Genomic DNA, 144,179 nt, shown 5'->3' on the forward strand with positions numbered 1-144,179 from the left:
AAAAGCCTCATAGTGAAGAATTTAGGCTTTGCAGGCTATAGCGTCTCTGTCACAGCTCAAATAAATGACCACTGTAATATGAAAGCAGCCATAAGCAATATGTAAATGAACAGGCATAGCTGTGTTCCAATAGCATTTTATTTACAAAAACAGGTGCTAGACCAGTTTGGGACAAAGGCTGTAGTACGCTGATTCCTGGCCTCTGAAAATTGGTGCCATGTAAAAATGCGTTTGTGAAAAGCTGCAAACCGTGTCTCTTCATGAACAAGCGTGGTGCAGAGCAGCATCTTAAAGCCTCCGTGGAGGCCTGAGAAGCCAAGAGATCTGTTTAATTTAAATGGTTGAATCATAGAACCCTCTCATTATGTAACGCCTCTTTCCATCCACTTACAACTGGTGTTCCAGAGAACACACTTTGGGAATCATTAATATACATCTCACAAGTGGCTGGCATATATAATAACCACTTGCATAGACGGTCTCTGAGAAGTTAGAAAGAAAACTTTGCTGAAATACTTGCATCATTCAGGTGACTGGTGCCTAAATTTAATGCATTAGGATGCGGTCTGTGCTTAGGGTGCTGAGCCCAGATTAAAATGCAAACACTCCCAACATAAAGGCATTTGTCAAGTTCCTTTTCCAGAGGCAGCTTTCAATGCCAGTGATGGAGAGAAGACATGAAGATGTTTGGAAGGGATCAAAGAAAAGACATCTTCTAAAGGAAGAAGAGCAGATATAATAAGGTGTATTAAGTACTTCCTGTATGCCTACCCTATACTGAGGCCTTTATCTAGATCCGTGGTTCTTGTTGGGGGACCATTTTGCCTCTTGAGGGACATGTGGGAGTGTCTGGAGATATCCTGTGTCGCGACGTGGGTAAGGGTATAGTAGTGCAGTTATTGGGAGGCCACGGATGCTAAACATCTTTCACCGCACAAGACAGCCTCGCTCCCACCCCCAACAGAGAATTACCCAGCCCAAATGCCAAAACGCCACCACTGAGAAGTCTGCCCTAGATGATCTGTTTCCATATAACAACCTTGAGAGGTAGGTGGTGTTGGGACCTTTAGGAAATGAAAAAAACCAAGGCCAAGAGAAATGTCGGTGTCTTTCCCCTGTGCTCCCCATCATTAGTGACAGTGCGAGCCCACACTCTTAAAAGCTCACATTCAACCACCTATGGCAAAAGCAACAACTGTCCCTTCCTTGGCATGAATAGCCCATGACTCCAAGAAGTCCTCCCAGCGCCTTCATATCACCATTCCCTTTGGCTACCCTCCTTCCATTTGCTGCCCCGGATCCATTAGGTATGTACATTTCACCAACGTTATCTACTCCTACCCCCACCCCCCAAAAAAAGATGTCTGATGACCACTAAAGCACTCCTTAGTGAAGCCTTACATTTCATCTGGTGCCAGTCTGGCCATTTATGTTCATTTAGGTTTGTAACACCAGGCAAATGATTTTCACCTATTGTCTTAGTATCACCTTCTGTAAATGAGGATGATAACAATTCTATAAGCTATCGGTGAAGATTATGCTTGGAGAGTTGGGGGATCCAAAGAATGCAAAACCTACCAGAGAGAGTAGCTGGGGTGATGGGCTGTAAGGAGGAGGTGGATTCCTGGTGGGTTACAAGCCTGCTGAGCTCCAGTTTCTCCCAGCAGCCTGCAAGAATGCTGCAGTGTGTGAGAGGGGGCTTAAGAGGGTGGTCTGGAAAACATCACCAAAGGGCAGTCACTACCCTGATATCTGGCCTGGGATGAGTGGGGCTGGAGTGCATGTGTGCCAGCACATGACACAACTCAAAGTTGAAAGTTTCTGGGCAGAACTCTCTCCAAGAGGGTGGTCAGGACAGACAGGACTGGGACTTCCGAAGAGGCCTCATCAGAGCCTGACTTGGCTCCTGGAACCACGAGTTATTCTTCTCTTGGGTAATCAAGAAACATGAAGCCCTTGTACTTTATTCTTATCACTGCTAAATTGAGCAATCATTTTAGATAGCCCATGAGTAAGGAGGCTGTATCTGGGAAGATGATGCCCCATAGATTATCATAAAGCATTTAAACCAATACTCAGAAAACAAAAGCAACACGATGGCATGAGCATTTGAGATGGTGCATCATGGCGCCCAGGTCGGGGTTCGGCAGAGAGTCAGGCTCTCTGGCTGTGGAAGACTGGCCTTCCCCTCACTCTCTCTCTCATCGTCTGCTCCCTTTAGAGAGGCCAGCTCTTTTGCTCTCTCTCTCCATCCATACTGACTCTGGTTGCTCAATTATGTCATAGTGAGATCAGACACTCCTGGAAATAGAATGACAAAATGGAATCCACACCATGGTAATGCTTCCTTTTCAGAACATCGACTCCTCAAAGAAGGGAGTCATCACTGATGCTGTGGTCACAAATGCCAGGAATGGCATGTCTCATAGATGGCCACTCCCCTCTTCCCAATGATTAACAAATAAATGTTGTGATGTCAGTGTGTTTTGAGGGTATCTGACTGGGGCTGGAATAGGGGACATCAAGGCACTGCCCAAGGGGACTCATGGGGTCTGACTGTCACATCTGAGTGAAGTGAGGTTCAGTTATTTCATAGCAAGAGATATATCAGATGTTATGGATATTTGTGATAAATCATATTTTACTTGACTGGTCTACTAGATCCCATTCCTCTTTGCTTTTTTCTTAAGTCCTTTCTCTACAGAGTTTTTAAAAAAGCAATAAGGAGAGTAGAAAGACATATAATTTGAAGCAGATAAAACCTGAGGTTTAGATCTTGACTCTGCCACTCATTAGCTGGGTAGTTGTGGACCAATCACTGGTTTTTCTAGGTTTTCGTTTTCTTAACAGTTCAATACAAAAATATTACCTATCTCATTGGATTCTTCTGAGAAATACAGGAAATAATGTATGTTAAATGCAGAGAATAAACTAGGCACTCAAATGCTGAGTTTTATTTTCAGTCAAATAGAAATGAAATTATAGTGATGCTCAGTGAGATCTCTCTAACAAAGATACTTAAAGAAGGAGAGCTGCTCCTTATATACCTGGTAATGGGTAGCAAACATCTATACTAACAAAAGGGTAATCTACCAGACATCTTCCAAACGTCCAACTTCCTTCAGGACAGTTAGGGGGCGACCAGGCCGGCAGGGGACCAGTTAGGGGTGATTAGGCTGGCAAGCAGAGTCAGTTAGGGGTGATGAGTCAGGCAGGCAGAGTGGTTAGGGGCAATCAGGCAGGCTGGCAGGGGAGCAATTAGGAGCCAGCCGTCCCAGATTAGAGAGGGTGCAGGCCAGGCTGAGGGACCCAGCCCTGTGCACAAATTTTGTGCATCAGGCCTCTAGTCTTGATTATAATTTCAACATGTCATATTTTTCCCTAAATGGACCTCTGACCATGCAAACAAAGTAGCAAGATATAGTGTAAAACAAGAACACCAGAGTCCATGGTTAATGGACTTATAAGAAACCAGATTTGATTGTAGGTAAATTACTCTTAAAAGAAATTTTAAAACATCGGGTTAACAGTCCTTAGGAGTGTAGTTGCCCTGTTTCACGTTATCATTTCTCGGTTCCTTAAAACCAGTGACTCAGACTGGGCTGCCCTCTTAGCCTGGGAAATCCCTAAAGCGGAAACTGGGGGGAGAGAGTCCCTTTGTGATTTTCTCCAAATGAATCATCAGTGATTAGAGCTAATTCAATCTGGATTCCTTCAACTGTGTTACCTTGGAAAGTGGAAGCACCCTTGCCTTTCCCTTTTCCTTCCTTTGTACGCCAGCCAGCCTGGACTCCGTAGGTACACCACACCCACTCACCTCTTACACAAAGACCTCAGCGTCCGGAAGTTCCAGCATCCTCCCTGGGGGAGAGCCCCAAGGAACCTCTCACTCCACTCCCACCGGCCGGCCTTTTCTGGCAGGTGCTGGTTGACTAAGTTTTCCCTTTGTGCAGTTTTTGTGCTTTGCTTTTCCTCTCTGTCAGTAACCCGGGATTATCTAGGCAATAAGCATTGTTCCTTGGAGTCAGCAGACGCCTGGGTGGTGAGACTAGTCCTCATAGTGAAGAAACTCTGAAAGTCTTCGGTTAATTGTGTTAAAGGCAAAGAGAGCTCTATGTCCATACCTCGCCGGGCTTTCGTGCTGCTGAGAAATCTCTGGAAGAAACCCTAAGCAAGGGAAGCCTCTGGGAGTAGTAGATTAGGACGGGCTCTTCTCGTGGTCTATTTGGACCCTTTGGGAACGAGTTGGGGGAGAGCAGCTGTGTTCTTCCTTCCCATCGTTCTGCTTTGCCTCTGTTCCAGGGAGCAGACAAAATCCTGCTCTGAGGAGGGCCAAGTCATGCTGGGACAGAATTTTTAAATTCACCCCTAAATGTTTCCATTCAGCCCACCACCCTGCACCCCAGCTTTGAGGTACAGAGCTGGGTCAGGCCCGGTCCCTGTGCTCCTGGAGCTGCCTCCCAGGAAAGAAGATGGACATGAAGAGACTTAGTTACAACACCTGCCTTTTCCAAATGCCTGCCCAACACTCATCAACAGGCTCAATGAACACACCCAGCCTTCAGAAGTCTGCCATAAAAGCACAGCATGAGGGCTAGCCCTCTTACGCGGCTTTGCTTTCAACTTATGTGTCTCTGTTTTACTCAGCCTCATCCTAAGCAACTCTATGAAATCATGGGTCTGATGCCTTAGTTATATTATTACAAATGCCTGTTAAAATAAATGCATAAGCAAGTAACCCTGTTCCTTCCTGCGTCACACACCCAGTGGGCCTCACATCCCAGCAGTGGGTAGGTGCCTATGGGGATCAGTGCCTGGGGTGCTGCGAACAGGTGCACGGCAGGGGTCTCCCACAGTGGATGCCATGGAGCAGGGAGGAGGAGGGAGGCAGAGAAGTAGAAAGTGCAGAGCAGAGGACTTCCCTGAAGATTCTGAGCTGAGATTCAACATAAATGGGAGTTTGCTAGGGAGTGTTGGGGAAAGGCTGCTCCAGACTGAAGGAGCAGAGAGTCCTAAGCTTAGAGTGTGAGGGAAAGCAGAGAAAAATGGAGAGATTCATTCATTCATTCATTCATTCATTCATTCATTCAATATGTATTTTATGACTACCTACCTTCAAACCATATATCTATTTACTTGATAGTTTTCTTCGTGGTTGGTTCTGGGAGAATATACCAGGAAGTGTGATAACTGGTGTTGCTCTCATGTTGCTTGTAATCTAGTTAAACAAGCAACACACGCGCACACACACAACTATCCAGAGACAAGCACCCAAAGAGAGTATGTGATTAAGGACCAAAATAGCAGCACTGATAAGTCACTTACTGAGCGTTCAGAGGAGAAACTTGTGTAGGTAGCCCTGCCTGAGAAGGGCTTCCTGTGAGTGAGGGACGTGGAAGACTAAGGGAGAACTGGGCAGGTGGAGGAAAAGTTCAGGCAGATGAAGTAAGCCAAGAGGGCCAGCTACAGGGACTGGAACACACTGCACTGGTCTCCACCCCTTGGCTTCTAGAATGAAGTTGGTGCAGCCTCTAACTCAGGTTCCTACCCAGCACCCTGGATGGAGGTTAAGACAGACGTCTGTGACTGTCTAGACCAGCGGTTCTCAACCTGTGGTTCCCGAACCCTTTGGGGGTCGAATGACTCTTTCACAGGGGTCGCCTAAGACCATCAGAAAACACATATATAATTACATATTGTTTTTGTGGTCAATCACTATGCTTTAATTATGTTCAATTTGTAACAATGAAAATACATCCTGCATATCAGATATTTACATTACGATTCATAACAGCAACAAAATTACAGTTATGAAGTAGCAACGAAAATAATGTTATGATTGGGGGTCACCACAACATGAGGAACTGTATTAAAGGGTCGCGGCATTAGGAAGGTTGAGAACCACTGGTCTAGGCATTGCATTTAGGTGTTTTTGTGAATTCACTTCTGCATTTTCCAGGGGAGAAAATTTCTAGTTTTGATCAGATGCTCCAAAGAGCAGCTCAAACTTGCTTTGGAGCCTCGGGTCTTTCTGATGTGCCTTTATTATTACACGCATCTCTGTTGGTGTTTATTTAAATCTTGCTCCTTTATGTTTCACTACAAGAAGGATTCCGTTTTCACAAACTTGAGAAAAACAAAATTAGGTTAACTTGCCCAGGATCACTCAGTAGAACCAAGCCTCCCCAGCGAGGTCAGACTCTCAGCCACTCCGCCCCACTGCCGTGCTCTTAACTCTGCTCAGTCAAGTTGCACACAGAGTGATCTGCACACCCCACCCCCGCCCCCGCCCGCACCACCACCACCCCGGCTGCACTCTCCCCTCTGCTGTGCGGGCTTCTCACAGTCTCAGCCTGTACAAAACTACTCCAAGTCCTTGGACCTGGTCACTGACCTTGACTAGCGTGTTAATTGTCTCCTCTTGACATCTCATTTTCCTAACCATCATGCTCTACCTGTAAGAGCTGGTCCTTTGGAAACTGTGGGAAGTAAGCCTGTGTTAAATACTGCCGGCCCTTCCCATCTTTCTAACATGATATTCCATTATAGTAGCTACACATGAGTCCCATGTTCAAAAACAGCGGCAGTTCCATTTAAAAATCAATATTTATATGAATCTACTTGCAAATGCACTGCTTATACATAATTTTTAAAATTAGATTTTATTATACAAAAGTAGGGAAGACATTATAACCAAGTCCATGTTCCCATCTCCCAATGTCATGTATGAACTCATGGCCAGTCCTGTTTCTCCTCCACCCACTCCTCACTGTCCCCACTTGGATGATGTTGAAGCAAATCCCATATATCACATACTTTCACCTCAAGTTTCTCAGTGTTATACGGGATTTAAAATGGACTTTGTCATAAATAGCATGGACCACGTGTCAGGGCGTGGAAAGCGAGTGTGCTGCACAGCAGCGTGTGAAAGCCTTTGACTTCAGCTGGGCCCTGTGCCGCTTCTGTTTGCTAATATCTAGAGGGTACCAGTCTTTTTGATCCTGAAGTCTGTTGCATTTTTCAGAATCAAAATACTGTTGTTGTGAATTCTAGTTTCCATCCAGTCAGTTCAGTACAATTAAGTATGTGCGGTCTGTTCTGCTGTAAGGTATGCTTTTAAAAGATGCACGTGTTCCAATGCCATTTTAGGGAACAATTTGGGCACAGCCAAATTTCATGTCTGCTTGTGCGTGATTCCATCCCAGAGACACGAGGTGAGTGCAGAAAACTGCAACCAGCTGGCATGGGACACACACACACACACACACACACACACACACACACAGGCACACACAGACACACACATAGACACATACACAGACACACACAGAGACACACACACACACAGACACACATAGACACACACAGAGACACACACATAGACACACACACAGACACACACACAGACACACACACAGACACACATAGACACACACAGACACACACATAGACACACACACAGGCACACACAGAGACACACATACACACACATACACACACACACACACACCTCAGTCGTCCAGCATCCACTTCCATTCACACTATCACGTGGTGTTAAAACTTCTTGTCCAATTTCAGCACCTGCTTCCACGCCTTCACCATTGCCCACAAGCTGCAACCTCCCAACATCCACTCCACAGGCAATCGCCAGGTTTTTTCAAGGAAAAGTACAATATTTTTTGCGGTGTGTATGCATTTTTAACCATTTACTCTGGGTAAAACTGTGCTTCGTTTTTATTAGATTCCTATCCTTTTTTATGTGTCACCTGCCAGGTTTTGAGTGTTGGCCCCTAACCCAGGGTTCTCAGTCTTGCTCTCGGGGCGTTGGGATGGAAGACTGTGCTGCCGGCTGGCCCGTGCCCTGCAGCAGAGTCAGCAGCTTCCCCGGCCTCACACACTGGATGCCAGGGCACCTCCTCTGCTTCACCACCCTCCCCACCAGTGTGACAACCATCAGGCTGTGTGGCCATTGCAAATGTCCCCTGGGCGAGGGGCAAAGTCCCATGAGACTCAGAGACTTCGTGAGTGAGAACCACTGCACAACCCCATTTCCCAGGAGCCCTGAGGCCTTTGGCACAGCACTTTCACAGTATAGTGATGTTTAGGAGTAAGTCCTGCCCAGCAGAATTGATGGGACTGAGACCTGCGAGCCTCCACTGGGTCCTCGTGATGACGTTATTCACAGCGCGTTGGTGGGTTCTACTCACTTTGCACTGAGCTCAAAATGCAAATTCCTCCATTAAAGGAATCACAGGCCTCTGGCAATGTCTTTACTTTCAAAGGGCATAGACCTTGAACCATACAAGATCTTATAACAAAAAACTAGAGGCCTGATGCACAAAATTCGTGCAAGAGTAGGCCTTCCTTCTCCCGGCTGCTGGCACCAGCTTCCCTCCGGCACCTGGGACCCGGGCTTCCCTCACTTCATCCTGAAGGTCATCTGAAAGGACATCCGGAAGGACCTCCAGTCTAATTAGCATATTACACTTTTATTATTATAGGTAATATGAACAACAACAGCTACCACTTTTGGATACTCCTTAAAACCCGAACACTGTGCTGCAAGCACTGTATTCAAGGTCACATTTAACCTTCACCAGAGCACAACCCTGACCTCTGTCAGCCCATTTAACAGGAGAGAACTGTCAGCAACTGAGGCCCTGAGGCATGGCGCGCCGTGCCTGAGGTCAGCCCTCCAGCATGGGGTCCAGGAGCCTCGGCACACAGTCCCTCCGACTCTGAAGTCTAATCTCATGCCTCTGGCGCCTCCTTAATTAAGGATATCAGCAACTATTTACCAGGCACCTACTTCTTAACCAAAGTAGTGACTGTAACGCTCATAATGGAGCAAATTACTAAAAAGCCAACTTACCCCAACAAAGGGTCTGAGCTCAATAAAAATGATCTCACACCACACATGGAAGCCTTGTGCTAACACTAAAGGTCAGGTTCTGGAAAAAGAATTACCCGGGGGGATCTTCATGTGTCCTTGACCCACCAGCATGTGTATGTGTTTCTACTCAGAAACACAGTGGAAGGTGTTAGAGCAAATCAGGAGGCACCATTGTTGTCTCTCTGAAAACTACGATTACCAGTGATTTCTGGGCTCATCCTTTCATTTCACCATAACTTTGGAATTTTCCAGCATGAACACATATTAGACGTGTGTGTGTGTGTGTGTGTGTGTGTGTGTGTGTGTGTTTTGTGTGTCCCATGCAGCAGGTTGAGCTGGGCGCAGTTTTCTGCACTCACCTAGTGCTTCTCCAGGATGCAACCACGCATAAGCAAATGTACGTGGAAAACACGTTTTTAAAGGGCAAATTGAAGACCAAGATAGCACAAGAGCTAGTAGAAGGGGAACTAGACAGTTAATGAGTTCAAGTTGGATTAAATGCTAGAATAGAGGGCTTGCAGATGTGATTACAAAACCACTGTCAGCAATCTTAGAGACATCGGAGCCTGGGAGCCAGGCCAGGGAATTGGAGACAGGAATATGTTATTCTAGTTTTCAAAAATGAGAAAAATGTGGGTTCAAAAAACTAGAAGGCAATGGAGCTAGCACTTGGGACCCGATTAGGAAACACACCCTTTACGAACATTTAGGGAAGAGCCGAGCCGGAGACGCTGAGAGCTTCAGAGGTCTGGGTCATTCTGGCCTAACTCTATTTCCTTTCTTGATCCTTTATTTTTGATAGACCAATAAAATATTCCAGACATCATGCACTTCCACTCCAGCAAGAGCATTTGATAAACAGATGTGGGCTTTTGCTCATGGAAAGATGGATGGTAATCTGATGAGTTGGAGGCACAGCTCACCGAATGGTTCATACCCTCGGCGGGTGCCACGCTGAGCCTTTGCACACAGGTCCACGTCAGATGGGTGCCACTGCTCTTCCCTCTTTTAAGGCCGGAGACATGGAGGCTTGGAGGGGCTGTTACATTGTTGGAGACGCAGCACAAAAACAGCAGAGTTGGGATTTGTGCTTTTCTAATAAATAAATAGGAATTGAAATTAGGGCTTTAATTGCACACAGCAGGCCTTTATCTCACCTAATATATTGACCTGGAAGACGATGCAGAGCTGAGAGTTATCAGATGGGCAGCTGACATGCAGCTGTGCGCTTAGCTGCCCTGTCTTCAGTCCCCCTTCCGGTCCTTTGACTGCAGGAGTGGCCTCTCGGACTGGAGGGCTGAGACTGGGCCGGAGAGGCACGGGCACAAGTGGGAACCAAGCTCCAATCCTCTTTTCCAAACATGTATTTGCAAAACTCACCGTGAAGTTCTGCCTTTTCAGGACTTCCCATGGACACTCTGCCCGAATAAGAAAGAGGCCTTTGGCCCACTTATTTCACTGGTTCTCTTGGCTGCAAATAAGACTTGGGGCGGGGGAGGGGGAGGGATTCCTCTTGTCTCTGAAAATAAAGGATTTATCTCTTTGTTACATTTCCCCCAAAAGTATTTTGTTCTGGAAATTGGAAGAAAGAAAAGGAGAGAGAGAGAGAGAGAGAGAGAGAGAGAGAGAGAGAGAGAGAAGGAGATAGTGGGGAAGAAAAAAAAGGAGGGGGGATGGAAAGGGAAGTAGACGGGAAGAAAGGAAAGAAACAAAGAATGAGCAAAAGGAACCTTTTGCTTGTGTGATACGATCACATTTCTTTCGAAGGCAGCGGGGGAATGAGCGGGGTCACAATCTCCCCCGCTGCTTGGTGTGGGACACAGTGTAACAGGCCGGCCCCCCCCTCTGGCCCCCAGGAGGCTGCGGGTCTCACTGGAGCCTGAGCGTCTTCATGGCCAAACCACCATGAACTCTCGGGAGTCCCGCTTGCTGAGTCAGCAGGAGCAACCCGAGGAATTTGTTTCCCGTTTGCATTCTCCTGAGCTCCAAGAGCAGAGTGTGCAGGTGAAGGGTGATGTCCTGGAACAATGAAGGTCAGCTCCGAGGAGGAAACTGGGCCGCAGTTCTCAGATCCTTCCTGACCCTGCGGAGATGGCTTCGTGGTGACATTCTTCTCAGCCGGCTCTATGAAATGCGCACAGTGAGGGTTTGGCCAGGGATGTAAGTCAGGGCTCACGTTCTGCTGGCTGACTTTATTTTCTTCTCCATTAAGAGTATATTCTGGCATGTTTGAATCAATGGAATGCTCTGCAGTTATTAAAAAGAGGATATAAACTACAGAGCAATACTACTTGGCAGGAAAAGATGCCTGAGATATATTGGTAAAAGGAGCACAGGGTCACATGACACAATTAACTTCGATTATCTTTGAATGCTAAGATTGCAGGTGATTTTTAAACCTTATGTTTTTCTATACTGTTTGTATTTTTTATACTAATAACTATTAGCCTATATGTATGGAGAATTTTCTGTGTGGTGAATGCTATACCAGGTGCAGGTTGGGCAAAGATAAGTTTACAGTTGTAATACAATTAAATAATGCAATAAATAATAATCTGAGAATAAACTCTTTTACGTACTCACAAATGTAAACCTATTTTTGCCTGCCCCTTGAATCAACTCATTGGCTCTTGCAATAAACCTATGAAACAGGTGCTATGATCGCCCTCATTTTACTGATAAGGCAGCATAATTAGGATCCTTGCCCAAGGCCTGAAGCCAGAAAGTGCCAGGAGACAGCACTTAAGCCTACACTAAAGCACATTCTCATACGCATCACGTGACAATGTTGTTTTTTTTGAAAACAATAAAACTATTTTAAAAAATGTATACTGACAATTGCCTAAATCAGATTTTGAACAAAATGAAGCTATTTAGAATGAATTGGTAGACAAAGAATTTATTGGTGATGCAAAATGTTCCTGATACTCTATTATATGAGAACACAGGGTAAGGGTAGCATTCTTTAGTGCGTGACTGTGTATGAACCTAGAAAACATGAAAGCATATGTACTGATATAGTAACTGCTACTCTTTCAATGTTGGAATTAGGATAATTCAGATTTTCTTTTGGTTTATGGTGTTGTCCACATTTCTGTAACAGCAGGTAGTGCTTTTGTCTAAGGAAAGGAAAAGGAGGAGCAGCCTCCCCCCTCTTCTTTTAAAAAGAATTATTTTCATTGTTGAGAGCATTACAGATGTCCCCCATTTCCCCCACTTTGCCCCCCTCCACCCTGCTCCTGCCCCAACCCAGGCCTTCATCTCACTATTGTCTGTGCCCATGATCTATGCATATGTGCATACAAATTCTTTGGTTAATCTCTCTCCCCCACTCTCCCCTCTGAGATCTTTCAGGCTATTCCATGCTTCCATGTCTCTGGACCTATTTTTTTCATCAGTTTATTTTGTTCTTAGATTCCACATATAAGTGAGATCACATGGTACTTGTCTTTCTCTAACTGAATTATTTTGATTAGCATAATAATCTCCAGGTCTACCCATGCTGTCTCAAAGGGTAAGAGATACTTCTTTTTTATAGCTGCATAGTATTCCATTGTGTAAATCTACCACAGCTTTTTTATCCACTCATCTACCGATGGGCACTTTGGCTGTTTCCAGCTATTATAAATAATGCCACTGTGAACATAAAGGTTCATATATTCTTTCTGAATGGTGTTTTGGGATTCTTAGGATATATCCCTAGAAGTGGGATCACTGGGTCAAATGGCAGTTCATTTTTAACTAGAGGCCCAGTGTATGAACTCATGCATGGGTGGGGTCTGGCCGGCCCACCCCAATGGGGACCAATTGGACCAGGCCAGTGGTCAGCAAACTGTGGCTCAAGAGCCACATGTGGCTCTTTGGCCCCTTGAGTGTGGCTCTTCTACAAAATACCATGTGTGGGCGCACACGTATAGTGCGAAGTTAACTTAAAACTTTAAGTAAAGTTTATTAAGTTATTTTTAGGGAACGTTGTGGAGTGAAAGAAGTTGTAGTGTCAAGGATTGAGAAAGGTATGTTGAGATGGTTTGGACATATAGAGAGGATGAATGAAAGGAGATAAACAAAACAAGTATACAAGATGAGTATGGATGGGAGAGTTGGAAGGGGTCGACCTCAGCAAACGTACCTCAATCAGATTGAGGACGTTTTTAGCAAAGGCCAGCTTAGGAGTACCCCAATGAAATTAATAGCAATGTACCTACCTATATAGTTTAAGTTTAAAAAACTTGGCTCTCAAAAGAAATTTCAATCATTGTACTGTTGATATTTGGCTCTGTTGACTAATGAGTTTGCTGACGACTGGGCCAGGCTGATGGAGGGGAGGGGACGCGGGAGGTTGGCCAGCTGGCCCCTCCCGATCAAGGTGTGAGGGGCCGATTCAGGGTGGGGCAGGCCAGGGGGAGGGGCTTCAGATGGTTGTGGGGGGCCCATCAGAGCCCCAATTGGGCCGGTTGGCCGCTGCAGTGCTCATCACAGCTACCGGTCATTTGGTCATTCTGGTCATTCCATCGTATTGGTTGCTTGGCTTTTATATATATAGATTTTTTGAGGAATCTCCATATTGTTTTCCACAGCGGCCTCATTGTAATTCTAATTTGCATTTCTCTGATGATTAGTGATGTTGAACATTTTTTCATATTTCTCTTGGTCATCTGTAAGTCTTCTTTAGAGAAGTGTCTCTTCAGGTCCTTTGCCTTTTTAAAAAATCCATTGTTTGTCTTCTTCTGTTAAGTTGTATGAGTTCTTTATAGGTTTTGGAAATTAGCCCCTTATCAGATGCATCATTGGTAAATATGTCCTCCCACGCAGGGTTCCCCTTTCATTTTGAGGGTGGTCTCTTTTGCTGTGCAGAAAATTTTTAGTTTGATGTAGTCCCATTTGTTTATTTTTTCTTTGTTTCTCTTGCCATAGAAGATATATTGGTAAAAATTCAGCTATATGAGATGTCTGAGATTCTACTGCCTACATTTTCTTCTAGAATTTCTATGGTTTTGTGACTTATATTTAAGTCTTTTATCCATTTATAGTTTATTCTTGTGTATGGTGTAAGTTGGTAGTCTAGTTTCATTTTTTTATATTTTACCTGTCCAATTTTCCTAGTACAATTTATTGAAGAGACTGTCTTTACTCCACTGTATGGTCTTGCCTCCTTTCTCAAAAATTAATCAACCGTAATGGCATGGCATAATTTCTGGGGTCTTTGTTCTATTCCATTGATCTATATGCCTATTCTTGTGTCAGTACCAAGCTGTTTTGATCACAATGGCTTTGTAGTATAGTTTGATATCCAGTATCGTGATACCTCCAACTTTGTTCTTCTTTCTCAAGATTGCTGAGGCTATTTGGGGTCTTTTATGGCTCCATATAAATTTTTGGCTTACTTGTTCTAGATCTGTGAAATATGCCATTGGTATTGTAATAGGGATTGCATTAATTCTATAGATTGCTTTAGGTAGTATGGACATTTTAATGATGTCAATTCTTTCAATCCATGAACATGGTATGTGCTTCCACTTGTTTGTATCTTCCTCTATTTCTTTTTACAATGTCCTGTAGCTTTCCAAGTACAGGTCTTTTACCTCCTTAGTTAAGTTTATTCCTAGGTGTCTTATTTTGTTGTTGTTATTGCAATGATAAATGGGATTGTTTTTTGTTAGTTTCTCTTTCTGAGAGTTCATTATTGGTGTATAAAAATGACATTGATTGATGGATGTTAATTTTGTATCCTGCTATGTTGCTGAATTCATTTCTTATATCTAGTAGTTTTTTCGGTGGAGTCTTTAGGGTTTTCTATGTACAATATCATGTCATCTGCAAATAAGGAGATGTTTACTTACTCCTTTCCAATTTGGATGCCTTTTATTTTTTCTTCTTGTCCTATCACTATGGCTAGGAGTTCCAGTACTATGTTGAATAAGAGAGGTAAAAGTGGACAACCCTGTCTTATTCCTGTTTTTAAGAGAAACACTTCTAGTTTTTGCCCATGGAGTATGATGTTGGCTGTATATTTGTCATATATGACCTTTATTATGTTGAGGTATGTTTCCTCTATTCCCACTTTGCTGGTGGTTTTTACAAAAATGAGTGCTTGATTTTGCCAAATGCCTTTCCAGTGTCTATTGATATGATCATGTGATTTTTATACTTCATTTTTTTATGTGATATATCGCATTTATTGATTTGTGAATATTGTACCAGCCTTGCATCCTCAGAATAAATCCCACTGGTCATGGTGTATGACCTTTTTAATGTATAACTGGATCCAATTTGCTAATATTTTGTTGAGGATTTTAGTATCTATTTTCATCAGGCATATTGGCCTGCAATTTTCTTTCGTTGTAGTTCCTTCATCTGGTTTTGGAATTAGAAAAATGCTGGCCTCATAAAAAGAGCTTGGAAGTCTTCCCTCCTCTTGAATTTTTTGGAATAGTTTGAGGAAGATAGGTGTTAGTTCTTTGAATGTTTCATAAAACAGGCTTGTGAATCCACCCAGTCCAGGACTTTTGGTTGCTGGGAGGTTTTTAATACTGCCTTAATTTCATTAGTTGTTATTGGCCTATTCAGGTTTTCTGATTCTTGCTGACTGATATTTGGGATATTGTATGTTTCCAGGAATTTTTCCATTTCACCCAGGTTGTCCAGTTTGTTGGCATATAGAAGTTCATGGTATTTGTTTACAATCCTTTGAATTACTATGGTGTCCATTGATATGTCGCATCTTTAATTTCTGATTTTATTTATTTGGGTCCTCTCTCTTTGTTTCTTTTTAAATCTGGTATTGAGTGCCTATTATATGCAAGACATTGTTCCAGGTCCTAGGGAAGCACCAGCCCACAAAAGTGACCAAGTTCCTATCCCTCCGAACTTGACATTTCTATCTTTCTACCACCTTGCCAGCATAGAGAACACCTGCTCTTGCTTGAAGATGCAGAAAATTTTAGGCCCCCTTTAGAGATTTCCATGATCATCTGGAGGAAAAGGATTAGGCAAACTTTTCTCAGATTCCATTGCATTTTCTTGGCACTTATTTTTCTGTTATGTAACTTATTATACATGTGCTTATTTATGTATAATGTAGCTATTTGTTTATGTATCTTTTTCTCTAGAACATGAGCTTGAGAGACCTGGGTTCTACCCCTCACTTACCTGTGACACTGGGTTAGTTACTTAGCCTCCCTGAGACCCAATTATTTTCATCTGTATTACAGTGACATTAAAATTTAACTCAAAAAAAGTTGTTGTGGGGTTTACAAAAGAAATAAAAGCTACTCACACAAAAATGTGTGTGAATATTTATAGGATCTTTATTTGTAAGAATACAAAACTAGAGGCAAGCTAAATGTCTTTCACCTAATGAATAGAACATCAAAGTGCTACATTTGTACTATGGAATAATACTCAACAATAAAGACGGATGAGTTTATACAGGGAACAACATAGATGAACATCAAATACATTATGTTGAGTGAAAGAATCCAGAATCCAAAGACTACATATAGTATAATTTCATTTATATGATGTCCTGCAAAAGGCAAAACACAGGGAGAGAATGAAGACCCATTGTTGCCAGGGGCTGAAGTGAGAAGAGGTGTTGACTACACGGGTGTTAAAAAGGAACTTCGTGAGTTGATGGATGATTTCGTGTCCTAGGTGGTGGTTACACAATTGTATTCATTGGTATAAACTCATAGAACTGCACACTATACTGTTGGATGGATGGATGGATGGATGGATGGATGGATGGATGGATGGATGGAAAAAAAGGAAGGAAGAAAGATGCATGTAAAACTTTAGGGGATTCAATACCTCTGAACCTTTTACTAATAGAAAATAGAAACCAGTGAATAAATTATTATCCAACTGTTCACATGACTTGCCAAAAGATGATCCCACAAGAATAATATATCACACGTGATACCAAGAGTTGTCTAACTCAATAATGCACACTCATATTTGTTGTCACTCCTTCCTTGCGGTATTCCATTTTGTCCTCACTTCTGCTTCTTGGTATTGTACTCCCTAATAAAATAACACAAAAGCTTTTACCCCAGGCTTTGCTTTCAAAGGAACTTAGGCTAAGGCCCTAGGCATGACCATGTGTTTATGTTCTTGCCAATAGAAGTGAGAGCAGAAATGCTATGTGCTGCCTTTGATCCTGGGCCTTCAACCTTTGGGCATGCTCTCCTTCATATACCTCCTCCCCTTTCTATGAGATGGAACCCAAACTACAATCCAGATTAAAATATGTAGACAAATTCAGCCCCCTAATAGGTGGTGGGACAACGATATGGAAGGGACTTTGGTTCTTGAATGATCCCCTGTCAACACGGACTATTAAATGACAAACAAAGAAATCTCTGTGTTCTTTAAACCACTGTATTTAGGGGGTTTTCTTTGTTATAGTATAACCTTTGCCTAAACTAAAATGGGGAATAATATGGTTTTTCAAGTACTCTTCATGATGATGACTCTTCTAAAAACACAGTAATTACATATATTATTACTGAAATTGTGATACTTTTAAGGGTAAAGGAAGTGCATTACTTATTGTGTGCCCATGGTGAACATCTATTATTATTTTATGTATGCTCATGGTGAACATGCATTACTTGTTTAATGAAATGGGCTTTCTTTTCTAAGATTCTGAACATACCACTCAAACTATCAAGCCATTGGGTCAATAAACAAAGAAAATGTGCCCTTGAAGTAATTTTCATAACTTACAAATGGTGAAAAGGCTTGCAAGCCCTCCTTATGAGGACTAAACCCTTATCCACACCCTTTTCCTTTCATGGCAAACCCTGTTGCTGAGAAAGTTAGGATTATCATTGAACTAAAACCTTCATGCCTCAATTTAATTCTAAATACACTACTTTTTGTTTTGTATTGCTTTCCAATACCTTCCATGGCTACTGTCCCATCACTATATGAGGCAATATAGTGTGAGATAGACTTACAGCAGGCTAGCTAAATTTCAGGCAGGCTAGCAGGCACACAAAAATTTACAGAACCACATTATTAAAGTTACAAAGCAGTTAGTTGGAGAAAGGAAATGTTAGCATTCAAAATACAAGAAATTTTAAAACCATAATCTGCCATAAATATTCTCCCGGGGACAGACCTGAGGAATCAGACAGCTGCATCTGGTTAAGGTTCCCCTGTGTCTCCCCTTCTCCTCTGAGTTGAATCAACTCTACAGAAAGTAACAGCAGATCCTTCATAAAGCTTCCAGCAAGGGACAGGAGTGCAGAGCGAAGCAGAGAGCCCACTGCCACTGAAACTTCTGACCAGCTGCTTCTTCCTTATTTCTCCCTCCTCTGTACACATTTAAATGTTCTTCCTTCTTTATCTGTTTGTAAGGAGTTGATGGGATTGTCATTATCATCATTGTCATCATCATATTCTACTTACTGAATACCTGCTATGCTCTAAGCACCTTGTTAGTAATTTTATATAAATTATCTCATGTGATCCTCACAAAGCTTTAATAAAGTAATTATTATTGCCCCATTTTACTGATGGTAAAACTGAGGATTAGAAGTTTAAGAGAGTCACATAGCTAATAAGTGGCATCTTCTAAACCTTAAGCCTCTCTCTTGAAAGACATTTTTGCCATAGTGATAAATCAGAATCATCCTGACGTGGGTGCAAGTATTTATCACACCCTTTCAACTCCCTCTTTTCAAGCTGTGGGAATGCCCCATTGCCCTGTAACACCTTTCCCCAAACTGTCAAGGATCCCAACAGTTTTAAGAGTTTCCTTTCTTAGTGGTATTTCCACTCAAATATGGGGTCTCCTGGAAAGCAAGACAGTTGAAAGATTCAAAGAAATAACCCCCTCCAGGCTGCATTTCAGACCAGGCAAGCAAATCACAGGGAGATCTTTGTAAGTGGGTGATCCTCCCCAGGCTCCTTGGGGACTCCAGGGAGACAGCGGCAACTCTGGACATTTTAACACCCTTGTGCTTTTCCAAATGCCAAGTGCATACACAAGACTTCTCAAAAATAGGCTACATTTGAATAATTTTTCAATTCATTAAAACCAGAACAAGAAAAATTTTAAGACCATTGCTATGATTTCATAGCATTTTGAGAAGCCCAATTTTCTTCAGACTAATAGAGTAAAAAGATTCAGATTCCTGACTTTGTTAGGATTAAGTAAACAAGGTGCTTCTTTTCTGAAAACTAAAAATATATTCTTTGGATCCCCTTCTTCCTTGAGTCCCTGGGACATGCCTTGAGGTTGCTGTTGAAAATCTAAAGCATTACATTTGGCAGAACAATAGACTTTTCTCCGGGTGGACAACTGTGAGTTGAGTTTGGACAGTGATTGTTCTGCTTCCAGAAAGTCCTTGGGGGGCAGAGAGAGGGGAAGGGGACTTGGACACTCAGTCAGGTGTCAGCCACCTCCTCAGGGGGCCCTCCTCTGCCAGGCTCTGAAATTCAAGCCTAGAACAGACCTCATACTGACTTTTCTCCGAAGTGTGAGCTTAATTAGAGAAGCAGGGACAAGGGATTTTCCCACGTACAGTCCTTCTGGATCTGATCTCCTGGGCCAAGAGAACATGCATCTACCACCTCTAACACATAGTGTAACTAGAAAGCAGTCGCTTGTTTTTCTTTCCATAGCCTTTATTCATTTCCAGGAAGAGAGGCTGAATAAAAAGGGAATTTAGGATGTTATTTGGCTTAGAAGCAGGTTTATAGAAAAGATCGTCACCCTAGGGCTTTTCTATGACAGGTAAAATTTTCTCCTTTGCTAAATGAATAATTAATGCTGTTTTAATATGAAACTGGCCCTTAATTCAGCCAGTTTACATGCATAAATGCCCATCCTTTCTTTCTCTCAAAGCAAATGGATTATTTTAACCTACTAGGAGAATGGTCTAAAATAAGTAAATATTTGGGTGGTCCGTTGATATTCACAGAGCACATTTGAAATGAACTAATTTGCCTTATATGAGAAACAGACTTTAATGCTGTTTTGTCTCTGCATATCCTCTGAGTTGCTCAGGTTGTTGTTTTAATAGTGGCATTTACTAATGAAGGGAAGAAAGTTGCCAGAACTAGGGGCAGAAGGCTAGAATGGACCTCCTGCAGAGAGTGGATTTCAACCATTCTGAGTGAATAGGAAAATTAACCTTATATTTAATTCCAGGTTCTTTAAACCTAGCTATTCTTTTGTTTCTTCCTCTCCCCAACCCACCAGAGTTATTGTTGACCCATTTCTGCAGTACAGGAGGCTGACCCTGTAGGCTGCGTCTGGGGCTCCATGGCCAGCTAGCTTCAAGTTAGAGAGTGAGACAAGAAGGTCAGAGAGTGGGGGGAGAGAAGCCAGGGTATTTCTGCCCTGTGGCAGTAACTAAGCCTATCATTTATCTCTTCAGCTCAAGGGATGGTTGTCTTAGCTCAGTGACTATAACAAATTAGCATAGACTGTGGCCTAAGCAACGAAAATTTATTTTCTCACAGTTCTAGAGGCTGAGAAATGCAAGATCAAGGCCCTGGCAGATCTGGTGCCTGTTGGGGAATTTCCTAGTTTGTAGATGGCCTTTTGCTGATTATATCTCACATGGTGAGGAGCTGAGAGAGAAGCAAGCTCTCCTGTCTCCTCCTAAAACAGCACTAATCCCTCATGACCTACCCACTTGCCAAAGGGCCCCCCTCCCAATGCTATCACATTGGGGGGTTAGATTTTAACATATGAATTTGGGGGACACAACATTCAGTCCATAATAATGGTCGTGACTATTAGGTTTACTAGTCTCTGGTGCCTCACACCTCTTGTTTCCCATACTCACACTTCCTGTCATCAACACCCTATCATTGCAACCAGCGTTGGGGATGCTGGCGCATACTGTGTGTAGCCAGGATCCTGATAAACCATGTAGCTGACTTGTCCTTAATAAGCCTAAGAATACTAGGAATTGGCCTCCTTGTGATGATCCCAGAATTTATAATCACGACGGGAGCCAACCCTCGCTGAGCGCTTTCCAAGTTCCCACGCACCGTGCTGAGCATGCACACGAAGAAGCCGGCAAGTGGTGGCTGAACAGGTTTCTCAAAATAATAGGCCACAGGGAACAGAAACCACTTAACAGCCAAAGGCTATTTAATTCCAAAGAAAGTGATCCTTTAAGGAATTATATGAAATATTACTTTTATTAATACTGTATATTCATAAAAACAATCATAAATGATCTTTTAAGGCACGGGTAGGGAGCCTTTTCTTCTGCCAAGGGCCATTTGGATATTTATAACATCATTCTTGGGCCATACAAAATTATAAACTTAAAAACCAGCCTGCTATATTTGGTCAAACATTTAATTAACTCACTCTTAACGCCTTGGCAGCACCAGACCTAGTGATTCCCGGGCCTTATACGGCTGTAGGCTGGACATTCCCACCCCTGCTTTAAGGGTCCTGGATAAATGTGGACAAGGAGACTTTCAGCAAAAAGTCTTTTTCACTCAGTACTTGCTACAGATATCTTTACCATTAATTATCACGGGCTCTAAAGAGTTCATAGGAATCTCTCCACCTCTCCTGGCTTCTCCCTGAGGAGTCCACAGGCACACACAGTGATAACCCTCAGGGCACCTGCCATGGGCAGCCAGCAGAGGCTTGTCCTGGGCCCCCTAGGGGTGGGGAAGGGGAAAGACTTCCATGCTCCCAGGAGGACTCTGGGCTGTTTTGGGTTTTGACCCTCTTAAGACTCGTTCTTTGTTGCTGTTGTGTTTGCTTATGAGCTTCCTGTCTCAGGGGTTCTCTATTCTAACAGGTAAGTTGTTTTAAAATATATGCATTCTGCTAGAAGAAAGAGAAAGTGAAGAAGTTAGGACTGGATTGGGACAGGGGGTGAGAGGGGTTCGGTGTGACTGTGTCATGCATAGCATCTTTGTTCATTACTCAACAAAAAATATTATCCAAATTGCAAGTTCTGGTAAGTTTTGGGGTTGTGTTGGTGTTAGTGGTGTGCATATGTCTGTACGAGTATGTGCGTATTTTTTTCTGGTACTCTTGATTCTTGAAAGTCAAGAGGGAAGGCTTTTCCCACTAGTTTTCAGGAAAAATGAACCCATAGCCTGTCATCTATCACACCTGCCATGCTTTCCCACCCGGGATATGTGTGCTCCTGATGGTACACTGAACTTATGAAGAATAGGCAAAGTCAAGATAAACGCACAACATCTTTACTGGAAGAACATGAGAGGAAATTATGCTCAAGTTAAATGAAATAAATCATGGCTGAAAATGCAGAATTCACATGAATTTTCAAGATCAGATGGGAGGTCTTAAATGGGATGCTCCTGAATTCCGAGGAGTGATAATAATAATAGCTTACATTTATGGAGCCAGACATTATCTAATTTAATCATCTCATCAGCCCTATGATCTACTTGCTATGATTTCCACTGTACAGATGAGGAAGCTGAGACTCAGAGAAATCCAGTAACTTGCCCACAGTCACACAGCTATAGCTGGTAAAGTGCTGACTTAATACTAAGTGCCTCCCTATATATGCAACTTTTGCTTTAGTTTTAATTATGTAGCTCCATGTGCTCTTTAATTTCAAAACATGAAACCTACAATATTGTAGAAAGTAAGAAGGAAAAACGTTCCATCTTCCCCAACTTTTCTATTTCGTTTCTACTTTCTTCTGTGTATGGTCCTGGCAGCAGCATCTATGGACCTTGACCATGGCTTCAAAGCCTAGACTCTGAATCTCTATGCTGTACTGTTGAAAGAGCTAAGGAGCACTTTCATAAATTTTGCCAAAAGAACAATCAGCCCAGCATTTAATTTAGACCCTACTTAAATCATATTTTTACTGGGTACATCTGTCCAATTCCTTTTTCAGAGTATAATTCTTTAAAAGTTAGAAACATAGCTCTGGCTGGTGTGGCTCAATTGGTTGAGTGTCTTCCCATGGACTGAAAGGTCTCCAGTTCAATTCCCGGTCAGGGCACATACCTAGATAGCAGGTTCAGTCCCTGGTCAAGGTACATATGGGAGGCAACCAACCAAAGTTTCTTTCATTCTCTCTCTCTCTCTCTCTCTCTCTCTCTCTCTCTCTCTCAAATCTATAAAACATATTTTAACAAAAGTTAGATATATAATACATACTCTCAAATACATAATGGGTATATGTCAAAGATTTCCTCTAACTCAGTAATAAGGTACACAAACAGAATGACAAAGCTGGTTCCAAACAGGTATACTTAGTCAGTTTTTAAAAAATGCCGGTCCTGACCAGTGTGGCTCAGCTAGTTGGGCATCGTCCCAACACCGAAAGGTTGCTGGTTCTGTTCTGGTCAGGGCACATGCCCAGGTTGTGGGCTCAAACCCCAGTAGGGGGCATTCAGGAGGCAGCCAATCTATGTTCCTCGTTCAAATCGATGTTTCTCTCCCCCTCCCTTCCTTTCTCTCTCTAAAAATCAATTTAAAAATGCCGGGACAAGATTGCAAATTTGATATACAGTTGATTAATTTTCCTCAGGGCAATAAACTATAACCTGAGGAATTATCTTTTCTTATGGACAAAAAAACTAAAAATAAATGGGAATCTCTAGGGAACAGATACTAGTTTCAGTTTTTCCGTCTTCTCCCAGTGACAATGGTAGAGTCTGAGCTCTAAGTACAGCATCTTTTAAGGCAAAGTGGCCTTGTCTTAGACGAGCTGTATAAGTGAACTCTCTGCAGTGATGGCATGTCCTCTGTCTGTGCTGGCGAACGGCGGACCCACTAGCCTTGGGATCCATTGGACCCTTAGGGTGCGGTGAGAACTGACTTTCAAACTTTATTTAATTTTAATTCAGATTTCACTTTAAGGAGCTATATGTGACTAGTGGTTACTATATTGGACAGCATCAAATGACCCTTGGGTGGGCTATTTAGGACAGTTAATATGACTTTGAAAGGACTCCCAGTAATCTTTCTGCCTTATTTCTAAGTTTGGGGCATTTTTCTCAACACCTTTGTCTCTTCTGCACTTCTCTCCATCAATCTTTATTTTTCTTTCTTTGCTGTGAAGAGCAGGCAGGGAGCGATCTGTTTACAGGCCGCTGCCCGCCGATGGCTGCTGTCCAGTTCCCCGATCAGGCTGATGGCCCCTTGGAGGATGGGCCGCAGTCTCCAGCCCTGCAGGCGGCATGCACGTCCGCGCAGCTGTGGACGGAGGGAGCTGACGTGTCCTCCCGCAGAGCCAAGCAGTAAATGTCACGAGAAAAGCCTTTGAAAATGGTTCTCATCCCCTTTGCCATCACAGACAACCCAGAACAAACTGTTCTCAAATGCTAAACTTCACTATTCTTAATGGTGGGGAAGGCTTCTGGTAAGGAGACTCTAGGGCAGCCGCTCACTAGGTCACTTGGTTGTCAATCAAGTTCCCAAAGAGACCGCTCCCAAAGGAAATAGGTTCATGTAACCTTTAAAAAATGTTGTCTCTATGATAAGGTGATGCAAGAGAGATTGTTGTTGGTTTATTTTGGAAAAGCTGCTTATGAAATGGTTGATTTTAAAGGGGGGGGGAGGGAGAGAGAGAGAGAGAGAGAGAGAGAGAGAGAGAGAGAGAGAGAGAGAGACCCGGGTGCACTTTACTAAGAAGGGGCAGGTAAATTGATTGTGTCTTAGAAAAATGTACTATGTGTCTCCTGCTGTGTCCAGCCATTGTTACCTGTTAAAAGCACTTCAGTGCAAACTCCTAAGGCCTTTAACTACCCATTGACGGAGTTAATCCCTCTTCAACACCCCCCTTTAGGTATGTCTGACTTGTTTTGTACTGAAACTGGCCTGCCAACAGCCTAGGGTTCTGCCCTGGATATGCCAGGGGCCTGTCACTGAAGGGGACTCAAGGCATAAGGACCCAGAGTTTGGATCACTTTGCCAGCGCTGGCATCCTCTATAGCTCTGTGCTTTCTTCACTCTTTCCATCTTTCTTATTCGCTCAAGTAGTGGAAGCCTTTACTGGAAGGTGAAATAAACGTGCTGTAAATCAGAAAAGGATCCAGAAAAGGAAAATTAAAAAGAAGAATCTCAATTACTACCAAATGGTCTTGAAATTTCAGTCTTTTAATTCTTTTTTAAGACGTATTTTAAAAAGGCTTACAAAAACATATATAAACTAGAATACCCACTTTTTAAGCTAACTGAAGGTTATCTAGAAATGGGATTATTATCTCATAGCTGTTGTTCAAAAGATTTCTGAAGTATACATTCACCTTAAACATAATGACTTACATATTTCTTTTAATACCATCCTATATAATAAAAGACTAATATGCAAATCGACCAAATGATGGAACAACCGGTTGCTATGACATGCACTGACCACAAGGGGGCAGACGCTCAGTGTAGGAGCTGCCCCCTGGTGGTCAGTGCTCCCACAGGGAGAGTGCTGCTCAGCCAGAAGCCCTGAGCCGGGCTCACAGCTGGCGAATGCAGCAGCAGTGACCGAAGCCTCTCCCACCTCCATGGCAGTCAGATGTCCCCGGAGGGCTCCCAACTACAAGAGGGCGCAGGCTGGGCTGAAGAACCCCCCAAGTGCATGAATTTCATGCACCGAGCCTCTAGTCCTATATAATAAAAGGCTAATATGCAAATCAACTGAATGGCAGAACAACCAGTTGCTATGATGCCCACTGACCACCAGGGGGCAGACACTCAATGCAGGAGCTGTCCCCTGATAGTCAGTGCGCTCCCACTGGGGAGCACTGCTCAGCCAAAAGCCGGGCTAACAGCTGGAGAGCACAGCGGCGGTGGGGCAGCCTCTTCCACCTCCATGGCAGTGCTGAGGATGTCCAACTGCAAGAGGGCACAGGCTGGGCTGAGAGACCACCCCCCACCTGAGTGATCGTATTTCGTGCACAGGGCCTCTTGTATACTATACTATCCCTGGAACTCACCATTTTCGAATTGAGTTTTCATCATAATTTAGCTTTTTTGATAATGGAGATTGAGTTGAACATTCAGTAGTTTGAGTACATCTTCTTGACCACATTAAGGGAATCTTTTGAAATCAACTTTGTGTTGTTATCTCGTTTTCTTTTACTATAGAGCTAAGTCTTACTGAGTGTTTACTGTAAGCCAGCCAGTATGTCTCTTAATGTTCACAACATTGATTTAGTAGTAGTTTTCGCCTTAGTAAAGATGAAGTAGCTGAGGCTTAGAAAACTTAAGTGACTTACTCATGGCTACTCAACTAGTAAATATGGAAACCATGACTAAAATCTCTGTGTGTTTAGCTGCACAGACTTGCTCACAACTCACAAAAGTCTGAATGTTACAAACTAGGTAGTTGTTTTGGCCTCTCCAGGCATCTATATTCGTATTTGCACAATGAGGGTAGTAATACCTCCCTTCCGAGCATGGGGTACTAGACTTATAAGAAATGCTAACTACATGTTTTATTATTCTTAAATGTTCATTAGTTAGTAAATTCTCTAGTGAATTGGATTCTAATTAATTGACATATTATGCTTAGAATACAGGTAGGAAATCTCACTACCTACCATAGGGAAGAAATTCTTACAAGACCTCCTGGCTTTGGACTTCACCCAGTGTGACCTAGTTATTGAGTTACCACAAAGAGTTCAATTGAAGGTGGTCTGGCTGATCAAATGGCCAACTCCCAGCCCCTAGAACTGACCCCAGTTTCGACGTTTTTACTTGTTTCACTAAATGATTTTCTCACTCGCCTTTGAGACTGTCTATTACATTGCTTGTTTTGTGTCTGTTTAGGTAGCGAAGTAGAACAATTAGGGTGACTTTGAAGGGGCTCACAGTCATATTTCTGCCTTACAGCAAGTTTTGTGTAATCTTTTTTCTGAGCACCTTTGCCGCTCCTACCTTATTATTTCTATCCAGCTATTGGGGTGGCCTTCTTAATTTTGAATGGGACTTTCTGTGATGCAGGCTTCTCTTTTCTGGCACAGAGCAAAATGGACTTCATGGAGATGGGTTCTGTATTGGCCTGTGTTCTCTGGAAGCAAACAAATGCACTTCAGGTTGGGAGATGCCAGGAAGAGGAAGCCTCGTCCTCTAAAAGGGGCCTTGCCAGCACAACATGTTTTTGAGGAGCGTTTAAAGGCAACATTTCAAGAAATTGTGCCACACAGTACTGCTATTTAACTTTACGTTGTTGTTGTTGTTGTTGTTGTTGTTTTCTATGAAAAACCATCCTTTCCTAATTCAAACAATGGCTTCTTTAAGGAAAAGTACAGAGAACGAGATAAAGTCACTTAAAACTGAACTTCCAGGCAGCTTTGCTGAATATTCGTGATGTTTAATCTTTAAATCTCTCTCATCTGGAATTCCGTGGAGACATCAGACAACATCATCTAAGAGGCAAATCAGTCAAACATACCCACAGACGTTATCAGAGAATCCGATCCTTGCCTGTACAGTCCCCAGGGAGCCACTTCTGAAGATACGGAGACATAATCTGCCCTATCAAATAGCTTCCCATTGGTAGAGGATACTGACAGTTGCTACCTATATAAACATTTGCAAAAGCAACACAAGGGGATGCCTGGGACTGGCCGGGTTGAGGGAATGGTTGCTAGCCAAGCCATATTCTTTACTCTCAGCTGATTGACTCTTTTTGCTTCTTTCCCTTAAAGCAGTTTTCAGCAAGTGAAACAAAGGGCTTAAGGAGGTCACAACACTAGCTACAAACTGAAGACGATTTGGTTCTCATTTTCACACACCTGACCCCAATGTCTGAAACATGCTGACAATCAATGAAGAGGAACAATGATTAAACAAAAAATTTAAATAATAAAACAAAACCCAGAAACATTTAGCTTGGATGCCACATCAGGGGGAAGTTAAATAAAATATATGGTCAAAGAAAGAAGTATTTATCCTATAAATCCTACTTGTCACCATTATAAATTTGGTATGAAAAATCCCAGCCGTGTGTTTAGGACACAGCGATAGAGCCAAGTGAAGATAAACAAACCACCCATCTGTTTTCAGTTAAAAACATACTCAATTTTCCATATTAAGTACTGTAGGTCTGTTTAGAATGTAACCAACACATGCCTCTTCAGGAAAAGAAATTCAGGGGGAAAATTAAGCCCTTTAAGATGAGAACACAATGTGTAAAGGAGACAAACCATCAGAAACTTGATGAAGCTGACTTTTTTTTCTTTTCTGAAAGGGAAGGATATCTTGATTGTTCGCGGTGCCTGTAAAACACGGATCCACTCCTATCATGTTTCTTACTGATGATGCCTCAGAGGATAGGGGAGAAGATCAATCTTATTATAGAACTTTGTCATTTGATTGATGCAGAAAAGCTGCTTGGAATTGAAGGCTATTTTAGCTAAAGAATTTACACCAAACTTCTTGGCCCACACGAAGCCTGGGACTGATGGGCCTTAAGGATTTCTTTCACTATTTCTCCTCCTCTCAGCTCTACGTCCACATCAGAACTCTTTGTACCACGGAGAAACAATATAAATAAATCATGTAATAAAGTGACCTTTCCAAAATCACGTTTTGGCAAGATGTTTTTTACAGCTGTCTTTTCCCTCTAACTTAAGATGACAGTAACAGTGGGACTTTGACAAGCCTTACCAGAAGTTTGACATCCTGTAGAATTCAGTTCTGGGGAAACTAACTTCAGCATGCTTCTTTTTTACATTCTTGGCAGCCTGAAAATATATACGGCCAATGGACATTAATGTGCACAAATTATGTCCTTACCTTATTTCTTTTTTTATTGATTAAGGTATTACATATGTGTCCTTATCCTCCCATTGCCCCCGCCCGACCCCTCCACTTCTGCCCTCACCCCCCTGGTGTCTGTGTCCATTGGTTTGGCTCATATGCATGCATACAAGTCCTTTAGTTGATCTCTTCCCCTTACTCCCACCCTCCCCTACCTTCCCTCTGAGGTTTAACGGTCTGATCGATGCTTCTCTGTCTCTGGATCTGTTTTTGTTCATCAGTTTATGTTGTTCATTATATTCCACAAATGAGTGAGATCATGTGATATTTATCTTTCTCTGACTGGATTATTTCACTTAGTAAATGCTCTCCAGTTCCATCCATGCTGTTGCAAATGGTAAGAATTCCTTCTTTTTTACAGCAGCGTAGTATTCCATTGTATAGGTGTACCACAGTTTTCTAATCCACTCAGCTTCTGATGGGCACTTAGGCTGTTTCCAAATCTTAGCTGTGGTAAATTGCGCTGCTATGAACATAGGGGTGCATATATGCTTTCTGATTGGTGTTTCTGGCTTCTTGGGATATATTCCTAGAAGTGGGATCACTGGGTCAAATGGGAGTTCCATTTTTAGGTTTTTGAGGAAACTCCATACTGTCTTCCACAGTGTCTGCACCATTGTCTACATTCCCACCAGCAGTTCACGAGGGTTCCTTTTTCTCTGCATCCTTGCCAGCACTTGTCATTTGTTGATTTGTTGATGATAGCCATTCTGACAGGTGTGATATGGTATCGCATTGTTATTTTGATTTGCATCTCTTGGATGATTAGTGACTTTGAGCATGTTTTCATATGTCTCTTGGCCTTCCTTATGTCCACTTTCGAAAAGTATCTATTTAGGTCCGTTGCCCATTTTTTGATTGGATTGTTTATCTTCCTTTCGTTAAGTTGTATGAATTCCCTGTAAATGCTGAAGATTAAACCCTTATCAGTGAAAACATTGGCAAATATGTTCTCCCATGCAGTGGGCTCTCTTGTTGTTTTGTTGATGGTTTCTTTTGCTGTGCAGAAGCTTTTTATTTTGATGTATTTCTTTTATTTGTTTATTTGCTTGGTCAAGATAGTTGATTGTGTTATCCTGGGGATTGAACACCGTGACATGTCTGTGAGGAACAGGCCTGAAAAGTGGCATGCAAGTCCTCCTTTTCAGCGGTGCTTGTCCTCGTAAATGACCCAGGTCTGAGTCTGCCAGTGGCAAGACATGGCTACTCAGGCGTCCATTTTCTACAGGTGGCAGTATTTCGTGGAATATCTGACACCATACTATTTGTCAACACAGCCTAGTCCACATGTCAAACAACATTTCCAGTCTGTTTCCAGGGTACGGTGTATCCATGTTAATTAGCAGGAAGGTCAGATTCACAGGAACACATGAATATGAAAAGGGATTGGTTAGTTAGGTTGTGAAGGATGAGAAGGGCACATCCAGAGAGTAGTTGCCACTGGTTTTTCAACTATTAATTTTCTCATTCAGTCTTACTGGGCTCTTTATGACACTCAGAGCAGAGCAAGAAGTCCAAATTTCCTTGAAAACTCTACATTCTCTCTCTCTCTCTCTCTCTCTCTCTCTCTCTCTCTCTCTCTCTCTCTCCCTCTCTCTCCCTCTCAAGGCAGCTCTATAATGTTCTGGCTCTTTGCCTTCCCAGTCACATTAAGTTCTTTTGGAAGGAGGTGGGGAATGAAAAGAAGGATCTCTTACCCTTTGAGACAGCATGGAGGGATCTGGGGATTATTATGCTAAGTGAAATAAGCCAGTCAGAGAAAGACAAATATTACATGATCTCACTCATACGTGGAACCTAATGAACAAAATAAACTGACAAAATAGATCCAGAGACATGGAAGCATGGAACAGACTGAGGAATCTCAGTGGGGCGCAGGGGGGAGGTGGGGTGGGGGCGGGCGGGGGGGGGGGAGGAGGGTGTATAGCTTGAAGAGGGTTAATTGGGGGTGGGGAGAGACATCTGTAATACTTTCAACAATAAAGATGAATTAAAACAAAAAGAAAAACCAACAACATTCACTTCCCTTATTCTCACTTAAAGTGACTAACCTAAGGAACATGGATTAGAAACCAGGCATTCCCTTCTTCACCAATTCTCTTCAATTCCCTTCCTCTTTTTTCTCCTCAATTTGTTATCTTCTCCATGTTCTTCTAATATTTCTAATTCTTCTAACTCTTCCCTTTCTCCTTCTTCCACATCTCTCCTCCAACCCTCAGCCTCAGCCTGCAGAACTGGTTTTCTCATCTTCCAGCTTAGAAATTGGATCTGCTTTTCCCCTCAGAACCCAGAGCAGACATGGCCCAACCAGGCTCACTGGATGAGCCAGTGCACCCAGTATTTCTATTCCCTCCTCTGCCTGTACTCTCACCATCACTCAGCTACAGTTCCTACTTTCCTGGGCTAGTTCCACTATGCGTTGTTGCAAACTCTACATGAAAAAAAGTGGCACAGATGAATCGGGTCTTATACAACTGAAAGCAAGTTGGCCACATGTATTAGCAAACAACCACTCGATAGAATCAGAAAAATAACTTTGTGGGGTTTTTTTTATCTATTGTTTTCACTTTCAAATCAAGTTATGCCCAGGTTTTAAATGATAGTAAAAATGATTTTTGAAAAAAAGAAGAAGAAAGATGATTTTTAAAAAACCTCAGTGACAACTATTGAATGTGTCATAAAGTAGATACAAATTTTATTTAATAAAAATGCTTGCTAATTATTAAAGGAGAATGATCTGATGGTTAAACTCTAGGTTGAACTATATAAGTTTGCCAATATTCAACCATTTTTGAGGTACAAAAATGGGAATTTTGGGTGGTTCAATGTAATAGGTAGGATTGTAACTTTGGCTAAACATGTCTTCAAAGTTTTTTAAGGCTTGGAGAGCCCACAGGACTTGAACCCTGGTTCCTATATCAAATCCATTGTGACTCCTCAGAGTTGGAGCCTTTCTTCTTTATATTGGCGATGTGCAGTGCACATGGAGCTGACAATTTTAGGTTAACAGCTTCACTCAGGTCTGCTGAGTATCTGAATTGCAACAGAAGAATCAAAACCTTAACCCAAAGGTATACAAGTCCAACAACCATACTTTAAGACATTATTGGGATACAGAAATGATATTTCTTAAAATCATATATTGTTGAAACTGGAGTCAACTTCAAGTATTATTTTAACAAATCCTTCATTTAAAAAATGAGAAGACTGAAATGTAGCTATGCCAAGAGCATCAGGACCAGACCTTCCCATGGTGGCTGATGGTGCAAGGTTCTTACCTCTGCATTCTCCTTTACTCATTTCTATTCCACACCCTCCTGCCTATTTTCTAGTTCTTCACTCATCCTTACTTCAACTTCCAGCTTTACCTCTGTCCAACAGAGGGAGTGGGAGGAAGGAAGAAGGAAGACGGATAAGGAAAATTGAGCCAATCTTTTCTCAATCTATAATTACCCCTTTCCACTTCCATTTGGAAACACTTGCTACAACCTTTGCACCAACCTCGAATATCTCAGAAATGTTAGGAAATATGTTTAAAATGAATCTGTACAAAGCTGTGCTCCAAAAACAAGGAAGGAACTCTCAGTGAGTCATAACATGTGAGGAATCCCTGGAAGGTAGAAGGTTGGTAAAATCAGATCAAGGTGTAAAACTAGAGCTCGATATGTACCAGGAAAGTCCATTCACAATCTGCCAAATCCCAATTTCATCTCCTCCTCTCTACCCCCAGGTAAATCTGCACCTGTTTCTCCCTCCATGAAGCCTCCTTTAACTGAGAACACACACACACACACACACACACACACACACACACACACATATATATATATATATATATATATATATATATATATATATTTCAGAGAGAAAGGGAGAGGGAGAGAGAGAGAGATACAAATATCAATGATGAGAGAGAATCTTTGATCTGTTGCCTTCTGCACACCCCCTACTGGGGATCGCAACTGGGGAATGTGCCCCGTCCAGGAATTGAACTGGTGACCTCCTGGTACATGGGTGGATGCTCATGTACTAAGCCATGCCAGCTGGGCTCCTGAAGGTGTTTTGAAGAAAATGTTTTTCCCTACTCACGCCCCCATAAAAATGTAATACCACAGGTATATGGTATATCTGTATGTACTATATGTACATTTGTGCTTTATGCATAAAAAGAGTAAGGCTATTTTGTCTCTCAAGAACCAATTTTGACCATTTGGGGGTGATTTCCCCCCCTTGAGAATGTATGTCTTATATCCCAGGATCACATGACTTCTTTTAAGATGCTGTGAGGGGGACTCTGACTCCTCTCAAGTCATACTATGGAAATGGCCAATGTGTGTGCATCTCTGGGCTGTCAGCTCTGGGTGGGCAGTTACAATATCTGTGATCAGAATCTTTTTCTTTAAATGGATTAGGAGAAACATTCACAGGAGGATAAAAACCAAGCACCAACATATGGCTTAGGTACGTTTTTCCCTTGTTTTATTTATCCTCACATCCTCAGCACATGCTTTGCAGAGATAACAACCTCCAGGGAGTCCACCGAATGTAGCCATGAGCACAGAAGAAAGTCACTGAGGTGGGTTTCTAAGCTTCGGAGATGGCCCTCTTGGTACCCACGCCCTTGTGTAATGCCTTCTCCTGAGCGTGGGCCAGACTTACTGACTCACTCCTAACACAGGATTTGGCAGAGTGATGAGATGTTACTTCCAAAATTAGGTTATAACAAGACAACTTTCCATCTTGGCTTTATTTCAGTTCTCTCCACACCTCTGACCCTGCTTCTGTCCTTCTAGCTCAGTCACACTTTAGGTTACCAGACCCTGGCTGACGCCTGATTGCAGGCTTATGAGGGACCCTGAGCCAGAACCAGCCACTAAATTGCTTCTGGATTCCTGACCCACAGAAAATGTGAGGTAAAGCATATGGGTTGTTTTAGGCCCCTAGGATTTGGGATAACTGTTATGAGCAATAGCTATCTAAATTCATTTTTTCCTGTTGTTTTTTTCCTTCCTTCAAGATTATTCATTATCATTTGTTGGCTGATCCTACCATTTTATATCAGATGGCCATTTCTTTTAGACAGTGGAGGTAGGACAAGCAAAAATAAATACCAACACATCAAAGCAGAATTCAGTCCCTTGTTATTGCTATGAAAAGAGTGATAACATTTTATGTAACAAAATGTGACTGGTGCAAATAGAGAAAAGTCATCATAGTCAGTTGTCTATTTTATTTATTTTTTAAAAGTTTGACTATATGAAAAGACTTTATGAATTCCACTCCCAACAGTTCAAAATTTAAAATTATTTAGATACAGTCGGGGGAGTTCAATATCTTTTCATCTTGTAAGAGTTACTTTTTTCCAAAGTAGTACCTTAACCTATATTCAAATAGCCTTTATCTGTTCATCAAAATTGGCCCACATGGTTCTATTTTTGCCCAGTTCATATCATTTTATGTTTCCCATACTCCAGTTTGATTTATTCATTCATCCTTCAGCTATCAAAAAGATAATAAGACTTTCCTCCTTTAAACTCATGCTTTAACTGAATTTTTATTAATTCGGGATTGTCTCTTCCTTCAGTAACTAAATTAGTGAGTTCTTCCTTGGAGACATTTTCACAATCTTTCTTATGTTGGTCCTGTGGTGTTGGACTGGTTTGATTAACTTGTTAAGAACTTGCTTCTTTTTTAAAAAATAGGCATTCAGAATATTTCTCTGAATACAAAATCAGAAAAAAAATTTTTTGCAGAAATTTTGGCAGATTGGTTCATTTTAAGAAGAAAATATTTCGTGTAGCAAAAGTGTGCGAAGATGTCTCACTCATAGTCTGATTTAATTAGTTAATATAGCAACAGTACTCACACCATAAAAAACGACACTCCTATGTCCCATGTTGTCCGATGCAGTGAGCAGATCTAAAGATGTGAGAACGAGTATCTTCTTGACCACTGACCTGCAGCTATAGGAGGGCAGGTGACCAAATGTTTTGAAATTTTGCAGACCTGAGGCTGAAATCTGGCTGCACCTCTTACTAGCATGTTACCCAAACCCTCTCAGACTCAGTTTTCTCATCTTCAAAATGGAAAGAAATAATACCCTCTTCATAATGCTAACTTGAAGTTTAAATGAAATGAATTAGGTAATGCTTAATTCTTAACCTGGGGCCTGAAACATAGTGAATGCATAATAAATGGCCAGGTGATTATGGGAATGGTGAACCTAAACTCTTTCTAATAGAGAGATGACCTACCAGGTATCAATTATTGAAATAATCAAGTTGAAGAAATAAACTATTCTGTTTCTACTCCTCTCTTCAATGCATTACTTTTAAATGTGTCAAAATTCGATTCATATCATCCATTCTAGTTACAATTTTATATGCAGAAAGCTTTATTCACCTTAATCCCACAAACAATGAAAAATCTCAAGGGTTAAAATAAATTGATGGTTGTTTGTGGAAATCCATTAAAAAACACCTATTTTTTTTGTTTTGTTTTTTTCCAAGGAAAGGTAGGCACAAATTTCCCAAATATTCATTTAATTATCTTTTCACTCTACTCACATGGTAGGCTGAACCTGATACATTGGTAGAGTCAGTTGTCTAAATGTGCCTACTTAGACATTTGAGGTCGAAACTTCAGTTACTTTACTGACAGTTACCTATTAATTTGTTTTAATCTAAATGTTAATTTGATAATTGATCTAAATGTTTGATTTCATGATAATTGATCTAAATGTTTGATTCAGTTTTTATAGAGAAATTTTAAGACCTTCCTCAGAATTGATTGCCTCACTGTTCCACACACACTCAACACCATCCTGAAGAAATCAGGCAATGAGGCGGAAAGCTGGTTTTCTGTGCTTAGAGTTCTGTTTGTTTTTTGAGAGTTTTCAAGTCCACAGGCTTTGTTGTCAGAACTCATCAATCAAATATGTCACTGTCGTCAGCCTCCCGGTTATCCTACCAGGGAAACCCCTTCGTGGCAGAAAACTGGAACAGCGAGCAGCAATCTTGGTTTCCAGGTTTCCTGAGGCCGCGCCAGCTAATCTAAACACCCCTCGTTAACCGGTCAGTCGGAGCACTATAGTCCTAGCAGCCATCTAGTGTGCTTTTATTATCTGCTCAATGCTGTACCGCTGGTGTCAGCCCTATCAAAACCCTATGGAAATGTGTTCTATTTTTTTACTCCTTTACCAATGAGGAAAATTAAGTTCAAAGGATTGAAAGCAACTTACCCAAGTTCCCACCCAGCCTATAAACCTAGCTTAGTCCAGAGCAGGGGTTCTCAACCAGAAGGATTTTACTCCTCCTTCCACAGCACATCTGATACCACCTGAGACATTTGCAGTTGGTACAACTGGGGGATGAGGCTTCTGGTGACCACTGGGTAGGGGCTGCTGAACATCCTCCCATGTACAGGACAGTGGCCCACAGCAATTACCCCAAATGTCAATACTGCCAAAGCTGAGAAACTGGCCCAGAGTCTCCAGAGCTATCCAGCAGAACTTTCTGCGATGATGCACATGTTCTCTCAAACACTTGAAATGTGGCTAGTGTGGCTGAGGAACTGAGTGTTTATTTTATTTTAAAGAATTTAAATTTAAATAACTACATACACCTAGTGGCTATTCTTTTGGACAACATGGGTGTTACTTGTTATACTATTGCTTCTTCCCCTGCATAATGTCATAGAGTAACATTTGTATAGAGTTCCTGTAAGAATTAAGTAAGGTTAAATGTATAATAGGATATTAGCTGCTATTTTAGGAATTAAGTAGTAAATCCACATATATATGATAATTATACTGTTATTATATACTAGAGGCCCGATGCACAAAATTCATGCAAGAGTAGGCCTTCCTTCCCTCCGCTGCCAGCACCAGCTTCCCTCTGGCTCCTGGGACCTGGGCTTCCCTCGCAGCCCCAGCTTCGTCTGGAAGGTCATCCGGAAGGTAGTCTGGAAGGACATCTGGTCTAATTAGCATATTATGCTTTTATTATTATAGATACACACATATGAATGGAGCAATTTCCAAAGAAGGATCTAAACAGCTAGTTTACAAACTATTAAAATGAACTAACATGAATATCTCTGAGTTCCTTCCTGATCAAATATAAGAGACTCCTTTCGCCAGATCAATGAATATCTAAACTTAAACAGCTAAATTAAGGGTAATTATAGCAGAATTCCCTCCCCCTCCCACCCACCACCAAGACCAGGTTTCCTTCAATATCAATACCGCAATGTTGATAAATATGGTTTGATCTTAAAGAGTAAAATTTCTTTGAACTTTTTGGAAGCACATCTTTCCATGACTTCTAGCATGAAGGCCTAACCCCTTCTGCTGTTTGAAGGGGCCCCTGGAAGACAGGCAGAATGGCCCAGCATGCTCTGTTTGCATAAAGACCCAGTGGGCTTGGTGAGTATGCTAATGACTGGACACCTGAGACTGACCGCTGGACCTGGATTCAGATTTCTGTGTTGCTGGGGAATAGGTCACCCCTTAAGCCTCAGGGCTGGCACTCGCTTGTAAAGATCTGTGTGAACAAACTGGATATTGGAGCCAGGAACAGCTAGGTTCTTCTTGCATCAACCTTCTATGTCATTAGCTTCATTCTTTCTGGAACAGGGTCTGAACTCAAAGGAAACGAAATTCAAACCCAAGAATAGTCAGAATAAAAATAAGTAAGATCACAGCCTTTCTTTTCCTCTCTTTCCTTGGGTTTTAACTTATATATCACATTTTAGAGAGGCCTACCCCATGCAGCATACATATAAACTAGATTCCCTACCTCACAATGATGTCTTGCTTTTATCTTACTACCTTTTTCTTTTTTTCAAAAATACTTTTGAGAATTAGCAATTACATCTTTACAGAATTAGCTACTTGGTTTCTCTGTGCCTCCCTCACTAGACAACAAGCTCTGGGAGGGAGGAGACCACCTTTGTCTTGTTCACCATGGTATCTTCATAATGCAGCACTGGCACATAGTAGGTGTTTTATATATATTTGTTGGATGAGTGGCTACATGAAAACAAAACTGAATTTAAATATCACTGACTACTCTTCTGATCAGTGTAAGTTATAATAAATGTAGGAAAACGTAGTCAAAAGATATTTGTCTATATTCCTGGGAATGAGTGCTCCCAATTTGTGATATTCTCCCTGGATCTGGGAGAATACTGATTCAGAAGCATTTTTGAGAAAAAATATTTCTCCCCTTTTTCCTTGAATTCAGGATCCAGGCATGAGACCTCTGAAGGTGGGGTCACTAAGGAGAGGATTATACTAGCAATTACATGAGAAATGTCAAGGCCAGGCCGAGATCCAAGCGCCCATTGGTTCCTGAGGCTTTCCCTCGGACAAGGGCAAGAGAAACTGTATTAGTTGCCAACCACACTGCTGCTGTGGTTGTCCCTTGTGGAGGCCCCCGAGTGTACAGTTGCTGAGAACTTCTTCCCTTTCACAGACACTTAGAATGAGCTTAGCGTGTGTGCACATTGGGGCGGAGTCAGGCTGAGTTACAAAGAACACCCAGGTGATGCAATTTAGGCTTATGGGGTTCAGTTCCCAATGTGGACACTTACTGGTGACCTTGGACAAGCTAGGCATCCTTTCTGAGCCTTTGATCCCTCCTTTGTAATCTGGGGTCCTAAGAGCACATGTTCCATACTGTTCTGATGAACTTTAAAAGAGGCATCCTTGGTAAAGCGTTTAGCACAGTGCCTGGCACATAAAAAGCACTCAGTAGACATTCAAACAATACATAGTGATTTTAAAAAAACGTGGCTCCAAATACGTTGACACTCTTCACAGGTGGGTTATGTCCCCTCCTCGTGAATCTGCAGGTGCTGTGGCTGCTTCAACCCGCAGAACACAGTGGAGTGGACACTGCCAAAGCTGGCTCAAAAGTACATCCGCCTCTCTCTGTTCACCGCAACCCTGACCCACCTGGGAAGAGGTCCTACTTACCTGAGGCTGCCGTGCGAGGAGGCCTTGGGAGGGGCTCTGGCCAGTCTTATCTAAATTCCAGCCATTCCCACCAAGCTAGCGGACCACTCTCTTCCAAGTAGACCTTCCCGCCCAGGTGTTCATTGCCCCAGAAGTTCAGATCACCTGCAGCTGAGGCCCCAGACCTCGGCAAGCAGCCTGGGGCCATCCCACCTGCACCCTGTCTGAATTCCGGACTCAGAAGACAGGATCACAATAGAGGGGTTGTCCTCATTTCAAGCCACGAAGTTTTGTGGTAATTTTCTCCCCAGCAATAGGTTATGGAGCATCACAATTAGCATTCATGTCAGTGATTAAAAACCATTGGGATAATTATTGACGTCAGTCCCAATTAATTAATAATTCTTAAGAGCTATTTTCAATAATTGAGTAGATACTTACCACTCCTGCCACCTTGTATTCATTCACTCTCTGGTAACAGCGCCTGAGAGAAGCCTGAGCTGCTATGTTGTTTCCCTGCCATTGAGAATGTCTGTGGGCTCCTTGAGGGAAGGGCCTGCCTTGCACAGAAGGGACAGGATCTGGTCAAGGCCTGAACACCAGCCTCAGAGCCAGACCACCTGAGCCGCTGGTGGTTTAGCACAGTGCCTGGCACATAAAAAGCACTCTGGACATTGCAATCTCACTCCCCTCAAACTGAAGCCACCTGCCAGAGGAGGGCCCCCGGTCCTCGCTCACCCATAAAGTTCCTTACAATTTAAAGACAAAATGATTGAAGGACTAGGGAGCGTTTGGATAAACACTGTATACATCCTAAGTCAGCGGTTCTCAACCTGTGGGTCACGACCCTTTTGGGGGTCGAACGACCCTTTCACGGGGGTCGCCTACGACCATCGGAAACACATATGTAATTACATATTGTTTTTGTGATTAATCACTATGCTTTAATTATGTTCAATTTGTAACAATGAAAACACATCCTGCGTATCAGATATTTACATTACGATTCATAACAGTAGCAAAATTACAGGTAAGAAGTAGCAACGAAAATAATTTTATGGTTAGGGGGTCACCACAACATGAGGAACTGTATTAAAGGGTCGCGGCATGAGGAAGGTTGAGAACCACTGTCCTAAGTCTTTAAATTTATTGATTACCAAATATTACTTATTGTTTTGGCTCAAGAAAAATAGACCTGCTTTCTCATTTTTTTTGGTTCTATCTCCTGTTTTCCCTCCTAAATATCTTGTCAGTTTTATTTTTGTTTGTTTGTTGAGCTTGGGATCCACCAGTAATTCCCAAATCTAGCTGTGCACTCCAGGCTCATCTCAGGCTCCTCCCAGCGACTCTGCAGCTGCCAGCGAGACCACGGACCCGCAGCTTTAAGGAGTTTACAGGGCGATACCCAGGAGGTGGCCCGTGTGCTCCGCCAGCCTGCCAGCCTCGGGAACTCTGACCTGGGATTTCTGCCCAGTTTTAGGTATACCAGTACTGCTGTTCCTTCCAACTCCACTTCCCAAGAGGGCATCTCATACACACAACGTGCCCTTCAAGCAGCAAACGGAAGTCTGTTTAAAGCACACATCCAGCTGCCATTACCACCTCCTTTTTCGGGGTGCCCTTTCTCCCCTCCTCTGTCCCCTTCCCTGGCAGTTAGGATTTGACCCCATCCTGTTCACGGAAGGAACTCTTTGTAGTCAAAGGATGAGCAGCTGGTGGCTTCTTTGAGGGGAGTGAGATTGCAAATGAGGGCGATAAATAAAGCTGTTCTCTGAAAGAGGCCCTGTCTTTGGCACATTTTATACTTTCGCTACCAGAGGGGGGGAAACTGAGGCTTATTCATGAGGGAATGAATGAGTGGACCAAGGATCACCCGGGAGAGTAGAAGCTAATCCTCTTTGCATGCAGGGGTTTCATCTCTGTTTATGAATGCCACTGCACGTACTCCTAAAACATCATTCTTGGGCAGAGCAGACCTGTAATTCTGGCAAAATTATATTTCCCAATCACCTCAATTTAGTATACATTTTAGACAGAAGGGAGATAGCAGAAAACCAGTCCTTAAACACACCTGTGAGGCGCTTTGAATGGCGCTTTGTGAATAAATGGCCCTTTATCTCTCTCCCCAGTGATGCGATCACAGCTTAACTGGCACTAACACAGCTGTTCGCAGCTGCACACAAGATGCCCGCAAGAGCACAATGTCAATCGTTTGCCCTCAGTGCTGCAGCGTCACTTGCTGCCTTTGAGGATGGACTGTGATGTAGTGTTCTAGCAAGAATCCAATCAGCAGATCTAAAAACTATTCAGAGGTCAGACTTAAGGGATGACATGAGTTTCTATGTACGATTCTTCTCGTGGGTATCTACCTCTGCCCCTCGAAACATATCCAGTTGAACGCTAATCTTATGGTGAGTTTGTTTTTAATGGACCTTGAGAATAAAGTGAACGGAGGTGAAACAAATGTTCTCATTATTCCAGGGAGAACCACAGCCACACTCCACTTCTCAGCTGGCTCAGCTGATGCCAGAATGCTCTTCACAGGCCAATTCAATGCAATGTGACAAAACTAGTTTATTGAACACCTACTGCATTCCAAGCAAATATGCAGACCCCCCCAACCCCCCAAAAGACAATAAAAAAGGTTTCATTTCATTAGAATGTAAGTTTCATGTCTTATCCTGAATGCCTTTAACATTCCTGGACCAGTTCAGATGTCCAATAGGTGTTGAATAAATGAATAAATAATGCACTCAGTAAATCAATCTCATAAGCCAACCAGATATATTGGTAGCAGCTGCCCAGAGGGCTATACCAAGAAGATTCCGAGGCCATATCTAAGCTCAGAGGGGAATGTGAACTGATTGATTAACAACATCTCTCAAAGTCAGGGAGGCGTGCAATCCAGTGTGCCATGTTTTCATCCTTCTGGGGCTAAACTTTGTGATAGAGCTGCTCATACCCTCCCTCTCATCCCCCCAAACCTTCTCTCTCCTCAATTTCTAAAACAAGCAGAGTGGCTGTCAGGGTCTAATCACATTCACAATCCCCCATCTCTTCCAAATCTATCTTTTTCTCCTCAGGAGAGGAGCTAATAGATTCTGGACTGAGTGACCACTGAAGGAAATTCCATTTTACTCCACTGTGGCTCTGCCTGGTGGGTACAAGATGAAAGACAAGGCAAACCCAAATGTTTTTAAAAAAACGAGAGGTGCTGCGTTTACATCCTCTTGATTTCACTTGTACACACAAGGTTCACCTAATCCTCAATGTGTGGGAATGTAACTGACTAATATGTTTGATTCAGACAGTTTTTCAGCTCCTCCAGTGAAAAACCACATAAGTCTTTTGTTTCCTTGACTTCACAGGTCAGGAGTTTTTTTTAATTGTCCAGTGCATCTTGCTAAATAGAAAACATGGAAATATGTAAATGTTAATGTCAGAATTCATTCAGTTGCCCTGTTGCAATTTGCTCTATCAAAGCCAGAGGAAGAGGTTTAGACACAACTTCACAACTCAGTAGGGGAAGAGGTTGTAAAACAATGCACATTGTAAATCTTACCTTGAAATTCTTAAAGGGTTCATCCAAACTGACCTGGGGGCCCTGGAGGGCTACCTGCCCTCCCAGGAATTTGGCAGAAAGGTTTCACCTACAGCCAACGAATAGATACTAAAAGCAAGTAAATGTGCCTGTCTTTGGGCAAACAGGTCCAAAGATTTGACAACAAAACACGGCCACCCTTTTTCCTTACACATTTCATTTGGTTTGCATTTGTGAAAACAAGTTGTATTGCTTTATCAATGGAAAAAAATTGATATGAATATAAGTAGATATAAGTAGATATTAAAAAATAAAGGCATGCCCTAACTGGTTTGGCTCAGTGGATAGGGCTTCAACCTGCGGACTCAAGGGTCCCAGGTTTGATTCTGGTCAAGGGCATCTACCTTGGTTGCAGGCATATCCTCAGTGGGGAGTGTGCAGGAGGCAGCTGATCTATGTTTAGCTCTCATCGATGTTTCTAACTCTCTATCCCTCTCCCTTCCTCTCTGTAAAAAATCAATAAAATATATTTTTAAAAATAAAAATAAAGGCAGTGTTTCTAGATCATCTTTCTTTGAGATTAGAAGAAAATGAACCAAAATATTCAAAAAGTGGATGTCTTTAAGTAGAAGTAGAAGCAATTTTATTCTTTAAAGATAAGCAAGAAAAACGAGGAAAAAATGGAAGTAAAAGGAAATAATTAGGTTGATAGTCAAATTGTATAAGAAGTTATCCTATAAATTTAAAGTTGTATAATATTTGAGATTCCCATTTTTTTTTCTTTTCTGGAAATTTTTGTTAGAGATGTAAACAAGGATAGGAGAAAAATCAGTTTTAAATATGTCTAAGTTTAGGAGCTCATATTTTGGGGGGATTTTTGAGCCCGAAACAAAAGGTGAAGATTCATATAATGGGACAGAGATTACACTGGGATGCACAGACAGGCGTTAGTCAAACCTGGTCTCTGAATCTATCTTTTTGAGAATTTTACAACCAAATGAATATATAACAATTATGTATTTGATACTCTAATACACTAAAAATGTATAATTCATTAGACCCAGTAGTAAACATTGGGAAATGTATGAAAATTCATTCAAAAATTACCAGTGTTTTCACTTATATTTTTTTAAATGTCACTAAATAGGCACTGTGGCTAGTAGCCTAGAGTCTATGCCCTCTAGACCAATGGAAGTATGGAATCTTTTAGCAGTAAACTGGAAACAATGAAAACAGGAACCTATAGAAATATGACAAACTTGAAAGAAATTAAATTTTGCACAAAGCATCAGTCTCAAGATCTAATTAGTGCCCCCAAGAGACCATTTTTTCAATTAGAACTTGACTTCAATGCCAGAGGCATGAGAATGAATTTGTAAAATGTGCTTCCACCCACCTTTTGTGCTTGAGGTTTCCAGTTACAAAGAAATGCACGAAGAAAATAAATATCTATGACCAATGAGAGAATCCCGGACAAGACCACTGAGAATGAGAAGGACGCAATTTGGGTTCCAAAACCTAAGGAGGGAGTTTTAAAGACCTCAGCAGACAATGGTTAAAAGGGGCCGGGGGTGAGGGTCTGGGGGCGGGGGGACACGATGTGATATATACATAAGTCCCAGAAGCTCAGAGTGGGCCTTGAACCTTCCGGGTGTCTGCTGGCTCCAGGATTATCACAAAGGATGGTGGGATACCATTGTTGATTCTGCAGGATTGTACACTGCAGTCTTGTTTTGGAGCTTCGCCGAGTTTTACCTACTCTATTAAAAAATGTAGGAAAACCCTGGCTGGTATGGCTCAGTTGGTTGAGCATCATCCCATGCACGGAAATGTCGCCAGTTCAATTCCCAGTCAGGGCACATGCCCAGGTTTCTGGTTCAATCCCTGGTCGGGGTGCGTGTGGGAGGTAACCGATAACTGTTTCTCTCTCACATGAATGTTTTCTCTCTCTCCCTCTCCCTTCCTTTCTCTCTAAAATCAATTAAAAAAAAAAAAAGTAGGCCGGCCTTTGTGTCGTCTTGCTTCAGAGGGTTTGGATTGAGGTCAGAAAGTGGAATTCCCCTCGGAGAGCCCTGGCTGCCTGGCTTTGTTGTCACAAAAAGCCTGCTTATTGGGCCAGTTATTGTGAGGCCTCCGTTGCCCATATCTGAACCTAATCCTAACGGACATGGAAATGACTTCCAACCTGAATGAATGGTAGTTCAGAGTAACGCTGAATTTGATTTTGGAGAAATCATGTGATGTTATTGTTGCACACCAGAGTTTGGGGTATGATTCCTATTCCTGCTCTATTAAGTTTGGAAGAATCTACAGTTATCCTGGAGATACTAGTATGCTCAATGCTTCTAAAATTCTGGCGTGCATATGAGTCCCTTAAAGGGCTTGTTAAAATAAAGATTGCTGGGCCCTTCCCCAGAATTTCTCATACAGTGGGTCTAGGATTGGACCAAGAATTGCATTTCTAATAAGTTCCCCAGGGCTAAACCTATTTTAGACTAATTCTCAAGCTATCCGAGGTAAAATACAAGTTTGATTGTATTTTGTTTTGTTTCAATATTCAATGTGTCCTGCACTGATGCTTTTGTAAAATACCATACACATAAATTACTCGAAAAATGAAATAATAAAAATGTATACAAATGCAAGTCCCATCGAAAAAATCATTTGGATTCAGCATGTGCAGAGACATAAAGTTACTCTGCAAACCGCCATGGATATTTCCAAATGCTAGCTCCCAATGTCTGTACTTACCTCCTTGTGGATGGGCCACAGGAAGTCACAGACAGGCCCGTCCAAGCCGCACTATGGCACTCAGGCCTGACCAAGCAGGTCGGGGGCCTTTGGATGCTTCCAGGCTGGGAAATTCCTGCAGTAGAATCCAAAGACCCCAAGCCAAGGCTGGACCCTCCCCGCCCCACCCCCATCCCAGCAGGGAGTGGCTACCAGTCCTTTCCTATTGGCCAGGGGATGGACAGGGGGAGAGGGAGATCTGCTTCAGGGCTGGTTCCCTGGTAAGAGTGCTTCCTAGCATTGCTCACAGCAGAGCTTGGTGGAGGAGCTTCTGCTGGCAAACTCCTACAAAGAAGTTGACGGCAAACAACCAATGTCATCAGACCTCCCTTCCCCACTATGGAACCTGTCTCCTTTTAAAAACGCTATTTATCCAACATACATGGGCAACATATTTGAGCACCTGCTATGTGCCAGGACCCATGATAAATTGTTCGTCATTAATGTGTATGCTTTACATGCATGATGTCATTTAAATTCTCACCGCCCCACGAGGCAGGTGAAGTCATTGTCCCCATTTTCAGAGGAGAAAATCTATGAGGCCCAGGAAAGTGAAAGAGCTGCATGAGATCAGACAGTGGGAAGTGGGCATTAAACCGGGCCCATGTTTCTAAGCAGCAGGCCGTCCTCCTCCTTGCACTCCCAGGCTTTCCCTGCAGAACTCAAGACAGACTCACTGAGCTCTCTGCACAGCATCCCAGTGAGGCGCCAGCAGACCTGCTCCCATCCTGCTTGCCCGAACCAGCTGAGGGCATAGGAGAAGTTCTGCTCCTCTTTGGGCATCACTGAGTTGTCATCCATGATTTCCTTTAAGAACTAATTTTCCTCAAGGCTTATGGGACATATTATGGGAAAATAGGTTTGGGGTCAAGGAAATTTAGGAAAGACTATGTAGGCTATCATCCTCTCTGAGACTCACATTTCTGGCTTATTAAAGGCTCGGAAGGCCCTATGGTGAGATGGTTTTGATTTTATGTAACCTAGCATTTTCCAAAAGTCATTGAACAGAAATCCATTTTCGTATTACTAATATCTTAAATAACAGTGGATATTTATGGATATAGTTCTGGAAAGATATCATAAAGTTTTTCCAGTTCCAAAATTCTGCAAGTCTGTGAATGGTATTCTTATTGATCTAGAATAGAAAAAAAATGCCAATAATCATAACAAGACTAATACTAATAGCTAATCCTACAGCTGTCATTAACTCTGTGCTTCATGGGTTAGAAATCCAGACACTATTTTAAATGTTTCACATATTAATTCATTTAACCCTTATAACCACCCTATCATAAAAATTGTAGACATTATTATCTAATGTCCATTATTATCTAAGGCCCTAAAAAGAATAATTTTATGTCTCTCAAAGAGAATAATTTTTTAGACAGGTTTTTTGACATGCCCTACGGAGAGAATCTAGAAATGAAATAGAAGCAAGCCCACTTATATTTTTATTTTTTGCCTTCTCTGCTTCATTTGCATATCAAAGAACTGTAATGTGACTGTAATAGGCACTGTTTAATGTCTGACTTTCTTTGACTCTCCCTCTGTTTAACATAGTTCACAGTCATTACCCTCTTGATCAAGTTACAGACAAAAGCAGCCTTCAAATTAGGTCTATTAAGATTTGTTTTTAATGAGGAGATAATTCCTCTAACAACACAAGCCAGATTTGGCTAGGTTCTGATTACACAATCAGGCCATTTGCAGAAAAGAAAAGCAGATTTTTGCCTCTTCTTCGAATGAGTTCAGCCAGCCTTGATGAACTTGATGCCACTTAAAAGCACACAGCAAACGTAATATTTGGGACTTGGGACTGATGAAGCAATCACGGGCCTGTGCTCAGTGGGAGAGTTTCTATTTCAAGGATTTAAACTTCTTAGAAGGCAAACGCTCAGTTCACTGTATTGGAAACCACAGGAGGAAAGACAAGTCTTTCCTACAAATCTGAGCTGCCTTTCTTTCCTTGAACTCACTTGCCAGCCCTTTGTCTTGTAGGAATAAATAAATACCTGTGAGACTTGAGTAAAACAATGTGATAATTAACCCCACCGCTGTGGGATCCTTCTGAATGCCTTCTATTTTTCTTCTAGTTTTATTAAATAATTTAAAACAATATTCTGCTCATTCACTTCTAAAATATTCTTCTGCAATCACTTCTAGACATATGTCTATCCTTTGCACACTCATTCTTATAAGTCTGAGGTTAAGAAATCTTTATTTGTACCTTATTAAATACCTCAAGCAATCATTTTTTTATATTTAGGATCTAACTAGTACATCTATCTATCTGAAACTCTTACGACAATATGCAACAGGTCCAATATTGTTTCAAAGCCTCTTTCATTTCTCACTGTAGCACTACTGTGAAGATATGGGATCAGCCTCCTTAAAGATTTAAAGTTGTTGGGCAACTTTAAATTGTCTAAGTTGTTTGCCCAAAATTGAACTTAGCCTGAATGTCAAGGAATAGTTCTTAAAAACAGTCAGGGGGTGTAGCAATATTTTAGCAAGAACAACAGTCACTAACACTACACGTGACTACATGTAGAACTGGGACTGGTCGAATGACCTGGTTGTTCTGTATAGCATGGCAGAAACCAGCTTGTAGCACTTGGGGCTGAGTAAATGAATCATGGGAAGTGAAATGGCCAAAATCAGGAGGCCAAGGCCTAACTCGGCGTTGAATACTATCAGCCCCACCACAGCCTAACACTTGCAAAGGCACGCACTCTCATACTCACACATACGATGTGGTGTAGTAATGTTTACAAAGCAAGTGTTCAGTTGCTGTGGTCTCCTTTTAGTTCCATAAATACCCCCACTTCTTTCCCAATTACTGTCCTTTTCATGCACTATCCTGGCTTTTCAGAATGTTTTTTACCCAAACATTCATATGGGTCACTTCTTCTATTCTTTTCTTTCTTAGCTCAAATAACTCATCAGAGAAGTTTTCCCGGAGCACACTTTCTGAGGCAGATCTCCCAAACCCTGTTATTCTCCATATCCTCTCCTGGTTTATCTTCAAAAATAACACGTATTTGATTTATTGTTTTATTATTTTTAAGCCTGCATGACAGCGTATGATCCTTGAGAGGAAACAAAATGTCTGTTTTGCTCACTGCTATATTTCCTATCCATAGAGAATATGATAAAATTGGCATTTTATGTTGTTTGCTCAGAAGAACGTACCTTTTTACTCATATCTCATTGTGAGTTTCATTTCCTAATATAAATTTCTCTCACTGGAGGGAAAGTGGGGTTTTATGTGTGTTCCAATTCCTTCATCCTCCAACCCCCATATATTTTCGATGTGATTTTACCTAATGCCTCCCAATGAGTGTTGTAGGTAAAGACATTGGAGAACTCTCTCCTTTGAGGCTTCACTTACTATTTCTCCCAGATGAACTTACTACCGCACAAAAGGACTCTTTGTCTTTCGACTTTAGCAGGCTCTTTGTCTCGGCTGCTCTCCAGCACCACAGGAGTAAAATGTCAATGCTCGCTATTTAATCAATGTTTTATTCTTGGCTTGGATTTCAACCGGGGGGATGAAACAGCAATTCAAATGTCGTTGCAGGTATATTTTTGTCCCTTTTCAATCCCTTGTCTATGTTATGTGAATCTCAATAATTTATAATTTATTTTCAAGCTGTACAAATCCCATGGAGAAATGTGCTATTCATTTGCTAGAAGACACAACAGCTGTGCTGACATTACACCAAATCTGAAACTACCCCTCACCCAACTGAAGAGGTCATTTTACTACAGTCAGCTTTTTTTTTAGTCAGTTTCCAGACTTTATTGTACATAGAGCAGCGGTTCCCAAAGTTCATTATGTGGAACACTAATCTATAGAGATAGTTTGCCACCCCACCCCCAAAATAAAATGGTTTAAGAATAAAACCAAAATAAAATGGTTTAAGAATAAAATGGGCTAAGAATTTGAGAAACCAATTAACAGCTTTGAGACCTGTTTCAAAATCAACTATTTCATTTGGTTTCATTTTTAGCAACTTCTCAATTTAGTTGACCGTAGCAGTGGCTCACAAGCTGTGGTCCCCAGCCCACCTTGGAACTTGTCGGAAATGCAAATTCTTGGACCCCATCCCAGATCTACTGAACCCAGAAGAGCAAAGGGGAGGCCCAGCACCCTGCTTTCTCAAGCCCTTCAAGTGAACTTGAAGTAGGCTCTTTTGAGAACCACTGGACCATGGAAGTTTTCTATCGGGACCACCTCCTAATATCCTGAGAGCACAGTATGCAAATCACCTGGGAAACTATTCAGTAGGTCTGGAGTTCTGCCCAAAACTCTACATTTCTCATAAATTCCCATGACATTGATGCTGCAGGCCTGTGGGGAATACTTAGAGTAGCAAGACCAGAAGGCACTTCCAAACAAACCCAGAGCACGCATGGCTGAAGTGCATGGGGAAGAGTATCTGGGTAGGTTCTTACAGTAGAGATCATGGGCAAATGCTTCCTACTGCCCACCTAACCAGCCCTCCTCCCACCATCCATGGGCCTTGTTGGAACATGCGTGGAATGGCAGTAGGATGTTAGGATACGCCTCACCTGGCCACCTACCTTCCACAGCAGGTGTTCAAAGACAGGCACATGGCAAAGGAAGGGTGAAGTCTAGAGCATGGGAATTTTCTTCTACTTACAGGCAAAAGAATAATTGCTATGTGGTTCTTGCTAGCTAACATAACCACTGTGAGGCTCACTTTCCTCATGGGTCCATTGGAAATATTAATAGCACCTGTTTACTATTTGTAATAAAAGTTAACTATGACATTCTTGTAAAATACTTGTTCTGTGGCACATAGCAGGTACTTAATAAATGATGATGATGGTCCCATATAAAACAGAAACATCCTGAACTCAATGTAATAATTCAATGGAGAAAAGGATGTGAAAGAAGAAGTGAAGTCATTTTCTTTTTCCTCCATGACTGGGGAATGCAAACTATATGTTTTCATTTTGATTCTCTTCTTACAGCTTCAGGTATCAAACACGTACCTAGACATCCACCAGCTTATTAACTGTGGGGCTTGTGAGTACTGGAATTGCTACCCATCCTTATTCTTTTAATATGACTAGGATAAAATAGACCTGTGTAAGGGTTTAAACCAGCCGTGGGCAAACTACGGCCCACGGGCCGGATCCGGCCCGTTTGAAATGAATAAAACTAAAAAAAAAAAAAAAGACTGTACCCTTTTATGTAATGATGTTTACTTTGAATTTATATTAGTTCACACAAACACTCAATCCATGCTTTGGTCCGGCCCTCCGGTCCAGTTTAAGAACCCATTGTGGCCCTCGAGTCAAAAAGTTTGCCCACCTCTGGTTTAAACCCTACCCTTATCTCAGAATATTCCAAGGAAGATTTACTATTTGTCTGGGCTCTAGGCCTTTTATTGTGTGGATCTAGGCAAGAGACAAGGCAGCAACATGACAAGAGGTTACAGAGATCTAAACTAGGAAAACCAGGGAAGCACATGTGCAAGAACCGAGTCTGTGGGCACCAATGCGCCGGCAGGAGGAGGAGATGGAAAACAGCCAGGGCTGGGATTTGGGGTTGAGTTAGAGAGAGAAGAATAGAGACTATGAAAGAGCAACTGCAGTACTAAGAGAAACTAATAGATGGTTGAAGAGGAAGTTAAAGGCATTTCAGGGGTCACAAACTGTACTATCTGTTCCCACATCTCTTAGGGATTTTTTGACAAAGACCTCAATTTATTTTCATTGATTTTAGATGTCAGGCTTATTACTTTGTTAAGTGTGACAACATGCTCAGACTGACCTGAAGTAATTTTGTATTACTGAAATAACATGTGTTTTCATATTTTATAAATATAAGTATTTATACATTTACTAGAGTCCCGGTGCATGAAATTCGTGCACTGGGGGGTGGGGTTCCCTCAGCCCAGCCTGCCCCTCTCACAGTCCGGGAGCCCTCAATGGATGTCTTATTGACAGCCACAGTCTGGCAGCAGAGGCTCAGAGCAGGCGTCGTGTGCATGTGTGTGTGCGTGTGTGTGTGTGTGTGTATGTGTCTTGCCCCCAGCAGCACCACGTAGGCTCGGAGCAGTTGCTGTGTGTGTGTGTGTGTGTGTGTGTGTGTTTGTCCCTGCTGGGGGCCTGCCCCCAACCACATTGGAGGCTCAGAGCAGGCGCTGTGTGTGTGTTGTGTGTGTGTGTGTGTGTGTGTGAGTGTGTGTGTGTGTGTCTGCTGGGGGCCTGCCCCAAGCTGTGTAGGAGGCTCAGAGTAGTCGCTGTGTGTGTGTGTGTGTGTGTGTGTGTGTGTGTCTGCTGGGGGCCTGCCCCAAGCTGTGTAGGAGGCTCAGAGTAGTCGCTGTGTGTGTTGTGTGTGTGTGTGTGTGTGTGTGTGTGTGTCTGCTGGGGGCCTGCCCCAAGCTGTGTAGGAGGCTCAGAGTAGTCGCTGTGTGTGTGTGTGTGTGTGTGTGTGTGTGTGTGTGTGTGTCTGCTGGGGGCCTGCCCCAAGCTGTGTAGGAGGCTCAGAGTAGTCGCTGTGTGTGTGTGTGTGTGTGTGTGTGTGAGTGTGTGTCTGCTGGGGGCCTGCCCCAAGCTGTGTAGGAGGCTCAGAGTAGTCGCTGTGTGTGTTGTGTGTGTGTGTGTGTGTGAGTGTGTGTCTGCTGGGGGCCTGCCCCAAGCTGTGTAGGAGGCTCAGAGTAGTCGCTGTGTGTGTGTGTGTGTGTGTGTGTGTGAGTGTGTGTCTGCTGGGGGCCTGCCCCAAGCTGTGTAGGAGGCTCAGAGTAGTCGCTGTGTGTGTGTGTGTTGTGTGTGTGTGTGTGTGTGTGTCTGCTGGGGGCCTGCCCCAAGCTGTGTAGGAGGCTCAGAGTAGTCGCTGTGTGTGTTGTGTGTGTGTGTGTGTGTGAGTGTGTGTGTGTGTGTCTGCTGGGGGCCTGCCCCCAGCCACACCGTGGAGGCTTGGAGCAGGCGCCCCTCTGTTTTGATCTCTCAGGCTCCTGGCCTCCACTGAGTGTTGTACTCTCCCTTGAGCTGTGGCCAGGGTGGGGTGCTGCCTTCAGGCTGTGCTTTCCTGCTCACGGATTGCCCGACCACCACGGAGACCCGGGGTCCGGCCCTCCTGGGGGCTGCCTGCCCTCCACACTTTCCTGCTCTGGGATCGCCATGGAGACCCAGGAGCATGCCCACCTGGGGGCTGCCTGATGCCTCACTTTCCTGCTCTGGGATCGCCATGGTGACTGAGGAGCAGGCCCTCCTGGGTGCTGCCTACAGGTCACACTTTCCCTCTCACAGATCGCTGGATCGCCACAGTGACCCGGGGGCAGGCCCTGCTGGGTGCTGCCTGCGGGCGGCACTTTCCTGCTCTCGGATCGCCATGGGGTCCCGGCTGGGGGAGGGGCTTAGGCGGCGCTGGGCTTAGGCAACACACTGGGGTCCCGGCTGCGGGTGGGGCCGCACATGGGGCCCGGATGGCAGTTCGCACTGTCCCACCCTGCCTGCAGTATGCAAATTAGCTGCCATCTTTGTTGGAGGTTAATTTGCATATCGTGCTGATTAGCCAATGGGAGGCGTAGCGAAGGTACAGTCAATTACCATCTTTGTCTATTATTAGGTAGGATAAGCAGAAAGAATAATACCCCCTGTCTCCACTTTCTTTTCTCTCTCTTCCTCTCTTTCCCCCTCTCTCTTTCTTCCTCTTTCTTTCCCTCTCTCTCTCTCCCCTAGTAAAGGAACTATTCCCTTAAATTTTAAACATCCAGACTTGTCCAAATTAGTGATTCACAATTAGGGGCAATTTCACCCACTAAGGGACATTTGGCAAAATCTGAAGACAATCTGGGTTATCAAAACTGTGGGGGTGTTGCTAGTGTCTATTGGGTAAAGGCCAGGGATGCTGCTAAACATCCTACAATTACAGGCTAGCCCATCCTCCATAACAAGGAACTGCCAGGTCCAGTTGCCTATAGTGCCACAGATGAGAAACTGTCCTCTAAATTATTAGAAAATTTCCTTCCTTGATTCCAACTTACAGTGTGTAATTTGAATAATTCCTCTAATTGTAAGTTGAACATTCCCGATAATCATAATTCTAAGGGAAAAACATTCTATACATCAGGTAAGAAACATTAACTATTCTTAGGAAACTTCCTTTCATCTTATTATCCATCACAGTAAATACATTTGATAAACTACCAATTTTCTCCGGAGACTCCTATTATAATTATAAACTCAATTAACTAATAAATAAAATGTCCAATGCTACTACATCAATTACTTTTGAAATTTCCTTGACAGGAACAAAATGTACAGTGACTTTTATGTGATTTGAATGACCAAAGTTTTCCAGTAAACCAGCATCGGGGAGGAGCTATTGCTCAGCATTTGAGAGGCAGTGAGGTCAAAGGGCAAGGGCCTTGTCTGTCCTCCTAAGCTCAGTTCTAGGTCCAGCGGGGCCATCAGTGAGCTCATGTGCTTGGGCAATTCACGTCACTTATCTGAAGCTCAACGGCCTCATGTGCAAATTGAGTAGGAATTGGATAAAGTATACTCCAAGGTCTCTTCTGGTTCCCTCCAAGCTCTGAGAGCCTCTCCTCCCTGAGAAATAATGCCTTTCAGTTGACCTTGGAAAGACTATTGAATAAAGTTCAGGTCAGCCTCAAGCTCAAGGAAGTGTTTGTGCTCTTTCTCAAAAAAAGAAAGAAAGAAGGAAAGAAAGGAAGGAAGGAAGGAAGGAAGGAAGGAAGGAAGGAAGGAAGGAAGAAAGAAAGAAAGAAAGAAAGAAAGAAAGAAAGAAAGAAAGAAAGAAAGAAAGAAAGAGAAAGGGAAAAAAAGGGGAGAAAGGAGGAGGGTATGAGGAGGAGGGTATGGCACACTGCCACTGTTAAAGAGAATATATCTAAATGGAAAGTTAGCATTTTCCCCTTCTGAGACAAATTTGGATCCAAATAGAATTTGAAAAATAGTAAAAAGTAGATTCCCACAGAAAACAATGAATCAAAACTAACTAACATCTGTTGAACTACTTTTTTTTTTTTTAAGTCAGGCCAAACCATATTAAACTACTGCTGGGACTTGTTCACTCCTCTTATCCCCCCACCCCCCGACCCCCCTTTCCAACAACAAGTAAAATAAAAAATTTTAAACAACATAAAAACAATTTGCATTGACTTCATTGCAGCAGAATGTAAAACAAAGCACATCTTTGAAGTTCCCAGCACAGATGGCAGGTCCCATTCTCCCATGGTAGATGCGAAGCAAAAAAATGACTGAACCGCAGGAAGCTGAGGAGACCACAAATATCTGACACCACAGAAGTGGCCCAGCACTGCCACTGAGAAACATGAAATACATTAAGCCGATGTATCTTTCTGAAGCAGCCCATTTCTGGGCCTTCTGAGGGAAGGCCTTCTTTGCATTTGAACTTGTCGGTACATTGTAATACGCATCAGCAATAGGACATGCTCTCTTGAGCCCCAGGTTTTAGGGGGAAGGATGGGTCTGTGCTGCGTTGTTGAAGTCTACCACCTGGTTCCCATGGTGACTTGTAGCAAGCGTTTGTAAGAAAGCTTCCTCAGGTGTGGAGTCATGTTGAGCAAGCTTGTTTGACCTCAACACATAGTTAGAAATACATTTTACATCATTACCCAGTACAAACGCATGTGCACATGCACACACAAACTCCCAAAATACCAGACTTTCTCTGGTCACTCTTGCGTTTGGGTCTGTATAGTAGTCCCTCTGTGCACGCCCCCAGCTCACTGTTCCTACCCCACTCTCTGGCTGCTTATTTGTCGATGATGTCTACACATCACTCAGGCCGGGAAGCCTGTCCCTCTACACTGGGTTTGATCCCTTTGCAACAATAACATAAGCTACATCAATGCATATAGAAAAATTAAGCAAACCATGCAAGAACCAAATTTTGAATCTCTTGATTTATCTCTGAACATCACAGAATTTTTTCAGCAAAAAGACAGCATAAAAATTATTAAGAGCAGTGGTTGCCAACTTAAGCTTTTTATATATCAACTAGAGGCCCGATCCCTCAGCCCAGCCTGTGCCCTCTCGCAGTCCCAGAGTTCTTGGGGGATCTCCAACTGACAGCTTAGATCCACTCCCCACAGGGAGGGGGCCTAAGCCAGCAGTTGGACATCCTTAGCGCCATTGTAGAGGCAGGAGAGGCTCCTGTGGGAGCACACTGACCACGGGGGCGCAGCTCCTGCATTGGGCATCTGCCCCCTGGTGGTCAGTGCATGTCATAGTGACCAGTCATTCAGCCATTCGGTTGATTTGCATATTAGCCTTTTATTATATAGGATGGACGCTACAATCTGTACCTAAGTAGTGTGGCTCAATATTATAGAAATCTCAGGAGAAACTGTCCAACTACTTGTAATAAGACTAAAAAAGCAAATAAAATCATCAAGCTTTTATATGACTTCAATTAGAAAAAAATAGGAAGATCATTGAATATACTAGTATCTTCAATTAGTGCTGTTTGCTTTTTTTAAATCTCTCACATCATGGGAAAACTAACTTTTAAGCATTCTTGGTAGTTTAAAAAATAAGCCCAATTCCTTAAATTTTACAAATCTGGAAATTGAGCTCCAGAAATGGCAGGTGGCCTTTCAAAGCCCACATGGTATGTGAGGACACAGCTAGAATGAACGGTCACAGCCTAAAACATGGCACTCTCCTCTCAATGCATAGATCATTATCTCATCAACATGCTCTGAAGGTGATGCATGATCCAGGACCTCTGTCGGCAGTCAGTATAACAATCCAGCAAACAGGAATCAGAACCCACTGGACTCACAACTGCACAAGATTCATCAGAAACTACAAAGCTTAATTCCACACAATCCTTGACTTCAAGACCTTAGATTAATAGCATCTGCATTCATTCTCTTGTTTAACCTACAACACAATTCTCTGGGGGTAAATGCCACATTATTTTTATTTAGTAGATGAGAAAGTCCTATTGCCAAACGGTGATTCTGAGCCTGATGTCCCTGTCACTGTGGTATATTTAACAGGTACTCTGAGAACTCAGAGGAAGAAAGGATTGAGTCTTGTTGGGAGATTTTGTAAGGTTTCCTAGCAAACGGAGTTTGAAGCATATGATGGATTTCAACCAAAAGAGATTCAATGAAAAGACTGGCTAAAGAAAATGAAATCAAAGAGCAAAAGAAGAAAAGTGAAGAGAAAATTCACTTTTGGAAAATATTATAGATGGAGGCAGACAATGGAGGGCCTTGAATGCCACTCTAAGAAGCCAACGGATACCAGGGTGTGTTCCATAGAGCTCAGTTTCTGTGGAACATTAACAGGTGCTAAACACACTGTGATATGGCCAATAGGCTTGGAAAATACTGGATTAAAACTGTTTGACAGGATCTTTGCTGCAGGACTGCTCAGAGCCTTGAATAAACTAGTGTGAATTATGAATATCCAAGAAGAGGGTAAAATTCACAGTATTTCCCAGATTTGTTTGTTCACAGAGTATTCATTGTATTATTATTTTTGTGTTAGAAAGTACCTGACAGACTAGTGTTCCATAGATCACACTTTGAGAAATAATGAATGCTATTTGTGGTGGAAAATATTAACAACAGAGCTGAACTTAGGAAAATCGATCTGACCACAGTGGCAAAGCTCTCCAGAGGGAGGTGAGGCTTGAGATTCGAAGAGCAGGTAGAAGACCATGGTTAGGGTCTTGGCTAGGGGTCATGATTACCTGAAGGTAAGTCTGGAAGTGGGAATAAAAATTCACAAGTCAATGTTCGTGGTAAAATAAATAAATAAATAAAAATAAACCACACACACACAAAAACCAAACAAACAAATAAAAAAAAACCCATTTTGGAAACAATTGAGGAATATTGGACACAGACTAAGTTTTAGATGATTTTAAGGACTTATGGTTAATTTTAGATGTTATAATAGCAGTGTGGTTATTGCTCAAAAAAATCTTTACATGTTAGAAACATATTGAAGTATTTATGGGTGAAATGATTTACTTCAGAAGAATGCAGTTTTTAAAGAGGATTAGATGAAACAAGAATGGCAAGATGTTGATAAGGTTGGTGAGTTCTATTATTTCCTTGGCTTTTGAGTATGCTTGCATATTTTCATAATAGAAAGTTACAAATGAGATCAATGTGGGAGAAATCGGGAAGAAACTTTCTTCACCATCTTACCTTGGGTTCCCTGGGAAGTTGGCTCCCAGGTGAAGATCCGCATGCAGTGCTCTGAGTCAAATGCTGGAGACTGCAAGCAGCAGAACTGGCCCAAGGAGGTACTGAACTGCGGGGCAGTCCCAGTGGGGGCCTCAGGCGCTCCAGGTGGGACGGTCCTGAAGGTCACTGATGTCAGGGACCAGGACTGTACAGACCTCTCCCTGCCCTCCGCCCACACACCATATTGACCAGTCAGAGGGTTGTGAGCTGTCCCTAAAGAACAGGCAAAGCCTAGGACAGTTCCCAGAGAGGAACTCTCTGTAGCCAAGACTCCCACCTCTCGGCAGTGGAGGTCCCTCGAGCCTCAATCCTGAAGGGGAATCTGCACAGACCCCTCGCACCCATGGTGCCCTCCACTCCTCATCCCTAAACAGTCACAACCATGAGACTTTTCTCCTGTTCACATGCAGTTGATGATTGTGTTTGTGTGTTGTTTCGTTGGATATTATAAAAACGTGACGTTATTTGCATAAAGAGGGCGTGTGCTGACAAGAAATAGATCTATTGCTTTAAATTCATCTTGCAAGTGGTTTTCATTGAACTAGCAGGAAACTAATGTTCTTTTAAAACTTTATTAAAATCATCTGGATATACTCAACTTAATAAAAGCAGAGTACATGCTGCTGGACTTCCTGTAGGTTTAGATATGGAGCAAAAAGAGGCTTAAGTAATATCCTACTTTTAAAATTGCATAGAAAGATAGGTTATTGCAGTAAAAAAAAAATGTCCTTTATGAAACAGGTTCACACCTTCGCCCCTGCTCCTTTCCTGCTGGCGTGAGTGTGCGGGTCCTCGGCGTCCCAGCCACTTGGCCGCCTCGTCCTGTTTGACACATCGGTGCTGTTTCTCTGCAGCGCTGCTGTCTTGCTCAGGCCCACACATTTCACCTCTCCGTCCAGAAGGGCCAGTCCAGAGTGAACCTTTACAAAGAGCTGTACCACTCTGAGCTGAAGAATCATTTTGATTTTCTCTTCCAAAGAAGCAAGTTGAGCCTTCATTATAGTTGGATTCTATTTAATGAAGCCATTGTAATGATTAATTAGAAATGGGAGCTCTGGGAGGGATGAGGTAGCCAATATTTAATGAGGTCACTCACGTGGCCAGGATTCTTTCTGGCGAATTGTGAATTTTTACTGACTTTTGGCAAAAAGGGGTCAAATAATTTGCACCCTGTTGTTGACTTACTTTAGAAAAACACCACCACTGTTCATTAAGGACATAAATTCATGGAAATTTGGGGGGGTGGGGAAACACCCCGCTCCTCAATCCAATATGCAACCTCAGTTACATTTGATCCCAGGGCTTTGAAATGCAAAGGAAAAACTGAACACAGTGGGGCAAAACTATGTTGCAACAGGGAACGAGGAGGAAGTCTTGAATAGTATTATTCTGGCCAACATACACAAGCTTAACGTTACTTTTTGAACCTATGGCCATGTGCATTAAAGATGAGTATTTTCAATACGTGAAAAATTAATGTCCCAGCACTCTTACAACAATTGTTTCTTTGTGAAACGGAGCATGCAAAATATCTTTTAAAAATGCAACCTTTTGGTGAATAGATTGCTTCTCCTCTTTTGGCTTATGCTACTATTTGGAAAGGCCCCTAAAGGAATTAAGCAAATGAGCAAATGGTTATAGGAGAGCCAACCAGACTCACAGAAGCGTGGAGATGGAAGTGAGGGAGACCAATTTTCATCCTTGTGTGAAACAAATAAAATGTCTCTTCTCCTATTCTCTTTTCTTGATCTTTAAAAGATGTAAAGGCTTGTTGCTCTTTTCTTGGTTAACAAATTAAGTTTTAAAGAAAGCTCCTCTGAAGACCAACATAACACGAGCCCAGTGAAGGGGGCTGGAGCTGGCCCGGGAGCTCTGTGACTTATCAGGTGAATGTTGTGTCTGGTGTCCAGACTAAGATAACCAGGCCTCATAGGGCCTTGAATCAATTTAATTTTGATGAATGACCAGTTTGGTAAATATTATTTACATTACTACACAAGTCAGATCTGTTCCATTCATGTTTGAATAACCTACATGGTCTGCTGTAAAATAGCTTCTCAAGTAATCTTCCCAGCCAGCTCTCCTCACTGTTAATGCACAATTGGGAGGGTAATTAGTAATGAGGGAACTTCACTTTTGAACTAAAAGTGAAAACATAAGTGGACAGTTCAAGAATCTAGAATTGCAGCAATCCTTGAACCACAAGACCTCAGAACTACATTCTCAACAATCTACAAAGGTGATGGTCTCACAGTTTAAACTTTGCTTCTGCTTTTTTTTAAAAAAATGGCATTCTTAAACAAATACAGAATTGAAAGGTTTTCAAGCATAGTACTGTTCTTTAGCACGTCACTCTTATTTATTTGCATTTTCTTTCACTCTTCATCCACATGTATCGATTTATTCATTCACACACTCATCCATTCTATAAGTGTTTATTAAGCACTTAATGTGCATTGGTTAGTGATTTAAGTCAGCGATCAGCAAAGATTTTCCATAATGAGCCACGTAGTAAAAGATTTAAGCTTTGAAATCGGTCACAACTACTCAGGCCAGCGATTGTAGGGCAAAACCAGCCACAGACAACATGTAAACAAAGAAATCGGTCTGGTGGTGTTTCAATAAAACTTTATTTACAAAACAGGCAGCAAGTCAGATTTGGCATCTGGCCACAGTTTGCCAAACCCTGCCACACCACAAGGCCATGGGGCTATAGAGATAAACAAAACAGGGAGTCTCATTGAACATACCCTGCAATTGAGGGAGGCAGTTAATAAATAACAAATAATTGCAGAGAGAACTAGTGCAATGAAGGGGGCTTGTGCTTGTCACCTTAGAATCCCGGTAGCCCTTCAGTCTCTGCTCTACTCAATGCCATGGTGTGAATGTTTCCTTCGGAGCTGCACAACCTCATCTTTGCTGACGCTCCTGGCCTCACAGTACGCTGCTGAACTGGCATCCATCCCATATTTTACTCACTCCTTCCCCTATGTTGTACAGTTAGTTAAACCTAATTTATGAGCTTAAGACTAAAGGAAGCAAATAAATCCAGGTGTTCATCTCATAATAAACTTTTTCTAAGTTCTTTGTTTCTGCTTTGGACCGAGAAGCCCAGCAATCCTAGATCAGGAAAAAGGCACAAGTGAGGAGGGTGAATGTAAAATGTGTTTGCCCCACGCTAAGAAAATTTTTGTTGCTGTTGGGTGTCCTACATTTCTGGGTGGCCCTGAAAATCAGGAAGCAGAAGGCTACAGTGTTCTGAAGGAAGGAGCAGGCACATGGGGATCTACACTTCCTGTTCAGGGCCTATGATTTGTTGTCAGACAACAGCACTCACGATTAGAAACAAAGTCACTCAGAGAAAGATGCTCATGTTCAAACCCATCAAGCACTGATTGAGTGCTTATTGGATGCAAAGCACAATAGATGGCCCTGAGTTAGTGAGGGAGGGCCATGTCATAAAAGCCCCTTCTTTCCAGGTGGAGACAGGGACCTGCAGGGACAGGACGAATTCAAGGCCAACTGAGTGGAGAGGTGGAATGTATGGGAGGTACTGCCTTATTCCCTCTGCTCAGTGCTCAGCATAGAGGAGGGGCGTTGCACCCCGTGCCCCAGGAGGGGGATGCATAGGGCAATGCTTCTCTTTCAGAAATACTTACTCCTCCTTTTGTCTTCCCTTGGGAAGAAGAGTAACCTCTGGTAGATAAGGTTAGAGAAGGAAGGGGGTCTTTTTCGGATACCAACAATGGCAAATATATACGACTTACTATGTGCAAGACACCACCATGTTCATGTATTTAATCCTCATGACAGTTCCATGAGGTCGTACTATTATTGTCCTCATCTTAGGGATGAGGAGACTGCGTCACCAACACTCTGAGAGGCTGGTGTTGCTGCTTAGCTGATGACTAGCACAGCCGGGTTTACTCATGCACTTTAACCCCAGGATCTGTGCTCTCAGCTTCTCGGCTCCATGATTTACCTGAGGAAGGGAGTGTTCTGCTCAGTTCTTCCATGATGCAAGCATTCCGGGGTGTGGGCTGGGCCCAGGCCTTGCTTATACCCTCTCTATTGCTGCTAAAGGCACAGAGCATTTTTTTTTTTGCAGATATACAGGTTTCCTTGGGTTATATGTGCCAATTGCTATATTTGGCAGAAGTGAGCAAAAAAGCCAACCCATGTTCTTGAAATCAGCAATATCTAAGAGGGGAAAGAGTGTAATTAATTTTCACCCAAAACCCCCAACGTAATATAGCTATGAATACTAGCAGGGGTTAAAAGTGCCTAACAAAAATTATGACACACCAGGCATTGTACTAAGAGCTTTAGATATATATATTATCTCTTTGCATCTTTACCACAATCCCAAATGAGTAGGTACTACATGTTATGGAAGATAAAAGAGGGATGAAGTTTTAGGTTGTCATGAGGCTTCTGCTAAATAAAAGGGTAATGATTATTTTATTGGTTACATGACATTAATAGGCAAACCCAACACTTGATTGCAATGGTCTCTGATGTTAACATAAATAATTCTACTTTTCATGTAGTCACTCAATAGTTGATAGTTAATGTTGTCTGAGAGCCCTCAAATGTCAAACGAACTCTTCTACCAGTCAGCAAAAAAAAAAAAAAAAAAAAAAAAAAAAAAAAAAAAAAAAAAAAAAAAATGAGATTAGGTAAGACATTTCATTTAAAAATAGATTTGATCTGTTCACATCTTCCCACTCTTTTGGTGTGCCCTAGACAAGCCACCATCACCTCTCACTTGTTTTACTGGAACAGCCCCTACATTGTCAACCACATATTCTTGTCCATGTCAAATTTTCTCCATATTGCAGAAGCAGGACCTTGCTAAAAGTCACATCCAATGTCTGCCAATTTTTCTAAGGATGAAGACAAAATTCTCAACAAAACCTGAATGTGCTATTCAAAACTGTCTCTACAGCCTCATCATCTCCAACTCCCATTTCTGCACTGACACTGTAGCTACCCTGGTATGGTTTAAGTCCTTGGCTATCCCAAGGCTGTCCCCTTCCCTAATCATGGCCCCCTTTTCCTGAAATATCCTTCTGGATCTCACTTTTCACATAATAAGTAAACATCCTTCAGCTTAAATGCTGCTTCCTCGACACTTCTTGCCTGCCAGCCCAAAGTAGTAGGCATCCTGTTAGAGGTCCTTACCCTATCCTGTCCAATACTTCATAGGACCTATGTCAGTTTGTATGTATTAGTTCTTGTAGTTACTTGTTTTTTTGTCTGAGTTCCCCTAAACTAAAGATCCATAAGGTCAAGAACCAAGTCTGTCTTGCTCACTGCTCTATTCTCAGGGCCTACCACAGTGCCTGGCACATACTCACCCAGTATGTATTGTTGAGTCAGGGCCACTAGATACGGCTGTGCAGGCTGTGTACTGCCCAGCTCCAGGGGCACCATCCACATAGACAGCAATATCAATAGTGCTGCTGAAAATGCGCAACACAGCAGCCCTTATGGGGTGAAAGGATGAATAAATGAATAAATGAGTAGGTGTATAAATGAAACCATTGCTACGGAATTGCCTTATTGAGAAAAAATATATTGATGTCCAGTATTTCCTAAAAACTATAAAATCCCATCAGATTATATATATTTTGCACATATACCACACAGAAGCACTTATTTTGGTATTTTATGTGTTCTGAATGGGATCTCTTTTACCCTTATTTGAATTCCACATATACTTTTCATAATCTTGAACTTGGTCTACAACCCTCCAGGTGCCAGTATTAAGTCCCACTTTGTTTTTAATTGTACAGGGACCTCATTTTTGACTTGCAGGTGAAAAATAAGAGCTGAAGCTGCATTTCATTTGAGAGTTGAAGTACATTTTTAATGTCCTATTTTAATTCAGTGAAGCCCTTGAGTAAAACCTGCAATGTACTAAAATATGCTGGTAAAATATATGCAATCGTCAGGAGAAGAAAGCGACATCCAAAAGTAGGTTATAGATCAGAATGCTGATGCTGCATTAGCTGGCACAGGGGACTCTGATGACTAAGTGTCTACTGGAAAGAATAAATCTTAGCCATGGTGCCAATCTCCAAGCCTTGCCATACATCTACATTCTGTTTATGATTTCAGACGCCCCTGCAGCAAAAATCAAGGCATGATTCTTGCTAATACCCTACATAATTCACTTACAAAAAGCAGTTGCTTCAAAATAAAATGGAAATTCTGCATGCATATGGGTTGGGTGTACCATGGTTTCTTAAGACCAAGAATTGCTATATCATCCCCAATATTGGGACCGTTTCACTTTATAACTCCCATTCCTGCATTTCTCAAAGACGCGATAAGTTCCCCAAGGACAAGACCTGCGTCTTGAATTTGTTTTTGTCTCTAACTCACACATACGCGGCAGTGACTTGCATATGCAGGGTTCGTCGGTCTTGATATTCAGAGGATGACAATAAAATTATTAAACCAAATGACTTAATTAAAACAAACTTAAAATTGCACACTTCCCTGCACACATCACCGCATTGATTTTTTAAGCGAGGATAGCATTAAGTTGGGCAAGTTCTCATCTGGTCTTAACCCTACGCGATGGTAAATGCCTTGATGCACCACCCGGAAACCCCTTCAAGAATGAAGGTCTTAGTCTCCCAGAGGCCGGGAGCAATGCCAGAAGGCAACTGTTGGTTGCTTGTCCCCTTTGGGAAAAGACATCTGAGGGACAACCTCAGCCAATAACTCATCAACACCAGTGGAGGGAGGTTGGGCCCCCTCTCTCCCACCCAGCACAGTGCTGCATGGTGACCCCAGCTTTGGAGCTTCCTATCGGTCAGCTGAGGCCTTTGCTGAGAATGCAACACAGCCAACTTCTCCCAGGGCCCCATCCTGCTCCCGTCCCAGGCCCATCCACAGGTATTGATCCTACCAGCTCTCCTTAATAAACCTCCTAAATGCTAATATTTGTCCCACAGTCTGTTTAGCACGGAGCACAAACTATAACCCAGGCCTCTATGTTTTCCTCCTTTAGGACAAGCTATTAGCAAATGACATGATTATTTGAGAAAGGGACGATCATGGTAGCAACTGCAGCAGAGACTTGAACTCGCTCCGTCTACGTAACACAACAGGACTGCCTCCCAGCCAGGAGGAACAGGCAGCATTTCCCCACGTTGCATGGGAATGCTTCTCCCAAAACAACATTAGGAATTTTGGAAATTATGGTGGTGGAACAAGCACACACTTAATTACAGGCAGTGTCAGAGTTCTTGCATTTCTTAATTGACCTCCAGAAAACTGTTGTCTTTAATGCCTCGTTGTTGTTTACATCTAACTCCCCAAAATATATGCTAATAAGACAACCCTTTAAGAAACCCCCAAGGCTTAGAGGATTAAAAATCATATTTCCCTATTATAACAAAACATAACTATTGATGACACTCTAGGACAATTATATTGAATAATGTATGAGGCTCTTTTTTGCACAGAAGCCAGCAAACTGAGGGCTGGGGGAGGAATCCAGGGCACCGGGGGTGAAATTGGCCCCATTCACTCATTCATTCATTCATTCATTCATCCCCAGATTGTCTGTGGCTATTCCTCACTGCACTGGCAGAGCTGAGTAGTTATGACAGAGACCACGTGGCCCACAGTCTAGCTTTCATGCAATTGGTCCTTCACAGAAACACTTGGCTAACTTCTCTAGTATAGTAAGACTTAGGGATCCCATCACAGTATTAAATGGAATAAGGAAATATTGTTGAAAGAAGTGCTCTGTGTACACACACACACACACACACACACACACATTATCTCTAGTTCTTCAGATGAGAGGTGAAGTTTTTCTTTTTTATATTTTCTATAAGAAACGTGCCTTGCTTTTTGAATAAGAAAGCCAATAAATGCTATTTACCATGTAATTTGTGTTTTTCTTCAAAACCATTTCGAATCTGTCATTAGCTAGCTGTCTATAGAAAACTAATTTATTTCCTAAAGCCCAGTTAGAGAGAAGCCCAGCATGTGTGCATACTGATTTGTTTCATAATCCCACCCGTGTCCAAGGAAAATCTGTAAACAATGCGACTTAGAGAAGCTGGTCCAGCTACTGGATTGAGCATCCAGTTGGCCATCAGAAGTTTAAAAAAAATAAAAGAAGCAACAACACCCTAGGTTGTTTTGTGACAGCTGGCTCCATTTGGTAACCTTGTACACGTTATGCTAAGAAATATAGTTTATTCAGCCCCTGGTTTGTAATGCTTTTTAAATTCTCCCATAGATTAGAAAAACAGTCTCCATTTTTCCTAAACAGGCCTTTTCTGGACTATAGCAATAACACAATGGCCGTTAGAGTAATGCAGCTAACCATTATTGAGCAATTTTTTTAAAAAAAATTGTATTTTAGAAAGAGAAGGGAGAAGGAAAGAGAGAGAGAGAGATCGATGTGGGAGAGAAACATCTGCATCCTGCACTCAACCCAGGCATGTGCCCAGGCTAGCAATCAAACTGGCAACCTTTTTGTGCATGGGACGACACCAAACCAACTGAGTCACACTGGCCAGGGCCATTATTGAGCAATTTTGAAAATAAATATTAAGATTCATGCTCCTTGCTTTTTACCAGCATCCTCTCAACAAACAGATTAGAAATACTCTATTAACCTATGGTTCCGATGAGGAAACAGCCTCAGGTAAGTTGAGTGGGTGGCCAAGGGTTACCAGCTAACACCTGACCTAGCCAGAAGTCAAGACATCCATCTCTGACTCTAGAATTCTGTGTCCTACTCATCCACCTGTACTGTCAGCTGACCAGTTGTTTGTTCCAAGACATGAAGATATCCCCAGCATCCATGTCAGTGGAAACTCAATAAACATCTTCAGAACATCCAAAAGACTTTCTCTTTAGCCTATTAAACAAGGGCCAGCACCCGGGAGTGGGAAGGGTGACATTAAGAAGCGTTAGACTATGATTGTCATGTCTCAATTTTGGGACAATATATTCAGAGTTGATATAAAACCCAAGCAGACGATTTTTTTGTGTGTGTGTGAAACCAAAACACTTCTGATCTATAATAATAAAAGCATAATATGCTAATTAGACTGAAAGACCTTCCGGAGGACGACCATGCTATGACAACCACTGGCGCCAGGCCAGCCAAGGCAGGTGCGATGCGATTGGTTGGGGGCCCAGGCATCACCCCATGACCGCCCTGCAGAGGGAGGCCCAGGCCACTGGCCAGCAGGGCATTCAATTGAGGGGTTCCACAATTGCCCCAAAGAGGGAGGCCCAGGCCACTGGCCAGTGGGGCGTTCAATTGAGGGACTCCACAATTGCCCCAAAGAGGGAGGCCCAGGCCACCAACCCGGCGGGTAGGCAGGGCCTCCCTCTGTGAGGGAAGCCCCTGTCCAGGTGCCAGAGGGAAGCCAGTGCCAGCAGCCGGGGGAAGGAAGGCCTACCCTGCAGGAATTTCATGCATCAGGCCTCTAGTTTTAAATAACAATTTCAAGAAACTTTTTTGTATAAACATGTTACAAGTCCAAATTGATTTCTTTATTCAAATAAATATTAAATTTTGTATAGAAGTTATATTTGCTTAACCTGATATCACATATTAATGCCACATAGAAAAATATCAGAATATGATTTATATTTCCATTTTTCTGCTTTCTTAGGCATTTTTAGAGTGCTGTGTCTTTGCCCACTAGAAACTAGGGGCTTTTTTGTTTAACTATTTGAACTAAAGCAATAGTGTTATTATAGGTTTGGCTTACCAACCATGGGTCTGTGTCAATGCTAGAATATGTATATATTCACAATTGAACCTTTGCTGTTACTCAACCAAAGCAGAATGGGTCTTTGAGATTTTGAAATTAATATTACTTAGCCAAACCAATAAAAAGTCATGATAGCCCTGCCAATGTGGCTCATTTGGTTGGGTATCATCCATGCACCAAAAACTTGCTACTAGATTCCCGGCCAGGGCACATGCCCAGGCTCTGATAGATCTCTCGCTTTCATATCAATGTCTCTCTCTCTCTCTCTCTCTCTCTCTCTCTCTCTCTCTCTCTCTCTCTCTCTCTCCCTCTTTTCCTCCCCTTTCCTTCCTCTCTAAAAATCAATAAAAAATCATATTTTAAAAGTCAATTACTGACAAATCTATTTTATAGATAGAATTATGCATTTTGGATTTTTCCATTATGCACAAATATAGGGAACATAAAGCTTGGGTTTAAAGTGAAATTTAAAAGCTGTCAGTTTCCCCTCAAATTATGGGATTTGCATTTCCATTTAAAATACACTAATAGGTGCATTAAAATAGAATATATTTTTAAACCCTTAAAAATGCCATCAAAGTGGGCATTTGACAGAAGAGAAGCCCGAGGTTCAGAGAGATCAAGAAACTTACCCAAGGTCACACAGCCGTAAAGGAGCAAAGCTGGGAAGTGAATTTAAATATTTTAGACTTGAGAGCAGAATTTATCAACCTCAGCACTATTGACATTTTGGAGTGGAGAATTCTTGGCTGTGGGCTGTCCTAGGCTTGCAGGGATGTTTAGCAGCACCTTTGGCCTCTCCTCACCAGATACCAGTAGCACCTGCCCTCCAGCCAGTTGTAACTCAGATGTCTCCAGACATTGCCAAAGCCCCCCCGGTGTAGAGCTACTGCCCTTGAGCTCCTGTCCTAAGCAGAAGGCCTGCTTTTCAATGTAGGTCAAGATCATCCTGTAGGTCAAGATCACCCTTGCAGCACGCGCTCCCGGCACGCCTGCCACAGTCTATGCGCCTCTGGGCCTCAGCCAATTTAGTTTCTCCCTCATTTTACTTAGGAAGGAAATGCCGGGCGCCCACAATCTATGGTGGTTTGGGATATGTACCCAAAGCTAAAATTAATTTTAAAAATAATGAATTGCCCTGCTCTCATTAGGAGAAATCAGAGCCAGACCGGGTCCATGTGCTGGGGACGAGATTGTTCAAGAGGAAGGGTGGTGGGAAGACTAATTCAAGCTCAGAGTACTCACTATTTCACTTAGAATTAATTTGATGAAGAAATAGAATAAGAATAGCAAAGTCATCAAAGATGATGGCTTTTTCTTTATGACCCTTGGCACCAGAACAAAGAGCCTATTTTTGTGGTTTTTTGGATTTCCAGAATAAAGGGAATAAAAATGTTTAGGTAATGTTTGGATGGTTTAGAGACTTATGTACATTAGTGATAGGTCAATTAATATCTGCACAGTTCAAAGAGGCAATTATTTCAATTTATAAATCACTTCAGAGGTACGGAGCTGCCATCCATTAATGTGGTTTTTACAAATAAGAGTGTTCATTGTTACGTGTGTTTGTGTGTGTGCGTTTCCACCCCTGCAATTCTATCTGGTCTGAATTTTCCGACCAGATCGCATACCTCCGTGATTATGTATTTTTCTCCCAAGCACTGCCAAGTACATAGAGCACTGTATCTGCAATTTGACCCCTGGCTGAGACCACCCTATTTTTCGAGTTTTCACTGTGCTGAAAGGTACCACCACACACAAGGTTGCTTCCAGGCCCGGCCTTCTTACATTACACTCTAAATGGGGAGCCAAGACTCCCTGGGGGGTTCCAATGCCGCTCAGTAATCATTCAAAAAGGGGAGAGGGCCTAAGTGGTTTCCGGGCACAGTGGCTTCTCAGACACTTTGATAGTTGGTGAAAAGTCTCCAAATGGCAACTTGGAGCTTTCCTTTAAAGCCATGCAATAAGCATCCCTTTGTTCTAGCTTATTTTTTTTAAATTACTAAGTGGCAACAAAGTACCAAGCATAGTGCTCAGCATTTGGGGTACAAGAGTATGCAAGACAAGAACAGTCTGCTGGGTGCAGAAAGCGAGGGAGCTGGAAGTTACGTGCAGCCTCTGAGGGCGGCAATGGCGAGGGGTAATAAGACGCTGGAGAAGTCCATACTGGAGAAGGTGTGGTGGTTAGGGAAGCTACCAGAAGGAAGTGACCTTTACTTCAAAGCTAAAGGATGATTAGGTGTTAGTTTGGTGAATTGGGGTGTTCCAGGCAGAGGGAAAAGGCCCAGAGGCAAGAGAGAACTTGGTGATTTCTGGGAACTGAAGAAAAATGGCTGGAGTCTAGAGAGAAAGGAAAGTGAGGGGCAAGCAATGAAGCTAGAGACATGAGGTGGGCAGGATTATAAAATATTTTCCAAGTCACGTTAACGAGTTTGACTTCCTCCTAAGGGTGTTGGCATGTGATGGAAATGCATGAAGCTGGGGGAGGATCTGATCAGATTGATGAAAACTAACAGGGGGAGAGAGAAATAGAAATGGCTGGAGGGGAGATGAGGGTGTTGGGGCAGGAAGGTGGCACATGCCTTACATGAATGGGCTCAGAGCTGGGAAGAAGGAGCTTAGAGATGATGCTTAATGGAAACAAGAGAATTTAGTTAATACTAAAAATATCTAGCAAATAATAAATTAACTGACAAACCTTCCTATTATATATGGCCTTTCCCTTTCAACTCAGAGTACTTCCATTACAAAAAAGGGCTAGTTATATAATGTAAAATTATATAAACTACTAGGGGCCCAGTGCATGAAATTCATGCATGGATAGGGGGGGGTTCCCTCAGCCCAGCCTGCACCCTCTCCATTCCAGGACCCCCTCAGGGGATGTCCGACGGCCATTTTAGGCCCAATCCTGCAATACGGGCCCGCTGCCTCCTAACCGCTCACCTGCCTGCCTACTTGATCACCCCTAACTGCCCTCCCCTACCAGCCTTGTTGCTCCTAACTGCCCTCTCCTGCCGGTCTGCTTGCCCCTAACTGCCTCTGCCTCAGCCCCCACCACTGTGGCTTTGTCCAGAAGAACATCTGGAAGGATGTCTGGTCTAATTAGCATATTACCCTTTTATTAGTATAGATATTTATGCCCTTGGTTTTATTAATTAAAAATCACAAGTATGCATTAAGCATCTACTACATGCCTGGCAATCTTCTAGGTGTTGAGGAAACAGTTGCAGACCAGAGACCATTCCTACTTTCAGGGAGGTTTGTAGTGATGGAGACAGACAGTAACAGGAAATCAAAGCATAGAGATTCATAGAGCAGTCAATGCTGTGAAGAGGGAAATTATAAGATCATGTAGAAAGCCATGCCTGCCTGAACGAACTGCCTGGGCAAGTGACATTGAAGCTGAGATGGGAACATGGAGAAGTGAACCCTGAGTAGGTCAGTGGGTAGGCATTCCAGCCGAGGACACGGCTGAGTCCTTGAGGTGGGAATGACCCAGACCTCCTGGGGGAAGGAGAGACCAAGCAGAGGCCATCACGGGAGGCCTTGTGGGCCATGGTAAGGCATCGGGATACTACCCTGGGGGCAGTTTAGATCTTAGAGTCTATCCCTTTTGTGATCAGATGTTACTACATCCATCCCAATGGTGGGAATAAATAGCCCTTCTTAGAACTGTGGCACATCCTGGTTTTCAAGGATGAAGATGCTTCATTATGAGATTTCTACTTTCTTCCTTGAGACGATATACTTTTGGTGCAATCCACTTTGTGGGGCAGAACAGACCAGCTGGCCTCAGTAACAGCCCTTAGTGAGGGCAATACGTATTTATGCCCAAAGACCAGGCCGCCTATTCCCAACTCCCCATGTAGAGGGAATGCATTCCATTGAGAGCTTTGCTATGTGCTGCCTATTGCCTCATCAACAATTCAGTTCCTTAATCACAGAAAAAGTGTTTAGAAAACGCAAGCAATGAGGAGAGAGACATCATCAGGAACGTGTGTGTTCTGAGGACTCCCTTGTGCATTGCCCACTCTCCTCCTGCCCCAGCACATGAGTGAGTTTACAAGCAGGTGGATGCGGGTGTTCGTCTGCTTCCACTGCCTGCTGGTTATGAGGCCTCAGTTTCCCAAGTCTGTAAAGTGGGGATAATCGCACTTGACTCATCTGGCTGTGATGAGAGAAAACTGGGGAAGTGGTGGTGGTGCTCCCCTTGGAATACATTTCCTCACACGGCAGCTTCGCTCCAGTGGGTTCCGCTTGTTTAGGGCAGAAGATCAGGTTTACAGCCTCGGAACAAAGCACTGACACTTCTCTGGAAGCCACCATCCTCCACCGGCCATGGGAGCAGATGTTATTAACTTGCTTCATTTCATCATCACCAAAGGGTGGCAGTTAATCAAGATGCTGTTTATCAAGAAACCCTGGACATTCTCTTTCTCATGAAAGACTTACCTGAAGGCTCGTGTTTGTCACTGAAGTCATATCAGCGTCTAGTATAATTTAAAAGTGCAAAGCGACATGAGGGTTAAAGCAGAAGGCTGAGAGGGAGAATTGTTGGAGAAATGAAATTATATTTGGCTCATCTCTGCCAAGTGACATTATATTGTTATGAAAACATGATCATTGTATTACAAAACATTTGTGAATGTACCATTTAAAAATTTTTTTTGTATTCTAGGCATTATTTCATCACATTAAAATGGGGCATGTTTACTACTGTGGCAGAGATGTTGATAGCTTTCAGTGTTAAACTACATTTATTTTGAAATTTTTCAAATAGCTCTTTTTTGAAGAAGGTCCCTTCAGTGTAGTACTTCCCAGCTTTTCCTTCTGAAGTTATGTTTCATGACAGCTAATCTCAGTAAACAGAGGCAGTGGGAGGCCCTGTGACGCTGAAAGAAATGCAGATGGAATTATTGTGTAATTAACTGCTAAGGTTGCTAAGACTGCACATGCATGGAAATGTACTTGAGAAGATGACATCGTATGCTCTGGAATTAGAAAGACTGGGGTTCAATTCCCATCTCCATCCCTTAGGGCTATGTGACCTCAGGGCAAGTTACATACCCTTCCTATGCCTCAGTTTCCTTATCTATAAAATGGAGATAATAACAATAGAATCTACCTTACAAGTTGTAATTAAATTTAAATAGTATAAGCCTCAGAATAACACTGAAAATGGTACCTGATACATAGTAAGAGTTCAAAAAGCAGCTGCCAGTTAATAAAAAGACCTTTTCCTGTCAAGTGTTGGGGGAGTTAAAACCATTCAAACACAGACGCAGTACCCGTTCTAGACCTTACCATGATTAGGAAGTACCTAGAGGGAGACGGTACTATAACAATTTGATAGGAAAAGTCTGTGTTGCTTTTAGTAGGTTGCTTTACCAACCCACACTTTGTTTTTGTTTTTTAATATATTTTTATTGATTTCAGAGAGGAAAGGAGAGGGAGGGAGAGAGAGATAGAAACATCAATGATGAGAGACAATCATCAATCAACTGCCTCCTATATGCCCCCTACTGGGGATCAAGTCCGAAACCTGGGTATGTGCCCTTGTCTGGAATCAAGCCAGGGACCCTTCAGTCCACAGGCTGATGCTCCATCCACTGAGCCAAACTGGCTAGGGCACCAACCCACACTTTAAATTCCTCACTCATAAAATAAAAGATTTGGTCTAGAATCAGGGTTTCCCAAAATTAATCACTCTTACACAGACTTCAAAATTTTAGCCATTTGGGAGGGAAAATATAGGCCAAAAAGAATAAAGCCATATACATAGATATTCAGTATAACTATTAATGTTAAATAAATCTGTAATTTAATATAGGCAAATTAGCTTTAATTTAATAGCATAAAATATCATAATACTCATCCTTCTAAAGTGTTATTGTAGAAGATCCCATCACTGGAAATCTGACTCATCCTCAGGCGCATTTGGGCACCATACCTGTACCGAATGGATTACCAGCACCCCGCATCCCTTAGGCTTATCCAGAGAAGAAACAGCTAGTAACCTAGTAATCTCTTAGTTTCAAATACACATTAATATAGACACACATGAAACCAATAGGTACAGTGTAGTAACTGAGAGCGCAGATCCTGAAGCCAGACAGCCTGAGTTCAAATCCCATTTCTGCCACTCACTTTGTGGTGCTGGGCAAACCATTTATCCTCTCTGTGCCTCAATTTCTTCATCTGCAAAATCAGGGTAATGAGAGTGCCAACTTCAGTGCATTATTCTGAGATTTTAGATCAGTCAATATATGTAAGGTGCTCAGAATAGTGCCTGTACCAACACCTTGTAACCGAGCATGCCTGCTAACATGGGCAAATACATCCCACTTTAACTAACACTGGCTTGGATCATCTCCATATTCCATTTTGGCTCTGAAGACTTGAAGGGGTGAAGGAAGTCTGGGTCCCAATTCTTTTTTCCCTCCAGTACTTCCTAAGTATGGTGAGGTCTAGAAGGGGTACTGCGTCTGTATTTGAATGGCTTTAACTCCCCCAACACTTGACAGGAGATGGTCCTTTTATTAACTGGCAGCTTGTGGCTCTGCAGCCTGAGCAGACGAGCAATGTGAGAACCAAATGCTGGCTGGTGAGGCTCCGCTGCTTAAGCAAAACCACCAGGGACCGAAAGCCGTTCCTCTCGTGATGGCTTCCCTGCCAACAACATTGAAGAAAATTAGACATAACGTGAATTCCATATGTCCAAATATATTACCATTCCATTTGGCCATAAAAAGTAAGTCTCTCTGGCCTACCGTATCTGAAACCCAAATCGTTTATATCTCAAACTCATATCCTTCCTCTAAATCTTCACACACCTGCATCATGTTGACATCCAAAATAAGCACGATTCATTGAAAAATGTGGGATTTCTGTCCAAAAAGAAACTCCATGAGGATAAGGGAATCAGCGTGCCCAGAGATTGGAAGTGAAATATGCAGACGGAGGTAGCGTGGCAAATCAATTCCTGCCTTTGTTCGTGTTAACAGAGATTCAGGGGACACATCAAGTGTTTAAATTACTCAAGCAGAAGTACGATCTGTTTAGTTATTATGTCTCCGATGAGAAAGTTTTTGTAAATCATGGTGACCTGGTAATTACACTCTCAGATACACTACCGCAGCGTTTTACAGACCGCAGAGCCCTACACCTTCAGGCTGACTGCGGTCAGGTTCCCCTCTGGGTGGACAGGCAGGCCGTGTGTTAGAGCTGTAAGCATTTGACATATCTAAACAAAGGCAGAAAACAGGGGTGATATGGATTGAAGCCAAGTTCAGCAATGGTTTTGTCCAATGTTGGTTTTATTTGGTTTGAAAAGAGATGATCCAAAGGCACGTGTCTGGTTTGGTTTCACTTTGGTATCCAGCTGGCTACCTTTGGGACAATAATGTGCTCATCAGAGGTTACTTAATTCCCCAGAATCCATTTACAGGTTTCCAAGAATGAATTTAGTTGTGATTGTTGTCTGTCCATTCCTAACGAAATTTGGTAATTTTTTAGGTAGGAAAATCGTAATATATATTTTAGGCTACTAAATGAAAACCCATCCAATAAAGTGACATCCTATTAGATTACGGCTAGTATTGGGGTGTTTAATACCCTCCTCCAGTACCTTTGTTTGTAATCTGAATCTATCTTATGGACCTAGTGCAGTTCAGACTATTAACTAGGATGAGATTGTCTTTCTGTCTTACTACATCATCTTTTCACCAATTTCCTTTCTGAGATGAACTTCTTTTGCTCTTCCCAGCCTTCCCAGACCTGGGCAGGTGAGACTGTGAAGGGTTCTCCACAGGCACTGGTTCTTGACTGCTTGTGGTTCTTTAGGCCTACTTACACCACCTTCTAGTAAAATTCCTATTTTGCCTAAATTAGGCTAAACCTGTTTCTCTCTCTTGAATCCAAACAAGTTCATCTAATATATGCGAGAGGAGAGAGAGAGAGAGAGAGAGAGAGAGAGAGAGAGAGAGAGAAAGAGAGAGAGAGAAAGAGAGAGAGAGGAAAGAAGGAGAACTCACCGTGCTAGGCACTATCTTAAGCTGTTAACATCTACTAATGCTTTTATGTTACAAGTTTATGAAGGCACCCCTCTCTGCTCATGCTTCACCACTTATATTTCTATTCTCTGCTCTATTTTTTTTCTAATGCATGTATCTCTTTCCAACATACCTATGAATTTCCTATTAGGTCTCCCCCATTAGAATGTAAGCTCACTGCTGATCTCAAGTGCCCAGGACATCCCTGACACATGGCAGGGCTCAATACATGTGTCTAATTAATTAGCTACTAATTAATTAGCTAATAAGTTAATGAGATACATGCTATTAGTTGGTTTGTTACAAATATTTCTTTAAACCTACAACCTTACCTAGCAGGACGTGTTTAGGTAAGTGTTCGCCTCTCTAAAGCCTTTTAAGTGTGGGCTAGAATCTCACATCTGTGCTCTTGCCCAGCAACAGGGGACTAGATCAAATGACCTTCTGAGAGCTGTCTGGCCCTTGACATTCTAATTCAATTCCACTTAACTGTCCTAAAGGTAATTCGTGAAGGAATTCTTTTCCTCCTCCTCTCCGGATTGGAGTGCACATTTGGCTAATTGTTTCCTTGGTAGAGTGGCTGAGCTTTAAAGGGGCACTACGTCAGCTCTCATGCGTTTCCTCTGAGGGCTCACTTATAAAACCAAGAGACTAAAGACTCCGCTCTCTAGGGAATTAAATTGCATTCAAATAAGATTAAGGATTTTTGACTCACAAAGGCAAGGACAATCAGAGGCTAACAAAAATGAGGCAATTGATCAGCGAACTAATCCAGCCCTGTGATTCACAAAGGGACTCTCACAATTGGTCAGGGAAGACAAATGCTGGCAAGGAATGGGAGGGGCGGGCTGGATGGAGGTAGGGGAGGGTTCTTCCACTAGGGGTTGAAGCTTTCTTCCTCGGGTCTTGGAGGGTGAATCTGTGTATTTACTCAATTTAGTCAACTGTGGCCCTATGTCCTCCCACTGAACTAGATTAGATTAGAGAAAGCCTTAGGTTAGAGTATGAATGCCAAGCACAATGGTCAGCTCCTGCAAAGGACAGGGGAGGAAGCGGCGTGGGGGTGGGGAAGCTGGACGTTGGCGACCTTTGCTGATCTACAGGAGTTCCTCTGTCACCCACTGCTTTTGGAACAAGGGTTCTTAACCTCTTACAGGCCATGGACTCCTTCTCAGAATAATGTTCTAAAATGTGTAAAGAACATAGGATTGCCAAGCAAACTAATTATATTGAAACCCAAATTATGTTTTTCAAAAGCAGATTAGTAATACATATATTTAGTAACCCATTAAATATCACGGCTAGCAGGAGGCCTGATAATTACCATAATTTTCAAGTGGTGATGAATTTAAATGATAATTTGAAGTATCTCAACAACTGTAATGTGATATGAAAGCATCTACAATTTATGTGAGTGATAAAGTCACAGATACAACTAATAATCCTGTTGCCAACATTCAAAATTGAAGGAGCCCTGGCTGGTTTGGCTCAGTGGATAGAGTGTCGGCCTGTGGACCCAAGGGTCCCAGGTTCGATTCCGGTCAAGGGCACATGCCTGGGGTAGCGGGCTCGATCCCCAGTGGGGGGCGTGCAGGAGGCGGCCAATCAGTGATTCTCTCTCATCATTGATGTTTTTATCTCTCTCTCCCTCTCCCTTCTTCTCTGAAATCAATAAAAATATTTTTTTTTAAAAAAATTGAAGGAAATGATAAATTTCCATTAGATGCTACCAAAAATGGTGAAGTAATTTCATGAATGCCTCCCAAGTTCTACCCCTGGTTACGAACTCCTGGAAGAGAGATTACAGTGAAACAGCTAAACACTGTACCCAACTTCATGGTGCTTGTTGGCTCAGGTCAACAATGAGAAAGCCTGAAAAAAGGGAAAATATCAGCACCTGCCATGTGTGTTTGATGTGTAATGAAATGGCCCCTTTAGACTGGTGAGCAAAGAGCTTCAAGTTGCCACAAGGGAGTAGTAAGAACGCTGGCATTACAGTGGCCAACGAATCCTGGTTTCCCATGACTGTATCTGTTTTAAAATGAACCTGTGCTCTAGGAACCCGTCAGGTCCCAGCCAACCTGAATGGTTGGTCAGGCTCCAAGTGAGAATGACTTTCCTACAAGATGTGATAAGGGTTAAATGAGGTTATGTATATGAAATGCTTAGTATGGTGTCTGGCACGTAGATAGCAGTCAAGAAAAGCGGCTCTCACTATCACTGCTGCTGCTGCTATTACAGCGTTCACTCCCTCCTCTCTCCGCGACTCCATCCCCTACAAAGAGGCTCACCTTCCTCTGTGCCTATGTAAACTAGAAAGTCTCCCATCCGAAAGTCCACTTTTTTCATGAAGAATTTGCTAACTTCACTGCAGGGATGAAATGATGTATTCGGTTGAACCATATGACGTTGACAGTTCTATAGGTACCGTGCTAGGTAATGTGTGCGCACACTAGGCACAGAGTGTGGCATGCGGGAGGCTGTCTCTTTCTTCCTTAATGATTCTGGTATGCCGTCAGCCTCTCCTTAATTCATATGCTACAGTCCTCCCAGGTTTCCAATGAGATTTCAGATTCCATGACATTATATTCTTTTCAATTAAGATAATTTATTAAATGCTTAAGTAAAATGATTGTTTAACATTTAATAAACTGCATGTAAAAATTTCACAAATCAAAAGGGAAAAGTCTTTGGATTTGGAACTATGTTTGTGCTAGATACAACTGCCATTGTGTATCTCTCACTTTCTGGCAATGAATCATATACTACTTGTATTGTTTTTACCTTTTTTTAAAGCATCTTTTTATATATTTCAGAGAGGAAGGGAGAGGGAGAGAATCATTGGTCAATTTCCTCCTGCACGGCCCACCTCCCCCACTGGGGATCCAGCCCAGAAGAATTGTGGCCTGACCAAGAATTGAACTGTGACCTCCTGGTTCATAGGTCAATGCTCAACCACTGAGCTACATCAGCTGGGCTGTTCTTTAGCTTATGTGCATGTCTTAGGCCTGATATTGCCCATGTTATATTCCCCTTTATATCTTAAAATATCCATTGTTACAAAGAAATACATTAATTGTGACAGCAGTTTGGAGTATCATCCCATACACCAAAAAGTTGTGAATTCTACTCCTGGTCAGGGTTCATACCTAGGTGTAAGTTTGATCCCCAGTTGGGTCAAGTATGGGAGGCAACCAATAGATGTTCTCTCTCACACTGATATTTTTCTCTCTCTCTCTCCTAACCTCTCTCTCCAAAATCAATAAAAACATATCCTTGGGTGAGGATTAAAAATAGAAAAGAAATGCATTAATTGTGGGTAATTGAAAAGGAGACATTAAATGTCATAGAAACTGAATGGGAAATTTGCAACATTAAAGTTTGGGTTGAAACATATATAATTAAAGATGGTTTCTTTTGCTGTGCAGAAGCTTTTTATTTTGATGTACTGTGTTGAATAAGAATGGTGAAAGTGGACATCCCTGACTTGTTCCTAAGGAAAATGGTTTTAGTTTTTGCCCATTGAGTATGATGTTTGCTATAGGTTTGTCATATATGGCCTTTATTATGTTGAAGTATGATCCATCTATTCCCACTTTGCTGAGAGTTTTTATCAAAAGAGAGTGTTGGATTTTGTCAAATGCTTTTTCTGTGTCAATTGACATGATCATGTGATTTTTATCTTCCAATTCGTTTATGTGATGTATCACATTTATTGATTAGCCAATATGAATCTCAAAGGGAGCCCACTGCACGGGAGAACATATTTGCCAAATATGCATCTGTTAAGGGGTTAATTTCCAAAATATATAAGGAACTCATACAACTTAACAGAAGGAAGACAAACAATCCTGTTAAAAAAGGGGCAAAGGACCTAAATAGACACTTTTCCAAAGTGGACCTACAGGAGGTCAAGAGATATGTGAAAAAATGCTCCAAGTAATCATCAGAGAGATGCAAATTAAAATGACAATGAGGTATCACCTCATTCCTGTCAGAATGGCTACCATCAACAAATCAGCAAATGATAAGTGTTGGCAAGGAAGTGGAGAAAAGGGAACCCTTGTACACTGCTGGGGGAAATGCAGCCACTATGGAAAACAGTATGGAGTTCCCTCAAAATATTAAAAATGGAACTGCCATTTGACCCAGTGACCCCACTTCTAGGAATATATCCTAAGAAGCCTGAAACACCAATCAGAAAGAATGTATGCACCTCTATGTTCATAGCAGCACAATTTACAATAGCTAAGATCTGGAAACAGCTCAAGCACCCATCAGTAGATGAGTGGTTATAAAAACTGTGGTACATTTGTACCATAGAATACTATGGATCTGTAAAAAAAAAAAAAAAGATGGATTTCTTATCCTTTGAGACAGCATGGAGGGACCTGAAGAGTATTATGCTAAGTGAAATAAGCCAGTCAGAGAAAGATAAGTATCACATGACCTCACTCATATGTGGAATTTAATGAACAAAATAAACTGATGAACAAAATAGATTCAGAGACACAAAAGTATGGAAGAGGCTGGTGAATCTCAAAAGGAAGGTGAGAAGAGAGAGGGGTGGGAAGTGATTAACCAAAGAACTTGTATGCAAATATGCATAGCCCATGGATACAGACAATACGATAGTGAAGACCTAGGAGAGGTGAATGTGGGGTGGAGGGGCTCAATAGGGAAAAAAAGGGGGACATCTGTAATACTTTCAACAATAAAGATAAATTTAAAAATATATATCATTAAAAAGAAGGCTGTCAACTAGATCTATAGAGCAGCATGTAACAGTCCCAGCCTCATGTGCTGAGTCAGTAGGTGAACTGTGGTTAGGCAGAATTAGATGTGTTGTTTATATAAATACTAGAGGCCCAGTGCACGAATTCATGCACCAGTGGGGTCCCTTGGCCTGGCCTACATCCTCCTGCAATCTGTTACTCCTTGAGAGATGTTGGAGAGCCAGTTTCACCCTGATCCCCATAGGCCAGGCCAAGGGACTCCACCAGTACATGAATCCATGCACCGGGCCAGTTTCAGCCTGATCCCCACAGGCCAGGCTGAGGGACCCCACCAGTGAATGAATCGGTGCACCAGGCCTCTAGTATGCATATAAGATCTTTGGTTAATCTCTTCTCACCTCCCCGCTTCCCTCTGAGATTCATTAGTCTGTTCCATGTTTCCATGCCTGTGTGTTGAGCATCTGCCTCCTGGTGGTCAGTGTGCATCATAGCTACCAGTTGAATGGTCAAGCAGTCGCTTAGGCTTTTATATATATAAATACCCCAGATTTCAAAAACAGAGTAATTAAGTATGTAAAATAATTTTTACATTGATTATATGTTGAAATGATAATAATATAGATATATTAAATTAAACAAAAATATTAAAGTTAACTTCACCACTTCTTTTGAATTCTTTTAGTGTGGCTACAAGAATATTCAAAAATTTATATGTGAGATAACGCAAAATGTGATATATACATACAATAAAATATTATCCTATCTAATAAAGAGGGAATATGCTAATTGACCTTCACACTGTCACAAAAGATGGTGGTGCCCATAGCCAATAAGGAGGGAATATGCTAATTGACTGTCTCACCCTCAAAGATGGTGGCACCCACAGCCAATAAAGAGGGAATATGCTAACTGACTGTCACGCCCTCAAATATGGCAGTGCCCACAGCCACAAGATGGCAGCGCCCAGTCCCCTCAGCCCCACTGGTGCGGCAGGCACGTGGCAAGGCCAGGCCTGGTTGCTCCACATGCCTGCCTTCGGAGACCCCCAGTCCTCTTATCCCCCCCAGCCACCCAGAGCCAGCTCAAGGCACAAGCAAGCCTCGAATGGCAGCTGCCCAGCTGCCCTGGGCTGCCCGAGGCTCAGGTAACCAGGGCCAGCCAAGGCTTGCACAGAGGTGTTATGGGGTGTCACCTTCCCCTGATTTCTGGGTCGCCTCCTGCCCCTGAGGGCTCCTGGACTGTGAGAGGGGACAGGCTGGGCTGAGGGACCCCCCCCCCCGCCCCCCAGTGCATGAATTTTCGTTCACCGGGCCTCTAGTTCAGCTATAAAAAAAAATGAAATGCTGACAGATGCTACAACATGGATAAGCCTTAAAATCGTTATGCTAAATGAAATGTCATGCACAAATAGACAAATATCATATGATTCCATTTATATAATAGTCAAGGTCATAGAGAGGGGAAGTACAGCAGGGGTGACCAGGGCTGGTAGGAGGGGAACAAAGAATTAGAGCTTCTGTTGGGATGATGAGAAAGTTCTGGAAAGGTTAGCGGTGATGGTAGCACAGCATTGTGAATGCCTAATGCCACTGAATTATACACTTAAAAATGCTAAAGTTGTAAGTTTCATGTTATGCCTATTTTACTACAATTTTAAAAGATCTTTTGTGGCTCGCATGCGTGGCTCCCATGACATTGCCTTTGGACAGCACTTCTGGGAGTTCAGCAGAGGACCAGGCCAGCGTGCTCTCCTATCCTTGCTGGTAGTGTTTGAGTGCTCCTCCTTTGGAGTCAGAAGATGCTAGGATTGGAGCTCCAGCTCTGGCCCTGACTGGCTAAAAAAAAAACGATCAACCCCACAATCTCTGACTACCTCAGTTTCCCCATCTGCAAAATGTGGGTTAAAAAATGTGCCACATAAGGCTGTTTTAAGTCTAAAAGAAAATATCTATAAAGTGTGTTTCTACTGAAGCACGAGAGATGAATAAATGGTACTCATTGCCACTACAAATGAAAAAAAGGTATTTCCTTTTTTCAAATCCTCACCCAAGGATATTTTTTCCATTAATTTTTTAAGAAAGAGTGGAGAGGAGAGAGGAGGCAGGGAGGGAGAGAGAAACATCTATTGGTAGCCTCCTGCACACTCACCAACCATGGTCAGGGATGGAGCCTGTAACTAAAGTATGTGCCCTTGACCAGGAATCAGACCCATGACCCTTTCTTTGGTCCACTGGCCAATGCTCTATCCACTGAGCCAAACTGGCCAGGGTGGGGTCTCCCCTTTTTATTGATACCTACCTATTTTGCTAATGTTTGAGGAATAATCCAAAATGCTGTTCCAGGAGGAACAGCAATCCTACCTGGGTGAAAGCCTAGGCAGGAGATGTGGTCCTCTTTCTGGAGACTATGGGAAAGAGCTCAGTTCTACTCTATAGAAATTGCATTTATTTTAGAACCTCCCTTTCCCTATTGTCTACATATTGTTATCATCATTTGATATATGCAGTCCTAAAATATCACCAGTTGGGCAAAAGCATGCACTGAAAATAACCAAGGTTATGGAGCAAATAGGATTGGGGCGACCACTCAAAGTCTACACACTTTTGCAACCAGAATACTAGCAAAACAACTGGTCCATGGGGCAATAATTCGGCCAGCCAAGGTGGACAAGTTGGAATGCCTGGAGGCTGCCACAGTGCTACTAAAACTATACACTCTCCACCCATACATGATGGGGCAATGCTGGCAGCGTGTTAGCTGGAGTGGGACTGGCAGGTGCTGAGACAACACGATGGGCGTGAAGCTCTGAGCAGTGGGGCTGTCATTCCTGTGGGCAAGGAGGGAGGGCCAGACACCATGAGCTGGAAGCCGAGCAAGGCTGTGGATGCTCATCCTCAAAGTCTTGGGGACTTGTGTTAAAATATTCTTTAAAAACAACTGGAATGTTCCCTCGGCCAATAGAGCAGGCCCAGTTGAGGACTGACTGACTGAAGCTTTCAGTTGGACTCCTGCAGCTCTAGTTTCCTTGCCGCAGGAAAAAGAAAATCACATAGGAACCAGGATGCCCTGTGCATTACACAGACAGCAGTCCCCTCTCATAGTAATGAATGGCCTAACTCAGTCCTGAACCACACATGTCTATATTTCCTGTGTACATACATGATCCTATTTGATATTCACAACACCTCTACACAACTGGTGCTATTACACTCGTTTTAAAGTTGGTACCTTGCTCAAATATCCTACAGTAGCATTAGGATTCACAGCAAGTCTGCTTATTTCAATACCCATCCTCTTAACCACTGCGCCACATTGCCTGGTCATTTTAGGCTATTCAGTTTTCACAAATGGGACCAGACTGTTTAGCAAATTGTAGGTTCAGCCTTGCCTAAGCTCAGCTCTCAACAATCTTCCAATGCCCTTTCTGAATTCACTTCATACAGTGTTAGTGAAGATAGATGGAATGATCCAGGCCTAGTTCTTCTCTAAAGTGGTGGGAGGAGTAGAGGCATAATGTCATCTGCTGAGACCTCTAACGCTGAGGATGCTATTTTGAGTTTATCTCCTATTAGGTATAAACATCAAAATCCTTTGGCTGTAAGTTTTCTGTGCTAACGTTTCCAATGACGAGCTCAATGGAAGAGTGTCCAAGCAGAACTGTGAATACCCCAACTACCAGGTCAGCTGCTGTTAGGATTCATCATATGCAAACAAGTTTTAAAGGCTAGCAAATAGACTGATGGGAGAGATTCTTGATGAAATGCAGAACTTATTTCCTATCCTGGCATATTCAGTTAATAGGTATCAGAGCAGCCACACTGGTTATAAAGGTATTCGATGTTTCTGAAGTGCCGGGTAAACAGTCACTGCCTGTGTTCACTAAGTGCTCCATCTACCACTTTAGCTTCCCTGGCCTCTCCCCTGGGTCCCCCCAAAACCTCTTCCCATTTCAAAAAAGGAATGCCTAGCTTCCTGGGGGTGGGGCGGTCTGGTTCTTCACTGGCATCATGCTCCCTGGCCCGACCAGCGCCTCGCCATACTGCAAGTTAACATTTTCCACCTGCCCTGACTGACCCCCATTCTATGGCTGAAGGACTGGCTTATTCCTGACCTGTCAGTTGCCCATCTTTATATTGATGGGAGAAGAAGTAGAGATGGAAGTGAAGAAGTTGAAAATAACCTGACCCTGCTGGATAATTTATCTATTGTTTGAGTACAGGAACATATTTTCAAAAAGTAAATTCATTTATAAAAATCCTCTAAATAAAGATTTCAAACTCTTGTGGATTGGCCAAATTTTGCCTACAGATAGGTTTTTTTGTTTTGTTTTGTTTTCTGAATGGTCAGGAATGTGTAAAAATAATGAGTTCAAAGATGAAGCTAAAAAACTAAAAAGGCTCATTACAACTACCCTTAACCCCTTATCTTGTCCTATTGCTCAACTGCACATTTGAAATCACAGGCTGTTCCCTGAGGCATTCAAACTTGACACCCCGTTCTAAAAACAGATAACATCATCTCAGTTCTATCCGAGTAGGGTGATACCCATCTTAATCTATGACTTGAGCTATGATGTTTCTGTTGTTCGAGAAATGGATGCAAAGCTACGTCCAGAGGCAGCCATTTAAGATTAATTAAACATTTCACCAGGCTTAACAGATCTACTTAGATTTGATTCATCTCTACTTTTATTACCAGTGAGCATATCTTGATGATTATTTTATATCTTCTTAACTTCACAGCAGACAAATGCTCATTTCTTTCCCCTTGTGTTTTTCTTCCCCTGAAGGGACATGATGGTGAGTCATCACCATTTCCCTGAGTCTTGGTGTCCACCTGAGAGCTGAGGATAGAATCTGGAGCACTGGGGCAGCTTCTGGCTTTGGGCCACATCCCTGAATTATTCAGGTGGAGATCAGAGACCGAGGGGGCAGATGCTGGTCTGAAGTAACTGAGGAAACCACCACTGGCGCCATTAACATGGAAGCTCCTAGTAGAAGCACATGACCTCAGCTCAGGTCCAGGTGCCCCTTGACCCACCACCCAGCATTCTCTTGTTCACTATGAAAGGAGCTCCATGGAGCCAAGATGTCTCTCTGACCTGGTCCTTTGAGTCATTCCTCTCAGTAACCCTATGAGAGGTTTCAGAGAGCCCTGGGATTTGCAGAATAAATAGCAATCCCCAACCTCTAATTCCCCCCCAGCTGCACTCTTGTAATTATACTAGTGGTGTTAGGTTGATTGCATGTCTTTAGTATATTTACTGAGTAGCTATTATGCATAAAGCACTCTGAGAGTCCTGGTGCAACTCTGATAGGTTTTGGAGTCTTCTAGGTTTGGGGATGATACAGTCAAGAAAGTTGCCTGGGGCTCAGAGATCTTAGTACATAAAGTAAATCAAGAGTTATTTGTCTCTAGTAGTTATGACCAGGTCACTGAAGGTATGTGGGGAGAAAATGTTCTGAAAAAGGCTACAAAATTGTTAACACTTTTAATTATGTTTGGAGCACACAGCATTATAGAACCAACTGAGTTGCGTTATTGAAAACCGTGTCAGCTGCCATTCAGGGACTCAGCCAGGCAAGGAAGCTCTTGGGAGAGTTTGCTCATTTCTTTATTCAGGTTGTTTGTCTGTCAATGTAATTTTAGGAGTGTTCTTTCAAAGAATCCAGCAGTCGTTAATCCTAACAAACAATAGCTTTAATTCCAGACAATCCTTCATCACATAACAGTGAAGGTAGAGGACAGGGGCTTTTCTAGCTATATTTTTACTTCCCTTCCAAAATATTGTTTTGAGGAAATACAGGGGCATTTGGCAGGAAGCAGAAGATATATTCGTTTTTCAGATGAAAAGCCTGGGTATTATTTATTAGTTAAACTATGTTGGGAAACATTTTAACACTCAGAACCAAGAGGATATTATTTTATTTTGCCAAGTATTTATATTTGAATTTTAACAGCATTCCCTTATGTTTAATTTTTTTAAAGGTTTTGTAGATAAAGGGAAGAAATTTGCATTACTTAGTGGTTAACAATTGTATTCTAGCTGATGTGGGAGGGAACAAAAACACACCCAGAACTTGCTATGGCAAAGCCACACACTGATATTTGTGCCAGGGATAGCAGTCCATATTTCAGAACATCAAGTGTGGCTCAGGTGGCTGGGCATCATCCCGTGCACTGAAAGGTTCTATTTCTGGTCAGGGCACATGTCCTGATTGTGGGCTTGATCCTCAGTAGGAGGTGTGTGGGAGGCAGCTGATCACATCATCAATATTTGTTTCTCTCTCCCCCCGACCCCACCACCTTCTCTCTAAAAAATCAATAAAAAATCTTTTTAAAACAAAATTTGGACTTAAAATAAAAAGAATGAGGAGAGGCTGACCTATGATGAAATGAAATTCATCCCAGAGAACCCAGTGGCATTCCATTGAAAGACAATCCCACCCAGCCAGAGTGGCTCAGTGGTTGAGTGTTGACCAATGGACCAAGAGGTCACAGTTTGATTCCAGGTCAGGGCATATGCCCAGGTGTGCACTCAATCCCCAGTGGGAGACGTGCAGGAGGCAGCCGGTTGATGATTCCCTCTATCATAGATGTCTCTACCTCTCTCTCTCCTTCTCCTTTCCTCTCTGAAATCAATATATATACACACACACACAAATATACACATATATCTTTTAAAAAGACAATCCCTTGTTATTTAAATGTGTGAATCAAACATAAGGTTTGACTCCCCCAAAAACCTTCTGAGAAAGCAAGTTTATTTATTTACCATTAACATTCAATTAAGAACCCAGCGTATCCATCCAAAGAAGAGTTAAATGGGGAACAGAAAGACCTGAGAAAGAAAAAGTGATCTTTTTATTTTACTATTCTAGCTCTCTTCCTTCATCCATTTGCCCCATCTTCTCATCACTCAGAAGTCTACTGCATGAATATTAAGTAAACAGCCAGCAATCAATGCATTTGTCAATCTCTACCTAATCAAAAATAGTTGCCTCAGTTATCTATTGCTGCATCTAAAGCTTGGTAACTTAAAACAGCTATTTGATTTGCTCATGATTGGGGTCAGCACTTAGGGCTGGGGTCAGCTGGCTGCCTGCCTGTAGGTCTCATCTGGCATCTCCAGCCGACTCAGCTGGACCAAAGGTTCTGAGATGGTTTTGTTCCCATTCATGGCATTTAGTGCCAGCTGTGAATCACAGCTTGTGTGATTCCAGAAAGAGAGTCTGAGCTTTGGCATATGGTAGCATCGGAGAGACAGGCCCCAAGGCGCAGGCTTTTCAAGCCTCTGCTTGCATCACAGCTTCTGATGGCCATTGGCCAATGCTAATTAAATGACCAAGCCTAATCAATGTGGGAGGCCTACAAGCATGAAGTCATGGTTCACTGAGGGCCACACCACAAAATCCTATCCAAGGAGGCAAGAATCAATGGCAGGGAAACAGCTTCTTCTAACTGACCTCGGAAGCACGGACGGGCTACACCGAAGATGGGACACTGCCTCTGGTTTGACTTCTGAGAATGCACAGGAGAATGATGCAGACAGGTTTTCACACACTGACATTCTTAGCTTTGCTGCTGAAAACTGGTGCTAAAAAAAAATGGGTCTTTCCAAAACATTCACTTCCCTAAGCCAAGCTGTGGACAAAGTGAGTCCAGGCTCCGCTTTCCTTGATTTCTCATTCTGATCATCAAAATCAGTTTCTAGATATTTCCCAAAGCACCTGTTATACCTGGTACTCAGTAAAAGAAAACGAAACAAAAAAATTTGTTCTTGAGGGAGATCGTGGAGGGCTCTTGGTTTGAGCAAAAAGATGTGAATCAAATGTTTGGGGATTTGATCATTTAAAAGTGTTATCAGTGACTTGCTCCTAGAACTTCAAATACCCACTAGCCTGAGCAGCTAAGAGACCTGTCAAATGGACCATCTGTAAGATCAGAGAGTCACAAGTTGGAAAGGATCTCAGCAGTTTTCCCTTTGCCTAGTCGACTTGTGGTCTAACTTATTCAAGACAGATGGACCATCATCCTATTTTAACCTCATACTGATGTTTGTCTCGTGCCAATTCCTCTGTCTTGCACACATCCTTTTTCTATGATATAAAGGAAACTGTAATATCTGGATTTTTTAATCATTTTATAAACCTACATAAGATAAATGGAACCTGGACGTGTTTCAGGACTTGGCTAAATTCAGTACAGATCTCAGTTTTGAGTGGGAGAGAGAGAACGTGTGCTAATCATGCATATGCAACATACCTTCCATGATCAAGCTAGTTATTTAATTTAGGATGCATGCGCTTCTCTAAAAACATTCCTCATGGATATAACAGCATCAGCAACAAGTTACATTGCACGAGTGCTTGATGTGTACCAGACAATGGATGGAGTGCCTGGGGAGGTCAGCATAGAGATTGTGTGTCAGGCTGGTTCATGTTGAACAGTAAGCTCACCAACAAATGATGGAGTATTCAAAGAAATCAGAGCCAATATGCTGCCCTTAGGGACCAGGAAAATGCCAGTTCTATTATTTTATGGCAAAATGGAAAGTGATGAAATAGGAAGATTTGTAATGCTTCTTATACTTGTGGAGGTTTTTTCTCTGGAAAAAAAAAATACCTGAACATACAAAGTTTTTCACATAATTCCAGGGACTCTCCTAGAGACCCTGAAACCTAGCCATGGGCACATTGGGCTTCTGTATGGAGAATAGGAGAGAAAGAAAAAGAGCCAGATTTTTATTAGGAGCTTCTGTGTGGCAGACACTCGGCTTACATATCACCCCACCTTCACAGTGGCCATTGAAGACAGGGCTTGTGATTCCTGTGAGCAGATCCAGAAATTGTGAAAACTGTGATCCCCGAGAAGTTAAACATCTACAGAGATCATACTCCCACCAAGCATTAGCAGAGGTTCAAAACTGCATCTTCTTGTCTTCCTGTCTTAGCATTTGAGCCAACCACAAGAGATAAAATAGAGCATGAGTGACTAAAACAGCAGGGACAGGCGTTTTGATAAGAACTCATTTATATCATAAACTGCCTAAATATCCCACATTAGTTACCCTTAAATGTGTCACAATTCACCCCTAACTGTAATATTGTACAGTATGTAAGTCATGTTTCCACAAAGTATTTAATGACATGAGGACTGTTCACCATTGCAAGGTTACAGAAGCAGAATTCAAACATGTATATTCAGCAATCTGTGAGTGCGAGCGCGCGCGCGCGCGCGCGTGTGTGTGTGTGTGTGTGTGTGTGTGTGTATGTGTGTGTGTACCTGTGTATACGCACATACATATATACAGGGTGTCCCAAAAAATATGTACACACTTTAACAGCTGATTCTATTACATTTTGAAAATAAAATATATTTTAATAAACACTGCCTTTATAAGTACACATTTTTGGGGAACACCCTGTAGATACAGGGTGGGGCAAAGTAGTTTTATAGTTGTTCATATGGAAAATAATAGTGCAAGATATATATATATATATATATATATATATATATATATATATATATATCACCCCACCTTCACAGTGGCCATTGAAGACAGGGCTTGTGATTCCTGTGAGCAGATCCAGAAATTGTGAAAACTGTGATCCCCGAGAAGTTAAACATCTACAGAGATCATACATATCCCTAATATGCAAATAGACTAAACGGCGGTAAAACCTAACAACTGAACAACGAGTTGCTATGATGTGTGCTGACCACCAGGGGGTCCGGGGAACAAGGCGGGCATTGGCTATGATGAGAGGGTGGAGCAGTGGAGCAGGTGAGCAGGGGCACCAGACCAAGGTGGGGTGCCAGTTGCTGCCATTGGGGCAAGCCTCTGGTGGTTACTGAAATTCTTTGCTCCTGCTCACCACAGTCCTGCCAGGCGCTCGCACCTAATACTGGCCCCCGATAGCTCAGCACCATCAGCAGGTGTAAGCAGCAGCTGCAGCCCCGCTCACCCTTCAGGGCTTCTCCACCTCCCCCTGCTCCTGAGGGGCAATCGGGGCAGCAGCTGCCGCTCACACCCGCTGCTGGTGCCATCCCCAATCTCCATGCCTTCAGTGGGTCTGAGCGGGGCTGGCACCCTCAAAATGTGGGAGCAGAGGTGGCAGGAGCCAGGCTGCTGGCAGACAGGGGACCACGGGCCTTGGCTGGAGGGGCCGGGCGGGAGCGTGGAGGATGGGCCGAGACCCGGCCCTGTGCCCAACACAGCCTCTCGACCCACAGTTCCTTTCAAGGTGTACGAATTTGTGCACTGGGCCCCTAATAATTAATAAATAATAATATAAGAATAAACTATTTTTCACATATTCACAACTGTAAACCTACTTTTGTCCCATCCTGTGTGCATGTGTGTGTGTGTGTGTGTGTGTGTGTGTATATATATATATATATATATATATATATAGAGAGAGAGAGAGAGAGAGAGAGAGAGAGAGAATGCCCGTCTGGTCGCATCTTCTTAGCGAGAGCCAGACTAAAACCAAAGCGCTCTGCAGCCCCCATTCTCAGCAGAACCCACCGGAGACTTTTTCTGGCAGGACGGACCACTGCGGATCTCATTCTCGGGGAATATTCAGAGATGTGTACATTTGTTTCCATAATCACCCTAAATATTTACATTGTCCTTATCAGTAGATTACATTACATATTTATTTACAACTATCACTTGCAGTGCTCTCCCCTGATTGGGAAACGAAACAGCTGTTTGGCACTTAGAAGAACATGGCCTATCCCTGTGACTGATCACTGAAAGAGAGCAGATTATAGTGTTTACTCTGGGATTTCTGAAACAGAGCTGACCAGTTATAGGCAGAAAGAAAATTATTTCCCAGGAATCTTCTGCAGTAGAGATTGCAGAGATATGGGAAGGAGCGATGAATGAAAGAGCAGACTCGGGGTTCAGTGGCATTTGTCACCAATTTAATGGGACTGGGCAATTGTGTGATTGGTACTCAGTTTCACCTGTGCTGTTTACTTGGTCACAATCCTCACCATTGAGTATGCAATGGTGACTATGCAAGTCTGTGGGGTCACTGCTGAATTTGCTAACTAGTTGGCCAATGAGTGCCTCAGAGGAAACCTCTTTAAAACTGACTGTATATTCCAAAGTGTGTGTGTGTGTGGGGGGGGGGGTGAGGGGGGGTGAGAACCTATCTCTTTGAAGTTATTTTTGCCACTAATTCAAATAATAAAAACATAAAATATAAAATCTCAAATATTTAAATGGCTAATTTGTATTATAATCTTGCTTGCAAAATGTAAAAGAAAGACTTAATCAAGTGTATTTGTTTGTTTTTAATTAAACCAGAAGTAAAGCCAACACTTTTTCTTGTATTTAACTATAAGAACTATAAAGTACATGGTGAATATCGGGTTTTTCTGGCATTGCCCACATAATAATGTATTGCTTATATGTGAAAAAGTGACTATACCTTGGGGGAAAAAATAAACTTTAAGAAGTTCACCCTTAGTGTAACTATGTTAATATAAGGGGGAACAGTTGTGTTTACTCATAGCATATCTAGTTAACAGCGTGTGAAGTTAAATTTTAAAATCCCATACGAATACTTTATTGCATACAAATGTGGTCAGTTAAAACAGATTTCTTAAAGCATAGCAGATTTAAATAGATTTGTGTCAACGTAGCTTTCCAGTCCACCATTATCATCAAATTATGTCCCATTATCTTCAAGGACAAATGGTTTTGCACCCAGTGGTAAACACAGTTTAGCACTCTGCTTTGAAGGGTAGGGGGTTGTGTGTGGAGTGCGGAAATAGCTTACCACTTTAGTCCATGGAATTAGACATTTTTGAATAATAGCCAAAGGGTTCTTGTCAGTGTCAGGAATTTACTGAATACACACTTTCACTTTTCAAAAGTGGGCCTGGAATCAAACTCTTAATAGAATGAGATAGCAAATCTGTGTCATAGACTCACAAATGGATTGAGGGCTCTTCTTAGAATTTCCACATACTAGGAATGTTCAAATGAGTCAATAAAACTACACTTGGGGCCAAACCGTCATGGTGGGAAAATGACCACTTAAAGATTGCCAACGGAGCCCTGGCCAGTGTGGCTCAGTGGTTGGAGCATCGTCCCATACACCACAACACTGTGGATTCGATTCCCAGTCAGGGCTCATACCTAGGTTTCACGTTTGATCCCTGGACACATACGGGAGTCAACCTATAGATGTTTCTCACATCGATGTATCTCTCTCTCTTCCTCTCTCTCTAAAAACAAACAAGCAAATAAGTAAATAAATAAAAGCTTGCCAACGGAAAAGACAAGCATGTTGAACTTGAACTAGTGATGGAGAAACTAGGCATGGGCAAGGCATGGCAGAGTGGTTCCCAATGGGGTTTTCAGCTTAACAGTGCTGATCAGACAGGGTTCTTCCTGTTACATACGTTGTGACCCAGAACAAGTCACACCATTTCTCTAGTGAATTATCGTATCACTGCAATGAGTACAATCGCTCCCTGTACCTCCAGTGGGGAGGTAGCATTTAATACAGCTGTAAATGCTACATTTATTTCTGTGATTCTTTGCTTAAATATGTCTCCTTTTTTAGACATTAAGTTCCTTTACATTAAGGTTCTGCTTATCCTTACATCCCCAGTACCAATCACAGTAGGGTTTGTTGAATAAGACCTTGCTGCATTGGAAAATTATGAAGGGCAAATGAAAAAATGAGTGTTTAGCAATGTGCCTGCACAGTAATCTTCAGTGCAAGTGAGATACCATTATTATGATTGTTTTTATCACTGTCATTATTTGCATTAGATCAATGCCTGTTAAATGAAATAATAAATGCCAGGCTTGTATAAGCCAGCGTCGGAAAGGATGCAATAGTATTGTTAAAGATTGGTAGGCTACCTCTTACTGTCATGAGGAAGTACAATTACTTAAAGTAGATGATAGAATAAAAGGGTATTAATTGTTAAGACTAGATATTTTTCTAAATAAATTTTTAGAGTAGAATTTTTAATAGCCAACAGGGTATGGGTCAAAGGCTTTGTGATTATTAATAGGTTACATATTTCTAGGTATTTGTTTCTAGTGAAAATTGGGATTTTACCTTCTGGAATTGTATTGATTTGTGTGAATGTGTTTAACAGAAGTCTCTATAGAGTAAATATAGGGCACAAAGTCCTGCAACTTATATAATTAGTTCACTAATAAAAATTTAATATTTTAATAAAATTTATATGCTCACCTATCAGATATTTTATGAAAAACGAAGAGAGAAAAATATGGCATTCATGGCTAAAGTAAGGAGAAAATATTCCCCCCAAAACAGGAAAGTAAACTAAAGTCATGTTCCCTTAAAGAACTGCAACAGTCATCTGTCAGTTAAACCACAGGGAATTGCCATTTTGTAGGTCAGAAACTGCTAGAATGGTAGCAATTCCTTATGATTCAACTTAGTAGTTGGCTTAGACTTCATTGGTCGTGGGTGGTATAAAGGTGACCTGATTCAAAGGTATGCCATGGAAACTTGGCTCCGGATCTATTTCCACACACTGTCCCTTTGAACCCATTTACACTTCATAGGCCTAACAAAGTTCTTATAGGATTTGGTGTGAATATTTAAAGAAAAGAGTGAAGTTTTTCAGCTTTTAAAATGGCTAAAATTCTACATGGAACAATCTGAAACCCCCAAATTATCCAAAACCCAGGAAAAAATAAAAAATCTAAACAGACCAATTACTAGCAATGAAATTGAAGCAGTGATAAAAAAAACTTCCAAAAGACCAGGACCAGGCAACTTCCCAGGAATTCTACTAAGCACTCCAAGAAGAAGCAATACCTATCTTTCTTAAACTATTTCCAAAAAATCAAAGTGAAAGAAATGCTGCCAAACTTATTCTGTAAAGCCAGCACTACCTCATTACCAAAAGCAGACAGAAACGTTGCACATACACACAAAATTAAATTACCAGTCATTATCCTTGATGAACATAATGCAAAAATTCCCAACAAAAGATTAGTAAACCTGATTCAAAAGTACATTAAAAAGATTATACACTATGACCAAATAAGATTCATCCCAGCAGTATAAGAATAGTTCAACATCCATAAATCAATCAATATGATACATCATATTAACAAAATAAAGGATCAAAACCATATGAACTTAGCTATCACAAATAGCACTTCTATGAGCATAGGGGTGCATATATTCTTTCTGATTGGTGTTTCAGATTCTTAGGATATATTCCTAGAAGTGGGATCACTGGGTCAAATGGAAGTTCCATTTTTAATTTTTGAGGAAACTCCATACTGTTTTCCACAATGGCTTCACCAGTCTGCATTCCCCCCAGCAGTGTACTAAGGTTCCCTTTTCTCCACATTCTCACCAGCACTTGTCATTTATTGATCTGTTGATGATAGCCATTCTAGCAGGTATGAGGTGATATCTCATTATCATTTTAATTTGCCTCTCTCTGATGATCAGTGACTTCGAGCATTTTTTCATATGTCTCTTGGTCATCTATATTTCCTCTTTGGAGAATCTATGTTCATAGCAGCACTATTTACAATAGCTAAGATCCAGAAACAGCCCAAGTGCCCATCAGTAGATGGGTGGATAAAAACACTGTGGTACATTTACACCATGGAATACTATGCAGCCATAAAAAAAGAAGGATCTCTTACCCTTTGAGACAGCATGGAGGGATCTGGAAAGCAAAATAATCCAATAAGAGAAAGACAAGTATCATACGATCCCACTTATATATAGAATCTAAAGAACAAAATAAACTGACAAACAAAATAGATCCAGAGACATGGAAGCATGCAACAGGCTGGCGAATCTCAAGGGTGGGAAGATATTAAGCAAAGATAGTTCAGTAAAGGCCTGGAGTGGACCTGGGTGAAGGGGGTCAATGGAGGGGTAACTAAGGGGGACGTCTGTAATGCTTTCAACAGTAAATATAAATTAGTATATATACATATGTACACATATATATAAAACATAAATATTTTAAAAACCATATGATCATCTCAATAAAGGCAGAAAAATTTACAAAATTCAAAATCTTTGTATAATAAAAATTCTCAATAAAGTCAAGTAGAGGAACATATCTCAACATAATAAAGACTCTATATGACAAATCCACAGCTAATAACTCAATGAAAAACTGTAAGCTTTTCCTCTAAGATCAGCACTAAAACAAGGATACCCAACTATCACCACTTCAACACAGTATTGGAAGTCCCAGGCATAGCAATTAGACTGGAAAAGTAAATAAAATGCAGCCTAAACAGAAAAGAAGAAGTGAACTATCATTCTATGCAAATGACATGAAAACCCGAATGACTCCACCAAAAAAAGATTAGAACTAATAAATGAATTCAGTAAAGTTACAGGATACAGACTCAATAAGCAGAAATCTGTTGCATTTCTATATACCAATGACAAATGATCAGAAGGAGAAATTAAGAAAATAATTCTATTTTCAATTGCATCAAAAAGCATAAAATACCAAAGAGTAAATTTAAGCAAAGAGGTAAAAGACCTGTATTCTAAAAACTGTAAAGCATTGAAGAAAGAAACTGAAGAGAATATAAGTAAAGGGAAGGCTATACCTTGCCTATGAAGTGGAATCTTAGTTGACTACAGAGAGTAGAGCCAATGACGACATGTAGTCCATGAAAACCTGCAGCATGGATTGAAAGGATTAATATTATTAAAATATTCTTACCATTGAAAGCAATACTATACAGATTCAATGCAATCCCTACTGAAATACCAATGACATTCTTTTCAGAATCAGGACAACAAATTCTAAAACTTATATGGGCCCTAGCGGGGTGGCTCAGTTGGTTGGAGTATTGTCCCATACACCAAAAGGTAATTCATCCATGTTTCTCTCTCACATTGATGTTTCTCTCTGTCTCTCTCCATCCTTCCTGTCTCTAAAAATCTATATCCTAGAGTGAGGGTTAAAAAATAAATAAAATTGATATGGGACCATAGAAAATCCCAATTAGCCAAAGAAATCTTGAGAAAGAACGAAGTGGGAGGTCTTACATTCCCTAATATCAAACTATACAACAAAGTTACAATTACAAAAACAGTATGGTACTGGCATAAAAACAGATACATAGACCAACAGAACAGAATAGAGAGCCCAGAAATAAGTCCTTTCTTATATGGTCAATTAATCTAAGAAAAAGGAAGTGAGGATATACAATGGGGTAAAGACAGTCTCTTGAATGCATAGTGTTGGGAAAACTGGACAGATACATTCAAAAAAATTGAAATTGGACCACTTTCTTACAGCGTATACAAAATCAATTCAAAATGAGTTAAAGGCTTAAATGTAAGACCTAAACCCACAAAACTCCTAGAAGAAAACATAGGCAATAAACTCTTTGACATTGCTCTTAGTAATATCTTTTTTAATATGCCTCCTCAGGCTAGGCCAGCGGTTGCCAACTGGTGGTCCGCGGACCACTGGTGGTCCATGAGGTCAGAAAGATTGGCAACCTCTGGGCTAGGCAACAAAAGAAAAATGTAAACAAATGGGAATACATCAGATTAAAAAGTTTTTGTACGGAGAACGAAACTATTAACAAAATGAAAAGACAACCTACTGAATGGGAGAAGATATTTGCAAAGAATACATCAATAAACCAGGAAGCCCTCACCAAACACCAAGTCTGCTGTTGACTTGATCTCAGACTTCCCAGCCTATAGAACGGAGATGAATTTCTTTTTCTTTTTTTTTTTTTCATGTTCTCACTTAAACTTTATTTATTTATTTATTTTTTTAATTAAATCCTTATTGTTCAGATTATTACATTTGTTCCTCTTCTCCCCCCCCCGCCATAACTTCCCTCCTCCCAGTTCCTGCCCCACCCTCGGCCCTCACTCCCCACCCACTGTCCTCATCCATAGGTGCACGATTTTTGTCTAGTCTCTTCCCGCATCTCCCACACCCCTTTCCCCCCCCCAAGAATAGTCAGTCCATTCCCTTTCTGTTGTTTAGAAACCACCCAGTCAATGATATTTAGTTATTGCAGCTCTAATAGACAAAGACAGGTAGCAAAGGTCATGGCACTATGCACATTTCTAGGCCAAAGGTGAGAGAGGGAGAGAGAGAGAGAGATGCCTGCCTGACAAGAACCATGACATCTCTACAAGAAAGGAATCTGGGGAATAAAAGCTCCGATTTATTCTTCCCCCCACCATCTTCTGTTGGTCTATTTTGCTGAGCCCACCATTAGCCAGAGGACATGAGAGTCTGTCCATGCAATCCCTAAAGGCTGGCTACCTGGTCACTGGGCAGAGTGGAGAAGGGTGAACAGTAGACCTGGGAAGGCAAACGGAAGTATCCAGCACAACTCCCAGTATTTTCACACAGCCCAGTCAGAGCAGAGCTTTGAATTCTGTAGCTATCGAGTAAGTGGTTGCTAGACATGCATTAAAGCAAGTCAAATTCATGTTCTTGTTAGAAACAGTGTGAGTGTATACCTAAAGAATGGGAAGAGAGAGTAACTTGTGTTTATTGGGTGTCTGTGCTATCTCAGATGTCATTTTGGGTGGTTTGCATATGGCATCTCAGTTAATTCTCAGAAGGACAATATGTTGTATATACATAGGTCACCATCCTACAGATAAAAACATTAGTATTAAACAACTTCAATTACTTCTCAAAAGTCATATAGCGAGTATGTGACTGAGACAGTATTCAGACCAGGTCTGACTAAATTCAAAGTCCCTGCTCATTTCCCCATTGCATGTAACGTGCCCATGATTGTCAGAGCTGAAAGCTGGCATGCGTGAATCTTCAGTTAGTGCACATATATCAATGCCGGGCCACAAGGGTCGGAAATGTCACATGTCTACCAACCAACATGCCCTCAATGCACACTGGTCTAATGTCTTCAAAAATGTGCCACGCTTTTAGAAATCTCACAGTGTATTTGCATATTGCTCTCTCTGCCTAGAATATCCTCTCCCAACCTCCCCTCCCCACCATTTTCACCAATTAAAATTTACTTATCCTTCAAGGTACAACACCGTTGTTATCTTTCTGAAAAACCTGATTTCTAGATATCTTAGAATTAATGGCTTCTCATCTTTGTTCTCCAAATATCTCATATAGAACATCTATTCCCATTAGGATTTTATGGTAACAATGTGTGTGTGTTTCTCCTTGTTCCTAGTCTGTGTAGTTGACATTCGTGAGGTTTTCCTTCATATTGTCCTGAGTTCTCTTTGGGGAGGGACCCCTCCTCCACTCTGCATCCCTGTGGTTACTTTGGTGCCATTTCTATTCCAACTCCAAGAATGCCCATGTGACTCATGGTTGGGAGGTCAGAGTACAACCTCCACCTGGACTCAGTGATTGGCTTGGGAATGGGTCCATGACCAATCACAGCCAATCAAGGCTAATCCTTAGACTTCTGCTGGAATGAGCAAGAGAAAGGAGTTGGTAGAACAGATGGCAGGAATCTTTTCCTTTTCTTTTTTGTTTCTCTTTTAATTTGAATCAGACAACATAAAATCTGGAGCCAACATATAGAGAAAACCTGTGTATTAGAGAAGCAGACACAGAAAAAAGGGGAGAAGAGGCCAAATCCTGATGGCATTTGCTTGAATCGCTTGATTTACCCAGTGCTACTCCATGTTTTCCTAAAGTATACAAGCTGATACATTTAAGTTTTCAGATACTTACAACCCCAAACTCCTAACCATAACTGCCTAACAGACCATCTGGTGTATTGGAAATGCTCAGAAGTCATTCACTGAACTAATTAAATTGAGTCCTTGGAAACCTATTTGTGCATGTATCTATGTCTTGAAACCCAAATCAAGACCATCAGGGTCACACTCTTCCATTTGGTCTCAGGACCGTACCTGAAAAGTGTTTGCTACATACAGAGAGAACTCATGTTCTCCTGTCGCACGTGACAATCAGAGGGAAGGTGCTGAAGAATGTGTGGGGTAGCCAGGGTCAAGCCTGATGTGTTCAAGGTGTTGAAAACTTATGATGAGCCTGCTGATCTTTTCAATCCATCTGCTAACCTGCTCTGGGGATCAATTGGCACTTTCTGTCTTTCTGTGTATGTGGGGGGGTCGGTGGGGGGGGGAAGGCTGGTGAGAGAGGCGAGGGCAGTGTTTTGAATACTGTTTCCTACTCTGTAGGAAAAATAAGAGTAAGATTTTCCTTTCTAAAAACCTGTTATTTATTTCTCATCCCATTTCATGTCCCTGGGCATTCTCCTGCAACCATAGAAGACATGTTTATTTTTATTTTTTTAGTCTCTGAACTACTCAGAATCATTTCTTTAGTTTTCACATAATCCAAAGCAATGGGCTCACATACGCCAGACCAGACCAGGGGTGGTAGGTCAGCTTTCCCAGGAATCTGGAATTAGAGCAGAGATAGGGAATGGAGTTGGTTCTGTCACTCCATGTGCCGGGAACTACAACATGTGGGCTTGGGAGCTGTGGGTGGGCATCTCTCCCCACCACATGGGATGAGGAACAGGGAAGATGAGGCACAAACATGAAGCAGATGTGCAGATATGAGCAGACAGGGAATGTGCTCCCTGGTTGTTCCTGCCATCCCTCTGGTTAAGTATTCTAGAATTTTCTGAGCCTTCAATGCATTCCTGCTCACAATTTCAGTGCAACAACTCTGCATCTTTATACTACATCATCATTTTTTGTGTGTGTCTTTTTCAAGCAACCAAAAAAAAAAAAATACAAGCCCTCATACATTAGCCAAAAAATTCATAAGATGGGGAATTACCTAGGTGAGAAGAAATATCACAGTTAATAGAAACAAAACAAAAATCATCAAGCAGAGTTGGCTACAGTCACCCTAAAATCATTAAAGAGACGTCTCTCAGCTCCAAGAAGAGAAAAAGCAAGCTGCTGAGCCAGCCAGCTGTGCAGAACTGAAATAGAATGGACTCGCCCCATGGATTCACATAGTTGCTGAAAGCAAATGTCTTTCTGCAGCTGAGCCATGAAATGTATTCCCAGTTACAAATTCCTTTCCAAGTCCTATCCCATGACTCCAGGAAGGTGTCTGCACACCAGAGCAGCTCGCAAGCCCAGAGATGTCATGTTTGCATCAGCACTGGCATGTAGACGAGTGTTTAGATGGCCCATTAAGTAAGTGCCTCTGACCAGTATGGCGTACATCTGGTGATGTGACAGCCCAGCCCAGCCTCTATAGTGTTGGGAAACCCCAGCTTGGCTCATTAAGGAGAAACAGGCATGATTATTGTGTCAAAACACATTATTGTATTTTATTCTGCCATTGCATTTGTGTATTGGCATTGGATGGAGCTCAAGACATGTTAGGTTATGAAATCTGCATTTCCTGCTCCTCTTTGTTTTGAAAATGCGTGTCATGATATAGACGAGGAACATCAGCTTCTGGCCAATTCTCCCCAACCCACAAATGGACTAGCATCCTAATCAAAAATGTCTATCCCCGCTCTTTTGATTTTGCTCTGTTTTCTGAGCAAACAAGCTATTGAAAAAAGAAAAAGAAAGCATGTCCCTTTTACCCTAAACAGAAAAAGAAATGACCTTTCCCTCACATTAATTGAAAGATGGCTGTCCACATTACTGGACATCCTTTGCAAATATCTGGACAAAAGTACAACTGGCACATTTATGAAGCCTACAAATGATTTCAAATGGGCAAATGCTTTTTCCTTATCAATGACAGTGGGTCAGGCAGCCAGGCTCAGCACAGCGCCAGGGAGGGGCAGGATGCAGTAGAGAAAGTGCATTTGTGAGGAAGGCAGAAGGAGCTGTGAATATTAAAATCAATCTGAAATGCAGACGCAGAGTGAATGGACAGGTGCGCCTTGAAAACTCGCTCACCAAGCCCACCGGGGCCTGAGTGGACAGCCAGTTAGACAACCCGGGGCTGGGGAGTGAGCACTGAGCTATTTTTAGTCCCACAAGTAGAGCCATTGTGTTTCAAAACAGATAGTCTTTTCTTCCAGAACTTTAATAAGACCGCACCTGACATAGGGTGTTCAGTTCTGGAATGACGTTCAAAAAAAATAACAATAATAAAAACTCCTATATGTCATATTTCAGGCTTTTTTATTTTCAAGAAAGAAATGCAGCCACCTTGATTTTTAGCAATTCTTAGCAACATAGACCTGCTTTATTGCCTGGGATCATCTTTGAGTGCATTAGAAAGAAATGTGGATGCCTAGGAAGCACCTCAAAATTACCATCTTCAAACCCAAGCTCTGGTGTCCTTCCCGCCACCCCCAGCAAACCTGCCCTCTCCTCGGTGTCTGTCTGGGTTATTGGAATTCCATCCTTCCAGTGACTCAGGCTCCAGAGCGATCCCGGACTCTGCTCCTTCTCTCACACCACACAGCCCATTCCTTAGCAAATCCTCTGGCTCCCGCTTCAAAATACATCCAGATCCTGACAGGCGGCATGATCTCCATTGCTGCAACGCTGACCCCGGCCGCCAGATCTCCTGCCCAGTCAGGCCCTGTGCTTCCATCAAAATGAAGTTCAGATCATGTCACTTTTCTTCTCACAAGTCCCCAGTGGCTTCCCAAATCAGCGTGTCACAGCTAACAATGCCCCTTGTGGCCCAGCATCCCTTACCTCCTCCCCTGCCGCTCACCTGCAGCCACAGCGGGCACCTGGCTGTTCCTATACCACACGGGGCGATGCTGTCTTTGTACCTGCGATTCCCTCTGCCTGGAATTCTCCTGCCCAGACACCCACATGGTCCACTCCCTCACGCCTTCACTCCGAAGTCACCTTGCGGTGAGGACTTCCTCTCACCCCACTGAAAATTCAACCCACATTCACAGCACACACCCTTCCCCCTCCCCCTGCGTTATCTTTCTTCATTGTCCCTGTTATCAGCGAACAAGCTATGTATCCTTGTGTGTTTCTTGTTTGTCTCTTCTCTGACAGACACACCCCAAATATACACTCCTGCCATCATGTGCTCTGTCTGTTTAATTCCCACGCTCAGAAGAGTGCTGAACGCACAGAAGGGGCTCCATAAATATTTGCTGGGAAATGGAATGCAACTTGATGCCTGTTGGCATCTTGGCAATGCTTGCTTTCATAATCAAAATGCTTGATTAGAGCCAGTAAATTCTAGAAACATCTAAGTTCAAATCCAAAGAGCAGCTCGGTAGCAGAGTGAATTACGCGTTTAAAACAGCGCCCTTTGTCCCCCAGTGCAGGGACCTCCACTCAGAGCTACACAGCATTGCTTTCTGATCTGGCACCAGTTTCCAGCCAGAAGGCTGCCCTATTGTGTTCCTAATCAGCAGGGAACGGATCTGCACAAGCATGCAGGCCTCAGCTGAGGGACTCGACTAATAAGTTTGAGAAGTGAGGAGAGTGATGCTCAGAAAAGTGAACTGAGCAGAAAGAACACTCCTCCCAGGATCAGACAGGAGCGAGCACCGTCAGGCCACGTTCTCAGCACTTAACCTGTAGGAACTTGTTTAGCATTGAACTTGTTTAGCAACCTTAGGAGACAGAAACTACTGTTTTTATTCCCATTACATAGATGGGAAAGCTAAGGCTGAGAAAGTGGGAATAATGTTCCCAAGGCCCTTCATGTCCTAGAAAATGGTGGCGAGACCCTGGGCAGATCCGGCTCAGAGTCCAGGTTCTTGCACATGGTGCCAGCCAGGAGTACGCAAGCTTTTGGTCTCAGGACCCCCTTCGCTACTAAAAAGAGTGAGGACTCCACACAGCTTTGTTTATGGGTGTCATGCCTATCAATATTTATTGTATTCAAAATCTCAACTAAGACATTTAAAACTATTTCTTCATTAACTCATTTAAAACGAACAATAAACTCGTTATATGTTAACATAACATATTTGAAAAGAAATAATTATATTTTCCAAAACAAATAACATTTGGCAGAAAGAGAAGCATTGTTCCACATTTGCTGTCTGACTTAATAGAAGACAGTGCGGTCGTCACGCCTGCTTCTGCCTCCGGTCTGCCAGGATATGTGTGTTGATTAAAGCGTATGAAGAAAATCTAGCTTCACATACATCTATGCCTAGAAGAGAAGGGCACAGTTCAATAGCTTTTCCAGGGAATAATCGCTGTTCTTTGATAGTACACAAAAGCTGACAGGTCCTATTTTTGTAGAGGCTAATTATAATGTAGAATCTGGAGCTATATTTATGAACTTCACCCTCTGTTATAGTAAAACCCATTTGTATTTACAATGGTTATTTTACCCAGGCATGACTTTTTTTAACCGTATGCACTAGACAGCTGGAAGGTACTAGTTCACCAAGCTTTGCGGATCTTCTAAAAAAATTTTAAACTAGTTCATTAATGTCACTGCTCTCATGTTAAAAAGGCTTGAAGAACTGGAAAGTTGACAAGATCGTGGTGGCAGAAACAAGTTTTCCAATAGTCTAACTTTTGCTTGAAAGCCCCAACTGTATTAAAGGCAGCAAACACTTTCAGGTTATTGTCCCAGGGGCCTTTATGATCATGGAGATCACATATGTGTCCAGTTACAGTTTTACCTTCTGAAATTTCATTGTTTTGTGTGTGTGTGTTTCACAGAAGTCCTCATATCTCCAGGGAAAATGTTACTTCCACTTACACAATTAACATCATTAATAGCAAACTGAATCTTTTTCTGAGGCACCAACAGTTTCACTCGCCATTGTTTCTGAGCCAGCAGTGCAAGTGTCAACACAGTAGAAAAGGTAAATAGTGTATTGGTGTTATTGTGCAAAGGGTTTTGACCACACAGCCCCCTGAAAGGCCTTGGGCGTGATGACTGATGGCAGGTCCACAGGCCACCCTCTGAGGGCTGCTGCGCTAGGTGAACGCCCTCTCACAGCCCTACCCTCCCCCTTACAAACAGTGCCACTTTAGCTTCTCCAGGCTGCAGTTTCCTCACCTGTCAAATGCAGGTCTGCAAACTTAACTCTGATCTTACGAAAGCAGCTTGAAAATGCGAGATGATCATCTGTTAAGCTTGAAAAGTGGTCGCTGCCATGACCATTGTCCAGGCCACAGCGAGGCATTGGCAAAGCTAGAAGCCACACTGCTATTCCCGACCTCGCCCAGTGCTTTCCAGCCACGTCCATCACTGTCCATCACTGTCCATCACCTCAGCAGGAGCAGCCCTGGCTCCTCCCTGAGCTGTTACAACAAGAAGCAAAGCCACCCATCCCGTTGATTGAATTGATTCAGTGGTCTCCCAGCTAAGGTCCTAGATGATAAACGGAAGCAGTTCAGTGGAGGCATTAGGAATATGTATGACCTGCTTTGGGGTCCTGAATTTGCTCTGTCCTAGATGTGTGACCTTGTGTATAAGTTCTCTGAGCTTCAGTTCTCTCCTCCGTAACATTGGATGATAGGAGCAACTACCCTACAAGGTTGGATGGGAATAAAATGAGATAATGCACAGAAATAATAAAGTACCAGCCCAACATAAATGCTCAACAATGGTTAGCTGCTTGCTATTATAACAATTATTATTATTTCTTCCTCGCTCAGCTCAGTATCACTTCCTCAAGGGGGCTCTCTGGCCCCGCGATGAAGGCACCCACTTTAAGATCTCATCGCTCCTTCTTTGGGTTGAATATAGTTGCACTATTATATTCAATATGTGGTTATTTGATGAATGTTTACCATACACACTAGGCTCTAAGCTCAACAAAGACAGGGGTGGGGTCTGTTATGCTCATTATTTTATCCCCAACACTCAGCTCAGTGCCCAGCATAAAGCATTCTTATAAATACTTGTCGAAGGAATTAATGAAATAACGAATTCACTAGCTCGACAAAGTATGGTGTTACTCATTACAAAACTCAGCAGAACTTCCTCCAGCACTTGGCACTTGAAGTATGATCTGTGGACCAGGAGTGGCTGCCTAACTGGACAGCTTGTTGGAAATGCAGAACCTTGGATCTCACTCCAGACCTACAGAGTCTAAACGTGCACTTTACCAAATTCCCAGATAATTGATTTGCTCATAAAAGTTTTAGAAGGAGAGAGAGGGAGATGGAGGAAGATGGGGAGAGAAGGAAAAGAAGAGGAGAGAAAAAGGAAGTAAGGGGAGGGGAGAGGAGAGGAGAGGAGGAGAGGGGAGGAGAGGAGAGAGGAGAGGAGGAGAGGAGGAGAGGGGAATGGAGGGGAGAAAAGGGGAGGGAGGGGAGAGAAGGGGAGAGGAAGGGAGGGAGGGGAGGGGAAGGGAGGGGAGGGGAGAGGAGGGGAGGGGAGGGGAGGAGAGAGGAGAGGAGGAGAGGGGAGGAGAGGAGAGAGGAGAGGAGGAGAGGAGGAGAGGGGAATGGAGGGGAGAAAAGGGGAGGGAGGGGAGAGAAGGGGAGAGGAAGGGAGGGAGGGGAGGGGAAGGGAGGGGAGGAGAGGGAAGGGGAGAGGAGAAAAAGGAAGAGAAGACAATCAGTAAATTTCCTGGGTAAAGCAGGGCTCCCTTCCACAGTCCCAGGTCTCATTACATTCCCAATACAAACATTATTACAAATATTACCATTTCTAAAAGCCAGCTGCATTTTAACTTTTTTCAGCCCCCGCCAGGCCAGGCTGTTCTTATTTCCTATTCACATATGATTTTTTCCAGAAGACTGTTTTGGCCTCAGTTGAAGAATTTATTTCAGACACTTTACATTGAAAATATTCTCTGGAGGAGACAGAAACACCATCTGTGCCCACTCCTGGAAAAACAGCCCCACACCATGGAGTGGGGTATCATGTTTGTTACAGAGTCGCCAGCTTCAAAAGCCTGCTGATCCACCACAACCTCAGAAAGAGGAAGGAAAACATCAGCTTTGCTTGTCCTGTAATAGCACAAACCAGCCTCATTCCAACATCCTAAAGGGATTCTGTGGTAATATGCGTGGTACCCAGTTGACCCCTGAAAAAATTACAGCCTAGCTTTTTAATAAAAAGGTTATTATTTTTAGAATCGGTGCCCATTTTTGAATGGTACAGCCCACCCATTATTGGATAGTAATATACAAGAACTCAAAGAGATCCAAGGAATGGCTCCTTTGCCTGTGTTTGATCTTACTCATTGTGTGGGACACAATTTCAAATTCCCTTCGCTGCAGGTCCGCCACTTCCCAGGGGAGAAATGGGCCTGGCCAGAGACAACTCTTTGACTCCAGTGGAACCTCCTTCCAGCAGCACATTGGCCTTGCGAGACCTGAATCTGAGCGCCAATCATTGTGGATGGCATTTGAATTTGCTGCTGCTTGTGCTCCCAGGCTTTTACTTACCTGGACTCTGCTCTCTTTGATTCTCTCCCTTCTGTCTCCTACAGATCTGAGGAATGTCTGCCCTGGGAAACAGTCAAGTTGCAGAATGTGTAGAACTAATTCCTAGAGTGGGTCTGCCCCTCTGGTCATGGTGTCCCCTCCCCTAATTGTTCATTTGGGTTCATGCAGGGTCACCCACACCCACTTGTGTTGAGAAGAGGATGGAATGAGGGAACAAGACAGATCCAAGCTGAAATGATAGCCTGCCCTGATGGTCTAGTCCAGTGGTCGGCAAACTCGTTAGTCAACAGAGCCAAATATCAACAGTACAACGATTGAAATTTCTTTTGAGAGCCAAATTTTTTAAACTTAAACTATATAGGGCGGTCCATTGTTATTAACTTAATTAGGGTACTCCTAAGCTGGCCTTTGCTAAAAACGTCCTCAATCTGATTGAGGTACGTTCGCTGAGGTCGACCCTTTCCAACTCTCCCATCCACACTCGTCTTGTATACTTGTTTCGTCTATCTCCTTTCATTCATCCTCTCTATATGCCCAAACCATCTCAATATACCTTTCTCAATCCTCGACACTACATCCTCTTTCACTCCACAACGTTCCCTAAAATTAACTTAATAAACTTTACTTAAAGTTTTAAGTCAACTTTGCACTGTTCGTGCACACCCGCACGTGGTATTTTGTGGAAAAGCCACACTCAAGGGGCCAAAGAGCCTCATGTGGCTTGAGAGCCGCGGTTTGCCGACCACTAGTCTAGTCTAACCAGGGGCCCACCGGGCCATTTTCCCCATCTGTAGACACAACCAACAGACTCCATTGGTTCCTTGGGGGAGAGCAGTCCCCAGCCCAGTGTGATGTGAAGACACTGCGCTTTGGAGTCACAGAGCTCAGAGCTGGAATTGTGGCTCTCATGCCTGAGAGCTCTGCCTCCTTGGAAACTTGTACTCTATTATCTAAGCCTGATTTTCCTAATCTCGAAAAAAATAGATAGTATTACCTGTCTTGAGGGGATTAAAGGAGATTTTTGTTACATAATGCCCCTGGCATGTGGGCAAGGCTCAGGAAGTGTTAGGTGCCCCTCCCTCCCCACCTCCTTGTAGGATATATTCCCTTGCTCCTAAAAATGCTACTGGGAAAAAGAAAAGAAGAAAGGGGGAGGAGCAAAGGAAAAGAGGTTGGGGGAGAAGAAAGTGAGTGAGCTGGTGTTTCCCTACCAGCGTGACGTACAGCGAACTTGGCTGTGTAACAGATCGAGAAGTCGTGGGTGCAAGAATTCTCTTTCCATCGTGAAGCCTACCATAGGCTGTTCACTGTTTGATTTCCCCCATTCGCCATTTTAGCATGATTTACCTTTTAAAATTCCTCAGTGCCTCTACACACAGTTACCATAGAAATGAACGCTTTCTGCCACCACACACTTCACCGTTGGTCCCTGCCGGGGCTGGGAAGAGGACTCCTGTGGCTTCCAGTTGAAGCTTTGTGAGCTGCTCTGGTGTCGCTGGGACCCTATCCTAAGAAGCCACCCCCTTGCCATCACACTTGGGCTACTTTATCAGAAAAGCAATGCCCAGGAGAGGGAAACACTCAGAAATTGATGGGGAGTCCGGAAAAGCAGTTTTAATCCACGGAGCTCCTGGTGCCAGGCCCAAGACAATCTCTAAATTGCACTGAGAGGACAGCAGGCTCAGTGTCTGCCCGGGGTTTCCGCAGCTCAGAATGCAGCTGACCGGAGGCTCCCCTCCTGTAGTCCAGTCCTCCGAGTCAGTATGGATGGATGAGGTTGGTTTGCCCAGAGTGAGGGCATGAGGGGGGAGCTGTGTAGACTGGGAGACAAAATTGAATGTTAAGGGCCATTCAGCTGCTACCAGCTTCATCAATATGCTATTCCTGATGTCACCTGATTTAGGCATCATTCTATTCCAGAAGTCCTACCCCCCTGAATGTTATATTACAGCACACTTCTATAGATCCTTCATCTGTTTTACTATGCTCACACCACCAGCAGCCGTCTCACCATACCTTAATTTAATGAAAAATGGCAAGACCTTCACAGTTTCTTAATTACTCATCATGAGCCACAGTGAGTAGAAACTATGGCTGCACATGGGAATCACCTGGGAGTCCCCATGCCCAGTACATACACCATATCAATTGATACATCATATCAATTCATTTGGAAGTTAGACAAGCATCAGATTTTTAAAAATTGATTTTTAGAGAGAGGAAGGGAGAGAGAGAGAGAGAAACATTGATCAGTTGCCTCTTGCATGTGCCCAAGTGGGAATCAAATCCACAACCTGGACATGTGCTGACTGGGAACCGAACCCACCACCGTTTTGTATACAGGATGATGCTCCAACCAATTAAGCCACATGGCCGAGGTAGTTTTTTGGGTTTTTTTTAAGCATCCCAGGCAATTCTAATGTGAAATCAAGTTTGAGAACCAATCATAGTTTAATGGTGGTGTGAGTGGATGGGGGGTGAACAGACCTCCAGCAGGAGTCTCAGTATTAATCGATCCTTGCACCAGGCAGCTCAAGGAGGCAACGCAAAAGTCCTCTGCTCCTTTTCGCGTATCTTATGAGACACTCTATATAAAGTCATATTTGCTCATCATATGAGTGGCAAGTGTCCCAGAAAGTATAGTAGAGAAGCCTAGAGTCCTGATCATTTAAAATTCTTCACAAACATGTACACTCACCTTCTGTGTACCAAGCACAATGCAAGTTGTTAGTGATGGGATGATGGAACTGTTTTAATTAGCAATAGCAGCCAGCATTCACTGAGTACCTATTCTGAGCAGGTCCTGTGCTGAGTGCTATAAACATATTTTTAATTTAATCATCCCATAAACACAGAGGTTCATACTATTAGCATTTCCTTACTCTCATTTGGGAGTTAGACACAAGCATCAGATTTTTTAAAACTGATTTTTAGAGAGAGGAAGGGAGAGTCAAGGAAGTTGAATAGCTCGCCCACAGTTACACAGCTAGCACATGTCAGAGTGAGACTCGGCCAGAGATTTGAAATCTCACTTGGCAGCAATGAGGCAGGTAAAGGAGGCAGTGCCCCACTTTTTCACCACGATTTTTGTTATTTTATTTTGGTATCACCAGAACTAACTTCATGATAGGCCCGTGGTCTTTTGTACACAATCTTTGCTGAATTAGACATTTCCCCGCTCTCTCAGCCTGGTTTAGAAAATGGAGATATGATGACTGTGATATAATGTATTAGTGACTGTCTGAAGTGTTGTCAGAGCACAAATAAGGGCCAATTAATTCTACTTAGGTGGAGAAGATGGTGTCAGGGAGGCGTACAAATAAGAGAGGGTATTTTGGGGACGAGCCTGCTCGGCAGAAAAGAGAGAAGCCCGCCAAGTGCAGGGAATGGGAGGACAAAACGCACAGGCATGAAAATGTGAGGAATTTTGAGGAAATGATCAGCCTCTATCAGTGGTTCTCAAACTTAAGCGTGCATTGGAATCACCTGGAGGCTCCTGACAACACAGCAGCTGGGCCCAGTTCCCACAGCTGATTGGGTAGGACTGTGAGAGACCAAGAGTTTGCATTTCTAATGAGTTCTCAGGTGATTCCGATCCCTGTCCAGGGACCACACTTTGTTGAAAGCCCTGGTCTGCACAGGAGGATCATCTGGAAACACCCCCCCCCCCCCCCGCAGCCTCCCCCCCCCCATCCCGTGTGTGTGTGTGTGTGTGTGTGTGTGTGTGTGTGTGTGTGTGCCTGAGAGGCATGCCAAAGTCAGCAAGACTTGCACCAGAAGAAAATTCCCCAAAGAGATGAGGATTTCTTCTTTTCCTGCAAGGAGTGGTGGTTAAATTTTACTGTTGGTTTTGGGAGCAATTCATACTGAAGCTGCCCAGTGGGAGGAAGCGGAGAAACCACAACTCGGGGCTGAAAGAGGGAGGCTGGGATTTTATTGCATTTCTGCCCCATCAGTGCCCCTATTCACATGCTAGCGAGGGCCTGCGGCTACAGACTTGAAGCACACTAGCTCTTTTGTTGTTCCAGCCAATGTTTGTGCCCGATTTGCAGGGAAGATGGCATTTTTTTCACAGCCCTGCCTCCAGTTTTGGGCCTGTGTCCGCTGACCACAGGTGAGTTCTTGTTTTATCACCAAGATGATCTGTTGACGCCAGTGGTCACAACAGGCAAGAGGACAGGACGTGTGGGGACTGCTCTCCCATCCAGGGAATGAACAGGGTGCTGGAAGGCCAGGGTAAGTTGGATGGGGTTGAGACAAATGACATCCTTGTGAAATTCTTCCTTTTCCTCCACTTCTAATTCAATTAGCATGCTTCGCTTCTCTCATTTTCCAGGATGAAAAATCTAGGTTGCTCTCCAACCCCTCAGAGAAAGTCCTGCCTCCAATTCTGGGAGCTCTCTCTCTCTCTTCCTCTCTCTCAACCCCTGACCCCTTTAGGACCGATGCCAACTAGGTCCAGAGATCATATTTGTCCCATAATCGGGGAACATGAAGCATCGCCCCACTTTTTCCACTAGGTCTCTTGGCTGGCTGAAGGCCAACAGCTGTGTGTGTCACATTTCTGGAGGGAGCCCTTCCAAACCCCACCATTACTGCCAGGATGGTCACAGGAGTGCGAATTGACTATCAGCGAAAGAGAAATGAAACCAACTCCTGTTGTTTGGATTCTGTGTTCCATCTTTGCTTTCACTTCGCATGCAATTCCCTGTTACTCCCTTGCAATCTGCGGGAAAACTTCCAGCTGCCTACTGATAGTCCACTTGGTTGCTAGCCAATATGGTACTGGAGACACTGGGTTTTCATTTCGGGATTTTCATTTTCTTGATGTTGGCTGGGAAGGAGGAGAAAGATGGACTAGAAAACCAACATCACCTGGACGTGTGAGCCTGATGCCCCAGGTGCCCCGAAGCCTGTGCTCCGTTTCTTTGGGGGATGGAAGATTTATTGTCAGTCCTTCGGGTGGGACTCTGGCTTCCTTTCCAGAGATGAAGTATTTCTGTCCTCATGTCTATTGTCCCTCACAAGGACCCAATTAGGAGAGATTGCCTCAACAGAGGAGGCTGATTAAATTCACAGATTTATTTCAAAACCACTTGGGGAATTGTGGAAAATGAGTTTCACTGCTGAGCTTCCTTGCTTAAAGAAAAAAACACACGCACGGAAAATCAAGCTGCGAGCCTGCACCTTGTATGATCCACCTCCCGCAGATCATAAAACATCCATTCTCTGCGTGCAGGCTCTCCTTCTCCAGAGGCAAGATGCGGCTGCCAGGCCCCTCGTGCCTGCCGGGGCAGGCCCTGGCTCTGTGTGCACAGGTCGCAGGGGAAACCCTGACCCAGGAGCGAGCGGGGTAGACAGAGACCTGCTGTCTAGGGCAGTGATGGCGAACCTATGACACGCGTGTCAGAGGTGACACATGAACTCATTTCTTTGGCTGATTTTTCTTTGTTAAATGGCATTTAAATATATCAAATAAATATCAAAAATATAAGTCTTTGTTTCACTATGGTTGCAAATATCAAAACATTTCTGTATGTGACACGGCACCAGAGTTAAGTTAGGGTTTTTCAAAATGCTGACACGCCGAGCTCAAAAGGTTCGCCATCACTGGTCTAGGGGAAGAGGGAGGGCCACCCTTGCACGGCTTGCACCAGTGTGAGCAGGCAGGCCTCGTTTGCACTGGGGTCCCAGAAAAGCGACTGTGACAAGGTGTGATGGGCATGAAATCAGATTTTTCCATAGAAATGAGGATGGCACTGAGGATGCCTTCCTGATCCCAAATGTTACAGAAATAACCACAAGCTTTGCTTTCAAACTTAACTCTCTAAACAGGGTGTTCACGACGGACATCCCCCGTCCAGAGTCCTCAGTTTTATGTATTGAAGGTGGCATTTCTCAAATTGTTTTCTGCAGGACACTAAGCTCACGGCAGCCCTGGAATACAAGGCTTGATGTGGCATAGTCAGGGCAGCACTGCCAGCTCCGTGCCCTGATCCTCAGGCCTTATTGACATCTGAAAAGTCACCTCGAACTCTCAGAGAATGTCTACCGGAGCCACGCCTTCCCAAGCGCTTTTATCTATTTATTTATGTTTATTGTTTAAAGGATTACATATGACTCCCGTTTCCCTGATTCGCTTTTACATTTTTTATCTCATCAAGTCTTCAAACAATAATCTCTGAGGTGAATGCTAATTTATCCCAGTTTACAGCTGAGGAAAGTGAGGCTTGGAGTAGGCCAATGGGTTGTCCTCCATTTAAAGGTGAAAAGGCGAAAGGTGGGGCCAGGGCTCAGACCCGCATTCCCACTCACAGTCTATGCTCTTCCAGCGGTTCTCAACCTGTGGGTCGCGAACAATGAAAATACATCCTGCATACCAGATATTTACATTACAATTCATAGCAGTAGCAAAATTACAGTGATGAAGTAGCAGTGAAAATAATTTTATGGTTGGGGGTTCACCACAACATGAGGAGCTGTATTAAAGGGTCGCGGCATTAGGAAGGTAGAGAACCACTGAGCTCAAGCACTTTCCCTGCTCATAGACTCCTCACAGCACTGTTTCTGAATTTCCTTCTTGTGCTTTTTTGCACAATAGCGTGCACTCCTAGCTGAGACAGTTGGTCACCTTTGTGGGTGTGTTTAGTTTTTATTCTTGTCATCACAGGGAGCCAGCTCAGTATCATTTCAGGAGCTTTCTTCCCCCGCAATGGACTTTCCTGCCTGGGTCTCCTTGGGCCTTTGTAGAACTGCTTGGAGCAGCCGTGGGCAAACTACGGCCCGCGGGCCGGATCCGGCCCGTTTGAAATGAATAAAACTAAAAAAAAAAAGACCGTACCCTTTTATATAATAATGATGTTTACTTTGAATTTATATTAGTTCACATAAACACTCCATCCATGCTTTTGTTCCGGCCCTCCTGTCCAGTTTAAGAACCCATTGTGGCCCTCGAGTCAAAAAGTTTGCCCACTCCTGGCTTGGAGCATGGTTTAGTGGGTTTTCATCTGTATCCTTGACAGCTTATGGATAAACAAAGATGTAAGGGAGACAGGATGTGTCTGCGTTTATTTACCCTGCCTCTGGCAAGGAGTTTGCCTCTGCGAAATGATGGAAGTGAGTAAAAAGTAAAAGCAAGATGAAAAATGATGCCCACGGGACACTTAGCTCTTGGGATTGAGATTTCTTGCTCCATTGGATCTCAACAACTATTAGTTGATAAGCTGTTTCAGCTGAGAGGAGTGGGAGGGGAGGGGGAAGAAGGAGAGAAAGAATGAGAATGTCCCCTAGGAAATGGTTCATTAAACCTGGAAACCAGGCTGTCCTCCAGTCACCTTCCCAAGGCCAGGGTGAAGAACAGAGAGCTGGTTCACCTGGCCCTAGCAGAGCCAAACACTAGACCAGGGGTGGGCAAACTTTTTGACTAGAGGGCCACAATGGGTTCTTAAACTGGACTGGAGGGCCGGAACAAAAGCATGGATGGAGTGTTCGTGTGAACTAATATAAATTCAAAGTAAACATCATTACATAAAAGGGTACGGTCTTTTTTTTCAATAGTTTTATTCATTTCGAACGGACCGGATCCGGCACGCGGGCCATAGTTTGCCCACGGCTGCACTAGACGCTGAGGACCGCAGTGGAGGAAGATTGGCTATTTTATTCTGAATGGCGCCACCCAGGAGAACAGGAAGCCAATGTCAAAGCCTGAACCCCGTGGCAGCCTGTAAGATACAGGTCATATAAGGCAAAATCACAAGGCACCGTGGGTTAGGGATTCGGGTTTTCAGGTTGTGCTGGGAGCTGAGTCATCAGAGCTGAGGTGAGGGGGATGAATCTTCAGGTCGTGAGGACAGCTCTGAGGTCTGTTCCCTTGTCCCCCTGTCTGTCTCACGGGGAAGCAGCCAGTCGGTCGTTCCACCTTAGGGCTCAGGAGCTGAAACCCAGCCCAGGCCAGGGTGTCACCTTTATCCTGCCGGAGGCCCAGGCCCATGACCATTCATCAGGCCCAGCTCCTGTCTTCCGCTGCCTCAGGGGTTGCTGATTATCTGGAGAAAGGCTAGGTCTTTGAGGGGTATAGACAGAGAGAGGTGATTTCTAGAGCTAGGATTTAAAGCTAAATTAAATCACGGTCAGAAGGACCCTCAGTGTCAGTGGCGCTTGCTCAGGCAATGGACTTTCTGAGGGTGGAGAGAGGAGAATGTGAGGCAGAGACAAAAGGTACTAGCAGTGGTGTCCTTGGTTCCATAAGATTGCACAGGGCGCCTCATCGCTGCCATCAGGCTTGACCCCAATTAAGTTGCTTCCTGGACTGTGCCTCTGAGAGCACACACATGATAGGATTTGCCCTTCCTCTGCCCCCTTGGTCAGTCAGGATAATTTAATGAGCATCTACACTGTACTCAGCATTTCCTCTATACACAAAGGCCAGTTGCCTGGTGCGAGGAGGATGACGCTTGAGGAAGTTTTTTGTTGAAACTGTGCTTAAAGCTCTCCATGGCTTATCTCCTTCCCTATCTTTACAAGTCTTACAAGGAAGAGCCTACTATTAGTCGTGTTTTACTGAAGAGCAAATTAAGGCCAAGAGAGGAGAAATTACTTATAAAAAGACACACAGGTAGTCAGGGGCAGAGTCGGGACACTAACTCACTCCCTGGAATTGTAAAGCCTGTACCTGCGTGGCTGTCAAATACCAGCTAAGTGAGTGGGAGCGCCTCTTTGTGTGGCCCAAGTGGATTCTGTTCAGGAAATGTAAATAAAGAAAAAAAAATGTTGGCTTCATGTATTAAAAACAAATGATATTACTAACCAAGTAAGTGGGACCTCAGAAGAAAAAAATTAGGAAATCATTTATTTTAGGGAAAACACAAAGTCTATGGATACAAATTATTCTGGATAAAATGCTAAGAACACCAATGTTGCCTCTGCCTAAATAGACCTTCTTTAGTGTGTCTGCGATGGAGAGGCTGGAGTTTACTCTTTATTTCTGCAGCCTCACAGAAAGTACTTGAAGCTGGTCTGCATTTGCTTCTTTCAAATAGCACCACAGCGAGCTCACCTTCAAAACATAGGAGATGGCTAGCGTCTCTCACCATCATGAAGATGCCAGTGAAGGGGAAGTGAGAGGTACGTTTCATTCACTGAAAGCTTTACATATTAAGCAGAAGCTATTCAGTAAGAAACAGAAATGAGCTATCAAGCCATGGAAAGACATGGAGGAACCTCCGATGCGTATTGCCAAGTGAAAGACACTAATCTGAAAAGACTACACACTGTCGGAGTCCCATGACTTGCCATTCTGGAGAAAGCAAACCTGGGGACACGGGAAAGCACGGGGCCTGGGAGTGCAGGGCAGCGAACCTACCCCGTGTGAGTCTGAGACGGTGAACTCATGTCATTGTACATCTGTCAGAATCCAAAGAGTGCGCAATGGAAACAGTAAGCCCTCATGTAAACTATGAACTTTAATAATGTATTACTGTTGGCTCGTCAATTGCACACGGATGTAAGATGTGGATAACAGGGAACCGTGGGGCAGGGAGCAGGCTGAGGGAGGAGATAGGAGCTGTACATTCCACTCAATGTCTCTGTCAATAGTAAAACTGCTCCAAAAAAAGTATTTTTTTTTTAAAAAAAAGCAGATGAGAATCACACTGTTTTTCAGCATCGTGGCATCTCTTTAGATGATAGTTCTCTCAATGCATAAGACGAACCAACTCTGCCCAGGCTGTGATGACCGAGGTTAGAGGAAAGGTCAGGTTAAATGTCTTGCTGGGCTGGGAAGACAAAGCAGACTTTGTGTCACAATAGAACTCATCCCCTGGAACAGGGAGATGGCAGGAGATAAAACAATACTCTTTATCACCAGCAGATTAACCAGCAAGGACTCGATCTTTCCATTTATCTTATAGGCTCCCAAAGACAATGGGCCTTCTGTCCTTACACCTGGTGAAGGGAAAGGCGCCCTCGGCAGAGCGCTGGTGGGGTTTACGTGAGGCCATGCAGTTCAGATTTCATACCTGCGTTTCTGACGGTGCATCCCGTTTCATAATCTGCCTGCCAGCCACGGGACTTGGAAGCGGAGCCATCAGCTTTCAAAGGGCAAGAAGCAGATCTGCGCCTTGTTTGAGAAGAATGCTGGATGTAGAAATCCCTGATGGAGAGCAAGATAACAAAGTTGTGGCGTGTTTCCCCTCTCAGGCAGACACTGGCCAGGAGTCCAGGAGGGCCTGCTCCGTCCTTGTGCTCAGCTCCTAGCTCAACACCAGGCTCAGAGTAAGTCAACAGAGACAAGGCCTGCTGGCCCAGTGAACCTCGAAGACAGAACACATCAAAATGATTCATCAAGATTAACACCTTGTTTTTCCTGCTTCACTAAAGTTTCCAGATCAATCTCTGTGGGCACCTGTGTGTTGATGGTTTTGTTTATTCTAAATCCTTGTTTGGAATGGGACCAGCTGGATTTGACTGACTTCACTTGGGAACAAAACCCCCAATTTTGTTGGAGCAACCAACCTTCCCCCTATTGTTAATGTGTGAAGTTTGAATTTAATACTTCCTTTTGGCTCAAGAGGATGGTCTGTGGCCTGGGCCCAGCCCGTCAGAGCTCTGTGTCCCTTGGCCTCAGTGGAATTCCAAAAAGGACACATTCCTCAGGCTGGGCCATGAGACCTGGGGTTTTGCAGGCATGATTTGAAGTAGAAGTGTTCTTCATCTGCTGGGGTTGAGAAATTGATAAAATGAAAGCCTACTTGCTAGTGGACTTAACCACCACTTGGGGAAAATCTCCCTGAAAATAAATCCAAAAGAGAGTAGAAATGGGTTGAAAGCTGGGGAGAGATCAAGTCCTTATGAAAATATTTAAGCAACTTGAACTAGCAACTCCTGAAATCAACACATTTCCTGGAGCTTTCAATGAAATGGGCCACTAAATTCCCAAGATTTCTACCACTGAATAACTAATTGTAATTTACCCATGTACCCATTTTCCCCCTCACATTGAAATTTTGTGTGTTAAGAACCAAAACGGTGCCTGGAATTATGGCTTTATCATTGTAAAAATGACTGAAAGAAGCTCAAACGTCATTTAGCCTGATGGGGAAACTGAGGTTGAGGGAGATGACATGGTGAGTCACAGGCACTCCTGAAAGCCAGCTCTGCCACACCAGCTCCTTTGCAGCACACACTGCCTTTGTGCTCATTAACAGAAGGCACTGCCTTCCCAGAGGCACCTCTGTTAAACTTCCCAAATGCTTCCAGCTCTAGCCATTTTCCTCAGTGGTGAGAGGGTCAGCCTGCCCACCAGAGGTTTGCAGTTCAGTTTCCGCAAAGGCATGTACCTGGTACCTCACTTGCAGGCTTGATCCCCAGCCCCTGGGTGGGAGTAGGGGAGGGGGGTGTGCATGCAGGAGGCAACCAATCAGTGTGTCTCTCTCACACTGATGTCTCTCTCTCTCTCCCGCCCCTACTCCACTCTTTCTAAGAGAGAGAGAGAGAGAGAGAGAGAGAGAGAGAGAGAGAGAGAGAAAATTAATGGGAAAAATATCCTCAGGTGAGGATTAAAAATAAAAGAATATGTCCAGACCAGTTAGCAAATTGTACCATCCTGAGACTAGCCCCTTCTCCCCTCAGGACTCTTGGACCTCTCCACAATTTAATTCAGAAATTAGAGGGGTAATGTCTGTCCCTGGGCCAGCTTCCATTCTAATTAGTCACACACACACACACACACACACACACACACACACACACCACTCACACCCCTCCTCGGTGCCCTTCATTAACACAAAGCCAGCACACAGACTGTTTCCCTCCAGATAATGGCAACTTCATGGGTGAATTGCAGGCCATATCTCAGTCATTTGGGATAAAATGGTTATCTCAAATATAAGAGGTAGATGAAAGCTAGTTATGCCAACTGTGCCCAAGACAACATGGGGCCAGAGAGGAGAAAGTTCAGCCCTGCATTGGGACCTCTGAGGAACCTTTCATCCCCTTTGCGTGTGGTTTAAGACACCCTCCCCATAGAGACGGACGTGCAGGCACCTGAATTGTCAGTCAGGGGCAAGGAGGGTCTGCCTCCCCCCTCCTCCTGTGTTGTGTGTGGTTTTTTCTTAAAGCATGAAGTTTTCTATTTTCTTTCTTTTTTTTTAAGCCTCACCTGAGGATATTTTTATTGACTTTAGAGAGAGGAAGGGAGAGAGAAAGAGAACAAGTGAAAAACATCAATGTGAGAGAGATCGATTGGTTGCCTCCTGTACGTGGCCCAAATAGGACTGAACCCTCAACCTAGGTGTGTGCCTTGAGCTGGGATGGAACCCATGACCTTTCAGTGCACGGGATGATGCTACAACCAACTGGCCATACTCTCAGGGCCCTTGTGTTTTGGGTGGAATAGCAGAGCCTCTCTTCAAGTATTGGGAGTCCTATCAACAACAAAGGAAACAAAAGGAAAGCAAAGCTGTGAAATGAGAGACATCAGGCCCAGGCTCCTTCTGAAGTCAATGGGAGGTGAGCTGCTCTCTCTGACCCCTTAGTAATGGAGCTGGAGAAACTGCTGATGGACGGAAAGCTCCGCTGCCTGGAATCCCCAGCATGAGCCACCTGTGCACAGCTAGCCAGTCTGCACACCATCTAGGTCCCAGTGGTCTGCCTTCATGAGATGATGAATACAGAGCCCGGACTCAAGCCATTGGAACATCTGCTTCTCTTCACGCCTTACCAGGATTTGTGGATCACCAAATAATTTAAAAATATGAATTTATAAGCATACTCATATTCTACCCACCAATGTTCTTTTATGGTCCAGACATCTAGTGATAGCCACAATTTTCTTGTGTGATGTTTGAAGCAAGAGCTATACAGTGGTTGAAAGCATACATTTTAAAAAGCCAGAAAACTCCCCACCCACCTCCCCTCCACCTAGTTATCGCCTTCTCCTTCTCTGGGTGTTGGCTTACAGGTCATTCTCTGTTCCATTCTCCTCCCCAACTAATTTAGTGTCTCCACAGAACCTTCTGATTTCCTTTTGGTAGCTTTTATTATATCTGTAATACTTGTCTTAATGCCTGCCTTCCCCCCTAGATCCAGAAGACCCTCAAGGATTGAGACTGCATTACTCTCCCATATCCCCAGCACCTAAAGGAGCGTTTTGTTTACTATGACTGGTATTTACTGGGTCATGAAGGAGCTCAGAAGGATGCTGACACCCAGCCCCAGCTACTGGTGGAGTGGGCCCTCAACCATCCTTCAGCACGTGGGAAAGGCTTTTATAGAGACAAGAGTCATCCAGGCATACACGTCCTTCAGCTTCGCTGGTTCCCAAAACACTTTCCGGTTGTCTTCCCTTCTCTTGCTGTTTTTTAAGTCCATTATCTCCTACCCCACGACTTAAGCCAACCTCCATTCCATGCCAGTTACCTGGTACATAACTGAGTTTTTCTCAAATTGGGGTCCACACACCAGTGGGGGTTGGCTGGCCTTTGATTAGGGTTCTGTGAATTCCCTCTGAGATTTATAAAGAGATGAAAGCACATTCTGAATCATGCACATGAATCTTTTAAAATTGAATAAAGCCACATGATTTCAATACCTGGAGGTTTTTTAATGTACTGCAAATTCTCTCACACTCCTCCCTTTAAAACATGGAGTCTAAGTTCCCTTTCCTTGAACTCAGGCGGGACTTTGTGACTAACGAGCAGAGTGAGGCAAAGGGACCTTGCATGACTTCCGGGGCTAGGCTAGGAAAGGAGATAGGACTCCACCCGCTCTCTCTGGCACATGCACCAGGAGCATCCTGGAGAAATCTGGTTCTCCTGAAGCTGACGCTGCACAGACCAAATAGAAAGACTGCATAGAAGTTTCTAGAGGAGCCACAACTGTCCAAGTCTCTCTAGCCCAGCTCTGAGGCCTGGGAGTGGAAAAGACTTAAAGATGACCCCAGCCTCAGCCACCATCTGATGACAACCGCATGAAAGACTCGAAGCCAGAACTACCCAGCTGAGCCTCTCCGGGTTCTGACCGTAAGAAACCATGAGAAAGAAAGATTGTTGGTGTCTTACACCACCGACTTTTGTGGCATTTGTTACAAAGCAAAAGATAACTATCGCGGTGTGCTTGCTTGCAGTTGGGTTTATGATTGCATTGGGATCTTTGTGCCATCAGTACCCTACTCATGTTGCAAGCAGTTACTGGATCTCAGCCAAACAATTCCAGCAATTACATTTAACAAACGCACTCAAGTTTAATTTTATTGGCTTTGTTTTGCTTTTATTTTTTTCTCGGATTCTATTTAACTTTGCCATTGCTTATGTAAGTTTTATATGTATCATTTAAGTAACATTATAATAAAATAATTTAAGTCAACACCAGAGGACCACGCTTCTTTTTTCTTTAAAAGGAATCTTAAATTTGAGAATCAATGAAGGGGGATCTTCAGAAAGGCATATGTATCTATAACACACTATCCTCTCATTAACTGTTGTTAAATGAAGTGATGCCTACTACTATTCACCCTAGGGCTGTGGTCGGCAAACTGCGGCTCACGAGCCACATGCGGCTCTTTGGCCCCTTGAGTGTGGCTCTTCCACAAAATACGTGTGGGCGCACACATACAGTGCAATTGAAACTTCGTGGCCCATGCGCAGAAGTCGGTATTTTGTGGAAGAGGCACACTCAAGGGGCCAAAGAGCCGCATGTGGCTCGTGAGCCGCAGTTTGCCGACCACTGACCTAGGGCATTCTTCATAATTGTTCAGAGATGTAACAGTTCAATTGTAAGGTTAGTGTACCTGCCTGTAAGTCTCCTAGTTTCAGCCTTCTGCTGGAAACCCCAGTTGATGACATGATAATTTTGGTCCTTAGTATACAGGGCCTGACGTTTTTGATCAGCATCCACTTATCCCTCCTATTTTCCATTTTCAGCTAGAAGACGGCCACCTGACTTTACCTCACTTACATTTTAGAATAGGGCACCTAACTGACATTTTAAATTAGATCATTATAAATATACTTGTCAATTATGATGACTCCCATACATTCATTTTTATATCATGCTTAAACAAAAACACAAAAGCTTAATTTGTAACTTATGCAAATATTTATACATGTATATTTTTATTTTATGTGGCTAGTTGATAGATATAACACATAGCTTTCCATTATATGATGTGACAAGTCTCTGAAAATAGTTTGATTTTTAAAAATAAAATTATAGATTATTATGATAATAATATCGATCATTTATTACCGTCTTGAAGTACTTGCACAGTATGATGTTAAATATTTCACCTATATTATTTCATGTGCCTAATAATGATTTAGGTAAAATTGTCATTTTACAGGGGCTCAGTGGGAAGGTCATTTTCCTGAAGATAATATAACCGGAAATGGAGGAGCTAAAATTTGAACCCAGGTAGGTCTGCTTTTATTAACTCAGTTTTCTAACCTCTCTAAATTCTCCTGACTGTCCATATATTCTTATTTACTATATTGCAGTAAAGCTAACTTATCATCAGTTATAAAATGTTCTATTATTTGCATGGCAATATGAAAAAGACAGACAACAAAACTATGACACAGCTCTTTATCACTAGAATTTTTATTTTATATTGATCTGAAAGTGCTCTATTCAATAAATAGACCCAGTTTGACATATACTTTAACATTACTGTGGTGTATATGTATAAAATGGTAAGTGTAAACAGCATAAATGGGAAGCGGTATTTGTAGAACTTCCCATTTAGACTCTGGCTCCTCTGAATGGTTTTATAGATAAGGATCCCTGTGTCTGTTTTTTCACAATGTCATCCTCCACATCAGAGAACATTGGTGATGTAGCATTTCCTGAAAGAATGCTCTGTTACCGGGTCTGGGCTTTTCTTTTAAGCTGCCGCTATCCTTTTCACAAGTTTTGACATGTTGTGCCACCACTGCCTCTCGTTTAAATATTTAAAAATGCACATCTTAGAGTCAATGGAATATATTACTATGTTTCTGTAGACCTTGATAAAAAAATCAACCACCCACAAATTTAAGGAGTATCTTACAACAGTTTAGCTATACTAAGTATCCAAGTCTAATATAACTATAGCCTGCTAGAAATCATAGTACATTCATGTTATTTTATTCATATTATCTCTATTTGCGAATGCTTATGATACATCAGGTATTGGTCTGGATCGAACCCGGACACTTCAGTCCATGTGTTCACTCATTAAACCCAAGAAAGAGGCACATTGTTCCACTGATTAATGAAGAAGCTAAAATTTAGAGAGTTTAAATACTTTGGTCAAAGTCACTGTGTGCGTGCGTGTGTGTGTGTGTGTGTGTGCGTGTGTGTGTGTGTGTGTGTGTTAATCCTCACCTAAGGATATTTATTTTTTCCATTGATTTTTAGAGAGAATGGAAGGGAGAGGAAGAGACAGAAAGTAGCATCAATGTGAGAGAGACACATCAATTGGTTGCCTCTTGCACATGCCCTGACTAGGACCAGGGATCAAGCCTGCAACCAAGGTGCATGCCCTCGAACAGAATCGAACTGGGGACCCTTTGGTCCATTAGCCAATGCTCTAACCATTTAGCAAACTGGCTAGGGCTCACATTGCTTCTTAAGTAGCAAAATCAGGATTTGATTTCATTCTCCCTGACACCAAATTCCATTCTGCCACCTATTTTACAGTATTACCATCTACATAAAACATTGGCTGTATACGAATTGGTCACTAATATATATATTTTTTACATTTGATTCAATAAGAGTTTGGATTTTTTAAATTTATTTTTTTAATTACAGTTGACATACACTATTATATTATTTCAGATGAACAACATAGTGATTACACATTTATATACTTATTAAGTGATCACCCTGATAAGTCTAGTACTATCTGACACCATAATTGTAACTAATATTAAGGTGCTATTATAAACTATGTAAAGTGTTTCTATTTCCCTTAACATTCCTTCTTCCTGCACATGAACATGGATCTTCATTAACACCCTCCCCAAGGCAAAATATTAACAACAACCCTTCAGGGTCTGATCTGGTTGTAACAAGCCAACATTTCCTGCAGCCGGTAAATTCATCACTCCCATGGCCACCTCGCTTTATAGGTTTCTGGAAGAATTAGCTATAAAAATGACCACAGTACTGACCATGTCACAGGACATAGGTCTATGCATTCCTAGTTTACTGCTGATCAGAAAAGTTCATCTTGGCACTGTAGGAAATTAATGTTGCTTCCTTCATGTGGTTGTGGCCCACTGTATGCAAGGAAGGAATATACAATTGTTTCATGTTGTACCTGACACAAAAGATTTTACCATCTAGTTATTGTCCAGTAGATCCATTAGGCAATTATCTTGCTTTTAAAACAAAGGGAAATAATCTCAGAGGAACTGTGACCTCAATTTATAATCTCAAGATTAATGGCACTAAACTTTATGCCGTGCAAATAACTAACCCAGGAATTACAAAATGAAGTGAACTAGTGTAATGTTAGCTCGTGGATTTCAGAAACCTTCACTTAAAGATCCTCACTGTGGTACCTGTGGCAGTGTCTTTACCAGCTCAGTCCCAGTGTTTGCAAACAAGATCTCTGTCGTTTCTAGTGCTTGTGAGCCATACCTTTTTAGAGAAATGTAGGATTCATCAGACAGTGAACCAATGCCAGGCCAAATGGCATGCATATACCAGATCCCTACGTTCTTCTTTCATACCCTCGTCTCGGCATCTGGCATCACCATTTCCCAGCACCCAGAGTGGAAGTGATTCTTGACTGGCCCCTTTTATTTGGTCCCCATATCCAATTACTCTTTGAGTCTACTTCCCTACCTCTTTAATAACTCTCTGACCTGCTTGTTTCTCTCCACCCTAACTGCCATTCCTTCCGGTCACCACCATGGCCCACCTGTACAGCCTCTACCTAATCTAATTGATCTTTTCTGCCTCCTGCTCTTTATGAATCCAAAAGTCTAATCATGTCACTCCCTGGCTTAAACTATTGGGTGGCTTCCTGTGGCTCTTGAGATAAGGCCCAAGTCCATTGTACAGCTTGAAAAACCAATAGAAAACAATTTAAAAAGTAGCCTGGCTGGTGTTGCTTAGTGGTTGAGCGCCCACCCATGAACCAAGGGGTCCCCAGTTCAATTCCCAGTCAGGGCACATGCCCGGGGTTGTGGGCTTGATCCCTGGTAGGAGGCATGCAGGAGGTAGCCAATTGATGGCTCTCTCTCATCGATGTGTCTATCTCTCTATCTGTCTCCCTTCCTCTCTTTCTCAAATTAATCGAAAAACATATTTAAAAAAACACTCAGTGATTATTAAAAAAAAATTTTAAGTAATGGCATACCATTGGTCCTATCCTTTATATTGGTCCTATTTGAGAATATATAAATCAATAAAAAATAGACAACAGAAAAAAGTAAGTAAAAGTGTTGAACTGTTACTTTATAAAACACAATATTAGACAGCTGATAAACTTTTATAAAAGTGCTCACCTTTATTAATCATCAAGTGAGTGGAAATGAAAAGCCAGTGGATACACAGCCTACAGAATAGTTACTCTCAGGCATTGCTGTGGGAGTGTGAATTGTATTACCACTTAGGATGACTGTTTAACAGTATCTATGACAATTAAACTTACATATATCATTTTTAAAACATTGATTTGTTGTTCCACTTATTTATACATTCATTGCTTGATTCTTGTATTTGCCCTGATCGAGGATTGAACTCACGACTTGGAGTGACTAGACAACACTCCAACCAACTGAGTTACCAGCCAGGGCCTACGTCTATCCCAACACAAATATATGCTTCAAATCCCAAAGAAATTTATATAAACATGGCATTATACAAATATAGAAATAACTCAATGTTGAAGTAAAAAATTATAAATTAGGCATATACATACATTAAAACACTATATAAAAATAAACAGTAATGCATTACTGCTACTCATAACAGAAATTATCTGTGGTATCATTTCATAGTAACATTGTTTGTAATAGGTAAAATCTAAAGATAATCTCATAAATATAAAAATGAATACATTGTACAGTGGTCACATAATATAAGTCCAAAAATAAATGAACTAGGATTTTATGTACAAAATTATTAAGTAAAAAAGCAAGGCTTAGAAGAATATCAGATAGTGTAATAGTAAACTAACTAATATATTGCTTGGAGATAGATTAGATAGATGATATAGATATAGATATATAGATATATGGGCATATAGGTATAGACATATAGATATATAGGTAGGTATACAGATATAAACTATGAGAGGTAGAAAGGGAATGATGAACCCCAAATTAAAAATAATCCCCCTTATCCATAAGGCAAATGTCCCAACACCCCCAATGGAACCATGAATTGTACCACCCTATATATACTGTTTTTCCCCCCATAAACACATACCTTTTCACTTAAAGGAAGCAATTCATGGCTTCTCCTTGCATATCTGAATTGCCAGCATCATTGCTCTTTCACTTTGGGGCCATTGTTAAGTAAAGGGAGGCTCGCTTGTACACAACCACTGACACTGTGACAGTTGATCTGATAGCTGAGACGGCGACTAGGTGGCTAACTGGCCGGGAGCGTATCCAGTGTGGAGACGCTGGCCAAACGGCTGATCCGCGTCCCAGGGAAATGAAGTAGGACAGTTGCAAGATTTCATCACGCTACTCAGAACAGCATGTGGTTTAAAACTTATGAATTGCCTATTTCTGGAATTTTCCTTTTAATACTTTCGGTCCGTGGTTGACCGCAGGTAACTGAGACCATGTAAGTGAAATAGGGGGTCAGGGGCACTGCTGTACTTCCCTGGAAGCTCCATGAGTCAGGGATTTTTGTCTCCTTTTTAAATCTTACTGTTTTGCAATACTTAGCACAATGCTAGACACATAGTCACTCAAATATTTTTTAATGAATCAATAAATGGGGCAGGATTTAGTAAAGTTGTTCCTTAAGCTGGATGATGGGTACACCCCATGTGTCTTAACAGTTTTCTTTATATGCTAAACTTCTACCACAATCCACAAAGTAAGAAACTGGGTAATTTTACTCCCTGCCATGCTATCCAGAAGTCTACTTTAGTATTGTGGAATGTCATACGTGTGTTATTTTAAGAACTTTTATTCACTCGTACACCTTACAGATATTATAAAGATGAGTTACCAACTTCAATAAGATATTCTGCAGTGAGTATATAATCTATAAAGAATTGGCATCAAAATATGTTAAAATGCCTATAAATCAATAAGCAAACCACAAATAAAATAAGAGAAATGTGGGCAGAAAACAGGAAAAAGCATTTTACAGAAGACAAAACATATATGTACAATAGATGCATGAAAAAATATTATTAGTGATGAAGGAAACACAAATCAAGATCACATGAGATACCATTTTACTGATAGTCAAATGGCCCAATGAAGAAGGCTGATAATGCCAAATATTGGAAAGGATATGGACCCATAGGAATTCATATACATTACTGGAGGAGTATAAATTGGTGACATCTCATTGAATTCTACTTGGTGTCATCTCCAAGAGTTAAAGATTCACATACTCTGTGACCCAGCAGTTCTACTCCAGTGAAATGCTTGCTCATGCCCAACCAACACATGTACATGAATGGTCAGAGACCACTGTGCACAAAGGTAAAAACCTGGAGACAACCCAAGTACCCATCAGTGGGTGAGTAGATGATTAAACTGAGGTATATTCATCAATGGAATATTATACAGCAGTCAAACCAAGTGAACTGCAATCATGTACAACAATATGGATGACTCTTAGCAACATGATAGTAAGTGAAAATAGTCCCGAAGTGTGATGTCCTTTTCATAAAGTTAAAAACAACCAACATAAAAAAATAGAATGAATATCATGGTGACTGCAGTACTATGTATTTGAAAGTTGCTAAGTGAGTAGATCTTAAAAGTTCTTATCACACACAAAAAAATTCATGTGGTGATGGATGTTAACTAGACTTTTATGGTGATCATTTCACAATATATATAAACTAGAGGCCCAGTGCACAAAATTTGTGCATGGGGGGGGGGGCTTCCCTCACCTCAACCCAGCTTGTGCCCTCTCGCGGTCCAGGACCTCTCACTCCTTATCGCCCACCTGCAGTGGAGGTGGGAGAGGCTCCTGCCACCGCTGCTGCTCTCGCCAGCCCTGAGCCCAGCTTCTGGCTGAGCATGGGTAGAGGGGTGGGAAGTGCAGCTCAGCCAGAAGCCGGGCTCGCCGCTCCTTAGTGCTGGCCCTGCCCCCTGCCCGCTGGGGGTGGGGGTGGTCGGGGGACTGGGCTGGCCGGGGGAGGGGGTCATGGGAGATTGAGGCACCATGGTCGCACCCCATCCCGCCTCTGTGGAGGTGCCAGGACTGTGCTGCCACCTTTGTCAACATGGCTGGCCTGGCGGCACAGGTTCACTGGCCCTGCCCCCTACCCACTGGTCACTCCAGAAGGTCGTTCCGGAAGGTCATTCAGCTGTCTGGTCTATTTAGCATATTACCTCTTTATTATATAGGAAGGATATTGAGTCATCCTGTTGTACATCTGGAACTAATATAAGGTTTTATATGTCAATGATATCTTGATGAAAAAGGAAATATAGTCTCTCTTTTTTAAAGTAGATTTTCATTGATTTCAGAGAGGGGAAAGGAGGGGGAGAGAGAGATAGAAACATCAATGATGAGGAGTATCATTGATCAGCTTCCTCCGACACACCCCGCACTGGAGGTTGAGCCCACAACTAGGGCATGTGCCCTGACTGAAAATCGGACCGTGACCTCCTGGTTCACAGGTCGATGCTCAACACTGAGCCATGCCAGCCGGGCTATACTCTGTTTTGATATGCAATTGTACATAATTAAGAAAGGCAGAACTTATAAAATTATTCAATTATTAAATACCTCCCACAATGTTAATAAAGTTTAGAAATAGAAAGGCAATTCAACTATTTAAACAGAAAGCAAGAGAATGATGATCATGGTGTACAGGGTCAAATGGAAGGAAGCAGAAAAACACAACCAGTGTAGCATATGGATAAATGTTGGCTACTGTAAGATCTTAGCTTTTGTTTTGTGTGGTGAATTTGGGGATGGTTATTATGGTATAAAATAACTACCAAAATAAAGTAGTTCATGCAAGGGCCAATGACAACTGTGTCATGGAACAGGGATTATAGTTAATCTAATTCTGGGCATCCGAGGTTCACAAGAAAGAAAACAAACACCACTTGTTATAAAGAGAAGATAAACATTAAAAAATGTAGAATGATCTTCTTTTTTACAGAGAGGAAGGGAGAAAGAAGCGAGAGAAAGAAACATCCATCTGTGACCATAGTTCATAGGTTGATGCTGAACCACTGAGCAACACCAGCTGGGCTAGAAATCCTTTATATCACATAGATTTTTATTCACGTTATTCATATTTTAAATTTTCCTCTCTAGTTTACCTTTATATTCTTTATTTATTTTGACATACTCATGTGTTATATTTAATATAGTCATTTCATCAGTCTTTTTGTTTTGTGCCTTTTATCTTATTTAAGAACTCCTTCCCTATCTCAGTGTCATAAAGATATTCTCCTATATTCTTTTCTAATCATTTTAAAATTTCTCTTTAGCTTTTTTCTTTAAACTAAGAACAATCCATGTTTGTATGTGGAGTGAAATAGAAATTGAATTTCATTTTTTTCTATATGGATGAGAAGTTATACCAGATCCATTTATTAAAATGTAGTGTTGACTATACTAGAAAAAGCACCTTGATTTCAGAACACTGTTGTTTCTGGGAACTATACTCCAAGTATTGGAGGTCCCCATTATCTTAATATTTATTGTGTGTCCCCCAAAGAAATGGCCTCTTTCAAAGCTAATCTCCCTCAAATAACTTTCTGCTTTAATTTTAGCTTCTCTCCCCTCACTATGTCAACAGTATTTGCCAGCTATTACCTCATAGGTTGTTAGCTGTTTTAAAATCCCCAAAATACAGTATCAAAACAATACAAATGGAGAGCAAAGTAAAATTACAAACCTTGTAAAAGATACAGGGATTTGCCAACTGAGCAGAATTGCTCTAATCATTCCCACAGGCAAGGACAGATGGTGATATGGAAAAATTAGACTATTTAGTAACCAAAGAAAGGCCTGTAAGTAAGTAAGACAGCACTATAGATGCTTCCAATGGGAATCACTTTAACATCAAACTCAGGAGGAGTCCTTGAGAGAAAATGAATAAAGGCCTTGTATATTTTTGCAAACTGATCTTTATGATCATGATGCAAAAGTGACACTAAAGATGTCATCTAGTTCCATTTTTAAAGAAAAATTAGACACAACTCACAGCATTTGAGTCTTGCTTTGATTGTTCTAAGCATATCTCACAATTGGAATTATGACTTAAATTCTCTTAAACATAAAATAAGACTATTTTCATAAGTTATATTGTATTTTCAAGATAAAATCCTAATCAAACCTTTTCACAGTTATTTCTTATAAAACTTTGATGCCTCAAAATTATGAACAATAACTTGGGTGGGGAGAGTAATGGGGTTACAAACCACATCTTTAACAAAAACCCACTTCTCAATGCACTTATTTCACAAGACCAGAACTGGGGTGAGGTGACTGAGATGCCTAGGATACAGAACGAAGAAACTATTAACTCTCAGGATTGTAGACTTACAAAGGCTTACCTGATTTCTATTATTATACATTAGCTTTGCCTGTTCTAGAACTTGGAATGTAACCACACAGCACGTTCTCTTTGTGTCTGCCTTCTTTCACTCAGCATGCTTTTGAGATCAATCCATGGTGTCACGTGCATTTGTAGTTCTTCCCCTTTATTGGTCAGTGTTCTGTTTTATAATTTTTATTCTGTAATATATCAGATTTTATAAACATGCCATTTTATGTTTTATAATACTCCTCTTTATGGAACATTTTATAGATATACCACAGTGTGTTTCTTCATCTTTTGATGGGCATTTGAATTGTTTCCAGTTGTTGCCTACTATGAATATAGCTGCTGTGACACTTGTGCCCAATTCTGGTGGGCATATGTTTTCATTTCTCTTGGGTAAAAGCCTATGAGAGAAATTGCCTGGTCAAACAGTGTTTGTTTAACTTCATAAAAAAACTGTCAAAAACTGTTTTCCCAAAAACATAACTATCTGCAATGTATGAGAGTTCCAGTTGCACCTTATCCTCACCAATCCTTGCTATTGTTAACCATTCTGTTGTCATGATGTGGTACTCATTGTGTTTTAATATGCATCCCCCCAAAGTCGAATATGATAGTGAGCATATTTCATATGTTTATTAGCTGCATATCTTCTTTGATAAAGTATCTTTTCAAGTCTTTAGCCTGTTTTTTAATCAAATTGTTTGGCATCGTATTACAAAATTTAAGCGGCCTTAGTATATTTTGGATTATATATAAAACCTCTGTCAGAATCATAAATCGATCATATTTCCCCCAAGTAGCTTTCCTCTTGGTTTTCCTAATGATATCCTTTGGAAAGCAAAAGCTTTTAATTTTGATAAAGTCCAATGTTCATTTTTCTTTTATGTCTAGTCTAAGAAATGTTTGCCTACCCCAAAGTTACAAATCATTCTATATTTTAGTCTAGAAATATAGTGTTGACTTTTACATTTAGACTTAGGACCTATTTTGTATTAATTTTGGTATATGGCAGGAGGTAGATATCAAAATTCATTTTGTAATATGAATGTCCAGTTGTTCCCACATCACTTATTAAAAACAACTTACTTCCTCATATAACTACTTTGGAACCTTTCCCCAAATCCAATTGAACATAGATGTGTTGGTTTATTTCTAGGCTTTCTTCTGCTCCACTGATTGATATATCAATACTTTTGTCAATACCACATTGATGTGCTCACATTATAATATGCCTTGAAATCAGCCCCACCCCCAAGTGCATGAATGTTATGCACCCAGACTCTAGTTAAACTGTAAACAAATTTGATAGGACAGACATGTGTGAGTACTTCAGCCTAGAAAAAAATGAAGTATTCACACATGTTACAATATAGATGAACCTTAAAAACATTATACTAATTGAAAAAATCCAGACACAGAAGGTCACATATTGTACGAATCCGTTGAGACAGAACACAGGTTGGCAGTTATCAGAGGCAGGATTTGGGAAGGTGGGAACAACTGCTTAACAGGTATAAGTTGTTTTCTTCAGGTGATAAAAATGTTTTGGAACTAGACAGCGGTGGTGGTTGCATAACATGTAAAAGTGCTAAATACCTCTGAATTTTTCACTTTCAAATGATTAATTTTATGTCATGGGAATTTCATCTTAATAAAAAAAGGATAGACTTAAAAATGGTAGGGATATTTATTTTGTCTACTTTAAGAGTACCTGGCATGCAGTAGGTGCTCAATAAATATCATTGAATAAATGAAAAACAACACCTACCTTTAAAGCCAGGAGTTTCTCTCATAGCCATAACTAGAAAAATGTCTAAATTTGCCTCTAAAAAGAATTTCTGAACCCAGGCATGGTATAGTAGAAATTTACCAGCTGCAATGCCCTAAAAGAGAAATGGTAGGCCCAGGTCCTAGAAAACAGCCTTCTGCATCCTCTGTCATCCTTACTATTTCTGTAAAGCTGAAACTGCTGACTATGGCTCACCAAAACCCCTGACATCCTGTCTCACTACCCAGTACACTCCAACAAGAGTAACCTCAAGCCCAGCCAGTGTGTCTCAGTGGTTGAGCATTGACCTACGAACCAAGAGGTCACAGTTCAATTCCCGGTCAGGGCACGTGCCTGGGATTGTGGGCTAGATCCCCAGTATGGGGTGTGCAGGAGGCAGCCCATCAACGATTCTCACTCATCATTGATGTTTCTATCTCTCTCTCCCTCTCCCTTCCTCTATGAAATATATATATATATTCTTGATTCACAGTTTACCTATTTACTATAAAGAACTCTATGTGCAGCAAAGCAGAGCTGTTATGTAAGCCACAGGGAGTGTTGTGGATTAGCTTTGTCAAGAGCTAATGAATACAAGAAGGCAGAACCCAGCAAGAGACTTATTCAAAATACGTAGAGATAAATATAGCAGCAGCCTTGATTAGCTTCCATCCTTCTGTTTTGTTTTGTTCAGGCACTCTAAGTGCTCCGTTTAACACATTATGTAACTTAGCATTCACCCTGGTATTCCCATGTTTAGAGGAGGGAACTAAGGCGCCTAGAAGTGGTGTGGTCACCCTTGGGTCACACAAGAAGATGCAAAGCAGGCATTTGAAGTAGACACTCAAACACTGAACAGGGAGTGCGGGCTTCGTTCTGTGCTTGCAGGGTCCTTCTTTACCAAGTCAAATTCATGGTGACGAGCAGCCCCACTGCTCCTGTGCTATTGGTCCCTGGATCACAGTGATAAGGCTTCAAGTTTAAACAAATCTCAAGGAGGGTCTCATTGCATTAGCACAGTCGCATGCCCACCTCCAGGCCAGGGGTCAGAGTACTGTGGATACTCTCCTTTCCCATAAGAAGGAGGGAGGGGGGTGTGTTTTGGCATTAGAACAAAAATATTCTGCCATGTCACATACATCCCAGGCTATCATTTAAGAGACATCTGTGAAACTGCATCACCCACTAAAATCATAGTACAAGCCTGCGAGAGAGACAATCTGTTGTTCAGTATAAGGAGGGCACCAGTCATTGGCAGCAACATGATGGGAGAGACTGGAGTTGGGGTGTGCTGGCTCTAAGCCCCGCTCAATCTCCCCCTCTCTGCATCCTCAGGTCGGCCCAGTCAAGCCTTTAATTTTCTAACTGTAAATGCAGCGATTCTTAGGAAGAGTTCCCAAAGGCCCTCTGACTCTAGGTAGCAACGATTTTCTTGCTCTAATCTCAATTTTGGAGAAAAATTCCTAGATAGCCATGCAAGGCAAACAAAAGGCATTTTACTGCTGTTCTCAGTCCCCATCCCTCTTGCCTAATCTTTGTTTGACCTTGCAGCGCTGGTTTTGCTTCTAGGACCATAAATCCTGTAGTTTCCAGTCTGATTTTCACAGCGGCCGCAAGGAACGTATGTGTTGGGTGCAATGCCCAGCTGCACCCAGCCAGGACTGCACAGAGAGCAAACAAAAGACCAGGCACCGCTCGGCAACTTGACTCTGTGTAGTGGAAACCAGGGTAAAAAGGCAGATTTTAGCAGAAATGTGATAATTGTCAGTTTCATTTGATTGGTGATGATGGGAGTGTCTTAACCATTTACAACCCAAGCTCCCTTTTAATAAACCTAATAAAGACGCCACACCAACCCAGAGCTTCTGAAACACACCCTTGGTTAGGGGTGGGGGCCGGGGTGGGGGTGAGGGGCTCATCTCTTCCTCCCTCTCATTACTAAGATGTATGGCAACATTTGTGAAACTTTACTTTCCCTCAATTGTATTACAAAAAATTATAAGTTTTAAAATTTTTTCCCAATAATATTGACTACTAGAGGCCCGGTGCACAAAATTCGTGCATGGGAGGGGGTGTCCCTCAGCCCAGCCTGCACCCTCTCTAATCTGGGACCCCTCGGGGGATGTCCCAACTGCCAGTATCACAGGGATTGGTCCTAAACTGGCAGTCGGACATCCCCCTCGCAATCCAGGACTGCTGGCTCCTAACCACTCACCTGCCTGCCTGCCTGATTGCCCCTAACCACTCTGCCTGCCTGTCTGATCGCCCCTAACTGCCTCTGCCTCGGCCCCCGCCATCATGGCTTTGTATGGAAGGAGGACCAGACGATGTTGGGTCTATCTGGTCTAATTAGCATATTACCCTTTTATTAGTATAGATGCTTTTATAATCTCCCCTTCTACTTCATCATCCCACCCATGGAGGGGAGGTTCTGGCATGCCCCCCTCCCCCAGGCAGAATGGAACTGTAGCTGAGGACCACAGGTAGAGCACACTTACTAATGATCCTCACTTAGCACAGACTCTACTTTTTTCTTGATAATGTTATCTTTTTGTAACTTCCTCAACCTCATTTCTGAACCTCAGTTCCCTCCTGTGGAAAAGACACACTGTGAAAACTCATAAGATTGTTGTAAAAATGCCTGGGGTCATTTATGGACAGTGCTTGGCCCACTGCCTGCCATACAGTAGGTGTTCAATGGGTGTGGGGGCCGCCCTACAGGAGGTGCACTGCCCAACTCCATCGCTGCAAATCATACGATGGACAAGAGCCTCTGTGGGAAACTCCCATGTGGATCTCTGTCTGTCTATTCCTGGTGAACCCTGCAACTGCCCAAGCGCAGGGTGTCTGATTTACCAAGACTCCTTCTCTGCTCCTGCTGTATAATATCATCCGCAGAGACAGGAAGTCCCGACCAGCCAAGTATGCAGGATCAGGCCAGCAGGATCAAGTCCAAATGATCTCCCAAGCCAGCTCTTGCAAAGGAACAGCATTTATGACCCACAACGACGGGGAGTATGGAACTGAAGCATTCGAGGAGGGCCATATGAGGTCTCCTGCAAACTTTCCAGACTCCCAGGGAAACAGTTTATGTCATTTTAAATATTGGGTGTTTAGATTAGAATTAGCCCGAGAGCAGCATGCTGCTATTATTGTAAAGACCAGTGCCCAGAGGAGAGAAGCTCTATCTCTTGTTTGTTTGGACTTGAAGCAAACGCCTGCCCCACAGCCTGCGGGCTGTTAAGTGTTTCGTAACCGGGGATGCTTCAGTTCATGGAGGAGACATGTGGCCACAGAAACAAGATGAAATGATGGAGCAAGTTGAGGAAGCAGAATCTGGGAATCTTACACTTTGCCACCGGCTCCCGAACCATGTGTTTTATGCCATGAAACACTCAAGGCAGAATGTGACATGACAGAAAATAAGGGGCCTGTGACCAAATGATATTAGTGTGGAGGATTCTAGCTGGGCTACCTGGTTAGAGAAGATCAAATCCCTCCAGCTAGGGAGAAGTGTATTTCCCACATGCATCCCTCTATGCCCACGTCACCATAGGATATCGCAGTGGTACCACTCAATTCTCTTTTCTAATTACTTCATGGTTGCCACCCATTGATTGGCAAGGTTGGCCTTTCTCAGCAGGAAATTCCTTAGCCATTCAATGAATTTCAAAGGGCATTCATTGCTTACCTAGAATGTGCTAGATGAAGGGATAGGAATAGATCAAAAGTAAAAATAAGTTTTTGCCTTCAAGAAACACACTGTTCAGTCAGAAAACTGCCAGAAGAGGACATGATTGGGAAATAGAAACTATGTGCTCGACCAGTGACGCTCGCACAGGCCTGCCAAGTGATGGCCATAGAGAGAAAATAAAACACAAATGATCACGTTGTAGTCATATTAAATTTAGTCTGAAGAACCTGATGACACCAAGAATTTGCATTAAAACAGAATTTTTTGCTGAGAGAAAAGATATTGCAGGCACTTCCAAAGGAGGTGTTCACCGGTTGTTTCACAAGAAACTGTTTTTCACTTGCAAAGTAGCAATTTACATCGATGGAGTAAAATCACTTTGCCTTAGTCATTATGTCCATGAGGAATTAATTCATGAATTAGAAAGTCATGCTTTAGTGGAAGCTAATCCATTTAGTGAGCTCAATTTGTTTGGGAGGAAACACATCCAGGTAAAACTTTAAAAAATCTTTCCCCCAATCTCATTCTCTAACCACCCAATCTTTCATCCTTCAAAAGCAATCACAAGTTTCCAATGAGAAAAGCAAAAATGGTTGAATTTATAACTGCATAAATGAAAAGTTATCCTCTGAGCTTAATATGTTTGCCATATTTTAAATTCTGATTTAGTTGAAAAGACAAGAGGGGAAAAATTTTTAAAAATCTATTAATTCTAAGTTTGGATAAGGAACTGAAAACATAGCTTCTATGTGTCCCTGGGACACTCTCTGATTTGGCTTGTTTTGTAGATTTCTGTTGTTCTCAACTGCGGCCCCCAGTGGCTCTCAGAGTGGGCAGCTTAGCAGGCTCAGAGAGTTTGCCTCCCAGTGCTTGGGCAGAGCAGAGAGCCTGGTCCCTTCCCTGTGAACTGAATCCTGTATTTTGTGATCTGAAGAGAAATCATCAGCTGCCCACTTTAAATAACAATGGTCACCATTTATCAAGTGCCTGCGTTGGGCCAGGTAGCTTTACTTCTTAGTCCTCAAAGTCAAGCTGTGTAGGCGTATCTTCAGTTCCATTCCGCAGGTCCAGGACACCAATTCCATAGTCTGCTGGCCAATCAGCAGCAGAGTAGGATTGGAAACTGAGTGCTAACTCCATGGAATCATACCTCAGTAGGTGGAAACAACAGGTTTCATGTCCATGTTTCGTTCACCCCAAAGCCTGGCCTCTGAAGAAGATAAACCTCTTCTGCATTGAGTCACTTCAAGAGGCTACTTAATATTTGCTTAGAACGAGAGTCTTCTGTTGTAGACACCACGAACACCCATAGTGGATCCTTTCGTACAGGGTCTCATGCTGGGAAATATGGGACACACAGATAGGGAATCCGTGGCTTGTAATCCAGTCCAAGAATGAAATAAGCATAATCAGTGACCGGCTGGCTAATACATGTACATCAGGGACGAGGCGTACTCATTTATTTATTCACTCAGCAAATATTCATTGAGTGCTGCTTTTTGAGCACATGGGCCTGTGTTTACACATCTGAAAAATAAGGACAATGCTTTCCTTGCCTGCTTCCCCGGGCTGTTGCAAGGACTCTGTGAAGGAATGTGTGAAATCACTTGGATGGCTGTAAAGTGCCCCACACATCAATGACTGTGAGGCCACTCCACACAGGGGTTCAGAACCTGCAGAGTTTGAATTCCTCTGCTTGTGACTTAGGGCAGTGTGTGCCCTGACTATAAACCCCCATCTCTTTTTTAAAAAATATATTTCTTTTACTGATTTCAGAGAAGAAGGAAGAGGGAGAGAGAGAGAAACATCAATGATGAGAGCGAATCATTGATCAGATGCCTCCTGCACACCCACACCAGGGGTCAAGCCTACAATCCAGGCATGTACCCTGACTGAGAATCGAACCGTGACCTTCTGGTTCATAGGTTGATGCTCAACCACTGAGCCACACAGGCCAGGAAAAACCCCATCTCTTAAGGGAACCCAGAGAATGCTTGTTCCTTAACAACAAAAGAGACTCGTGAACACTGCCATCATGGGGGAAAAGGGCTCTGTCCTCTCTGCCGCTCACTGTTGTGAGTCCTTGGGTGCACTAGTATCATTGAAACTCTCGAGAGAAACTAAGATGGCGGCATAGATAAACACCGGGAAATAGTCGCCCCACACAACAATTGAAAATTAGCCCAAAGGACGGAGCAAACATCGTCCAAAACAACAGGAAGGCTGGCTGAGTGTAATTTCTACAACTAGAAGAAAAGAAAAGCACGCTGAGAGCCAGAGGAGCTGCGGAGGCTGAGTGCAGAGGTACGCAGCGGCTCGCGCGCGCGGAAAGGGGGTGGCACCTGAGGACGCGGCTGTCTTTTTGAATCACAAGCTCCCGACTGCTCTGATCTCCGGCTCCGGGAAGTCTCTGGGGACCCAGGTCTCATACGGGGAGAGGCTGCTCTCTCAGGCGGCAGCGGGCGAACTTGGGGGCAGATTTCCCTCGGAGGTGCTTGCAGCCATTGCCGGGACACTGAGACGCGCGACTCAGGGCGCGGAGAATCGGCCATTGCTTCTTTCTCTGGCCCTTTGACTCCCTGAGACCCCGCCCCACCCGGGCTGTGGCAGAGGCTTTTGCATGTGAATGCCCCAGAACTTTGCAACCTGATAATTACCTAACTGCAGCCAGGCCAGCCAGACCCGGAACTTCCAAGGCCCCGCAGCGGCTTGCATTGCTTCACAGCTGAGCCTCTTCGTAGTTCCTGCTGTGTGGCCTCAGGCAGGGGCTGAATTAGCACCTCCTTAGATCCAGGAGCCACTGTACCCAGTGGTCAGAGGGGGTCCATTCTCCCACTTCAGACACAGCTGCTTCCCACAGCCAATTGGCCTGGAGGTCAATTCCTCCCAGTGATCCTACAACAAGTGAGGCACCAAGAGTGCACCAAGAGTGTCCACCCCAGGTAACTGGGGAGGCTGAGCTACTGGGCCCTACAGGACACCTGGTGCGCAGGCCACTCTATCAACACAGGGAAGCAGCCAAAATGCGGAGACAAAGAAACAGGTCACAATTGGCAGAAACGGAGGAGGCCAGACGACTGGATATAGAGTTCAAGGCCACGTTTATAAGGTTTGTCAAGAATTTTATGGAAACCGCCGATAAATTTAATGAATCCCTCAAGGAGTATGGTGAGACCATGGAGGTCATGAAAAAGGACCAATTAGAAATTATGCATACACTGACTGAAATAAAGAATACTTTACAGAGCTCCAACAGCAGACAAGAGGATCCCAAGAATCAAGTCAAAGATTTGAAATGCAAAGAAACAAAAAATACCCAACCGAAAAAGAAAAAAGAAAAGAGATTCAAAAAATATGAAGATAGTGTAAGGAACCTCTGGGACAACTTCAAGCGTACCAACATCAGAATTATAGGGGTACCAGAAGGAGAGAGAGGGCAAGATATTGAAAACCTTTTTGAAGAAATAATGACAGAAAACTTCCCCCACCTGGTGAAAGAAATGGACTTACAAGTCCAGGAAGCGCAGAGAACCCCAAACAAAAGGAATCCAAAGAGGACCACACCAAGACACATCATAATTAAAATGCCAAGAGCAAAAGATAAAGAGAGAATCTTAAAAGCAGCAAGAGAAAGACAGTCAGTTACCTACAAGGGAGTACCCATCCGACTGTAGCTGATTTCTCAACAGAAACTATGCAGGCCAGAAGAGAGTGGCAAGAAATATTCAAAGAGATGAATAGCAAGAACCTGCAACCAAGATTACTTTATCCAGCAAAGCTATCATTCAGAATGGAAGGTCAGATAAAGAGCTTCACGGATAAGAAAAAGCTAAAGGAGTTCATCACCACCAAACCAGCATTATATGAAATGCTGAAAGGTATTCTTTAAGAAGAGGAAGAAGAAAAAGGAACTCTTACCATTTGCCACAGCATGGATGGAACTGGAGAGCGGATAAATACCACAAGATCTCACTTATTTGTGGAATATAATGAACAACATAAACTGATGAACAAGGACTGATCCAGAGACGGAGAGGCATTGATTGGACTGTCGGGCCTTGGAGGGAAGGTAGGGGAGGGTGGGGGCAAGGGGGAAAGATCAACCAAAGGACTTATATGCAAGCATATAGGCCTAACCAATGGACATGGACAACGGGGGGGTGAGGGGGTGAGCGGGGAGAGGGGGGGTAGAGGGTACACATATGTAATACCTTAATCAATAAAAAATATTAAAAAAAAAAAGAAACTCTCTGAATGTTCGTTTCTTCACCCATAACATGGCAATATTAGTATCAAGCTCATAGAGTTGTCATAATAATTAAATGAGAATATTAATATAGAGTCTCATGCATTGAAACTGCCCCATAAATTGTGTTAGTGGTACGTTGGAAATGCATGGCTCCTGACATTAAGAATGCAGTCTATTCCTGTTTTTCACCAGCGCTTTAAACTTGTCCTGGCTGCTGTGGCTCCGTTGGTTGGCATTCTCCTGTGCACTGAATGGTTGCTGGTTCAATTCCCAGTCAGGACACAAGCCTGGATTTCGGGCTTGATCCCCAGTAAGGGATGTGCACGAGGTGTTCAATAGATGTTTCACTCTCACATGGATCTCTCTCTCTCTCTCTCTCTCTCTCCCTCTCCTTCCTCCCTCCCTCCCTCCCTCCTTCTTCCTTCCTCTAAAAATCAATAGAATCGGTGAAGGTAATCTTGGGAAAGCTGGAAAGAGTGCATAGGGCATGGCTAGCTTTCATCACCTCTCACCTTCCCATCACCTTCTCTTTATTAACTGCTGTCTCATAGCAAGATAGAGAGGCATGCTTGGCTGGGCAGAAAGGCAAAGTGTAGACCATTCCAGATGGTCCCTTGTGACCCCTTCCTCAGTCAAGCCCGAGGCCTCCAGTGGGGCACATCCAACCACTTCCTCCCATGGTCCCCTCCAGGCAGCCAAGAAGAGTCCATGCCAATCCTCTTTCCTATGTCCCATATCTGATCCCTGGGAGGTTCTCAGGCATCCGTTCCTCAGCACATTCTGGAAACACAGGCCCATGCCAGCACAGAGTAGCTGGTTGGCTCTTCTCTAGCCTGTGGATTCCCTAGAAAGAGGAGGTCCCTGGACCACAGTTCCCTTAGTCAAGATTTTTCAGGCCTGAATCAAAACATTAGGCATCCAAGTCTCCCCCACTCAGGGGACACATTTCAAACTTTCCCAAGTGCCTCTCAAAACCGTGTTTCTTTCACCATGCTTGTCATTAGACCAGGGGTCAGCAAACTTCTTCTGTAAAGACCAACATGATAAGTATTTCAGGCTTTGCAAGCCAGTCTCTGTCGAAACTGCTCAGCTTTCCTTTGTGGTGCCAAAGCAGCCATAGATGTGGGCCAGATGTGAACTGCGGACCATGGTTTCCTGACCTCTGGGTCCACTGGTAGAATTCCACCCACCAAAAACAGAGCAAAGTGAGGAGTCAGATAGGATGCTTCAACTGTCACCCAAAAAACCTCTTCACCACTCTGCTCTCACAGTCCCACTCACCACACTCTGGCCTCTTTTAAATTCTCAAAAATAGGACGTGGGGTGGGATGAAGGGCAGTCTGCCACGAGTGCTCGGTCAGAGTGTATTGGACTTGCTTTTCAATCTGCGCATGTGGATTTGTGTTATTTTAACCTGTCCTTCTGACACCTCAATTGAAACTGAGACAGAAAGAGTTCTGTTCTGAAGCCTAAGAGCCATTACTGTTATTGTCATCATGACTGCCTAAAATCTGTGCTTACGAGGCACAAAAGAAATACCGTCAAAGAGGAAATGCTGGCAAACTGTTTTCTCTATTTGCTCGCTCCCGCTGCTGATGCAGAGTGATGGGGAAGAAGCAAACTCACTCTGCTTACCTATCTCAGCTAATCTCTCTCCTACAAGGGGCACTTCTTCCCATTGGCCACAGTCATTCTCTGGAATGTTGGCTTTGTGACATCTTTTAAGCTCTGACTTTATCCACAGGACAGAATCTGGCTCTAGGATCAGTTGTCATAACTATTTATGGGGCCAAGATTTTTCAACTTCATGTGGACTCATTTTTGCATATTTTCAACAGCAAGCTAGTTTTAAGTACACAGGGTGGGGCAAAATGGGTTTAGAGTTGTGGGGATGAGAACCAGAGTTTATTCTTGTCTTATTTATTAATTATTGTATGATTTGCGTATGATCAGCGGTAAACCTACTTTTGCCCCGCCCTGTAGTTACATAGCAGATGTACAGATACCCCTGTGGAGACTGCCTTTGCAGAGTGGACGCTTCAGCACCAAGCTTCTCCCAGCTTGGATGGCGTTTTTAACCTTGGGCACTAAGGGATTGACATTAAGGAAAGGAGAAGCTCGGCTTCCGATGAAAATGATAAAGTCTGGGTTTCTTACCCAACCTCTTTCCTTCTGGAAGCGTGACTCTGTTGTAATAAAACTGTAGTTCGTCACGTGGATGTAAATGTGCGTCATAGCAAGGGAGCCGTTTCCGGGCCACATTTTTATGTGAGTGCTCCTACTTTAGAGCCACAGAAGATCTGCCTTCTGACAAGTTCAAAGCACGGAGACATGTGACCTCATTAATTTGCTCCGCATTTCCAGGAGTCAGGGGAGAACAGAAGTGGTCTTTCTCCCGTGTTGCAGATGAGGAAACTGAGGCCCAGAGAGGCTTTGACTGAGAAAGGCGCACAGGCAGGTAAGAGGAGGCCGCGGACATTGCTTCCATTTAGGGGATCGTGACAGCGCCTCCGCACAGGGCCATCGGACAACTCCTCCTGGGTAAATGTACTCAATGCAAAATGTTTTCTAAAACGTTAACATTCCAAACCTGTGAAGCAGTAACACTATTTTCCAGATTAGAGTCAGAATTTTCAGGTTCAAAGAGACCCCAGGGATCCTAACATTTTGTTCATGCACTTTACTTTGGGGGGAAATGAGGGAAACGGAGCTGTTCTCAGGTTGTCCACGTCACTGGAGGCAGAAAGACCTCCCGACGCGCTGTGACCTTTTCACTGGACTCAGGCTGACAAATACACTTCCCCATTTGGTGCCGATTGCAGACATCAAAAATGGGTCCACTACACTTTTCTGCCAAGCCTCGTCCAGTCTCGCAGTCACTCTAAACATAGCACCCAAGCAGTCGTAACTAATTACTCAGAGTTCACGCTAGAAATAAAACTGTTTTGCCATCCATAATATAAAATACTCAATATAATTTTAGGGCTACTGATTATTTATAGGCATATAGTACATGCCAAGCATGGTACACACAGTATGTAACAGCAACGTCACACCAACCCTATGAGGTTGGCACTATTAGAGAAATGAAAACTGAAGTTCAGAGAAATTAAATAAGTTACTCAAGGTCACCCATCCCATAGGTGGCAGATCAAAGATTTGAATCTAGGTCTTTAAAGAATTTATATGTAGATGTAGATAGATAGATAGATAGATAGATATATGTAAATTTCATTTAAAGGTTTTCTATATCCCACATTACTCCCTTTTTTATTTTTTAATAAAAATTACATGTATTTAAGGTGTAAACATGATTTGCTATACATATACTTAGTGAAATGATTACTATAGTCAGGCTAATTAACACAATCTTCTCACATAGCTACCATTTTTTGTGTGCTGCATGTACCTTAGTCTACTCTCTCAGCATATTTCCATTGTTCAATAAGTATAGTTATCATGCCTCTACAGGAGATCTCTGGACTTACTCATTCTACATAACTGCAGTTTATACCCTTTGACCAACATTTCCCTATTTCCACTGCCCCTCCCAGCCCCTAGTACCCTAGTAGCCACTGTTCTACTCTCTGCTTTTATGAGTTTGACCTTCATAAAAAAATTTTTTAGATTCCACAGAGAAGTCATACAGTATTTGACTTTCTCTGGCTTATTTCACTTAGCATAATGTCCTCCAGATTCAAGATATAATCACAAGGTGTCATGTTTAAGCTTCCTTGTCCCACACCTAAGCTTATCCATTTCCAAACCCCTTACACAAAGTCCTCTGCTCCTGTCCCCACATGAACATGAGCAAAGTCAGCCCTGCTATGTCTGGCATTTCTAATGGAGCTGGGGCCACGCCATTCATTCATCAACAGACACTTCCGTTGTTTCCATACCTTGGCTATTGTGAATAATGCTACAATGAAAATGGGAGTGCAGGTATCTTTCTGATTCATTTCATATATAAACTAGAGGCCTGTTATACGAAATTCGTGCAAGTGACTTGGCCCTCACAGACCTGGCTGCCTCAGCCCTCGGAGCCCCAGCTTCATTCAGAAGGTCGTCCAGATGGTTGTCCAGATGGTCCTTCTGCTGTTCGGTCTAATTAGCATATTAGCTCTTTATTATATAGAATATCCAGTACAGAAGTGCTGGATTGTATGATAGTGCTATTTTTATATCTTTTGAGGTATCTCCATGCTGTTTTCCATAGCACCTGCACCAATGTGCATTCCCACCAACAGGGCACAAGGGTTATCTTTTCTCCCCATCCTCACCAACACTGGTTATCTTTTGTCTCTTTGATGATAGCCATTCTGACAGGTGTGAGGTGACATCTCATTATGACTTTGATTTGCATTTTCCTGATGATTAGTGATGTTAGTACCCTTTTCATAATTCTTTTGGCCATTTGTATGTATTCTTTTGAGAAACGCCTGTTTGAGTCCCTTGCCCATCTTTTAACTGGATTGTTTGTTTTCTTGCTATTGAATTGTTTGAGTTCCTTATATATTTTGGATATTAACACCTTATGATATGTATGGTTTGTAGATATGTTCTCCCAATCCATAGGCTATCTCTTCATCCTGTTGTTTCATTTCCTTTGCTGTGCAGAAGCCTTTAAGTTTGATGCAATTTATCTATTACTTGTTTTGTTGCCTGTGCTTTTGGGGTCATATCCAAAAAATAACTGCCAATATTAAGGAGCTTTTCCACAATGTTTTCTTTTAGTATTTTGTGGTTTATAATTTTACATTAATTCATCAATTTATTTGAATTGAATTTTG

The sequence above is a fragment of the Myotis nattereri genome (genome assembly GCF_964212035.1).
Source record: "Myotis nattereri genome assembly, chromosome: 14".
Taxonomy (NCBI): Eukaryota; Metazoa; Chordata; class Mammalia; order Chiroptera; family Vespertilionidae; genus Myotis; species Myotis nattereri.